This window comes from Suncus etruscus, chromosome 2 (genome assembly GCF_024139225.1).
Source record: "Suncus etruscus isolate mSunEtr1 chromosome 2, mSunEtr1.pri.cur, whole genome shotgun sequence".
NCBI classification, from domain to species: domain Eukaryota; kingdom Metazoa; phylum Chordata; class Mammalia; order Eulipotyphla; family Soricidae; genus Suncus; species Suncus etruscus.
The window spans coordinates 49730419-49874597 of NC_064849.1; the positions used below are offsets into that span (position 1 = coordinate 49730419).

Below are 144179 nucleotides of genomic sequence, written 5' to 3' on the forward strand. Positions count from 1 at the left end.
TGAACAATACTAATTTGAGATTAAGATTAAGATTACTTAAACTAGGGGCCGGAGATAGTACAGTGGCGCTTGCCTTGCAAGTAGCCGACCCAGCATCTAAGGTGGTTGGTTTGAATCCTGGCGTCCCATATGGTCCCCTGTGCCTGCCAGGAGCTATTTCTGAGTAGATAGCCAGGATTAATCCCCGAGCACTGCCGGGTGTGGCCCCAAAACCAAAACCAAAACCAAAACCAAAACACAACCAAAAAAACCCCCCAAAGCCCCCCAAAAACAAGATTACTTAAACTAATATCAAGATTAATTAGGTTAAATTTTAGTAAATCAGGAGCTGGAGCGATAGTACAATGGGTAGGGTGCTTGCCTTGTACTTGGCTGACCCTGGCTTGCCCCTTGAGGCCATTTTGGAAAGTATATTTCAAACTCCTTTCGAGTCAGGGCTGCTCAAAAATGTATCTTTGGGGCCGGAGAGATAGCATGGAGGTAAGGCATTTGTCTTGCGTGCAGATGGTCGATGGTTTGAATCCTAGCATCCCATATGGTCCCCCGAGCCTGCCAGGAGCAATTTCTGAGCGTGAAGCCACAAGTGACCCCTGAGCGCTGCTGGGTGTGACCCAAAAACAAAAATGTATCTACAAGACTGGATGCAAAATCTGTTTATTATTATGAGATAAGATAAGAAGTTTATCTCATGGGGACTAGGTTGGGCAGATATCTGGCTTCTGGTTTTCTCTTTGAATCTGGAGGCCAGCTCTTGCCAGGTATGGGGTTTGGGGAGGCCCCAAACAGGAGGCCCTCTCCCTAGCCTGGGGAGTGCTGGGAGACTTGGCAGGCCCCAGTCGTCCTTGTCTTTTCCCCTAATTCCAGGCCTTCCCTGAGTGCCAGCTCAGATGGCCAGAAGTGGGTTCAGGTGGATTCTTTTTTTTTTTTTTTTTGGTTTTTGGGCCACACCCTGTGACGCTCAGGGGTTACTCCTGGTTATGCGCTCAGAAGTTGCTCCTGGCTACTTGGGGGACCATATGGGACGCCGGGGATTGAACCTCGGTCTGTCCTAGGCTAGCGCAGGCAAGGCAGGCACCTTTACCTCCAGCGCCACCGCCTGGCCCTCAGGTGGATTCTTATGGGTCCTCAGGCTTCCCTCCTCCTTCCGTACTCCAGGGGGGAGGTGCATGGGGAGGAAGGCAGGCAGATATCTGGCTTCCTGTTTCCCCTTTAATTTTGAAGGCCAGCTCTTCTCAGGTATGGGGTTTGGGAGTCCCCATGCCAGAGGCCTTCTTCCTAGCCTGGGGAAAGCTGGGATGCTTGGCAGGCCCCCTTTGCGTCCCTCTCTTTTTTTTTTTTTTTTTTTGGGCCACACCCTGTGACGCTCAGGGGTTACTCCTGGCTATGCGCTCAGAAGTTGCTCCTGGCTTCTTAGGGGACCATATGGGACGCCGGGGGATCGAACCACGGTCCGTCCTAGGCTAGCGCAGGCAAGGCAGGCACCTTACCTCCAGCGCCACCGCCCGGCCCCCAAAGTCCCTCTCTTTTTCCCCTAGACTCCAGGCCTTCCCTGGGCGCCAGTCCAGGTGGGGTCTATAGGGGTCATCAGGCTTTCCCCGTACCTCTCCCTACAGTTATGAGAATGCGCTTTGGAAGGAGGGCGGGTCATTCTAGCACTGATTTATGTTGGGACAGTCATTGGAAATTTTTTTTCCTCGGTCTCCTATTGATAGTATTGTATGCATATAGTTTATATATGCATAATATCCACCTTGTATTGTGACCTTGATACTGCCCTTACAAAGCTCATTTCCAATCTTTTACTGCTTCAGTCCCAACCCTTATTTCCCCCCATCTTCCCATGTATGTGCAGCTCATGACATGAAGCTCACCACATAGAGTGATGAGTGCAGTTAGAGAAATAACTACACTGAAAACTATCATAAAAATGTGAATGAATGAGGGAAATAGAAAGCCTGTCTTGAGTACAGGTGTGGGTGGGGTGGGGAGGAGGGAGATCTTGGAAATTGGTGGTGGGAATGTTGCACTGGTGAAGGGGGGTATTCTTTACATGACTGTTATACAACTACAATCATATTTGTAATCACGGTGTTTAAATAAAGATAATTAAAAAAAAAGAAGTTTATCTCAGGAAAATAAACAACTCTATAACTAAGCCAATTTTTTTCCAGAGCAAGACTTCCGTAAAAAAAAGAATTATTAAGAAAAACATGGGCCCAGAGAGATAGCACAGTGGCGTTTGCCTTGCAAGCAGCCGATCCAGGACCAAAAGTGGTTGGTTCGAATCCCAGTGTCCCATATGGTCCCCCGTGCCTGCCAGGAGCTATTTCTGAGCAGACAGCCAGGAGTCACTCTTGAGCACCGCTGAGTGTGGCCCAAAAAAACCAAAAAAAAAAGAAAAACATGATGATTAATATCCTAATTTAAGTATTCTCACTACGAATAGTATAACTTGCATTACACTTATAAATATATAGAAAGCATATCTCTATAAATAGAATGATCTTTCACATATAAGCATATATTAAAATATAATGAAAAGTTAAAAATGCAATATTACCAATTCTGGAGTAAATTCTCTTTCTCCAAACCAATTACTCAGATATTCCAAAACACTAGTTACTGTTGCCTAAAAAAAAAAAAAAAAAAGTCACACAAAGAGAGTAGGGAGTAGAATTTTAAGATTGATAATAAAACATACTAAAAAGTTCAACGCTAAATTTCAATTAAGTTTAATTAGAAACCATCTCTGATCTTTAAAATGGTCTTCCATAGAAAAATTACTCTAATAATTTGTATAAGGCTATTAAGACTAGCCTTATACACAAGATTAATCAATGAGGTATTAATACTCTGGGTTAAATCCTAAAATTTAGTTTGTATCTACTAATTAAGTTTATAACTACTTTAAAAATCCCTTAAGTGAATTGGAGAGATAGTACAGAAGGTAAGGTATATGCCTTGCATGTAGCCAACCTCGTTTTGATTCCCAGTATCCTATATGGTTCTCTGAGCACTGTCAGGTGTGACCCCAAAACAAAACCAACAAAAGCTCTTTTTTTTTTTTTTTTTGGGCCTCACCCAGCGGTGCTCAGGGGTGACTCCTGACTGTCTGCTCAGAAATAGCTCCTGGCAGGCACAGGGGACCATACGGGACACTGGGATTCAAACCAACCACCTTTGGTCCTGGATCGGCTGCTTGCAAGGCAAACGCCGCTGTGCTATCTCTCCGGGCCCAACAAAAGGTCTTAAAAGAAGTCTGCATATATATCATAAAGACATTTTAATTAAATGAAAGCACAAATCTAAAGAGTAAACTAGCTAGAGAAATGTTTGAAGCTATATAGAGCTTAACAAATTGTTGACTTTATTACCTCACTTATTCATTTTTTTACCTAGCTTATTCAAATGTAATTGAACACTTATAAAAATCACTGATTTGAATATAAAATGACTGCTAGTATCTAAATGTACATGGCCAAGTAATTAGAACTGTCAATATATGACCTGTAAAACTGTTATCTACCAAGGATATCGAATAGTAGGCAAAATAATCAAAAGATTGTATTTGTTCTTTTAAATATATAAGAGGGTCACTATTGGATGCCAGAGTAATAGCACAGGGGCCGGAGAGGTAGCATGGAGGTAAGGCATTTGCCCTGCATGCAGAAGGATGATGGTTCGAATCCCGGCATCCCATATGGTCCCCCGAGCCTGCCAGGACCAATTTCTGAGCAAAGAGCCAGGAATATGCCCTGAGTGCAGCTGGTGTGAAACCCCACCCCCCAAAGAAAAACAGAGTAATAGCACAGCAGTAGGGCATTTGCCATGCATTTGGCCAGCCCAGGGAAGTCCTGGGTTCAATTCCTGGTCCTGAGCCTGCCAGGAGTGATTTCTGAGTGCAGAGTCAGGAGTAACCCGAGTGCCACTGGGTATGGCCCAAAAACCAAAATCCACAACCCCCCCAAAAAAGGGTCCTAAAAGATGAAAGAACCAAAGTTAGTATTTTTTTCTTTGCTCCAAAAAATGATGTATTTCATTCTTATGGGATATGTATGACATCTGGAAATAAAATAGCAATCTAACCTCAGTTATTTAGTTCAAACCTCAGAATTGAAGACTTGTAACTGATACAATTAAATGTTTGGCACAATAAGTGAGAACAGGAGCTTTGAAATTAAATTGACCTAGGATTTAATCCCAGTATTGCCATTAAAACTTGCTGGGAGAAAAAAAAAAAGACCTGTAAATTACTTACACTCCAGTTGCTTTGCTTTCCTCACTTATTAAAATCCCATAAAGGGTAGCAGTCAAGATTAAATAACAATGTTAAAGAACTGGGGCTGGAGAGAGAGCACAGAAGGTAGGGCATTTGCCTATATGCACAAACCCGGGTTTGATCTCTGGCATCCTGATCCTGTATGGTCCCTGAGCACTGCCAGGAATGATTCCTGATCACAGAGCCAGGAGTAACCCCAGAGCATGTCTGGTGTAACTCAAAATAGAAACAAAACAATAACAATAACAAAAAAGAACTGTGAAAGATATATTTACTTTTGGTCACAATAAAAATTATTAAAAAGAAAAGAAATAAAGTTTCCTCTACAACAACAACAAAAACCCCTCCAAAACAAAAAAGAATGTAAAAAAAACTTATTAGTTATGCATACCATAAACATTCACTAACTACTCAAATATTTTCACATACATTACATACAAAAAGAATGTGTATATTACCTGTGGGGGAAAAATCTTGTAGTAAGAACAACCTTGTAACTAATGCTTAAATTAAAAAATATATTCTTATATTAGATTTTTTTTTACCTGATTCATCCTGCTAACAATACTAAGCAATGGAGGAAAACCAATCTGAAAGAAAAATGAAACTGTAATTTGCAAAACAATTTTACATAGGGGGCTTCATTTTTTCAAATTGATGAGTCTTCATCACATAAAGAATGGATTAAAGAAAATGAATCTTATAATCACCAACAAAATAATGTCTTTATTATTTATTATTTATTAATATTATTTTAAATGTGCCCATTTAAAAATAATTTTATGGGCAGAATATAGCAGGTAGGTTGCTTGCTTTGCACATGTTTGACTTGGTTTAATCCCCACCATCCCATCTAGTTCCCCAAGTAATGCCAAAAATAATTCCTGAGTGCAGAGCCAGGATTAATCCCCGAACACTGACAGTATGCCCCCCCCCAATAATTTTAGTTATAGAAAATGTTAAAAGTATAATATTTAAGTTTGGAGAGATAGTTTATGGATTGAATTCTTGTATGAGGCCAATTCTAATTTGATCTCTGACACTGTATGTTTATGAAGCATCACCAGGAATAACCCTGAGCACAGTGCTCCTAAGCACCTCTAAGTGTGGCCCCAAAGTTCATCCCTAAAAAAAGTGTCAATTCCAAAAATGATACTGATAAGGGCTGGAGTGATAGCATAGCAATAGGACGTTTGTTTGGCTGACCCGGGATGGACCCGGGATTAATTCCTGGCATCCCATATAGTCCCCCAAACCTGCCAGGAGTGATTTCTGAGCACAAAGCCAGAAGTAAGCCCTGAGTACTGCTGAATGTGGCCCCAAAGCAAAAAAATAAAACAAATAGAATATGGATATCAGTAATAAGTGGTTCATCTCTTTCAAAATATTCAGCTAAAGCTAATGCTTTCAGAAAGAGCACCTGAACCAAATGTTTTTTTTTTTTTTTCCTTTTCCTTTTGTTCTGTGAATTATAATCAAATTGATTAGAAGTCTACTTTTAGAGGACTGGGGACATGTGCCAATGGAAAGAAATATATGTTCATCCATTAGGCTCTGAGTTTGATCCCTTGCATTAGATAGCAAATGGGGGCAGATCTTGCCTAACTCAACATCTCTGAATGTGGACCCTAGCACTGTATATTTAGTACAAGCACTTGAGTATCACTGGGCGTGGGGCGTGACCCCTCTGTTCCAAAGCAATGTTGAGGATGTTCCTCCTCTGACCCTTAAAAAAAAAAAAAACTTCATTGGCATTGAATGTTACATGCCTTGATTATGATTTTTGTTTGTCTCTTTTAGGCCACACCCAGCATTGCTACGGGATTACATACAGGATGCTAGAGATTGAACCTGGGTCAGCCACATGCAATGCAAGTACCCTATATATATTGGTTTTGGGGCCAAACCCAGTAGCACCCAGGGTTTACTCTTGGTTCTATGCTCAGAACTCACTCCTGGCAGTCTTGAGAGACCATATGGGATACTGGGGATCGAACTGGTGTCATCCATGTGCAAGGCAAACACCTTACCTGCTGTGTTACTGTTCTGGCCCCATGGCTGCCAATATTTTAAGTCAGAGACAATAACCTAAGCCAGGAGATGACAAATATTTTTGGTAAAGAGAGAGATTGAAAATAATTTAGGATTTGTAGGTCAAACACTGTCTCATTCACATACTCTGTCTGATTTTATAGACTTTATACCATAGTTTTCTTTTTAATATTTTTACTGATGAATCAGAATCAGAATAATTTTTATTTTTTTTCTATACATATTACGTACTTGTACATAGTCGATTCCAGGACTTTCATTTGTAACTGGCTCAACAGCCCCTTTAACAAATAACCTTTCTCCTAAACAAAATTTTTTCCAGCCTTCTTCATCTTCAGATTTTGGCTAAAAGAAAAAAAAAAGGGAAATTATTTCTGTGTGTGTGTGTGTGTGTGTGTGTGTGTGTGTGTGAGAGAGAGAGAGAGAGAGAGATAGAGAGAGAGAGAGAGAGAGAGAGAGAGAGAGAGAGAGAGAGAGAGAGAGAGAGAGAGAGAGAGAGAGAGAGAGAGACCCAGCAGCACTAAGGGGTTACTCCTGGCTCTACACTCAGAATTCGCTCCTGGGGACCATATGGGATGCTGGGATTCGAACTACCGTCCTTCGGCATGGAAGGCAAATGCCTTACCTCCATGCTATCTCTCCGACCCTTATTTCTATGCACACTTTAATAAAAAATATAGAACTTGGAGTGGGAGGGTTATTATAGGGGTTAGGGTACTTGCCTAGCATGCAGCCAACCCTCGTTTGATACCTAGCACCACAAATGGTCTCCTGAAGCCTGAGCTCTGGAGTATAGGCCAGGTACATTCCCAAGTTAGACTACTAGATAAGTTCCAATGCCTCTCCCCAACAAAAAGTTTAAAGTATGAGCGTGCAAGTCAAAGAGAAAGCTCAAAAAACAAAAAACAAAAACAAAGAGATAGCTCAATGGTCTTAACACATACACTGTCTGTAGGAAGCCTAGACTACATCTCTGGGGCGACATGGCCTCCTAAGAACTACCAAGTATAACTACACTGTGGAGCCTTAAGCATCTTTGGGTGTGACCTAAGCACAGAACAAAAGTATATGCCTTACAACAGAGTGTTTAGCTTCCTAACTTTCCCTTTTATTCAGTAGTTCAGATATAATTTATCCATGAAAAAATTCAAATTATACTGAAACAGTGATTGGGGGTGTGCCGAGCAGCAAAACACTTATTTTGAATGCATAAGATCTGACTTCAATCCCCCTACTATCTATCTATCTATTTTAGTTTTATTAGTTTAGTTATAAATATATGCTTATATATTTATAATAAATATATATTTATAACTAAACTGATGAAACTAAGAAATATTATTTTTTCATCTCATGCAAACTCCGCAAGAATATCACTGATATTGGCACCAGTATTTCTTCAGGAAAATTCAATAAATCTCTATTTAATCATGAGGTTCATGAGATGGCTTATCAAAGCCTAGAAAGAGCACATGCTTTTTAGCCCCGGGTTTCATTCTCCACACTACTTGGTTATCTGAGCACTGCCAGGATTGAAGCCCAAGTAATGAGCCAGGAGTACTCTTTGAGCATCAAAGGGTATGGAACAAAATATACGGAACAAAAAATAAAAATACCACCTTCTATAAGCCTTTTTCAGGCTTTTTGTAAATGCTAAAATATGCCTTTATTTTTCAAATAATCAAATGTCTAAAATAATCCTTAAAAGGCTGGGAGGGAGGGTTGGAGAGATAGCATGGTGGTAGGGCATTTGCCTTGTACTTGGCCAGCCCAAGATGGAACTGGGTCTGATTCCTGGCATCTATAAGGTCCCCCAGCCTACCAGGATCAATTTCTGAGCGCAGAGCCAGGTGTAACCCCTGAGCGTCGCCAAAGGTTATGGCCCCAAAAAAATAGTTGGGAGGGAGGCTGGAGACGTAGTAAAGTGGGTAAGACACTTGCTTTGCATGTGGCTACCTGGGTATAGTTCCTGATACCACATATGGTTCCTCCTATCCCCACCAAGACTGATCCCTGAGCAGAGCCAGGAGCAAGCCCTAAGCATGGCTTTGAGTGGGCCCCAAACAAAACTCCCAAAACTTGGGAGCCACAACAATGATCTATCTATCCAGTCTCTCAGATGATACAGATTAAAAGTGGTCAACCCTGATCAATTCCTGGCAATATATATGATCTCCCACCACTTCCAGTAGTGAACCCTGAGCAGAGGTCAACAGTAAGTTCTAATCACAGTCAGGTATGGCCCATTCTTCCTACCAAATACAATAAAATTGTGATAAAATAACAACTTTATTATACTACTTTCAGGCGAATACAATGGAATTATCATGATCAATGGGAGATAGTCATATTAAAAAATACAGACTAAGTGAATTTTTAAAAACTAGAAGCAAATATGGACTCAAGAAGTATATGCTGTGTACTTTAAAAAGAAAATCTCACATACCATGGTCACATTACTATCCAATTGTTGTGATTTCCAGTGACTTCTGTGTCTATTCACACTCTAAAGAAAAGAAGTTATCTTCAGCAAATGCGTAAGAAAAAACAAATCACCCTACATGTTACTACATACTGCAATAGTACTAAAACTTAGAAAATGTATTCTAATGATTAAAATTATAACTAATGGACTCACAATTCTTTTTTGTTATTGCTTTAATCTTTATCTCTCCAGCTACCCAAATTATTTTTAATTTGGACACATTATTTATATTTCATAGTCACAAATCTTCTTCTTTTTTTTTATTTTTTGGTTTTTGGGTCACATCCGGCAATGCTCAGGGGTTATTCCTGGCTCTACGCTCAGAAATTGCCACCGGCAGGTTCAGGGGACCATATGGGATGCTGGGATTCGAAACAGCAACCTTCTGCATGCAAGGCAAACGTCTTACCGCTGTGCTATCTCTTCAGCCCCGCATAGTCACAAATCTTATTTTATCAACTGTGGCCTTAAATGGGAATAACTTTCTTCAATAAGTATGGGAAGGAGAACCTTAATTTGGTTAAATGGTTAAAGTACAATTACCTGTCGAACAATTGAAAACTGTGCCACTTGTAACTGCTGCCATTGAAGTGTAGGGGAGTATCCTTCAGGAGCAGGCTGGCATCCAGAAAGCTACAAATCAGCTCATTTAAATCACTGTTACTATTATAAACAAAACCCTATGCCTACATAAAATAAATCAGAACCACATGGAGAATAAATAAAACTACATAAGAAAGTTTTATTTTATTTATTTATTTTGGGTTTTGGGTCACACCTGGCAGCGCTCAGGGGTTACTCCTGGCTCTACGCTCAGAAATCACCCCTGGCAGGCTCAGGGGACCATATGGGATGCCGGGATTCGAACCACCGTCCTTCTGCATGTAAGGCAAACATCCTACCTCCATGCTATCTCTCTGGCCCAATAACGTTTTATTTTTGAGATGAAAAGATGTACATTTTGGGGCCACAGAGATAGCATGGAGGTAAGGCGTTTGCCTTTCATGCAGAAGGTCATTGGTTCGAATCCCGGCATCCCATATGGTCCCCCGTGCCTGCCAGGAGCGATTTCTGAGCATGGAGCAAGGAGTAATCCCTGAGCGGTGTCGAGTGTGACCGCCACCCCCCCCCCAAAAAAAAAACAACAAAACAACAACAAAAAAAGATGTACATTTCACTTTACATATTTGTGTTTATTAACTTATTTTAGGTTTAGGGGCCTGAATGAATGGTGCTCATGGCTGACTACTGATTCTGAGCTCAGGGATCACTGCATGCAGGCTAGGGACCATATTCCCATATGGTCAAGGATTAAACCTCGTTGACAGACTACTAGCATGCACCTTACCCACTGTACTATTGCTTCAACCCACCTGTTGGATTTTAAAAGATTAGGAAGGCCAGAGAGACTGTGCAACAGGTAACGCTTGCCTTACATGTGGCCACCCTGGTTCAATCCCTAGCACCACGATTCCCAAAGCCCACCAAAAATGATTCCTGCGTGCAGTCAGGCGTAAGCCCCGAGCACTAATGTGTGTGGCCCACAAAGAACAGCACCAAGGACCAATTGAGAGTATTAGAAGTGATGATCAAGTCCCCAAGAATAAACCTCTAGGAAAGCTAGAGTTACTAGACAATCTTTTTTAGGAGGTGACAGGCAGTAAATGCCAATTCTCTTAATGAGAAAAAAAAAAAAGGAACCAGTAGTGCTTAATTTACCTAATCTACATCCTAATGATACTATCAAATACTACAGAAAGAGCCTATAGGTCTTTCAGTTGGTAGTGGGTATTAATAAAACTCACGGGAATATTCACACTTGGCTTCTTTTTCAACTTCTTCGGATCTATCTGAGCTACAACAACGTCTGGGCACTGCGCTGCTTCGATCCTATAAGACATGGGGTTGAAAAAAAAAGGGCAATTACTGTGTTTTTGTTCATGTAAACGACCCCCTTCATGACGAAATCAGAAAAAAAGAAAAAACCGGAACTAATAAGCCTTTCGGGATTTCGGAAATTAATCCGGTTTAAAAGCAACCTAAATAATACAAATTCTGACCTGGATAAGCAAGTTGAACAGAAACAAGTTTCTAAAATTTCTCCCAGGGAAAGCATAATCAAACATCTAGATCCCACTGCATGGGAAGCAACAATCAAATATCTAGATCCCACTGAGTGGGAAGCAACAATCAAATATCTAGATCCCACTGAGTGGGAGCAATAATCAAATATCTAGATCCCACTGAGTGGGAAGCAACAATCAAATATCTAGATCCCACTGAGTGGGAAGCAACAATCAAATATCTAGATCCCACTGAGTGGGAAGCAACAATCAAATATCTAGATCCCACTGAGTGGGAAGCAATAATCAAATATCTAGATCCCACTGAGTGGGAGCAATAATCAAATATCTAGATCCCACTGAGTGGGAAGCAACAATCAAATATCTAGATCCCACTGAGTGGGAGCAATAATCAAATATCTAGATCCCACTGAGTGGGAGCAATAATCAAATATCTAGATCCCACTGAGTGGGAGCAATAATCAAATATCTAGATCCCACTGAGTGGGAAGCAACAATCAAATATCTAGATCCCACTGAGTGGGAAGCAATAATCAAATATCTAGATCCCACTGAGTGGGAAGCAATAATCAAATATCTAGATCCCACTGAGTGGGAAGCAACAATCAAATATCTAGATCCCACTGAGTGGGAGCAATAATCAAATATCTAGATCCCACTGAGTGGGAAGCAATAATCAAATATCTAGATCCCACTGAGTGGGAAGCAATAATCAAATATCTAGATCCCACTGAGTGGGAAGCAACAATCAAATATCTAGATCCCACTGAGTGGGAAGCAACAATCAAATATCTAGATCCCACTGAGTGGGAAGCAACAATCAAATATCTAGATCCCACTGAGTGGGAAGCAATAATCAAATATCTAGATCCCACTGAGTGGGAGCAATAATCAAATATCTAGATCCCACTGAGTGGGAAGCAACAATCAAATATCTAGATCCCACTGAGTGGGAAGCAATAATCAAATATCTAGATCCCACTGAGTGGGAAGCAACAATCAAATATCTAGATCCCACTGAGTGGGAGCAATAATCAAATATCTAGATCCCACTGAGTGGGAAGCAATAATCAAATATCTAGATCCCACTGAGTGGGAAGCAATAATCAAATATCTAGATCCCACTGAGTGGGAAGCAACAATCAAATATCTAGATCCCACTGAGTGGGAGCAATAATCAAATATCTAGATCCCACTGAGTGGGAGCAATAATCAAATATCTAGATCCCACTGAGTGGGAGCAATAATCAAATATCTAGATCCCACTGAGTGGGAAGCAACAATCAAATATCTAGATCCCACTGAGTGGGAAGCAATAATCAAATATCTAGATCCCACTGAGTGGGAGCAATAATCAAATATCTAGATCCCACTGAGTGGGAAGCAACAATCAAATATCTAGATCCCACTGAGTGGGAGCAATAATCAAATATCTAGATCCCACTGAGTGGGAGCAATAATCAAATATCTAGATCCCACTGAGTGGGAAGCAACAATCAAATATCTAGATCCCACTGAGTGGGAAGCAATAACGAAATATCTAGATCCCCCTGAATGGGTAGAGGCCAGAGTCTGTGACTAGAGCTGGGCTGTAATATAAACACTGTAGTCGAGCGGAGGGTCTGGGACAATATCCGGAGACAGAGTCCACCACCAACCAGTACGGGGCCGAATCACTCACTGGACCCGCCTCAAGTATTCCTGAGGCGTCCTTGGAGGTACCGAAGGATCGAAACTGTCCGTCAAGTCGCAGGGCTCCACGGGCAAGAGCCGGGGCATTAATTCTTCCACAGCGGAACCACCGGGAGCCCACGCCATAGTTTTCGAGAACGTCGGTCGCAACTCGGCGCATGCGCCGAGAGGGCACCGCGCAGGCGCACAAGCGCACATAGGCGTCTCAGGCGAGAAAAGCGACAAGGTTCAACTGGAGGCCTGCGCCGCGCGCGATATAAGTCGCTCGCTGTTGGTTGCAGAGGCCAAGTTCGGGCGCTGTAGTGAATGAAGGCTGTCAGTTTAGTTCTTTGCAAAAAAGTGGGTCGCTAGTGTTTCTGCGGTACCTCCTCATCTCGCTTCTACGTCGAGGGTAAAGAGCTGGGGTTGTTGCTACCTTTGCACATCTCTAATAGGTATTCTTTTTTAATTTATTTTTATTTTTTATCAGTTTCTTCATTTGGCATTCTTAAGTCTTTTTACCTTCTTTCCATCATCCTTTTCGCTCCACACTTACGGCTCTCAGGGCTTCCTTACTTTGGATCTGCTCTCTGGGATCACGCCTGGCGGGAATCTGGGGGCCATACGCAGGACCATGGATGCCCTCTACTCTCTGTATTACCATTCTGGCCCCTTAAATTTTTCTTTGACAGCCTGAGGCTGAAAGTCCTGTCATCCCGCACCTCAGGATTCCCCTAGCACGGCCACCAGCTACCTCAGACTCTGACCAGGGGTGATAACTCTTGAGCATCACTAGGTGTTACCTGCCTCTACCCCAACCTCTCGATATTTTGGCATCTCCAGCAGTGCACAGGGATCCTGGGATTATATTATATCAATATGGATGTGTGTGCAGTCTAGGATGGAGGTTTATATATATATATATATATATGTACATACATGCACACATATATATTATATGTATGTGTATACAATTAATACTCTGGACTTTTTTTTTTTTTTTTGGGCCACACCCGGCGGTGCTCAGGGTTACTCCTGGCTGTCTGCTCAGAAATAGCTCCTGGCAGGCACGGGGGACCATATGGGACACCGGGATTCGAACCAACCACCTTTGGTCCTGGATCGGCTGCTTGCAAGGCAAACACCGCTGTGCTATCTCTCCGGGCCCAATACTCTGAACTTAATATCAACAATAAAAGAAAAAAAACTTAGGATTTGCTTATTACTCGAATGTAGTTGGCTTGTTTCTTATAAAGTCTCCATCTGCACAAATAAAGGAGAATCCTATTTAGAGAGAGAAATAAACTGCAGTACATCAAACCGAAAGGAAAATAAGTAGAGCTGAATGCTCCATCTGGTGATGGTCATATGAAATTACAATTTTTTTACATGCTGTTCTTCACCTGTGTAGTACTGAAGTTTAGAAACATGGTGACTCAGAAGAGGAAGGAAAATACAGGGCTATTACATATTAACTACTGTTCAAGGTAATTAATGATTAAAGGCAAAGTAATAAACTGTTCACAATACTTATTTTATATATTTCCTGAAAAGTTCCAAGGTCAAGTAAGTTTGAGAGAAATTTTATTTAATATTTTTATTGTATATTGATTTTTGGTTTTTAGGCTACACTTGGCGGCATTCAGGGATTATACTTGGCTCTGTGCTTAGAAATTATGCCTGGCAGGCTCAGGGGACAATACGAGATGACTGTGATTGAACCTGGATCGGCTGTGTGCAAGACAAACACCCTACCTGCTGTGCTATTGCTATTGCTCCAGCCTTTTAATTTTTAATTTTTTTAATTTTTAATTTTTTTTTGGTCACACCCAGCAGTGCTCAGGGGTTACTCCTGGCTCTAGGCTCAGTAATCAGTCCTGACAGGTTCGGGAGGACTTTATGGGATGCATAAGGCCTTTTGGCATACAAGGCAGATGCCCTACCTCCATGTTATCTCTCTGGTCCCTAATTTTTAAATATTTTTAATGCTTTGGCATACTTACTCATGGCTCTGTGCTCAGGTATTGTTTCTGGAGAGTTTGGGGGGACCATATGAAGTGTCAAAGTTGACTGGGTACAAGTTAAGCACCCTGCATGCTGTACTGCCTCTCTAGGCTTGGGAAATATTTTTAAATCCTACTCATATTTCTCAAAGGCATTTATAGCATAATAAAATACTTGCCAAGTCAAGAGGCAGACTATATAATATAACTATGATTTTTTTCTGACTACAGAATCTCCGTTCTTTTTTTGTTGCTATGCCAAGGTTGAACCGAGGACCTCAAAGGCACAAACTGCTGAACAACAAACACTGGGTCTTTCTCTAAAGATTGGGGGCAACCCTCTTTTGTACTTAGGGGAGTGAACCCAGGGTTGCCTTATATAAAGCATGAGATTCACCCTTTGATCTTTGATTTGTCTATGGCCCCACCTTATGCCATATGCATTAGTATGTATGTGTTTATATATAAACATATAAATACACCCATATATAAGTATATAAGTACACTTGTATGTTGTCTATGTCTATACCTATATAGAAAATTTGTTTTTCTTTGTTTTGGGGCTACACCTGGCAGCACTTATGGGTTACTCTTGGCTCTGCACTCAGAAATCACTCCTGGCAGATTCGGGGACTATATGGGATGCCAGGAATCAAACCAGGGTTGGCCTCATGCAAGGGAAATGCCATACTCACTGTGCTATCTGTTTTTTTGTTTTGAGGTATACCCAGCAGTGTTGGGGATTACTCTGGTTCTTTGCTCAGGGGCTCAGGATCAAACTTGGGCCACCAACATGTAATGCTGTCTCTCCAGCTCCACATTTTATATATATATATGTATGGATATACATATATATAAAGTATATATATATATATATATTTAGAGTAAATCTCAATAAAGAAAATGACGTGACAATGCAATTGCTCATGATCAGTTTCCATGATTTTTCATGATCATTCATGAATATTGAGGAACAGTCATTTTGTCTGGAACTGCACACAATGGTATATTGAAAGCAAAGCGTTTCTATTTTATTATCTTTTTTGTGTGTGAACCAAGATAGTTTTTATTGAAATTTACTTAGAAAGATGTGAAGGTGGGGCCGGAGAGATAGCATGGAGGTAGGGCATTTGACTTGCATGCAGGATTGTGGTTCGAATCCCGGCCATCCTATATGGTCCCCTGAGCCTGCCAGGAGAGATTTCTGAGTGTAGAGCCAGGAAGGAGTAACCCCTGAGCACCGCCAGGTGTGACCAAAAAAAAAAAAAAAAAAAAAGTTGTGAAGGTAGAGAAAGGGAGGAAAGGGAGTAACTTTGTTTAAGAGAACACAGGATTCTCTGGATTGGAAATAGATAAGCAAGAAACAGACAAGCAAGATACATATTCAAGGGAGAATATAGATCTGAAGAAGCATCCAGGTAAACTGCTAAATGTTTAGCATCCTTCGGATTCCTAAGTGTTTTAGTTCGGGAATGTCTAAATTAAATTAGAAGGAAAAGGTTGTATTTGGAACATTTTTTCCTTTCTCCGATTTTTAGTCGATTCTGTTTTCTCAAGAGCTAAACAAGTTTTCCATTCTCTATTCTTCATTTTAAAACCACTTGAGTTTCATTCAGTAAGAAAAAGAATTTTTACTGCTTATCACATATTCAAATTTTTTTTGGGGGGGTCACACACGGCAGTGCTCAGGGGCCACTTCTGGCTCTATGCTCAGAAATCGCCCCTGGCAGGCTTGGGGGATTATATGGGATGCTGGGATTCGAACCAATGTCCTGCATGAAAGGCAAACGCCCTACCTCCATGCTATCTCTCCGGCTCCTATATTCAATGTTTTTAACTTCATGAATAATTTATACATATAAGAATGAAAAATAGTCGAAGTTATTATAAAAATAGTAAAGGGATAATGGAAAATAAACGTAAGCCTATACAATCAATGATTTGGCATTTTCCCTGTTCTACAAAAATTCCCTTAGGGCTTAAGTATGCAGGTTTTTAAGTGTTATCTCTTTTGAGATTCCGTGAGGACTCCTTTCCTGAATGATGGGGTGCCTGAAATCTGCAAGCTTGAAATGTCTTGCCCCAACCTGTTTTCCACTGCCTCATTTTACTCTGGAAAGGAGAAAAGCCATCAATACAAACAAACGATCGCAGTGTGTATGCGCTGGAGCAGCATTGGGGACTTTGGCAGGGTAGGAGGTGAATAGTAGACAACGTGTAATTTGTTTCGTAAATTGTTCCAGACTGGTTTTGTTGTTTTCTTGACGTCACAGTCACCTGGCACGTAAGATACTTTGTAGTGAAAACTTCTCACTTTGCAATATTTCAACAACGAAAAATGAGATTCATGGTTCTCGAATTCAGCCAGGCTCTTGAAAGCAGAATCTAGAGAACATTTTCCTTTTCTCCCGGGGAGCTGCGGAGCCAGAGCTCTGGTGGCGCCACACTCCAGTCGGCAGGGAGCCCGTTGGGAGGGCATCATGGGTGGCTCGCGGAGAGGGCCGAGGCGCTCCCGGTAGCAGCCCGACTTTTAGGCTCCGATCAGGTCGGCGCCTCTTTCTCCTTCTCCTGCAAGGCTCGCTTCTCCCGAAGTGATAGTCAGGCCCGAGTCGGTCCGCTTACTCTCCTCTTCTCCCTGGTCCGCGCCCGCTCAGAACGCTCAGCTCAAAGCGAGGTTCCACACGCGGCCTAGAAGTCTAGAGCCCGGTCGCCCCGCCCCCTTCGCCTAGCACTCAGCCTCCTGGCTTCCGGTAGCCCCGCCCCGGGTGGAACCTTCCTGCTTTTCAGTCACGCCCCTCCCGCCGCCTGACTCCCGATAGTCCCGCCTTCAGGACTAGCCCCGCCTTCTTTCTCCTCCTGGCCCCGCCTCTCCGCCCAGTCACGCCCGATAGTCCCGCCTCCGGGGCTAGCTCCGCCTCCTCCCGCTTGCCTCCTGCCCAGTGACGCCATGTAGCCACGCCTACAGAATTGGTTAGCACTGCCTCCTTTCACCTGCCCCGCCTCTCCCGCCCAGTGACTTCTAGTAGTCCCGCCTCCGGGGCTAGCCCCTCTCCTTTCGCCTGCCTCTTACCCCGCCCCTCCTCCCCGTCCCGTCTCCGGAGCTAGCCCCGCCCCTTTTCTCCTCCTGCCCCACCCACCCACCCAGTGACGTCAGGTACTCCCGCCTCCCAGTATAGCCCCGCCCCTCTCTTCTCCGGCCCCGCCCCTCCGCCGCCCCTTGACGTGGCAGAGGCGGCACCAGCCATGTTGGCCGGGTCCAGGTCTGCGCGGAGGCCGGGGGCGGGGCCGGGCCGGTCGTGATCGCGGTGCCACGGCAGCTCCTGCTCCTGGTCGCCTCGGAGGGAGGGAGGCTTGCTTTTGGCTCGGCGGAGGTTGCTGCCGGCGCGGATCTGGTCGGGGGCCCCTGTGGTAAGGACCGACTCCATCCCGTCGCCCTGGGCTCCGTCCGGGGAGCGGGGCCGAGAGGGGCCTGTGGGCGCCCGGCGGGGGAGGGGCGGCGGCCCCTGGATTTTGCTCCTGTGGCCTCCTGGGCTCACCCCGAAGCTTTGAGCCCTGACCCTCCTACCTACACAATCACAATCACAGGCTTTCCCTGCGTGCTTCATTCTGCCAGGGCCTGGTTGTGTGTGTGTGGGTTGTGTGTCCACACTGGTTGTGGCTGGTGCGTGGTTGTGTGTCCCGTCTGCTCACGCAGCCCTCCGGGATCTGGTGGAACACCAGAATTTGGAAATAAATCAGCCTTTTGGGATTTAGTTTAGCGCCCCACCCCGCCTGCGGGCTGGCCTGCCACCCCAGCCCTGGCCAGCTTACTGGCTTGTGCGTTGCTTCCTTTGCCTGCACCGAGTGGCCCTAGACTTTGAACCCGGGCGACTTCGTCACCTTGGGAGTTCGGCCTGAACTTAGATTCCAGGGGTTCAAGGAGTTCAAGGGGGCAAGAAGAGTGCCGGGGAAAAGATAACGTCCAGGCCCTCGACGGCAAAGATCGTGTGCAGTTTTGCAATGAGACCTGTTGGTTTCCTGTGCTGCCCGACCTAGTGTTGCCCGCTGTGCGTGGGAGAAGGCACAGTGACTTTCCCTGAAATAATTGGGATCAGGTACCTCGAGTTCGAGTTTTTACACGAACTTCCTAGACTTTCACTCCCGCCAATACCCAATTTAACGTGATTAAACACTGCTTTCGGTGTAATGCCGTGTGTGTAGGCATTTATACATCTAAGCTTCCCTTCTCCTATATCTAGTCCAGTATCAGTTTGGAAGTCCATTCATTTTTGACTCAGAATTTGAGAAGGGAGACTTTGTGCTTCTGCGACTAGACCCCTTCAGGTTGCAGATGGAAAATGGAATACTGAGAAGGTTAAATTATTTTTCTAAAGTTTTGAAATGATTTAAATAGTTCAATTATTTCTCCAAAGCGTGTCACTGGAATTAGTTCAAGACACACTGAGTGGCACATTGGATTGTGTGGTAAATATCTGATAGAAAGCTCTATTGGATGAGTTTGTTTTGGGGTTGATAGGCACTCAAAGTTTGTTACAGTGTAAGATGGGTTTCACTTCGTTATCTCCAAAAGGTTTAAAATGGAATATAGAAAAACGAGAGGCTAGAGAGAGCCTTTTAAAGTACTGTTGGACAGGCTGGTTTAAGTAACATAATATTTTGCTCCTTGCTTTTTAGTTATACAATAAGATATCATTTAACTGAATAAGTCTTAATGATGGGAAAATATTTTTTTAAAGTGGTGTTTATGGAGTCATAGCAATTGTACAGCAAGTAAGGTATTTGCCCTGCATGTGGTTGACCAGGGTTCGATCCCCAGCATCTCAGATGGCCCCCAAACAGTGCCAAAAGTAATATCTGAATGCAGAGAGAGAGAGAGAGCCAGGAGTAATCCTTGAGCATTGCTAGGTGTGCCCCCTCCTTAAAATAGAATAGTGTGTTTTCTATCACGTAAAATATGTATATTACTTATATGGTTAAATCTGCATCTGGCTTGGGGGACCATATGGGATGCTGGGGGACTGCGGTCTGTCCTAGGCTAGTGTGGGCAAGACAGACGACGCCTTACTGCTTGCATCAGTACTCCAGCCCCAATTTATTTAAACATTTTATTGGGAAATAGATTACTTGTTAGGTAATTTTATAAAAAACTAGCCTTTAAAGGACTTTATTTCAGGCATAACATTGTTGGCTATGGGATCAAGATTGTGAAATTTTATACTAGAACTAGTGATTTCTTTTTTGTTGTTGTTTTATTTTGGGGCCACACCCAGCGATGCTCAGAGGTTACTCTTGGCTCTGCATCCAGAAATTGCTCCTGTAGGCTCCAGGGACAGTATGGGATGCCAGGGGGTGAACCTGGGTCAGTCCCATGCAAGGCAAACCCCCTACCTGCTTGTGCTATTGCTTGGGCCCCAGAACTAGTAATTTCTAAGATTGATCAAATCTTACCTAGGAGAGGTGATGGGCTATAGGGAAGTTTGAGTATGATTGTTCATTAAAACTACTTAAGAAGAAATGTGGGACATTTAAAAAACATCTAGAAATGGGGATTTAAGAAGTATAATGGGTTGATTTAGTGAGCAAATACAATCTTTGAGCAGTGTGGTTTACCAAGTTGTTCATAGTACAGCTGTTTCTGGCTTAAACATTCAAACAAATCTACCACCATTTTGACTTTCCTTTTACCAGTTTCCCTAATTTCCCATCTACCACCCTAGCCTGCCCCCTTGCAGGTACAATTTACTTTATATTGTTTATTACTACACAAAGATAAGTGGAATTATCAAAACTTAGATCAAGAATGGTCAGTTTGGGGCCGGCAAGGTGGTGCTAGAGGTTAGGTGTCTGCCTTGCAAGCGCTAGCCAAGGGAAGATCTCGAGGCGTCCCATATGGTCCCCCTAAGCCAGGGGCAATTTCTGAGCACTTAGCCAGGAGTAACCCCTGAGCATCAAATGGGTGTGGCCCAAAAAAACCAAAAAAAAAAAAAAAAAGAGCGGTCAGTTTGAAATAATTGTTATATCTCTCCAAGGTGTTACTAAAATCAGTGTCTAAGGATTTGGGGCAATGACTTGGTGCTAGTTGAACCTTCTGTGTTATTTGTTTAGGCTCGTGTTTAGGCTCACTGAGCTTCGTAGATTTCTTTTCTTTTTTTTTTTTTCTTCTTTTTTTGGACCGCTTCCTATAGTGCTCTGGTGTTACTCCTTGCTCTAGCCTCAGAAATTACTCTTGGCAGGCTTGGGGGATCATATGGAATGCCAAGGATCGAACCTGGGTCAGCCACGTGCAAGGCAAATGCCTTACTCTTTGTGCCATCACTTGTGCCCCTGAGCTTGATAGATTTCTATGTAACTCTCCCATCAGATTTCCTATGATACGACTGTAGATGACACTACTATGAAAAATTGATGTTACAAGAGACCCTGTGGCCCAGGATTTATAGATCTGAAACAAATTTTGTGGCTTGGCAATTTGATAAGGCTAGGTTATGGTTCTTGGTCATTTCTATTGGAGTACCACAATCTTTTATCTATTTTGTTTTGTTTTGTTTTGCTTTTGGGCCACACCCAGTGATGCTCAGGGGTCACTCCTGGCTATGTGCTCAGAAATCGCCCCTGGCTTGGGGAATCATATGGGATGCCAGGGGATTGAACCGTGGTCTGTCCTAGTCCTAGTCTAGTGCGTGCAAGGCAGACGCCTTATGGCTTGCACCACCGCTCTGGCCCCTTTTATCTATTTTTTGACCTTTCCTCCAAATCACAATTTGAGAACATAATATAGAACTGTTCCCTAAGTGAGAGAGTTTGCATCAAAAGAGGCTAAATGATGTATAAATCTTAGGTATAAATTAAATTGTTAAACATTTAATTTATTTATGCCACAGATACCCTGTATTTGTACAGTAAAAAGAATGACTCTTTAAGGGCAGAAGTATCCATGTGACTAGATTAATAGTACTGTGTGTAGGGTGCTGGCTTTGCATGAGTTGACTTGGATGTGAATCCCTAGGATTCTATAGTCCTCCAGAAGTGATCCTTGAGTGCAGTGCCAGAAATAAGCCCTTAGCACTGCCAGATGTGACCCAAGACCAAAGTACAATAAAGCAGAAATGCCCAGTTTTAGGGAAAATATTTGTTATGCATCCTTAAATGTTCTCTTCTAGCAAGTTAGTGGAAACTTGGCATTTCCTAACTAGGTATCTAGGTGAGTTTTATATCTTTGGTAATATATTTGAATATTATAGTTTGAAAAGATGTGCAACTGGTAGGTTGCTTACCTTATATGTGACTGGCTTGAGTTCAGTCCCCAAAATCATATAAGGTACCCTGAGCACTTTGAGGATTAGTTCCTTAGTGCAAATCCAGAAATAAATTCTGAACATCACTGGGTGTGGCTCAAAAAAAAAGGGGGGGGGAATAAGAAAGAATAATATAACTTAAAGACTAGTATGAAAAACAGGACCTGAATTATCCCCGCCCCTTTTACTTTCCTTTCCTGTACAGATTTTATTTTTGTGGGGCCATATCTGGCAGCTCTCAAGGGTTATTTCTAACTCTGCATTCAGAAATCATTCCTGGCAGGCTCGGGGGGGGGGGGACGATATGGGATGTTGGGGGGATTGAACCCAAGTCAGCCACATGCAAGGCAAACCCACTGTACTATCTCTTTGGCCCCATCCTCTATACCTTTAAATAAATTATACACTATTTTTGGGTATGAGGGATTGAAACTAAGTTCTCATATATGTAAAGCTTGTGAACTTACTATTTTTTTAAATTATAGTTTGGTTATGTGCTTACAGGTGTATAAACGTTTATTGAATGGTGTAAAACGTAGTTCCTTTTAAAGTAGTCAAGAAGCTCTACCACTGTTCTTCTGTTAGTCAGCCTCATCATTCACTCCTACTCTGGAAAATCTCAGTTTTGTATTCACTTTGGGAAATCTCTTTTGTATTCAAGGCCAAGGATTTGTCATCTTAATACTCTATTCCTTTAATTTGTTTCTTTGCATACTATATATGAGTGCGCTCATGTAGTATTTGTTCTTTTCCTGTGATTTATTTCACTTATGTGATACAATTCAGATATATTCCAAGTTTTAGTGAACTGTAAGATTTTACCTTTTCTTATAGCTGCATAGTATTATCTATTTGTTGATCACTGGACATTTGGATTGTTTCCATTTTTGGCTATTATACTTAGAGCTCCTATGAACATAGGGGTGCATATTTTTTCAAGTTAATGCTTTTGTGTTTTGGGTTAAATACTAAGAAGTTGAACATATACTATTTATTACTTTATGCTATAGTTTTTTTCAAGAGTTGATAAAAATGGATATAGTAACTTAAACTTAATAAATAAATTTAGATTTAATGGGTGTTGGGTTCTGTAGTCATTGGTTTGGTATAAATAGGAAATTATTGTTTGCTAATTTTTTCTGAGATAAATATTTTCATAATGTCATAGCTTCTCATGGGTTCATATTACTGACTGCTAGAAAAGCATATACTTCAAGTTTTCTTTAGGGACTTCTGGATTCTTAAATATTATATGCTTTGGTTACAGAAGAAAGAAACAAGCTCTATAATGACAACCTATTTGGAATTCATCCAGCAAAATGAAGAGCGAGATGGAGTTCGGTTTAGTTGGAATGTGTGGCCTTCAAGTCGACTAGAAGCAACAAGAATGGTTGTTCCAGTCGCATCTCTCTTTACTCCATTGAAGGAGAGGCCTGATTTACCACCTATACAATATGAACCTGTGCTGTGCAGTAGGACCACTTGCCGTGCAGTTTTGAATCCTTTATGGTAATTAAAATTTATGGAAGGAATGAATGCAACAACATGATAAATGTTTCTTGCTTATTTGTATAAAAATATTTGTCTTTTTTTATAGTTACTTTTTTTTGTTTGTTTGTTTGTTTTTGGCCACACCTGTTTGATGCTCAGGGGTTACTCCTGGCTAAGCGCTCAGAAATTGCCCCTGGCTTGGGGGGACCATATGGGACGCCGGGGGATCAAACCGAGGTCCTTCCTTGACTAGCACTTGCAAGGCAACACCTTACCTGTAGTGCCACCTTGCCAGCCCTTATAGTTACTTTTGTCTCCATTAGGATAATTAAATTTAAAGAGCTACAACATTTTAGCTTCATTTTTTTTTTCTTTTTCTTTTTTTGTTGTTGTTATTTTGGGCCACACCAGGCATTGCTTAGACATTACTCCTGACTCTGTGCTCAAGTGTAAAAAATTTTTTTTTCTCATTTTAGTTTTTTGGGTCACAACTGGTGGTGCTCAGGGGTTATTCCTGGCTCTGAGCTCAGAAATCGCTCCTGGCTCAGCAGACCATATGAGATCCCGAGGATTGAACCTGGGTTGGTCCCAGGTTGGCCGTGTGCAAGGCAGAACCCTACTCTTTTGCTATCACTGCAGTCCCAAATGTGAAAATTCTTTCTAAATTCTTAGGCATGGAACCAGAGTGGGCAGAGTGGTAGAGCATTTGCCTTGCACACAGCTGATTAGATTTGATCCCTGCCCACTCATATGGTCTCTCCAGGCTGCCAGGAATGATCTTGAGAGTAGAGCACCTCTTGTATGTGACTCCCAAACAAACAAATTCTTAGGGTTATTCAGTATTCTGTATACCTGGTGTTTACTCTGTATCAACCTATTTTGAGCCACTGGAAAAGTTATAATGCTAATATAATTAAAAAATGGAACAGAGGCCGAGAGATAGCACAGCAGAGGGCGCTTGCTTTGTGTGTGGCTGACCCAGTATGGACCTGGGTTTGACTCCTGGCACATGCTCCTCTGAGCCTGCCAGGAGCGATTTCTGAGTACAGAGTCAGGAGTAATCCCTGAGCACCGCTGAGTGTGGGCCAAAAACAAACAAACAAACAAAAAAAAAATGGTACAGGTTCTGTCAGAGCATTAGCACAGTGAATAGGACATTTTCCTTGCATCAGCTGACCTGGGTTTGATCCCCGGCATCTCATATAATCCCCTGGGCCACCTAGGAGCAATTTATGGGTGCAAATCCAGGAGTAACCCTTGAGTGCCACCTGATGCGGGACCCCCCAAAAAAGTTTCTTGTTGTATGGAGCAAAATCTCAGATTATTCTTTCTTTGTTGTTATTATTTTTTGGCTAGGCCTAATATTGCTATGCATACTCCTGATTATGCTTAGTGGGGCTCAGGGGACCATATTGGGTACTGGGAATTGAACCCTGATTATTCATTCACATACAAGGCTAGTGTCCCACCTGCTATACTATCTCTCTGATCCTATTGAAATAATTTTTTATTCTTTTTTTTTTTTTTTTTTTTTTTTTTTTTTTACCTTTCTCCTCTCTGTCCTCTAGCAAATCTGGAAGATTTTTTTTTTTTTTTTTTTGGTTTTTGGGCCACACCCGGCGGTGCTCAGGGGTTACTCCTGGCTGTCTGCTCAGAAATAGCTCCTGGCAGGCACGGGGGACCATATGGGACACCGGGATTTGAACTAACCACCTTTGGTCCTGGATTGGCTGCTTGCAAGGCAAACACCGCTGTGCTATCTCTCCGGGCCTGGAAGATTTTTTTTTTTATAATTATCTTTATTTAAACACCGTGATTACAAATATGATTATAGTTGTGTGATTACAGTCATATAAAGAACACCTCCCTTCACCAGTGCAACATTCCCACCACCAATTTCCCAGATCTCCCTCCTCCCCACCCCCCTACACCTGTACTCGAGACAGGCTTTCTACTTCCCTCATTCATTCACATTGTTATGATAGTTTTCAGTGTAGTTATCTCTCCAACTTACTCATCACCCTATGTGATGAGCTTTATGTCATGAGCTGCACCTACCAGTCCTCATCTCTCTTGTCTCTGAGATACTGTTAAAAATGTCTTTCCTTTTTCTTAAAACCCATAGATGAGTGAAACCATTCTGCGTCTTTCTCTCTCCCTCTGACTTACTTCACTCAGCATTATAGATTCCACGTACATCCATGTATAGGAAAATTTCATGACTTCATCTCTTCTGACGGCTGCATAGTATTCCATTGTGTATATGTACCACAGTTTCTTTAGCCACTCATCTGTTGAAGGGCATCTTGGTTGTTTCCAGATTCTGGCTATTGTAAATAGCGCTGCAATGAATATAGGTGTAAGGAAGGGATTTTTGTATTGTATTTTTGTGTTCCTTAGGTATATTCCTAGGAGTGGTATAGCTGGATCGTATGGAAGCTCAATTTCCAGTTTGTGAAGGAATCTCCATATTGCTTTCCATAAAGGTTGTACTAGACGGCATTCCCACCAGCAGTGGAAAAGAGTTCCTTTCTCTCCACATCCCTGCCAGCACTGCTTGTTTTCCTTTTTTGTGATGTGTGCCAATCTCAGTGGCGTGATGTGGTACCTCATAGTAGTTTTGATTTGCATTTCCCTGACGATTAGTGATGTTGAGCATCTTTTCATGTGCCTTTTGGCCATTTGCCTTTCTTCTTTTTCAAAGTGTCTGTTCATTTCTTCTCCCCATTTTTTTATGGGGTAGATGTTTTTTTCTTGTATAGTTCTGTCAGTACCTTGTAAATTTTGGATATAGTCCTTTATCTGATGAGTATTGGGTGAATAATTTCTCCCACTCAGTGGGTGGCCTTTGTATTCTGGGCACTATCTCTTTTGAGATTCAGAAGCTTCTCAGCTTAATATAGTCCCATCTGTTTATCTCTGTTTCCACTTGTTTGGAAAGTGCTGTCTCCTCCTTAAAGATGCCTTTAGTCTCAATGTCCTGGAGTGTTTCATCTACATGTTGTTCTATATACCTTATAGTTTCAGATCTGATATCAAGGTCTTTAATCCACTTGGATTTTACCTTTGTACATGGTGTTAGCTGGGGGTCTGAGTTCGCTTTTTTGCAAGTGGCTAACTAGTTGTGCCAACACCACTTGTTGAATAGGCTTTCCTTGCTCCATTTAGGATTTCTTGCTCCTTTATCAAAAACTAGGTGGTTATATGTCTGAGGAACCTTCTCTGAGTACTCAAGCCTATTCCAAATCTGGAAGATTTTATCTTTAGAGCAGAGCATTACTGATTCTGTATTGATATAGAATCTCTGCTAGTATTATTTCAAGTAATACTACCTTTTTTTTCTGGATATATTATATACACATATTCATTGAACCCCTTACTAGTCCCTCTGATTCAGTTCACAAGCCAGAAACTAGAACTTTAAAAATGTTGGTTATCAGGTGTTAAAAATTCTACAATAGTGGGGCCAGAGTGATAACATAATGGGTAGTGCATTTGCCTTAAATGTGGTTGACCCACGTACAATGTATAATCCCAGTCATCTCATATGGTCTCTCAAGTCTATCAGGAGTGATTTATAAGCAACGAGCCAGTATTAACCACTGAATGCTGCCAGGTATTGTCCAAAACCAAAACAAACGCAAAAACATTCTCCAATAGATAGTGGGCTTGACAAATAAATTTAAGGCATGTGCCTTGCATGAAGCTTACCTGTTTTTGATTCCCAGCACCCTATATGGTTTTATGTGCACTGTCAAGAGTAAGCTCTGAGCATCATTGGGTGTGAACCAAAACCAGAAAAAAAAAAAAAAAAAAAAGAAATCCTTCAAAATCTATAGCCCTTAGTAAGATTTGTATTCAGCCTTTCATGATCTAGATTTCATATGTCTTCTTTCATTTGATACTGACTATTGTTTTTTTTTTTTTTTTTTTTTTTTTTGGTTTTTGGGCCACACCTGTCAGCACTCAGGGGTAGTTACTTCTGGCTTTTGGCTCTTGCAAGGTTAGCCACATGCAAGGAAAATGCCCTCCCCCCTGTGCTATCGTTCTGATTCCCTCTTAATCTTTTTCAACATTGCATCTTATTCTCCCTCTGCTCTTTGAGGAGCAATATACCAACCGTTCCTGTACCAACTACTCCTACCTTGGAATTTATGGAATAAGTTATATTGAATTGTCCTGTAACAGGTTCTCCTTTGACATTCTCACTTAAATCATATTTCAGTTTTTTTTTATTTAATATGACCTTTAATAAATTGAAGTAATATTCACATTTAACATATAAAACTTTCAGGAAAATGTTACTAAAAATTAACATGCATATATACTATATTAATTTTATTACTAAAAAAGTCCAGTTCTGTGCCTTACTATATAAGTTACCTCCTTTACCTGAATTAAACCCATCAGCTTTCCTCTCTGATAACCACTAATTGATCTTTGATATTTTATTTCTTTATTTCTTTCTTTATTTATTTATTGGTTTCTGGGTCACACCTGGCAGTGCTCAGGGGTTACTCCTGGCTCCACGCTCAGAAATCGCTCCTGGCAGGTACGGGGGACCATATGGGATGCCGGGATTTGAACCAATGACCTTCTGCATGAAAGGCAAATGCCTTACCTCCATGCTATCTCTCCGGTCCCTGATCTTATATTTTAAATGTTTATTTTGTTTTATCTAGATATCTATTTGTTGACTCTATAAAAGTATGTATGAGTAAAATTGTATGGTGCTTGCCTTTCTTTGGCTTAGCTCCTTTTTTATGCTTTGTTTTCTTTTTGGGACCACATTTGATGATGCTCAGGGCCACCTCCTGACTTTATGCTCAGGAATCACTTTTAGTGGTTTTGGGGGACCATATAAGGTGAAAGGCATGTCTGCTGTCCTTAATCTCTCCATTTACCTGCTTTCTCTCTCTCTCTCTCTCTCTCTCTCTCTCTCTCTCTCTCTCTCTCTCTCTCTCTTTCTCTCTTTCTCACACACACACACACACACATAAGGTGAAAGGCATGTCTGCTGTCCTTATCTCTCCATTTCCTTGCTTCCTTTTTCACACACACACACACACACACACACAAAATAAAGAAAGAAATCACTCACACACACACACACACACACACACACACAATAAAGAAAGAAAGAAAGAAATCACTCCTGGCAGGCTTGGGGGACTGTCTGGGATGCTGGGAATTGAATCCAGGTGTGTCCCAGGTTGGCTGCATGCAAGACAAGCACCCTACTGCTGTGCTGTCATTCTGGCCCTAGAGATCTTTCTTTCTTTTTCTTTTTTGGTTTTTGGGCCACACCCGGTGACGCTCAGGGGTTACTCCTGGCTATGCACTCAGAAGTCACTCCTGGCTTGGGGGACCATATGGGACTCCGGGGGATCGAACTGCGGTCCGTCCTAGGCAAGGCAGGCACCTTACCTCTAGCGCCACCGCCCAGCCCCTAGAGATCTTTCTTATGAGAGCAGGAACCTTTTACTTAGTTTTGTATCACTAGCACCTAGAATGACTAATTCATATGAAATACTCAATATAATTTTGACGGGGGCCGGGCGGTGGCGCTGGAGGTAAGGTGCCTGCCTTGCCTGCGCTAGCCTAGGACGGACTGCGGTTCGATCCCCCGGCGTCCCATATGGTCCCCCAAGAAGCCAGGAGCAACTTCTGAGCGCATAGCCAGGAGTAACCCCTGAGCGTCACAGGGTGTGGCCCAAAAAAACCAAAAAAAAAAAAAAAATATATAATTTTGATTGAATTTGATATAAATTTGATTGAATTTGGATTTGAATTTGGATTGAATAAATATTTTTATATTAAAATTTTTTTGGGGGCCAGAGATAGCACAGCAGGTGGGGCGTTTGCCTTGCACACAACCAACCTGGATTTAATCCCTGGCATTCCATATGGTCTCCAAGTCTGCCAGGAGCAATTTTTGAGTGCAGAGCCAGAGTAACCCCTGAGCGTCTCTAGGTGTGACCTGAAAACCAAAAAAAATCACTTATGAGATAATTATTTATAATATTATTAATATTTTAATCATACAGTGTTACATAGTATTAATATTTTAACCTTACAATGTTACTGCATTATAATCACTAAAGTTTACTTGACTGTCATTTTGAGTATGTTTATAATTTTGAAGTTAATTAATTTGAGATTAGGGCCATTGTTTAATTGAACTAAATGTGGTCTTTTATTTGAACTAAATAATTGAACTAAATGTGGTCTTTTATATTTTTCTTAAAACAGTCAAGTGGATTATCGAGCAAAACTGTGGGCTTGTAACTTTTGTTATCAGAGGAATCAGGTAAGAACATTTCATTGTAGATGCAATGCATAAAATACTCAGAGAAAGGCTTGTTTTTCTCTGTATCATTCCAATTTTAGTATATATGCTGCCGAAGCAGGCATGAGAAATGCTTATTTTTATATAAAAATTATTTATTTTGTTAATTTAGTCACCATGAAATTACAAAGTTACTTATAATTGAGTTTCAGGTATACAACATTTCAATACTAAGAAATGTTTAATTTTAAAGAAAAATAAAATCTTTTGGATATTATATGGTCATTATATAGTTATTTTTAGCTTAGAAAATCATTACTCAAAAAAAAAAAAAGAAAATCATTACTTTTTCTGGTAATAATTTGTTTAAGCTTTTTTATATTTTTTTCTCCTATCTATAGTTTCCACCTACTTATGCTGGCATATCTGAACTGAATCAACCTGCTGAACTTTTACCTCAGTTTTCTAGCATTGAATATGTAGTTCTGGTAAGCACATAAGGAGCTAAATTTTTAAAATATTATCTTTATTTAAGCACTATGGTTACAAACATGTTTGTAGTTTGGTTTTAGCCATAAAAGTATACCCCCCTTCACCATTGCCACCTTCCTGCCACCAAAACTCCCCATCCCACTTCTCCTCTACCCCCTTCTTGTCTTTGATAGACATTCTATTTTTCTCACTCACTACTATTGTCATGATATTTGTTGGTGTAGTTATTTCTTTTTTTTTTCTGTTTTTTTTTTTTTTTTTTTTCAGGTGTAGTTATTTCTAACTGCACTCACAATCTGTGGTAAGGAGCTATTTTTTTTAACAAAAAATTAATATAAAATAATTTGCATTATGCCAAAATAATTGTTAAATTGAGGTGGCATTATTCTTATTCTAAAATTGAATGGGCAAGGCCAGTTGGTACGTGGTCAGATATTGAATGTGATGGTATGATTTGCTATCACACAGTTCCCCCTTTATCCACAATTTCCCCTGCTATGGTTTCAAACTGCAATTATCCATGCTTCAAAATATTACATATAATTATATTTTGAGAGAAGCTATATGTATGTAACTTTTATTGCAGTATGTATTATAATTGTTTCATAGTTAGTTACTATTAATCTCTTACTGATCCCAAATTTCTAAATTAAACTTTATTGTAATATGTGTATATAGGAAAGAGTATAAATTAGGCTCTCAAATAACATCCTTTTGTTATAATGATGATGAAGGAAACAGTCTTTGTTGTTTTTGTTCAGCCTGATTTGCTTAAAGTTTTGCTTAAAGTTTCAGTTTTCAGGAATCTGTTAATGATGATAGTTAAGTAGAAACTAATTAAACAGAGTTTAATGATACCTCTCAAGTTTTAGATGTCCATTGGGAATCATTTAGCCTTTGCTTCATGGATAACAGGGGAGAGGTGTACTCTAAATTTTACTAGCTGAATAAACAAAAAGGTATCAGTCTTATTTTGGAATTAGAAAGTTGTTTACAGATACTTACTATGTCCTAATGATTTTTTCTGATCTGACTATTGTATTATCTAATATTTGTATTATCTACTATCCTCTCCTCTCCTTACCACAAGGATCAAACCTTTTTTTTTCTGTTCTTTTTTCTTTTCTTTTTTCTTCTCCTCTCCTCTCCCTTCCTTTCCCTCCCCTCCCTTTTCTTTCCCACCTTTCCCTTCCTATCCCCTCTTCCCTCCCCCTTCCCTTCTTTTTCTTTTCTCTCCTCTTTTTTCCTCCTTTCCCTTCCCATTTTCCTCTTTTACTCAGGGTGGCAGCTTGTAAGACAAGTGCCTTACCCACTGTAATATCTCCTCTTCATACCTGAATTAACTTAATTCTTCATTTTATTATTTGTCTTGATTTTCTTCCATACTTTCATAACTTTTGCATTTTGGAGTTTATTAGGATTCCATTGAATAAATGAAGTATATACTAATACACTTTTCATTAATAATTCTTGAATATTACCTGTTATAATTATTTTACTTTTAAGAATTATTAAAAAATTTAGATTCGGTTAACATGTAACATTAGTTTCAAGTGCATATTAATACTTTATAAACATTTTTTCTTATAATTGCAAATGTTTTATAAAGCGTGGTCCTCAGATGCCTTTGATATTCCTCTACGTGGTTGATACTTGCATGGAAGATGAAGATTTGCAAGCACTGAAAGAATCTATGCAAATGTCCTTAAGTCTTTTACCACCAACAGCTTTGGTTGGACTTATCACTTTTGGAAGAATGGTGCAGGTTCATGAGCTTGGCTGTGAGGGCATTTCAAAAAGCTATGTCTTCAGAGGAACAAAAGATTTGACTGCTAAACAACTGCAGGTAAATAAAAGCAATGGTAATTGAAATTACCTTGTCAAATTCACTCTTTATATAGCAATAAATGCTTTCTGGATATAAATTTCTAGGAAATATTTTTTTTTTTTTTTTTTTTTTGGTTTTTGGGCCACACCGGCGGTGCTCAGGGGTTACTCCTGGCTGTCTGCTCAGAAATAGCTCCTGGCAGGCTCGGGGGACCATATGGGACACCGGGATTTGAACCAACCACCTTTGGTCCTAGATCGGCTGCTTGCAAGGCAAACACCGCTGTACTATCTCTCCGGGCCCTCTAGGAAATATTTTTTTTTGTTTGTTTGTTTTTTTTTTTTTTTTGTTTTTGGGCCACACACCATAGCTCAGGGGTTACTCCTGGCTATGCGCTCAGAAGTCACTCCTGGCTTGGGGGACCATATGGGACACCGGGGAATCGAACCGCGATCCGTCCAAGGCTAGCGCAGGCAAGGCAAGGCACCTTACCTCTAGGGCCACCGCCCGGCCCCTAGGAAATATTTTTATTAACTGTGACTATCATAAGTTTTTTTAAAGAGTGAAGCAAGGCAATTTTTTAATTAAAACTTAATAGGAGAGGAAAAAAATACAGGGAACTGTATTCAGGAGAAAACATAGGCATCAGGGATGGAGTGATATGATAGCATGGTCAGTAAGGCATTTGTTCTGCACGTGGTCAACCCAGGTTTGATAGTCACCCAAATTCAACAGGAATGATTCCTGAGTGCAGAGACAGGAGTTTCCCGTGCACAGTGAAGTGTGGCCCCCAAACCAAAAACACAGGCAACCAAGAGCAGAGAGACAAGTAAGGGAAATACACGTTCAAGGGAGGACACAGGTTTGAAGAGCAAACCTCTATACTAAATTTATAAAATTTATGACAGCGTTAATTCTGTCTTAATTGTAATATCTAATTGAAGATACTTCACTTTTTTTGTATGTGGTGGGGCATATACTTGGTGGTGCTCAGGGCTTACTCCTGGCTCATATGAGGTGCTAGGAATGGAATCTGCATCAAGATGCAATCAAGGCGAGCATTCTGTCCAGTGAAGTCTCTCTTGCCTGAAGACCCTTCTCTTTTAGCTGTGTATTTAAAATTCAGAGGGAAGGTATTTTATGAGAGGTCTTTTTGGTAGGCTTTCTGACTGGTCAGGATATGAAAAATTCCTTCCTATGAGTCTCATTTAACTGGGCAATTGGCTCAGTTCAGGGACTCGAGACCATGTTCTTGCTTGGACCACGAGGTACCAACGATTATTTAGGACACCCTTGCAGTACTCCAGGACCTGAGAAAACTGGGGTAGCTTCTAGGTCTGCACCTGCTGTTACTTTGGGGACAGTGTGTGCTAGCGATTAAACTCGGGTTGATGCATCTTAATGCCTGTGCTCTCTCTACTGCCCCATGAGATATTTAGAGGGTTTATTGGACATATGCTGAAGACTTAGAGAAAACAACCAGAGGTATTAGTTGTTTCTTGACATCTTATTTAGGAGCTAAATACTGTGTTAGGCAAAGTTAGATATTTTTGAAGAGTAGAGGTTGGATCACATCTAGCAGTACCCAGGGTTTATTTTTATTTCCATGGTGCTTATGAAATTATATGTAGCATTAGGAATTTCAATTGTGGTTATTTGTGCAAAGCCAAGGCCTAACTTCCTGAAGTATCTCATGAACTATATCTCTTTAGGTCTTTGAGATGAGAGGTTTTTTTTTTTTTTTTTTTTTTTTTTAATAAAAACAGGTTTATTGGGAAGTAAAGGGAGGTAAGGAGAGAGATGAGGTAATATATATATTAGATATAGAGAGAACATGGGCTTCTCCAGAGTAGAGTGTGCCATATAGAAATCGCTCTGTGAGGCTCAGGGGACCATATGGGATGCCAGGGATTGAATTTGGGTTGGTCCCAGGTCAGCTGCGTGCAAGGCAAAAATGCCCTATTACTGTGCTATTGTTCTGGTCCTCAAAGTGGGTTTTTTTTTTTTTTTATCATCATTTCTATCCATCCATTTAAAAAGAACTTGTTCTTTGTTACAAAAATCCTTAAATTTATATTTTAGTTGTGTGATTTTATGTGATTTCTTCGCTTGTTTTTTCATCCTTAATGGAATGTGATACTTAATATTTGTTTTGCAGGATTATTTTCAGTACTAAATAAAATAAGAGAATACTCATTGTAGTTTATAATCCTGTTTGAAAATAGGATCATATTATAGTAAATAGTTCTATCTGAAATAGAATCCTTTATAGAAAATCTGGATTAATATCTTGCTTAGCTACTTTCTAGTGGTGTAATCTTAGACATTCTTATACTTAACCTTGTAGGGGATTAGTTTTCATTTGTATAATGGGGATTAAGAAATTTACTTTATTATTGTTTTATTTTCTTTGGTTTGAGAGACATTCTCATCAATGCTTAGGAGCTACTCCTATCTTAGAATTTTGGTTTGCTCTTAGCAGTGTTGAGGGGCCATTGATGTACTAGGGATCCAACCTAGGTCTTCTGCATGCAGAGCATGCACTTAAGTTGAGTTGTTTCTCTGGTCCTGCATTATTGTCTCATGAAGAATTAGTATATGTGAGTTTGCCACAGAATTTGACACATAGTTTGCACACTACCTTAAATCAGTGAGACTTGGGTTCCTGATACCACAAAAAATAAGTAAGTTAAAAAACTGTTCCTGTTAGCAGACCAATAATTTTTATTTGTAAATATTTAGAATTCCTGATTATTGTATACTTTTAAGTAAAATATATAGTACTTTTACTTCTATATAGTACTATATAATATTCTATGATTAAGTTTCAATTCAGGAAAATATTAGTAACAGCATTGTTGTCATGTATCTAGGATGAAGTGGTGTATTTCTGAGCGCATAGCCAGGAGTAACCCCTGAGCATCACCAGGTGTGGCCCAAAATAACAACAACAAAAAAAAACCCCCAATAAACAACCCCCCCATACCCCCGTAAAAACCAAAACTGATGATCTAGTTTTAAGCCATACTCTTCTAACATGAATAACTCCCTTTTTATGCAATCCCATGTAAATCCCCTTTAATGATACCAGATACTACTCATTTGTAACAGTTATTATATTTACAATTTTACATTAATCTAATGTTTAATTAACTCCTCTTTGTTTTTAAGACTTTGCTTTTTTGTTTGTTTTCTAAACCACACCCAGTGACACTTGGGTTATTCTTTTTTTTTTTTTTTTTTTTTTTGGTTTTGGGGTCACACCCTGCAGTGCTCAGCGGTTATTCCTGGCTCTGCGCTCAGAAATTGCTCTGGCTTGGGGGACCATATGGGATGCTGGCAGATTGAACTGTGGATTGTCCTAGGTCAGCCACATGCAAGGCAAACGCCCTACTGCTGCTGCGCCAATGCTTCAGCTCCTCAGTTTTGTTTTGAATTTTAGAAGTATACACTACTTCTTCCTAGATACATGGCAGGCACGAGGGACCATTTGGGATGCTGGGATTTGAATCACTGTCTGTCCTGGATCAGTTGCGTGCAAGGCAAAAGCCCTACTGCTGTGCTATCTCTCTGGCCCCACTTGGGTTATTCTTGGCTCTGCATTCAGAAATCACTAGTGGCAGACTCAGGAGACCATATGGAATGTTGGGGATCAAACCATATGCCCACTGCATGCAAGGCAAATACCCTCGCTTCCAGCCCAAGATTTTACTTTCTATAAGCAAAATTATTAAATAATTAATTTTTTATTTGGGGGACTATACTCGATGTCACTTGGAGCTTATTCTTGACTCTGTACTCAGGGTTTATTATTGGCAGTGTTCAGGAAACCTTATAGGGTGCCAGGGCTCAAATGCAGGTCAAGCACTATGCCCACTATGTAATCATCAACTCCAAGAATTATTGGCAAAAATGTTTTTTGTTTGATTTTGGGCCACATCTGGCAGTGTATAGTGGTTCCTCCTGGTTTTGCACTCAGTGGTCGTTCCAGGCAGTGTTCAAGGGACCTTATGTGATGCCAGAGATCAAACCTGGGTCAGTCACATGCAAGGTAAATACCCTATACACTGTGCTATCGTTCTGGCCTCTATTGTCCAATTTTTTGTTGCCAGTAGATGTCTAGCATACACACACACACACACACACACACACACACACACACACACACACACACAGTAGGTACTTGAGATATAGTTACAAGTAGGGATTTAAATTGGTATCAGAAATACAGATATTGAAGCTTTACAGTAATTTTTGATAATGAAGAACAAAGTTTTTCTGTTTGTATTACTCTTTGTTCACATACCATTTTCTTGTGTTATTTGTGGGGTTTTAATTTTATTATAGCATCTGCACATGATAGTCGATAACATCTTTGGATAAAGAATAATACTGTATTAATCTCTCTAAAGGAAATGCTGGGACTCGCTAAAGTACCTGTCACTCAAGCAACACGTGGTCCTCAGGTACAGCAGCCACCTCCTTCTAATAGGTAATGAATAGTTAAATATGGCAAAGAGAATTTTATAAATTATGCAACTGTTTTAAGTATCCAAGAACTTTCACTTAACACAGTCAATGATTCTTCACTTTAAAATATAGAACTATATATAGATTATATGAATGCATCTTTCAAGAGTAGAGGAAAAATCCTGTATTACATTGTAAAGAGTTACTTAGTTGTGGTATATTTCTGATTTTCTGTTAATTTCAGAAATACTTGCTTTGTAATTGTGGGCAGTCAAGCAAAAACAGGGTCTCCTAAAAGCTTTCCACTTTGACTTCTTAACAGTAGAAGTACCTTTTTTTTTTTTTTTAAATAACAATTTATTTAAGCAATGTGGTTACAAAAATGTTCATAGTTGGATTTGAGTCATTAAATTTACACCACCTTTCCCCAGTGTCACTTTCTTGACATCATTGTGCCCCATTTCCCTCCTCCCTCATTTCTTGTCTGTTTTGAAACAGGCATTCTTTTTCTAGAAGTAACATTTTCACCTCAAACTTTCTTTTTTTCTTTTGGTTTTTGGGCCACATCTGGACATGCTCATTCTTGGCTCTTGGGCTCAGAGGACCACATGGGTGAAAGGGATTTATCCTAGGTTGGTTGCTTGTAAGGCAGTTACCTTAGGCACTATGCCATTGCTTCAGTCCCCTTTCTCAAGCTTTTTGTTTGTTTGTTTGTTTGTTTTGGGGCCACACCCGGTGGTGCTCAGGGGTTACTCCTGGCTCTCTGCTCAGAAATCACTGCGGGCGGGTATGGGGACCATATGGGATGCTGGGATTGGAATCACCATTGGTCCTGGGTTGGCCACTTGCAAGGCAAATGCCCTACCACTATGGTATTTCTCCAGCCCCTCTTCTCAAGCTTTTTAAAAAGAGTTATTACTACAAAAAATGAGTTAATGTATCTTTTTTATAATTACTTTAATAATTTTAAAACTTTGGGGCCGGGCAGTGGCGCTAGAGGTAAGGTGTCTACCTTGCCAGTGCTAGCCTAGGACAGACCGCGGTTCGATCCCCCGGTGTCCCATATGGTCCCCCAAGCCAGGAGCGACTTCTGAGCGCATAGCCAGGAGTAACCCCTGAGCGTCAACGGGTGTGGCCCAAAAACCAAAAAAAAAAAAAAAATTTTTTTAAAACTTGTTATATTGGCAAGTGAAGGATTTTTGAGCTGAAGGGATACGTGGTTGTATTGGTTCATTTATAATTGTTGAATTCAAACTATAATTTCTGGACAAGTGGGGATAACATCTGGGAACTTGTTTGTTTTCTGAGGAGGTAGTGCTCAGGGCTTACTCTTGTCTTATACTGAAGGATCATGAAGTGAGACTCGGGAGACCATGTGCAGTGACAAGGATTGAATCTGGGTCAGTTACATGCAAGGCAAGCACCTTACTGCTGAGAGATCATTTGAAATGAAAATTCTTGAATACCTCGACAACTCAAACATGGCTTTGGAACCGACAATTTTTTTTAAAACAGCTTTTCTATTAGGGGCCGGCGAGGTGGCGCTAGAGGTAAGGTGTCTGCCTTGCAAGCGCTAGCCAAGGAAGGACCACAGTTCGATCCCCCGGCGTCCCATATGGTTCCCCCAAGCCAGGGGCAATTTCTGGGCGCTTAGCCAGGAGTAACCCCTGAGCATCAAACGGGTGTGGCCAGAAAAACAAAAAAACAAACAAACAAAACAAAACAAAAACAAAAAAACAAAACAGCTATTAATTCCAATATACATTGAAGTTTGAGAACCTGAGATCTACTATGTATTTAATTATTTTTATCTATTTATATGGAAGTTTGTTAATGACCTTTTTTTTTTCTGGTTTTTGGGCCACACCCGGCAGTGCTTAGGGGTTACTTCCTGGCTTTCTGGTCAGAAACAGCTCCTGGCAGGCATGGGGGACCATATGGGATGTCGGGATTCAAACCAACCACCTTAGGTCCTGGATCGGCTGCTTGCAAGGCAAACATCATTGTGCTATCTCTCTGGCCCCTGTTAATGACATTTTATTTAAAATTTTTTTGTAGATTTTTGCAACCAGTACAGAAAATAGACATGAACCTGACAGATCTTCTGGGAGAATTGCAGCGAGATCCTTGGCCTGTACCACAGGGAAAGAGACCTTTGCGTTCATCTGGTGTGGCACTTTCCATAGCTGTAGGACTACTTGAGGTAAAGATGATAATACTGTTTTAAAAAGTCATGTGTAAATGCATAGTAAGATCATATTGACTAAAAATTCAGATCATCAGATAGTATGATTCTATTTATTTATTTTTTTGGTTTTTGGGTCACACCTGGCAGTGCTCAGGGGTTACTCCTGGCTGTCTACTCAGAAATAGCTCCTGGCAGGCACGGGGGACCATATGGGACACCGGGATTCGAACCAACCACCTTTGGTCCTGGATTGGCTGCTTGCAAGGCAAACGCCGCTGTGCTATCTCTCCGGGCCCATGATTCTATTTCTTTAAATTGTATGTCAGCATATCCTTTCATACATAGAGAGGAGTCTGGGGGCCAGAGTGATAGTACAGCAGTAGGGCATTTGCCTTTCATGTGGCTGACCCAGGATGGACCCAGTTTCGATCCTTGGCATACCATATGGTTCCCTAAACCTACCAGGAGTGATTTCTGAGTGCAAATCCAGGAGCAACCCCTGAGCACCGCCGGGTGTGGCCCAAAAACAAAAAGAAAAAAAGGAGTCTGGAAGAAAGTCAAACAGGCTCTCTAGCCAGTACCTCCAGAACAAATGATAGGGGAATCCCATTCAGAACATTGGCTATGCCACCATTTTTTTTTATTGGCAGTGTGATCCTCCTTGCTTCTGGCTGCCTGTTGAGTTGCACCTGTTTCCCCAGCCATCACCCTTATCACAAAATAGAGGGGGATGGGATTTCAAGTAGCAATATCAGACAAGATATAGTTTGGCTAGCTGTGGGGAGTAGTCTATTCAACCTTGCTTAGCCTTCTGCCCATTTAGCTGAGTAAGTGTCTGTCTCTCCAGCCATCATCCCCACCTCCCAATGTCTAAAAAATAAACGAGAGTAAAACCTTGAATAGGAGTAGGAACACCAGAAACTCTGTGCCTAAATGTTCATTGTTATTTGAATAGACACATTTGTTGCTGTCAGGTTCTGTGTACATAGCATATAAGCATGTAGCATCAGGAATAACAAAAAAGAAAGAATTCAGTTGCATCAGCAGATGGCAGCAATGGTCCTAGAAGAACCTCAGTGTCTTTTTAAACACTAAGATTTTAGAACTAAGTCCTCGAGGTCTTCCAAAATATTGAAAAATTGAATCCTTTCTAATAGCAATTTATGAAAGTATTACCCTAATACCAGCTGGCAAATATTACTAAAGAAAAAAATGATTGGCTAAAATCCTGATGAGTATCAATGACCAGCTTACCTAAATCATTGTACAGATTCAGAGTAATCATCATCAGAATTACAGTGACATTCTACAAGGATTAGAAGTAAATACTACTAAAAAAAAAAGAAAAAAAGAAATACTACTAAAACTTGTTTGGAATTGGGCCAGAGTGATAGTTCAGTGGTTAAGGCACTTGCCTTGCACATGCCGACCTGGGTTAGATCCTTGGTACCGAACCTACATGGTCTCCCAAGCCTACCAGAACTAGATCCTGAGCACAGAGCCAGAAGTAAGCTTTGAGCACTACCATGTGTGGCTCAAAAAGAAAAAAAAAATGTAATCAGACTCCCAACACTGTTTTGAGAAAGATGTTGTAAAATGTTGCATTTCATGATTTTAAACTGTTCTGTAAAGCTACAATAATCAAAACTGTGGTAACTGGAATAAAGATAGACCTACACCAATAGGTTAAAATTGTGAGCCCAGAGATAAAGCTTGTAGATGGTTAGTTAATCCAACAGAAGTTGGGTGTGTGAAGTGGAGAAAGGAAAGCCTCTTCAAGTGGTGTTGGAATAACTGGATATCTCTGTAGAAAAAAATGAAGTTGAATTCATATCCACATCATATACAAAGGTTAACTCAAATAGGTTAAAAACTTCAGTGTGAGACCAGAATGCATCAATTACGTTGAGGGAAATGGTCAGAATTCTCCAGGATATGTACCAAATTTTTGAATATATTGACTAAGAAAATAAAAATAAACAAATGGAATTACATAGAATGAAAAAGTGTTTGAATGGTAAAATAAACCTGAGCTAAAATAAAGGTACCTTGCTTTGGAGAAAATATTTGCATACTGTATGTCTGATAAATGACCAACATCCAAGATTAAAGCACTAAGAAAATAACTTGATCAAATATGAGAAGTGAATAAATACTTCTCTGAAGAAAAATATGCATGACTAGTAAACAGGAGAAAATGTTCTTTATCAGTTAATTTTCAGGAAATGCTAGTCAAAGTGACAATATAATGAGAATGGCATTTATCAGGAAGACTGGAAACAGCCAGTGGTGTTGGGGATGTGGTGACAAGAAAACATTTTTTTACTGTTGGTGGGAACAGTTGGTGTTTATTTAAACACTGTTGGTGTTTATTCATCCTCTATGGAAAATTATAGACTTTAAAGTAAATTAGGAAAGAGATTCCACCCAACCCAGTAACTTCACTTCATGGCATCTACCCAAGAACATAAAAACATTAACTTGAACATATATGCGCACAATTATGTTTACTGCAATTCCAAGTATAGCAATCAGGATATGGAAATAACCCCAATGCTCAATTACAGATAAATACTGATTAAAGAAGATGTATCCGTATATACAATGGAATATTACACAGTTATAAAGAAATGATGAAATCTTGCAGTTTGCTCCAAGCATTTTGTTACATGAAATAAATCAGAGGAGGACAAATATTAGATAATTTCACTTATCTGTGGTATATAAAGAAATAAAACAAGGGAATGGAGAATTTTGAATGATGACAGATTCTCTTTTTTGAGTACAAAACTGAAATTACTAAGCACTGGAGGGAGGGAGATAAGAGCATATTAGAAGTGACAAAAAGACAGTGATGGAGCTGAATATTTTGGTGGTAGGAACATTTAATAAAGTGTATAACAAAATAACATAAAATAAAATCAGTGTCACTTCTGCAACCCATGTTATCAAAATAGAGTGATAAAAATATTTTTATGCAAGCAATGGTAGTAGAATTTGAAAAATATTCAGTAATATATCCTAGTTTTGTAATTAGAAAATACTGTTAAAATTTTAAAAATTATCTTTAGCTATTTAGATATTCATTAATAGCCCCTCTTTCACTTTTGTTGTGATGACCAGAGATTGTGTACATTTGGTTGTGGTACAGTAGAGATCCAGTAATTTTTGTTGAGTATTGGACCCAAATGTCCATGCTGCCAGGATTGTGCTTGAACAGATGGGGTACAGGCTAATGAATTCATCGCTTTATACTTGCAAGACAAGTGCTTTTGTCACTGTTACCCTTTAAAGAACACTAAGACTGAGAGTTTGTAAAAATAATTTTGGGGGGGCCGGGTGGTGGCGCTGGAGGTAAGGTGCCTGCCTTGCCTACGCTAGCCTAGGACGGACCGCGGTTCGATCCCCGGGCGTCCCATATGGTCTCCCAAGAAGCCAGGAGCAACTTCTGAGCGCATAGCCAGGAGGAACCCCTGAGCGTCACAGGGTGTGGCCCAAAAAAAAAAAATTTGGGGGAGAGTGGGTTTGTGGCTAGGTGGCTATTCCTGACTCTGCTTAGGGATCACTTCTGCTGGTTCTCAGGAGACCATATGCAATGCTGGAGTTGACCTGGGGTCAGTTGCATGCAAGGCAAGAAACTTAACCCTTGTACTTGATCTCTGACCTCTAAATTTTTTTTTCTGACCTCTAAATTTTTTTTAAAGAAAGCTGAAACTCTGTGAGGTTGCTGAGAGACTACAGAAGGTAAGGTGCTGGCTTTACATGCAGTTTACCTGGGTTTGATTCTCAACCTACATGTGGTTCTCTGAGCACCACCAGGAGTGTTCAGTATTCCTTCCCTGACCATGAGAAAATATTTCTCATTATTTGAAAGGATTTTTTATTTGTTCAGTCTTAAATTACAATGAATAGTTTTATTACTTCTAGCTTATTTATCTATAAAAGAGTTTAGGATTTAGTTTAGTATTTGTTCTCAGGATATATAGTATAGTTTGCAGGATATATGACTATACTGTGTTCAGAAGTAAACTGGATTAATAATCCATATCCATTAACTTGGCCCCCAATGTGACTTACTTATTTGCTTCATATTTGCTTCTTTTTCTTTTAAACTTTATTCCTGTCTTGTATATCTGTGTGTGTATAATGAAACAATATTACATAAAAGAATTGTAAAAAAGGGGCTGTAAAGATAGCATGAAGGTAAGGCATTTGCCTTGCTTGCAGAAGGACAGTGGTTTGAATCCTGGTATCCCATTTGGTTCCCTGAGACTGCCAGGAGGGATTTCTGAGTGTAGAGCCAGGAGTAACCCCTGAGCACTGCTGGGTGTGACCCCAAAACAAAACAAAAAGAATTGTAATATATATATACTCAGTTATGTCATTCCTACCAAGTGCCATGGTTTATTTGCTTTTTTTTTTGGCCTCTGCTGGGGAGTTGCTGGGGAGTTGTGGAAGTGGGTGAAGAGGGCCATGTACTAAGGATTTAATCCATGGCTCTTGAATTTAAAGCATATACTCCAGACCTTTGAGCTAGGGCCCTGGCTCCTTCCAGTAAATTCTTAAGAAGGCTTATAAGTACAGAATTTCATAAGCCATTGAATGCTTTAAATGTTTTTCTATGAAGGACTTAGAAAAGGACAGCTTTTAAATATTTTGAAGGACAGCTTAGTTGAATATTATAACAAAACGAGACAAATTCTAGCTTTTTAAAAAATGTCTTTTTTTTTCCTTTTTGTCTTTGAAAAGGCTGATTCAGTTACCATTAACAATTATTTGTGGGACTAGAGCTATAGTACAGTGTGTAGGTCATGATCCTGGTATCCCATATGAGTCCCCTGAACACCACCAGGAGTAATTCCAGAGCTCAAGAGTCAGGAGTAACTTCTGGTAGTCAGGAATAACTCAGGTACTCCTGAATATACTTGGTATAGCCCCCCCCCCAAAAAAAAACAAAAACAAAAGTTTGTTCAGAATATTAGTACAGCACTTATGGCAATTGCTTTGCATGCAGCTGACTCAGGTTTAGTCCCATGCATATGGTCCCCAGTACCCCCAGTACTGTTTAGCTGCATGCAAGACAAGTGCCCCACCAACTGTATTTACCTCCCTTCCTCCCTCCCTTTCTTTTATGTTTTGATACTGGAGCTCTATCCTTTTGGTTTTGTTTTTGGGCCAAATCTGGGTGCTCAGGGACTTCTGGCACATTGCTCATTGTTGGTATTGGTGGTTCTCAGGGGACATGTGGTGCTAGGGATTGATCCTAGGACTCCTGCATACAAACCATATGCACTAGCCCTTTGAGCTATCTCCTTTCTCCCTATAATTTTTTTGTTTTTCCTCATATTTCCTTTTATTTCTCTAACTTAGTTTTTAGACATAATTTTGAGCTAACCTACAGAAGCAACTTTGATTTTCATAATCTTGAGAATTGTCATATTTGTTGTTAAAAGCATTGTAATTTATTTTCTTTTTTCTTTTTTTCTTTTTTGGTTTATGGGCCACACCCGGCAGTGCTCAGGGGTTACTCCGGGCTATTTGCTCAGAAATAGCTCCTGGCAGGCATGGAGGACCATATGGGATGCCGGGATTCGAACCAACCACCTTAGGTCCTGGATAGGCTGCTTGCAAGGCAAACGCCTGTACTATCTCCCCGGCTCCATAATTTATTTTCTGCTATGCATCTTTGAGTTCTTTCTCTAAACCAATAACTTTTTGTTTTCTCTCTGAGAAAAGTAGCAGGTTACAGGAATTGCTGATGGCAAAATCTTATGTATATATAGTTTTGGTTTTTGAGTCACAGCCAGCAGTGCTCAGGGTTTACTCCTGGCTCTATGCTCAGGAATCGCTCCTGGTAGGCTCGGTGAACCATTTGGGATGCCAGGATTCAAACCACTGTTCTTCTGAAGTCAAGGCAAACGCCTTACCACCGTGCTATCTCTCTGGCCCCTATTTTTGGAATTTTTGACCCTAAAAATAGAGTTTTTAAGGTATCTTCTTGGGAAGATCTAGATTAACTCTAGTATCTTGGAGATCTAGCTGTCTGGTCTTACCTTGTTTTATTTTATCTTATCTTACCTTACATGTGCATTTTGTATGCAGGAAGCATGGGTTAAAGTCTTAGGTACTGCCTATGGTGATCAGGCAAAGAGCCAGGAGCAGCCCATAAGTATAGTTAGATGTGACCCCAATATAAACGTTTATTATAGATGTGTGTATATATATATGTGTATATAAATAGAAATGTAGTTTTATCAGTAAGTCACAAATTTTGAGAAATCCAAAAAACTAGACTGAATTGACGTAATTGGGCCACACCCAGCAGCTCTCAGGGGTTACTCCTGGCTTTGTGCTAAGGAATCACTCCTGTCAGTGCTTGGAAAAGGGGCCATATAAGATGAAATGTGGGTTGGCTGTGTGCTAGGGAAAAATTCTACCCACTGTACTAATAATCTCTGGCCACAGATTTTTAAAAATATATCCATGATAATAGGGGCTATAGCAAAAGTATAATGAGTAGGGTGTGAGTATTTTGAGAGGAAGGAGAATAGATTGTAGTATCGAATCCTTAAACTTGAACTTGTAATGTAAACTATGCTTGCTTCTGCTTTAAATACTGAATGCAAACAAACAAACAAAACAAAACAAAACAAAACCCAGCACTTACAGAAACACAAGATGCTCCTATCAGTATGCACTTTTTTCTTTTATTTTTGTTTTGGGTGGATGGGTGGGGCTTTGGGTCATAACTGTCAATATTCAGGAATTACTCCTAGCAGGATCAAGAATAATATGAGATGCTGGGGATCGAAATTATGTCAGTCTTGTGCAAGGCAAATGATTTTATCAGCTGTACTATCACTCTGGACTACTAAAGTCAGAAGAATACTATTAACATTTATTGATTAATCTTTGTTTTTTTTTTTTTGGTTTTTGGGCCACACCCGGTGGTGCTCAAGGGTTACTCCTGACTATCTGCTCAGGAATAGCTCCTAGCAGGCACGAGGGACCATATGGGACGAAGGGATTTGAACCAACCACATTTAGTCCTGGGACGGCTGCCTGCAAGGCAAACGCCACTGTGCTATCTCTTTGGCCCCTTATTGATTAATCTTTAGTGATTAGGAATACTGCTTAGGTTTACAGATTATTTTATAACTCAGGATGCACTACAATTTATGATTTCAAAAGTATTCAAGCAACTGTCTTGTTTTTAAATTTTACTTGTAACATTGGCTTTATTCCTTGGAAAAGTGTGCTTTCCTGTTTTGTAGAAAAATTAGATCAAATTTATGATCAGAAATACATATACTTTCATTTTTCATTAAGTGCTTGACAATTTATTCTTTTCTAATAGTGTACTTTTCCCAACACTGGTGCTCGTATCATGATGTTCATTGGTGGTCCAGCTACTCAGGGACCTGGAATGGTGGTTGGAGATGAATTGAAGACACCCATAAGATCATGGCATGATATTGACAAGGACAATGCCAAATTTGTTAAAAAGGGAACTAAGGTAATTTTCATGTTTAATTCTTTCAGTTTCATTAGAAAAGTTAATTTGAGAGAGAATTTTCTGTGAAAATAACTGAATTTAAAATCTGATTATAAAAAACTAACAATTGAGTATAGCTCTTTTTCTTAGTCATTGAAGTTATAGTTTTTCTGATTTTTAATACTAAAAATTATAAGTAGCAGTAAGTTTTTTATTAGAGACTATTTCTGTTTGTTTGTTTGTTTTTTGGGCCACACCTGATGATGCTTGAGTTATACCTGGCTATGTGCTCAGAAATCGCTCCTGGCTTGGGGGACCATTTGGGACCATAGGGATCCAATCATGGTCTATCCTAGGTTAGCTGCATGCAAGGTAAATGCCCTACTACTGCACCACCACTCCAGCTCCTAGAGACTACTTTTTAGAGAACTCCTTTTTTATGCTATATTTTAGCCCTTTGGCCTGGGCTTATACCTGGTAGTTGTCAGAGTTTATTCCTGACTTGTGCTCAGGCATCACTCCTGCTTTAGTTGCTGTACTATCTAATGCCCAAGGAAAACCATTTTTATTTTTATTTATTAAATTTTTTAAAATTGAATCACTGAATTACAGAGTTATAGTTACTCATGGTTGAGTTTCAGGTGTACAGTGTTCCAAACCAGCCCCTTCACCAGTGTTCAGTCCCCTCCTAATGTCTCAGTTTCCTTTCTAACCCACCCCTCAGTGTGCCTCTTTGACAGGCACTTTTTCTTTCTTTCTTTCTTTCTTTCTTTCTTTTTTTTTTTTTTTTTTTTGGTTTTTGGGCCACACCCGGTGACGCTCAGGGGTTACTCCTGGCTATGCGCTCAGAAGTCGCTCCTGGCTTGGGGGACCATATGGGACGCCGGGGGATCGAACCGCGGTCCGTCCTAGGCTAGCGCAGGTAAGGCAGGCACCTTACCTTTAGCGCCACCGCCCGGCCCTCTTTCTTTTTTTTATTTTTGACCTTCCTCTCTTCTCACCTCTCCTTTTAGGGACTGTGGGTTACAATACTGTTACTGATAGGTTGTTATGCACGTCATCTTTTAAATAATTTTCTTTATATTTTTAAACATTGTGGTCTACAGAGCTGCTCATACTAGAGTTATTTTTGTCATTCAATGTTCCAACACCAATCCCACCACTAGTGCATCATTCTGTCAACCATTGTTCCCTGTTTCCCACCATTCCCCAAGCCTACCCCTTCGCAAGTATGAATAGTTTACTTAATATTGCTTGGTACAACTAAATAGTAATGTAATTATTGAAGAAAAACTTAATGAAAAGATTTATAAAAGTTGCCATATCTTACAAAATAGTCATTATTAAATCATTGTCTAAAGGTTTACTAAGCTGTTTATTGTTAGTATTCCATTGTTGGTTTTGTTTATTGAGCCTATATTGGTTCTATTACTATTTTAAATCTAATTTGGTGTGCTACTGAGAAATTATTATTAAAATTATGGGGGGTGTTATGCTGCCCCGTATGTGGTCACAGGGTCCAGGACTTTGAGAATTTGTAGAACTGGACTGATGAGCTCACATGGCGACAGTGTAGGATCAAGGGTGTGGCTGCCAGAACTGGAAATATAGAGGTGTTTGGGAGTAGGGGATTAGGGGAATATTGGCCTGGCTTAGCTCCAAACAGTCCCTGGAGATGTCAGCTATAAAACTTGTATACCTGGAGTTTTTGATGGATAGGAGTCTTAAGGGATTAGTGAAAAAATGAAGTTGGACCTATATACCATTTGATCTCCTTTCAGAACCTAGTTCTGTCCATACTAGTCTATAGTATGTATGTATGTATGTATGTATGTATGTATGTATGTATGTATGTATGTGTGTGTTTGTATATATATATGCACATCTACATATAGTACAGCTCCCTCCACTTCCCAATGAGGAGCATTCTTCTGCTCTTTGTTTCTGGGCCACACCAAGTAGTGCTCAGGGGTGTGCCTGATGGGCTCAGAGGAATGTATACTATGATGCTGGGAATGAAACGCAGGTCTGCCATGTGCAAAGCAAACACCATACCCACTTTACTATCTCTCCAGCCCCCTGCTCTTCTTTTCCATTTTACCTGTAGGATTTAATTATTCTACCACTTGGGGAGAAATCTTTTCAAAATATCTTTTGTTGTTGTTGTTGTTGTTGTTGTTGTTGTTATTCTCTTTTTGGGCCACACTTGGTGATGCTCACAACTTACTCCTGGCTTTGCATTAAGGAATTACTCCTGCCAGTGTTTGGGTTGGAGCATATTCGATACTGGGGATAGAATCTTAGCCATGTGCAAGGCAAGCCCCCTTCCTACCCTCTGTACTCTCTCTTCAGCCTTAGAGAGAATAGCCTTTAAAGAAGAAAAGTGACAGTATCAGAGTCATACAAAATGCTTTTTGCTTTGGGGCTTGCTTTTTTTCATACTCCCAATGGTGCTTGGGGGACCATGCAGTGCTGGATTTGAATTTGAACCTCTCATATATTAAATATGTGCTAGCCTGCTGAACTATCTTCTGTCCAGTATTAGGCTTACAGAAGTTATGCTATAATTTTTGTGTGATGCTATTGATAATTTAATTAAAACAGATCATATCCTGTTGGTCATTAAATATGTTTTCTGTTAATGATAGGATTTTGTTGATAACTGTCAAGATGAAGTTTATAATTATATGGGATATTTAAAATATTTAAAATATTATTTTGATTAAGGGAAAAAGATATATAAAATATTTAAATTTTCTCATTGATTTGAAAATCTTTTGTAGCATTTTGAAGCACTGGCTAATCGAGCTGCTACAACTGGTCATGTTATTGATATTTATGCATGCGCATTAGATCAGACAGGTCTACTGGAAATGAAATGCTGTCCTAACCTTACTGGGTATGTATTTAAATTTTTACAATTTGTAATTGTAAATCAATAATGACAGCGGAGGCTCACACGTCGTCAAACTGAAGTTTTTACATATTAAAGAATTTAGTTGTCAAAGATGGTAAACTAATAAGTTTTATTTATTAAAGATTGTTTTTCAGTATAGTTTTAATTTGAAAACTTTCTTCAAACTTAAAATAGATATGTACTTACTGGAAAAGCATTCATATGTAAATGCATAAAGTATCCCAATATTCTCTGGAGTGTGACATTGGTAAATTAATTATGACATATCCCAGTTCATTGTGTTTATATGTATATAGGCTTTTTTCCCCCCTTAATCATAAGATATCTTGATGGAGAACTGGGTGGCTGAGAAGGGAAAGATATATTTCTTAATGTTTACCTTATTTGTGTTTTATAATGTGGATATGTAAGTTATTTAAAAATGAAATCTTGGGGCCAGAGCAATAGGACAGCAGTAGGATGTTTGCTTTGCATACTGCCCACTCGTGTTCCATCCCCAGCATGCCATATGGTCCCCTGAGCCTGCCAGGCGCGATTTCTGAGCGAAGAGTCAGGAGTAATCCCTGAGCGCCTCCAGGTGTGACATCAAAACAAAATAAAACAACAACAACAACAACAAAACCCCCAAACCACGAAACCTTGGGTACTGAAAGGTACTGAAGACAAATGCAGTTGATAGGGGCACTATATTTTAGAATTAAGATGGCTTGTGTGGAATGTACCCTATTATAATTGATATATAAAATAAATTGGATGATAATGTAGTATATTTTGGGAAATTTGCTGGAGTTATTTTTATTTTTTTTGGTTTTGGACCACACCTAGTGGTCCCCAGGGATTTCTTCTGACTGTGCTCAGGGATCACTTTCAGAGGGCTCAAGGGATCATAAAGGGTTCTGGTTCTTGACCCTGTGTTGGCAATATACAAGGGCAAATATCCTTCCTGCTGTCACTGCAGATAATAGATTTGAACCACTTACTGCTGTGCTCTGGACTTTTTCCTGGCAGGCTTTTGGGACCACGTGGTATGATGGTTATTGAACCTGGGTTAAGTGTGTACAAGTGAAGCACCTTAATCTGCAGTACTTTCTCTCCAGGGAACTGGTGACATTTGAAAAATAATTTACTTTTCTAGTTTTAGCACAGTATGCACATTAAATACACTTCTTTTGTTCTTTTATTGCAGGGGTTACATGGTAATGGGCGACTCTTTCAATACTTCCTTATTCAAGCAAACTTTTCAAAGGGTTTTTACTAAAGATATGCATGGACAATTTAAAATGGGCTTTGGTGGTACATTAGAAATCAAGGTAAGAATCAAAACTTGATTTGTGTAGTAGTTTATGAGAAAAATTTGTAGGATGATTGTGATATAGAAATTGCATCAGGTGCTTTCTTTGGCAGCACAAATTGGAATGATACAGAAAAGATTAGCATGGCCACTGTGCAAGGATGACTGCAAATTCGTTAAGCATTCCATATTTTTACTACCAAAGGAGAAAAAAATAATTGCATCAGGATTTGGAATGTGGGGCAGCCTTAGGTCACTTGTTTTGCATATGTGATGCCCTGCAATCATTCTCTAGCACCATGGAAAAATAATTAAATTTAATAGTCTCTTTTTATTAAAAAAAAACTTAGAAAAATATAAAGAGAGTGGAGAATAGAAAAGAACAAAGGGGGCCTGGAGAGATAGCACAGCGGCGTTTGCCTTGCAAGCAGCCGATCCAGGACCAAAGGTGGTTGGTTCGAATCCCGGTGTCCCATATGGTCCCCCGTGCTTGCCAGGAGCTATTTCTGAGCAGACAGCCAGGAGTAACCCCTGAGCACCACCGGGTGTGGCCCAAAAACCAAAAAAAAAAAAAAAAAAAAAAAAAAAAAAAAAAAAAAAGAACAAAGGAAGGAAGAGTGGGGAGAAAGTTTGTATCACAGGTTGAGATGCAAGTAGCATGATATGCACCTTTATATTCCTTAAGAATATAAGTATTTTTATATTTAAACATAAATTTTTATATTTTACATTGAGACCCAGAGAAATATTTTCTCAGAACTAAACAACCACTAAAATTTTACTTTGATATTTCTGGATACTTATTAAGAAATGATATTATGTAGATTAAATTTCTTTACATAGGGCCTGGATAACACAGCGGTGTTTGCCTTGCAAGCAGCCGATCCAGGACCAAAGGTGGTTGGTTCGAATCCCGGTGTCCCATATGGTCCCCCGTGCCTGCCAGGAGCTATTTCTGAGCAGACAGCCAGGAATAACCCCTGAGCACCGCCAGGTGTGGCCCAAAAACCAAAATAAATAAATAAATAAATAAATAAATAAATAAATGATTTTTTTACATAAAGTTTAATTTTTTTTTTGATTTGTTTTTGGGCCACACCCTGCGGTGCAAACGCCGCTGTGCTATCTCTCTGGGCCTGAAAAGGGAAATCAGCCCCCCCCCCCAACCTTGGCGGGTGTTCCGCCAGTTACCCGGCGCAGAGAAATGAAGAGGCTCATGAGTTCCAGCAGATGCTTTGAAAAGTGCTTTAATACTGACCATTATGAATGGCCAGGGTCTATGGATTCCCAGCAGAACCAAAGACCACGTGTTTCCCTGATCACCCCCTTATATAGGATGGGAAGTGGGAGGGGAAGGAGAGTCCTTGAGGGCTGGACTTCCGCCAGGACAACACCAATGATTCGTGAGGTGGGGGTAGAGGTGGGGCCGAGGCAGTGACGACTTCCTTAAGGGTGGAGCCAAGGTAGTGACGACTTCCTTAAGGGGCGGAACACACGCCAAGGTTTGGGGGGGGGGGCTGATTTCCCTTTTCAATCCCCACTTCTTGTACTGGAGGCTTCTAATCCTAGAAGCCAATGTAATTTGGGGCCTTTACTTTCTGATATTACTGGTCATAATTATTTGCATGAGCTAACCCTGCATGGGCCAATGGCTACCAGAAGTAAAAAGGCTTAGGAGGGGCCCCAGTAGGGGTATTAGATAGGGGAGAATTCCATTTCATAAAGACCATAAGGGACCATTTAATAGCTTTTTATCTTGGCCAGCTACTCTTGATGGTGCTTGATTCTGTTTTACACATTTGAAATTAACTCTTGTGAGAGTTTGTTATTTCTGTTTAGCCCCGCTAGTTCTGCTAGCCCTGCTTCCCCAGTTACCAATTTACCTGCTACTTTTGAGCACTAATGCTGGGATGTATAAGCCAAATTTTTACCACACATTTATACCCGTTCCGGAGGTAAATACCCTGGGCTAGAGGGAGCAGGCAGGACTTCTGAGCACTGAGTACCTCCTACCTGACCCAGGTTTACAGATTTGGTGCTGTTATGAATAGCAAACAGAAGATTTAAAGCTAAACGGGACTACCTTTTGACATAAGTACAGCTAGAAGAAGCAAAGGTTAGATTACCTAGTCAGACAGGGACAGCCAGAGGCCAATTTTTCCCCCCACCCCCAAGAGGGAGGCAAAGGCTGAGGTTTTGCTTTACACCCCCATTTCGGCTTTCCCACCACCACATGGGAAGAAGTAGGGGACCGGAGGTAAGCGGTTCTAGTTTCACACAAGCCTACTATTGATTTGATGCCCCCACCCTTCAGTCACAGGGGTTTCCATATAGTCTTTTTACCAGTTCATCTGGGTGCATGACCTGATTAAGCCCTTTTTTTAGCAAGTGCCAGGGAGAGCATTGCCAGAGTCAGTGAGTGCATTAGGGCTGAAGTGTGCCCGCCGGACCCGTATCTTGAGGGGATCCTCAGTGTGCTTCACTTTCCAGGTTTTAGATGGAAGGCGTGAACCCAGGAAGCATGCAGTTCACCTTGACAGCAGTTCTTTCCACATAGGCTCTAGTGTTTGCGAGCGGTACCGATTTACTAGATTTACTAGGACCTGGTCTCTCGGCTTCTGGGGCTTATATGCCTGTTTGAGTCCCTTTCAGACTTGGCTTTGTAGGGGGCATCGATGGCGGCCGGCCGAGCTGCTAGGAGAGTGGAAGGGGGGAGAGAAAAACATTATAAGACTCAGAAAACATTTGCACTGGGCGGGGCCCCATATGGTTGCTTTTTTTTCATAGGCTGTGAATTTCACAACGAAAATAAGGAGGTTTCTGCTGACACCATTTCTGCAACTTAAACAGCTGTTGGGGTAGAAAGCCCTAAACTTCAGTTGCCTTTTCTGCACTGGGTTAGACAGAGATGAAGAAATTTTATTTTTATTAATGACTGTTTTACTTTTTAACATTACCAAGAGAAACATAATTTTTGCTACCTGCTTTAACCTCTGGGATAGATAGGCATAATGTTATTTTTAATTGTTAACTTGGCTTATTAATTTCTGTGGCCTTTCTTTTTCCCTTATTTCCCTTATAGCTTTTTCTGATGACCATTTTGCTTTAGAGATTTTATCACTCTAGAAGTTATTAGAGGGAACGTGGTCGAAGATCAATCTTCTGTAGCTACTTCAGGCTGACAGGGGACTGCAGTTTCAATCTTTAGATAGGGTGAAATCTCATATTTTTCTAAAGGAGCAGTTAACTGGTTCACTTTTGCAGTTTTAACACCTGAAAAGGATTAGATTAATTATACAGGGGAATATTACTTAACCCACTCAGGCCTTGGAGCAGTAAATAGCACAACTTGAATGGCACAGCTGTTCTTATTGTCTGTAATGATAGCACAAATTAATTAACAGAAAACAAAGCATTATAGCATTATGAATAAACACAGTTTTGAGTTACTTCAGTTAGACTAACATTTGCATTTACAATTTATGATCTGGTTTAATACAACTAGTAAGAGCATTTTTACATAAGTTACTTCAAAGAAGTGGGTTTTAAGTTAGGCCCACTAGAATTTTAATTAGCTACCAAAAATGGTTTTTCTCTCCACCTTTACCTTGTACCTTACCAGGTATTTGAATAACTTGGCTTTTTCCTTTGCACATATACAGCGCTGTTGGAGAAATCTCCATCTGGGGCACCCCCATTACTTACAGAGCTTTTCTGAGGATAGGTTGTGGACACTGCAGGTTTTTCACAGTCACTCAGGTTTGGCTGATGAGTTGGTTGGTTCAGCATGAGGTTCTTCTGGCTGGGCATCTCACCCTCTGCAGGAATTTTTAGAGGTGACTTGTCTGTTCCACTCCTCTCCAGGTTTGGAAGAGACTGACCTCGAATTCTCTTCTTCTGAGATTGAGGGGGAGAGCAGGGCCCACAGGCTGTGATGATCTTCTAGGAAAATCTTCAATTTCCTTACTCAGGCCATTTATTTCAGTCTCTCGCCGGTCTTTTCAGCCAAATGCTTGAGGATGCCTGCTTGCCACACCACCTTAACTCCAATTATTCCTCTAAAAGAGGTCTTTGGGGTCCCCTTACTAATTTTTTTGATTTTCTGTTTGCATGAGGACTACTCCTCATGCAGAGAGAAAGCCATTTGCTTGTATTTTGTGCAAAGCAACATGATGCCATGACATAAATGGTACTAAAAGGTTCTGGGAGAAGAGAAAAAGCAAATATTACTTAAATTACTTAGATAATTCTAGAATCTTTTTTTACAACAAAATATTTTATACATTTTTAAAACCATGACCAATTTTATAAAACCTTCTGTGATACAAATATTAATGTTCTTGGTAACATATAATGAAAAATTGCAAAATAATATTTTAATTATGCTTAATTCTAAATATAGAAATTCACTTAGTTTTCTAAACAGAAAACACCAGCAATTAAAACACCAGCAATTTACGTTACACAAATTAATGTTGAAAACCAGAAAGAATGAATGCTTACTACTTTTGGTAGAACATGCTTAAAAACACTTACACTTTCTTTTTTTTAACCTAGAGACATATTAATAATTATTTAGATTGATTATACAGATTTTTTTTATTTCACATTTTTAATTTTTTTACACCACTTTCCTTTCTGCATGCAAGGCAAACGCCCTACCATTTGGCTCCTTCTCTTTTCCTTCCCTTTTTTTTTTTTTCCCGCCACTCATTTTTTTGCAGTGGCTCCGCTGCTAAAAATCTCCACGTGCACCGAAAAACAAACAAACAAAAATAACAACAGTAATTTGCAACATCCCCTTATTATTTTTTTAAGAAACCTTTAAGTTAGAAATTTAAACGCTTAAAAATTTTTTTTCTCTGACTTTCAAACCATTAGCTAGATTTTTCTTTGATATGTAAATGACCTACATTCCCCAGCCAGGTGAGGCTGGGAGGACAATAGTTTGCCCTGGGGCGTGGTAAATTTCTTCAGGCTGGAGAGTTTAAAAAGCACCTTTTTTTTTTTTCTTTCGGCTAGAAAAAAAAACGGCCAGTTGCTCTTTTTGGCCCGAACACATGGCAGGATAGAACACCCTTCGCCATGCCCTTGCACGCGTCCGCTCCCTGGTTGGGAGGGGAGCGGGTTAGGCGGGTTTCGGGCGCCCTCTCACCACGCCGCGGGCGGCGGGGGTCGCGCGTTTCGCTGCTGGGACGACTGACGGGCGAGGGAGACGCGGGCTCACCGGCGGTCGGCCCCTTTCCCCAGGGATCGGCCCTTGCGAGGGGGTCGGGCGCGTCCCGTGGTCAGACCAAAAAAAAAAACATAGAACACACAGACAAAAACAAACAAACAGACAAACAGTGGCGCCACACGGAAACAACCCAAACAAATGCGTTCAAGTAATCTTTTCCCAAAGTTCTAGTGTCAGAGTAAGTGGGGTGGATTGAATTTGTCTCATCAAACTTGTAGAATCGCCAGGAAGGCGGACAGGCAAAGGAGGCAGTCAGAGGGGAGTCAAACGAACATCCAGAGACACAACTGTAATAACAACCAAGTTTTTGAGCTCCACAAATCACAGGCAGACAACCTCCTAGCAGCAGCGGGAACGTCTTCCCGCCGCTCTTACTGAACCCCTGGGGTACCACCAGGGTCGTGACCTAAGCAGCCAAAGCTCGTCAACTTTTCCTGCCCACCTGGTATACGCATCAGGTGGAGGACCACACACACCTGGAAACACATCAGGTGGAAGATCCCTTAGTCACCCGGGGGGACTCTAACCCCCCTATGAAACAAAGTCTGCTTCTACTCGGTTTCCACATCGAGCAAAGAGCTCATAACATTAGCCAAGCCACCACAAAGTCAGCTTTCCGCTGGTCACAGAATACAACATAATTTTAGACTAAGACAGACACGAAGCAAAGCGCGCGCTCTCACACACACACATACACATCAGAACTCACCAGACACCTGTTCATAGCTCTCTGTGCCGGGCAGAAAGAGGACTCCTGGTGGCTCACCAAACTGAAAGGTCCGGAAGTCCTAATTTAGTTACCCGGCGCAGAGAAATGAAGAGGCTCATGAGTTCCAGCAGATGCTTTGAAAAGTGCTTTAATACTGACCATTATGAATGGCCAGGGTCTATGGATTCCCAGCAGAACCAAAGACCACGTGTTTCCCTGATCACCCCCTTATATAGGATGGGAAGTGGGAGGGGAAGGAGAGTCCTTGAGGGCTGGACTTCCGCCAGGACAACACCAATGATTCGTGAGGTGGGGGTAGAGGTGGGGCCGAGGCAGTGACGACTTTCTTAAGGGTGGAGCCAAGGTAGTGACGACTTCCTTAAGGGGCGGAACACCCGCCAAGGTTGGGGGGGGGCTGATTTCCCTTTTCAGGCCCATAAAGTTTAATTTTTACAGCAGGTTTTGTTTATTTAAATACTTGCGGGAACACTGCTTTCTGGTGCTTGGGACCACTTTTAGATTTGATTCTAAAGAGTTCAAGGGCCCCAGGTTTCCATCTGGTGTTGCTTGGGGTGAGGTGAGAGGAGTAGGGAGGGTGGGCCATGAGGAGCTGGTGATCATGTGAACCTGTGCACTCCCACATGAACCTCATCCCTGGCCTTATATGTTTAATAAATAGATAAAATATATATATTTATATGTACATATATATTTTTTAAATGGGCCTGGGAATCTACCATCAAGTCACATCAATGAACCATGCCAGGTGTCTGTCCTTCTCCTACCCTACTTCCTTCCCTCTCCTACCCTCCCTCCTTCCCTTCTTCTTTTTCTCTTTCTATTACTTCCTTCATTGTTTGAAATTTTATTTAAACACCATGATTTATCAGGTTGCTTATTGCTGCGGGCATGTTGCGTCCACAGCAAGACCTTAGTGGGGTCCGTAAATCCTCACTGGGAATAAGCGGGAGCACAAGTGGATGAATATGAAATATGAAATAATGATACCACACACAGTATGTGTGGGGTCAACATATCTCTGGCAGGAGGGTGACAAATTTAATCTTCAGGCAAGGGAGTATATAAAGGGAAAATGAGGCAGTCATAACATGAAAGGAATGCAATGTACATTGTTTGATTTTAGAACAAATACACATAGCTTTAGGTGGTTTGTAACCTTAGAATAGAATAGGTTTCAGTTAGGAGTTAGAGGATAAAAGGAAGACTGAATTCTTACATATCAAAGAAGTTCCTGGCCCTAAGTGTCATTACTGATGTAAATTAAGGGATAGCAGGAAATCCTGGTTTACTCCTGATAACAAATATTCTTAACCTGTGGGAAATAGTATTCTAGCTAGGGGCTAAGACCCACTTCCTATGATCTGGTAATAGAAAGAGAATAACACACATAATTATACCTAGTAAAATAGCCTAATTCTACACTGACCAAACCTGTTTGTTAGCAGGTATTCAAAGTGATAGGGAGAGTCCCTGAGACAGAAATCATCTGCTGTTGATGCTCAAAGGCAGGGAGAGAAAACCATTGTCTTGAAGATGCTATGTTTTGACTTGGCCTTCAGAAGTAAAAAAAGGCTGACAGAAAGAGAGGTAGCTGGCTGGGCTTTGAGTTGCAAATATACTAAGCCAGCAGGGAACTTCTGGCAACTTGCTTTTGGTACTGAAATTTCTTTGTGAGTGTAGAAAAGCTAAGGCCGAATTTCTGTAGTAGAAAAGGAGACAAAAAATCAAATAAATAAAAATAAAGAGATATATAATGTCACAACCATGTCAGGAATATAGCCAGTAATCCACGCAAGTGTCAATGACTTCTCCAGTAGGCCTCTGGCAGATATTTCTTGGGAGGAAAATTTAGGTACTGCATCAGGAAAGCCAAAAGCCAAGTCTGGTGCGTGCTTCCTTTTGCGGGTAGTGACAGCTTATTGTATAGTTGTTTCAGGTATTTAGTATTCCAAAACCAATCCTACAGTGTAACCTTTTCTCCACCAATAAACCTAGTTACCCACTCACTCCCCTTAGCAGACACATAATAAATCTCATATGGGTATTACTAAAGTTATTCTCTGAGGTTTTCTTGAGCTACGAGGTGCTAGTCAAGTCAATTTTTTAAAAAAAAATATGGGCTTGTTTTTTGCCATTAGGGTAAACCAGTCTTTTTTTTTTTTTTTTTTACCGGTATGATTTTTTAATTGTTGTTTGTTGATATTATTAAGTTCAATCATTCATTTAAATTTTGGGTTTAAAATTTGTTAATGGTTTTTCAGAAGCTCACTGATGTTGGAGTTTTCATTACATATTTTTTTTCTGTTTTTTTTTTTTTTTTTTTTTTTGGGGGGGGGGCATACCTGGCAGCTTTCAGGTATTCTTGGATTTTTTTTTTTTTTTTGTTTTTGGGCCACACCCTGTGACACTCAGGGGTTACTCCTGGCTATGCGCTCAGAAGTTGCTCCTGGCTTCTTGGGGGACCATATGGGACGCCGGGGGATCGAACCGCGGTCCGTCCTAGGCTAGTGCAGGCAAAGCAGGCACCTTACCTCCAGCGCCACCGCCCGGCCCCTATTCTTGGCTTTTCACTCAGAAATCGCTCCTGGCAGGCTTTTGGGACCATTTGGGATGCTGGGAATCGAACCTTGCAGCATGCAAGGCAAATACCCTGCTATTATATCTGTGGCCCCACATATTATTTTTTCTAAATTTTTAAAGCACCCTACTCACTTGAGTGCTCCACTTGGCCCATTTTATTTATTTATTTATTTATTTATTTATTTATTTATTTTTGTTAAGTTTTTATGGAGTTTTGGGGTATATTTTGAATACTAACCCCTGGTTTGGCAAATGCAAATACATCCCCTCACTCAGTAGGTGGACTTTCCATTTTATATTTAATTAATTGATTTTTTTTTGTTTTGTTTTGAGCCATACCCACTAGTGTTTAGGGTTGACTCCTGTCTCTTCACTCAGGAATTACTCCTGGTGGTACACAGTGTATATGGGATGATGGGATCCAACCTGGGTTGGCTGCATGCAAAGTAAGCGCCGTGTCACTGTACTAGTTTTCTATCTTTTATTTATTTTTTACTTTTATTGCAGGATTGTTCAGTTTCAAGCATACAGTGTTCTAATGCCAATCCTTCTCCCAATATCCTTATGTTCCTCATCTTCCCCCTTCACAGGCATATATTTCTTTCTTTTTTTTTTCTTTCATTTTTTTTTGTCCCCCAATTCACAATACAGACCAGGAAAAGGGCCTGTGTGTGAGGTGTATATGGGGTGCATTTACTGTACCTCCTCTTTTTATACAGTCAGTGTAAAGAACACAGCCTGTAATACTTAGGAGGCTTTATCTTTTCTTTTCATTTTTTTTGATTTTTTTAATATATATAATCATTCACCAGTGCAACATTCCCATGACCAATAGGCCGGTGTGGGGTGGGGAGGAAGGGATATTGGTCATATAACATTTTCATACTATTCATATATTCATATTCATACTACTTGTTTCAGCAAAACTTAAAGGAGTGGCAAGTGGAATTATCAGAAATAAATGATTAACAGTCAGTTTTGATGATTATTATGTTTTTAGTCTTTTTTTAATCAGTAAAGGGCAACTATTTATACCATTAGTAAGTGCCATACTCAATGCCACATGAATCTTGGCGTGACATGTTTTCCACTGGAGAAAATTTATAAGATGTATTAAAGGTTTTGGATTAGAGTACGTGAATATTCTATATTTGGAGTTTGGAATTAAGCGTGAGATTGCCAAATGGGAACTTTTCTGCACTTAGAAATAGAGTATTTTAATAAATAAATAAATTAAATTAATTTAATTAATGTTAGATCAGCATTGAATTTTATTTTACTTTAATTTTGTATTTTGGATCATACTTGGTGCTTCTCAGGGCTTCCTCCTGGCTCTGAATTCAGGATCACTTCTGCTGGGAATTGGGATAAAACGGAGTACCAGCGATAGGACCCATCTTGGCTACATGTGAAGCAAGAGTTCTACTGACACTACTGTCTTTCCAGCTCCCAGTTAGTTATAAATTTGGGATTTTTCAACACAGTAGTGACTACCTGCCTGACAATTGATTGTTTCTATATACCTGATTTTTGTGTTTTTAATATGGAAAATATATTATATATTTTATTATACTTAGGTTGGATGTTTGAGTTTATCTTTGAATGCACCATTATTTTGCAGACATCAAGGGAAATAAAGATTTCAGGAGCTATTGGACCCTGTGTGTCTCTCAATTCTAAAGGACCTTGTGTATCTGAAAATGTAAGTCACTTTTTTTCTAAAAAAGAAAATATAGTTAATATTATTAAAGCGGAACCAACAGGAGATCTGGGGTGACAGCCAAACATTATTTTTGTTTATTTGTTTTTGGGTCACTCTTGGGCTTATTCCTGGCTCAGGAATATGTATATGCTCAGGGCTTATTACTGGCTCAGTTCTTATGTATAACTCCTTGTAGGCTCAGGGGACCTAGTAGATGCCAGGAAACCAATCTGGGTTGGCCCCATCTAGGGCAAGCACCCTCCCTGCTGTGTATCACTCTAGCTCTGGTATATGCTTTTAAAGTCTACAGCATTAAGAACTTTTATGAACCTTTGTGTAACTCACTAAGAATTTGAAATATTTATAGTCTATTGTTTAGAAATTATTATATTTATTAGATCTAAAAAATTAAGATTTTAAATCATTGAATTTAAATCACTGAAATGGATTTTTTTTTTTTGGTTTTTGGGTCACACCCAGCAGTGCTCAGAGGTTACTCCTGGCTCTACACTCAGAAATCACCCATGGCAGGCACGGGGGGGACCATATGGGATGCTGGGATTTGAACCAATGACCTTCTGCATGAAAGGCAAACGCCCCACCTCCATGCTATCTCTCCGGCCCCTGAAATGGATTTTTTAACTGTACCCCCTTATTACCTGTTGCAGAGGTTTCTAAACCTATTTAACCTACCATCCTTACCATCCTTTTTCATATTTTAAATGTATGATCATATGTACTATTATTGATCACAATTAATTTTAAATAGAAATGAAATGAAAAGCATGGTCTGGCTGACAGGATACTTGATTGTGCCCATGTCTTCATGGGATGTGGGTGGCAGCATTGGCTTAAACAATTAGAGCAACACTTCCTTTCTACTTTCCTGGCAATAGTTTTGTTAGATAAGGCAGAGGATGGTCTGCCACTGAGTGGTGGTTTAAACCAACTAAGAACAAGTAATAGAATAAGAGATGTGCAATAAATATGTGATTGCCGAATCCTGAGTTTAAAAACATGCTGTGAAAAATTACAGAAGGTAATCCTACTACAAGAAAAGTTGCTTGTCATCCTATTGAAATATTGCCTTCTTTTTTGTTTTTGTATTAGGGCCACATCCAGCTGTGATTAAAGCTAACTCCTGACTCTACACTCAGGAATCACTACTGGTGGGCTCAGGGGACCATATTCTCATTTGCTGGGGATCAAACCTGGGTCAGCCTTGTCCAAGGCCCTTCTAGTTGCACCTGAGACTATTTTTGCACTCAGAGTAATGGTACTCTCCCTTTGGGAAACACTGTTTAGGGCAATAACTTGTCTTTTCTAGCTTTCAGATACACTATGTTTATGTTTTGTTTTTCAGGAAATAGGAACAGGTGGAACTTGTCAGTGGAAGATATGTGGACTCAGTCCTACTACAACCTTAGCTATATATTTTGAAGTTGTCAACCAGGTTTGTCTTTTTATGTTTGAATATTGAAATACATGTTTGAATATTAGTCAGTGAATATGATCACTACTTAAGTTTTGTATATTGGATATATCACCCAAAGCTTACTCTACCATTTTGTTTAAAATTGATGTACCAGCTGGACTTAATCCTCTCATCTTTCATTTTTCTCTCCATCCTGAACCCATTCTTTATTTTTTGCGTTTTTTGGCAACAGCCAATAGATCTCAGAGGTTAAGCCTGGCTCTGCATGCAGGAATTACTCCTGGCAGGGTAGATTGCCTATATAGGATGTCAGGGATCAAACCCAGGTCAGCTGCATGTAAGGCAAATACCGTCTCTGCTATACTATTAGTCCATTGCCCATGATTTTTTATGAGATAACACATGACTGTGTTTTGTGCATTGGGCACTGTGTCCTAATCAATTTCAGGATAGATTAATGCTCAAATATATAATCTTTGACTATATGGCAATATATTTATATATATAATATATTTTTCTGATTTTTACTTTTTTATTTTTATAAAGCATAATGCTCCAATTCCTCAAGGAGGACGTGGTGCCATTCAGTTTGTGACTCAGTATCAGCACTCAAGTGGGCAGAGGCGCATCCGAGTGACTACCATTGCCAGGAAGTAAGTTATCTTTGTGATATCTAATTTCTATGTTAGAACTATTTGGGATTGTGTTTCCAAATCTTGGTTTCCTATGTTCAGTGGCATTCATGACTAGAAACTTTTGATGAATAACATTTTGCTGATTTCAGTAATCTCACTAAAAATTTGCTAACATAGCATAGGGCATTTGCCTTGCATGTGGCCAACCTGAGATAGGCCCAGATTCAATTTCTGGCATCCCATATGGTCACCTAAGCCTGCCAGGAGCAATTTTTGAGTGCAGAGTCAGGAGTAATCCCTGAGCTCTGTAGGGTGTAGTACCCCAAAATACAAACAAACAAACAAACAAAATTTGCTAACCTTCATTCTTTGGTATTTTTTTTTTTTTTTTGTGTTTTTTTTGGGTCACATTCGGCAGTGCTCAGGGGATACTCCTGGATCCATGCTCAGAAATTGCTCCTGGCAGGCACGGGGGACCATATGGGATTCGAACTGATGACCTTCTGCATGAAAGGCAAACGCCTTACCTCCATGCTATCTCTTCGGCCCCTCATTCTTTGGTATTAAGAGACAATTGAGGGCCCGGAGAGATAGCACAGTGGTGTTTGCCTTGCAAGCAGCCGATCCAGGACCAAAGGTGGTTGGTTCGAATCCCGGTGTCCCATATGGTCCCCCATGCCTGCCAGGAGCTATTTCTGAGCAGACAGCCAGGAGTAACCCCTGAGCACCGCCGGGTGTGGCCCAAAAACCAAAAAAAAAAAAAAAAAAAAAAAAAAAAGAGAGACAATTGAATAAACCTGTTCCAAAGAAACATTCTTCTTTTGTTACTGTTTATGAATTTTCTTGATCTTAAGAGAGATACACTAAAACATTTATGTCTTTAACTTACATTAAAAAAAAAAAAAGAAAAATGAGGGGCGGGAGTGATAGCACAGTAGGTAGGGCATTTGTCTTGCACATAGTCGACCTGGATTCAAATTTGGCTTCCTATATGGTCCCCTTAACTTGCAGGAGTGATTTCTGAGCACAGAACCAGGAGTAACCCTACATACCGCCAGGTGTGGCCCAAAACAAACAAAGAAAGAAAAATAAGTGTGTGAGGGAAGATGAAGGAAGGGAAATGATAAAGGAAATATATAGTATATTTAACTGATGGGCATATAAGTATTAATTTATAAATATATAACATAACTTATAAATATATAAGTATTTATTAACTGATCAATAATTTCACTGATGGGTATATAAGTATTAACTCATGTTTATATGTTTAAAATATTGTTAATATGAAATTTAGATTTGGTTGCTTTTGTGACAACTTTCTTGTGAGAAATTTTAATGGTTTATATATTTTCAAATTGCTTACAATTTGTAAGACTATTAGTAGAGATATATGTTATGGTATCTTTGCATCATTTTTCACTAAACTGTCCATCTTTTCAAATTAACTTATAATTTTTTTTTAATAATTAGAGCTTACCATTTTATATTCTAGAAAATAAATTTAAGGGCTTAGGAATATGTATATTTTTACATTTTTATTTTATTGTAACCATTGTGACCTATAAAGTCCTTTATAGTTGAATTTCAGATATACAGTGAATCAGGGACCTTCCCAACATCTTTTTGACCTCCCTCCACCAATGTTCCAAGAGTGCATCCTATACCACTATCCTTTTGCCCCTGGCCTGCCAGTATAACAGGCCCATTTAAGTTTAGATTGTTAAAATTTAGGTCTCTTGATACTATTGTTATTGATTTAGGCTTGGATATTTGTTCTGCCCTTTTTTCTCTCCACCAGTGCATCTGAGATCACTTGGCCCCTGGCCCCATACTTTTGTTTTTCTTTTCTTCTTAATTTTATAGAAAAATACAGAAATGTGAGGTAAAATAAAATAATCTGTGTCCCAAGATACTATGGAAAAGGTGGGATTCCCTATTTAAAAGATAAAGAAAAGATAGGGATATCAGGTTTGTATAGGCAAAGCAAACGTTGGGAAAAATAGAAAGGAAATACTTTTGGCCTAAAAACAGGGAGATCCTATCCATGAAGCATTCTGCCATAAGACCAGCTTCAGGGCCCAGAGAGATAGCAAAGCGATGTTTGCCTTGCAAGCAGCCGATCCAGGACTAAAGGTGGTTGGTTCGAATCCCGGTGTCCCATATGGTCCCCATATGCCTGCCAGGAGCTATTTCTGAGCAGACAGCCAGGAAGTAACCCCTGAGCACTGCCGGTTGTGGCCAAAAAAAAAAAAAAAAAAAAAAGACCAGCTACAGGCATACATTGTCTAACTCCAATGTCTTTTTTCATGGTCCTGGTAAAAGTTCTTAATCATGGTTATCACAGTCAGGTTTCTGTAATTTGAGATTTTTGGTTTTTGCACAGATCCTATGTTAAAGTGAGGGTGTCACAGAGTGTCTTCTAGTTTCATCTCACCACGTTAGGTGGCAATAAAGGGAAACCTGCCCTGAAAGCAAGTTGTTGGTGTTTCAATATCATCAGGGTGTCATATGAGCCACTGTGGAGCAAGTCAGCACCAAAGCAGCATCAGAGCCTTCCCCAGTAGAAGTTTGGTTCATGTTGCTGGTGCAGGAAACCATGCCAATTCCAAAGATGGGATCCAAGGTTCGGGGTTTAACAGCTGATGTCCAATTGACTGAAGCCTATGTCAAATCACTGTGACAAATGTTTAAGGTGAAAGGCTCCCCTGTACTATTAAATTTATGAGTTCCTATCTGTATTAGATTAGAATTTCTTCTAAACGTAAGATTTTCCCATTTTAATGTGCCTATGCGAAAAGGAACAATGCCACTTGATACTACTATATGGGGATAAAAATAACAAGCTTAAAAAAATAACAAGCTAAACAATTCCTATAACCTGGTTCTGACATGAACTCAGAACCCTACAGAAACTTATCTATTAAAATTAAATCAAATTCATAAAAGGGATGGGGAAAACTATACATAAGGAAATACACAATAAGACTTATACCTATACCCTAGGAACACAAAAATACAATACAAAAACCCCTTCCTTACACCTATATTCATTGCAGCACTATTTACCATAGCAAGACTCTGGAAACAACCAAGATGCCCTTCAACAGACGAATAGCTAAAGAAACTGTGGTACATATACACAATGGAATATTATGCAGCTGTCAGGAGAGATGAAGTCATGAAATTTTTCTATACATGGATGTACATGGAACCTATTATGCTGAGTGAAATAAGTCAGAGAGAGAGAGAGAGAAAAACGCAGAATGGTCTCACTCATCTATGGGTTTTAAGAAAAATGAAAGACATTTTTGCAATAATAATTTTCAGACACAAAAGAGAAAAGAGCTGGAAGTTCCAGCTCACCTCAGGAAGCTCACCACAAAGAGTGATGAGTTTAGTTAGAGAAATAACTACATTTTGAACTGTCCTAATAATGAGAATGTATGAGGGAAATGGAAAGCCTGTCTAGAGTACAGGCGGGGGTCGGGTGGAGAGGAGGGAGATTTGGGACATTGGTGATGGGAACGTTGCACTGGTGATGGGTGGTGTTCTTTACATGACTGAAACCCAAACAAAATCATTTATGTAATCAAGGTGTTTAAATAAAATATATATAAAAAAAAGACTTATACCTATTAAAGAAATACATCTAAAGAAATATATGAAAGAAATATACATATTCCCTTTAAGTCTTTTGATGTAGAAATATGTATTTGTTAAGTGTAATAACTACTGAAAAGTAAAATTCTTAGATTTTTGATTATAAAAAGATTATCCTTATTCACATTGAAAAAATATATTTTTTTGTTTTTGGGTTCCCCCACCCCAGGGGTGCTCTGGGCTCTGCATGCAGAACTTACTCCTGGCAGGCTTGGGGAACCATAAAGGGCTGGATTAGTTGCATAGAAGGCAAGCACCTTATTCACTGTACTGTTTCTCCAGCCCATCTGGAAAATATTTTAAAATTATTTGTTTATCAAAAATAGAGGAAAAAAGAAGAATTTTGAACATGCTGTTGTCTGAATTCTTTTCAAACTACTACTTTTATATTTTCAGTCAGATATATGTGCTTCAGATTTCAAGAAGCTTATAAACATTTTCAGAACTGCTTAATCTGAAATATTTTAGATCTGGGGTTGTTGAAGTATTACAAAATGCTGCCTATGAAATGTTAAATAAATAACTCTTGCTGGGTCTACTCAAGATTGATTTGGATGGTTTGGAAATGAAGAACATGTGATTTATGAAAATGCTTGTTTTTTGAAGTAGGATTAGGTCTCAAAATATTGACAAACTTTTTTGTATTTTCAAAATTTAAACTTGTGTAACATTCAACTCTGATGTCATAAATATTTCTGTGTGTTTTGTTTTTTTTTTATGTTAGCTGGGCAGATGCACAAACTCAAATCCAAAACATTGCTGCGTCTTTTGACCAGGAGGCAGCTGCTATTCTTATGGCTCGGCTGGCCATATACAGAGCGGAAACTGAAGAAGGGCCAGATGTGCTTAGATGGCTAGACAGACAACTCATTAGACTGGTAAGAAGTAAACATGTGCTTACTTGGTGCTGGGAGGTCACTTCTGCTGGGACTGTATTGATCCAGGGAACATGTATGCCAGCACATTTTGCTGTCTCTATAGCCCTGATAATCTTTTATTTCTCTGTTAATCTTTTTTCAAGTACTTAACAGTATAGCTACAATACAGTGAAAGGTACTAGCTGAGAAAGGCATAGTAATGAAATAGTAATAGTAGAACCCCATTCTTTTATTTATTTTTTTTGGTTTTTGGGTCACACCCAGCAGCACTCAGGGGTTACTCCTGGCTCTACGCTCAGAAATTGCTTCTGGCAGGCTTGGGGGACCATATGGGATGCCGGGATTTGAACCACAGTCCTTCTGCATGCAAGAGAAACACCCCACCTCCATCCTATTTCTCTGGACCCTAACCCCATTTCTTTCTGTAAACTGAAATGCCTTTTTTGTTTTGTTTTGTTTTTGGGCCACACCCGGCGGCGCTCAGGGGTTACTCCTGGCTATCTGCTCAGAAATAGCTCCTGGCAGGCACGGGGGACCATATGGGACGCCAGGATTCGAACCAACCACCTTAGGTCCTGCATCGGCTGCTTGCAGGGCAAACACCGCTGTGCTATCTTTCTGGCCCTGAAATGCCTTTTTTACCTTTGACTTCAGAGTATAAATTATGTAGCGAACTCTTTTTCTTTTTTTTTTTTTTTTTTGGTTTTTGGGCCACACCCTGTGACGCTCAGGGGTTACTCCTGGCTATGCGCTCAGAAGTTGCTCCTGGCTTCTTGGGGGACCATATGGGACGCCGGGGGTTCGAACCGAGGTCCGTCCTAGGCTAGCGCAGGCAAGGCAGGCACCTTACCTCCAGCGCCACCGCCCGGCCCCCAGCGAACTCTTTTTCTTTCTTAATTTTTTTTTATTTTATTTTAGGCCATATGTAGTTGTGTTTAGGGGCTGCTTCTTGCTTGGGGGTCAGGAGATTATGTAGAGTTGAGAAACATGGAATTCCTGCATGCAAAGCAAAGGCTCCAGCCCTTTGAGCTATATCCCAGCCTCCTCTTTTATTTATTTATTTTTATCTATGTGTTTGGGGCTATACCTTGTGGCTCTCAGGCTCTCTAGAAATTGCTCCTGGCAGGCTCGGGGGACCTTATGGGATAACACCCAAGTCTGCTGCATGCAAGGCAAATGCCCTACCCACTGTGCCATTACTCTGGCCCCTCCCAGGCTCCTCTGTGGGTTTATTTATTTTTGTTTGTTTGTTTTAGGTCATATCATTTGGTGTTCAGGTTCTCTTGTGGATCAGTGCTGGGATTACTTCCTTGTGGTACTTATGTAACCATGTGGTGCTGGGGACTGAGCCTGGGCCTCCTGCATGAACATAATATCTTCTTCTAATATCTTCTTATTACTACTTCTTTTTTTTTTGGTTTTGGGTCTTCTGCATGAAAGGCAAATGCCTTACCTCCATGCTATCTCTCTGGCCCCATTACTTCTTTATTTTTAGAAGTTTGACAGCTTTATTTAGAATTGGTTATTAAAAGAAAATTAGTGTATCAGCCTTTCCATCTTTCTTCTTAAAATATTTATGTATTCAAAACATGAATATGAAACCCACCTTATACACTGGTCACTGAAATACTTTTGAAAAACTTATGTTCTTTTCTTAAATACTTATCCATAGTGTACATAGAATTTTTTATCCCCAGTGCCAATTCTTACTGCCTGTTACAAACAACTTGAGAGCTTCTGTTAAGCTCTTGCAAACTTTTTTTTGAAGTAAATTGGAGTAAAGATGAGTTTATTTTAATGAAATTGCAAATAGAAAGTGTAGAACAAAATAGTAGATTTAAGGAAAATCTGAAAGTTGTCATAGTTTGAAGTTTGCAAGTGTGTTGAGGGATCAGGAAAGCTTCAGGGTTCTGGTTTTGAGGGTAGGAATAGCAAATAAGGCAGCCGTATGACCCGAAAAACCAAAAAAAAAAAAAAAAAAAAGAATACAAAATATATTCCTTGAATTTCACTATCATTTAGAACTTGGTACAAGAAAATGGTGAATTATCTTGCCTTGCCAATCAAAATAGAAAAAATTTTTTTTCAGCTTATTATATAGACCTCTTTGGCATCATGCCACAGCTGTTAGTGCTTCATCTTACTGTTTTAAAGTGGAAACAAGATGATACCTTGTTCTAGCATTTTTTTACTAACTTGAAGTGTTAGGTTCTTACCAACAGTATGCCTTTTCCTTTTTAAGTAATAATAGTGTCCTAAAATAGCTTGCTTCCTAAAATTTTTCACTGAACTTTACTTTGTTACAGCAAATACTTTGTTTTGAGATTTTGTTAGTTTGAAAGAATCAGAATCTTTATATGTCAAATGGTTATGATTTGTAGCAAAGTACCTTATTTTAATAGAGCTATTATTACAGTTGTAGGGTATCATATTTGACACAAATCCAATTACACAACTAAAATGATGAAACCCACCATTGAATGATCTTTTTTTATTCTTTTTTTTGTTTGTTTTGTTTTGTTTTTGGGCCACACCCGGCGTTGCTCAGGGGTTACTCCTGGCTGTCTGCTCAGAAATAGCTCCTGGCAGGCACGGGGGACCATATGGGACACCGGGATTCGAACCAATCACCTTTGGTCCTGGATCAGCTGCTTGCAAGGCAAACACTGCTGGGCTATCTCTCCGGGCCCATCTTTTTTTTATTCTAAAGAGGGACTTTTTCTGTGACTTTCTGCACCAGTCTAGTAAAATAATGCAGAAAATGGTAAATTTTCAAATTTCTCTTTAGGCTTACATCTAGAAGCTTTTTTAAAAAATTTCACAACTCAACTTAAAAAATAGCCATTTTGTTTGATATGTTTGTTCACTAAATATACAGTACAATGGCCTTGTAAATAGTTAAGTGAGAGTTGCAAAAATATTTCACAATATTTCACCTCTAATCTACACATTCCTTTGTTTGAAACATTTGCAACCGTGGGGAGGTGTTGGGACTAGAGAACAAGGGAGTCATGGACTATTGAAAGTTTCACTGTCACACCTGTATAGCTTGTCTGTTTCCATAATTTGTTTGTATAATCTGTTTGTATAAGCTGTACAATATGGAAGATGATGGGGATGGGTTGAGGGGTTCTTTTTTCAGAATTCTACCTCATTTTTCTGTGTAAAAAAAACTTTTCACAAGTTATCTTTGGTAGCTGCCTTTATCTTGTGTCAAAACTGAGAATGAGTTACCCCAAAGGACATAGTTATATTGCATACTGCCACACAGGGCAGAGATCTCTGAAGAATTTATTAACTATGTATATTGGAAACTATTGCTGTCGCTGGCCTGGAATAAGAGTTCAAAATATTTTTTTAAAAAAGTCTATTGTACGGGCCGGGAAGGTGGCGCTAGAGGTAAGGTGTCTGCCTTACAAGCGCTAGCCAAGGAACGGACCGCGGTTCGATCCCCCGGCGTCCCATATGGTCCCCCCCAAGCCAGGGGCGATTTCTGAGCACATAGCCAGAAATAACCCCTTAGCGTCAAATGGGTGTGGCCCCAAAACAAAAAAACAAAAAGACAAAACAAAAAACAAACAAACAAAAAAGTCTATTGTAGAATTACCAACAATTAAGAATTTCTAATAAAAGTGAAGATGTGATTTTTCTTTTCTTTTTTGGGGGTGGGTGGAGGTTATACCCAGTGATGCTCAAGGGTTTCTCTTAGCTTTGTGCTCAGAGGATCATGTGGAGCCAGGATGATACCAGTTTAGATGTGCAGGAGACTTGAGCTTTGACCCCTCTGCTGTGTTTTTGATCCATTTTTTTTAAAATAGTTTGAATCAAATTCATGTGCTCTTTCAGAAATGCTTTTAGTTGGTGACAAATGAACCTAGTTCTTTTGGGTGTTTGGAGTTGCACCATACCTGACTGTGCTCAGGGCTTATTCCTGATCTCAGTACTCAGAGACCTGAGGTTCAGGGAGTCATATGGAGTGCCAGAGACTGAATCTGGGTCAGTTGGTGTTAGACAAGTGCCCTACTCTCTGTATTATCTCTCCAGTTAACAGATGATATTCTTTTTTTTGTTTGTTTGTTTGTTGTTTCTTTGTTTTGAGGCTACACTGGTGATGCTCAGGAGTTACTCCTAACTATGCACTCAGGAATTGCTATTGGTAGTTCTCAAGAGATCTGATGGGATGCTGGGGATTGACTCTTTGGTTGGTTGGCCACATGCAATCCGCCATATCTTTTCAGCCTATGGATAATTTTCTAAGTAACTGAGATATAGTATTGCTTAATTTTGTTGTATTCTGCATTTCTAAATTTTTAGCCATAACACTAATGGCAACACAAAAATAGAAATGATTAGATTGTATAACTTTTAATTTTTCCCTAATGAAAGACACTTAAAAATACCTCAGCAAATCTCTTTACTTCATTTTGGCGAAATGAATACAATTGTTTTTACTTGAAATATGACTGTTAAAACTGTGGAACTGGAGGCAAGAGCGATTACACAGTGGGTAGAGCATTTGCCTTGCATGTGGCTGACCCGGGTTCAATCCCCAGCATCCCATATAGTCCTGTGTGCTTGCCAGGAGTGATTTCTTAGTGCAGAGCCAGGAGTAACCCCTGTGTGCCTCTGGGTGTGGCCCCCCCAAATAAAAAAAAACCAACAAAACAAAAAAACAAAATGTGAAACTGGGCTTTGGGGGGGGGGCACACCCGGTGACACTCAGGGGTTTCCTGTCTATGTGCTCAGAAATTGTTCTAGGCTTGGGGGATCATATGGGATTCCAGGGTATCGAAGCATGGATGCCTTACTGCTCCTTGCCACTACTCCAGCCCTGGAACTGGGTTTTAAAGTATATAGCTAGTTCTTTCATTTAAAAGTGAAAATTATTATCTTAATATAATAACTTTACCAGTGAGGTATTATTAGGGAAAATTGAAGTTAGAACATTCTTATTTTTAGATACCAAATCTATTTTTGAGGATTAGCTTTAGAATTCCAGTTTTCCTTTGACAAATTATGGTTCTGAAATGATTTTTCCTGGAAACCAAAAATGAGGTGAAACAAATTATGCCTTTTTATGTGTTCTCTAGACAGATTAAGTATATAAATGTATATAGCAAGTATACCTTGCTTTTCAGCTGTAAAACCTTTTAATTTTTTGCTGGTTACTTTGTCCTAGCCTAGATCATATGCTAAAACTATGATAAACATTGGTAGGAAATAGTCCAGTTGCAAAAATTAAAAAAAGAAAATAAAGGGAGTAATCTTTGCTCAGGAAGAAGAAGCTGATTGATCAGAAACTTGCTGTCAGTGATTGTGCTTTTTCATGTAAATTATCTCAATTTGGACATTACAAAAAGACAGTTCTTAGATGCCTTTGTCAGGCTTGTTTCTCTTCATTAGTATCTGTGTGTCTCTTCACTTGATTTTCTTTTAATTTCTGCCTTCAGCTTTTCTTTGTTTTATTTTTTTTTTTTTCACTTTGATTTTTGGGGTCTCATTTTCTTTATCTGAATGCTTCATTGGTATCTTTTCTTGTACTAAATTTTATATGGAAACTTTTGATAACTACTTTTATAAAATGCATTTCTTTCCAGAGGTTGGCATTTTTTTTTTTTTAAGGTAGAATCTTAGAGGGCACTCTTTAGTTTTGGGCCATTATGGAAAAATTCTTTTTTTTTTTTTTTTTTTTTTTGGTTTTTGGGCCACACCCGGCGGTGCTCAGGGGTTACTCCTGGCTGTCAGCTCAGAAATAGCTCCTGGCAGGCACGGGGGTGGGGTGGGGCCATATGGGACACCGAGATTTGAACCAACCACCTTTGGTCCTGGATCGGCTGCTTGCAAGGCAAATGCCACTGTGCTATCTCTCCGGGCCCGGAAGAATTCTTTATTTGCTGTCAGAAATACATTGGCTGGAAAAAAAAATCTAAATACTAAGATGAGTTATTATTGTTTGCTTCTGAATTACGATGCATTTTTTAAAATTGAAATCAGTCACTTTTGTAAGAAATCTTCTAATTTTATTGTATATCAGGTATCTGATTCCTAAAGAATAATCACTTTTTGAAAATAGAGTATGTATAGGTTGGAAGGTGTTGGAAAATACATTACAAATAATGCAAATTTATTTTACTTAGTGTCAGAAGTTTGGAGAGTATCACAAAGATGACCCGAGTTCCTTCAGATTTTCAGAAACGTTCTCCCTTTATCCACAGGTAAGTAGACAAAAGGGTCACACTCTTAATACAGTATTCCTCTGCCATAGCCTCTGAGCCTTCAAGGACACTTAAGTCCTGGGAGCCAGCAGCCTGGTGTGTGTGGAGTGTGTGATGTGTGTGGAGATTTCACATATCATTCAGGTTCTGTGAACGGGGCTGTCGAGAGCTGATCCCCAAAGTCCTGTGTAAACAACGACATTAGGCAGCCACAAAGAGATGACTGTATCCTGACTAAGCATGTTGTGTTTAGACCTGTCCCCTCTCCAGCCAACTTTTTACACCAAGAGTACAGTGTAATTTCAAAAAGCCCAGTCAAATCTGGTTCTCACTCTACCACCTCTCTAGTCCTCCATTCCTCTTCCCTTCCCTTTACTCCTCCCCATTGTAATTGTAGTATTATGTGACTTATTGGTCCATAACAATGACAACAACAAAATCCACAGACCTAAAATGTGGAATCTTTGGAGCATAAAGTTTACCTCTGTGTCCTAAAGTGCCCAAAAAATGATTTTAATAAAAAATTTTAATAGAGACCCTGTACCCTGCTGTGAAAATTAGCAATGCTCAGGAGGCCCAGCAATTCTCAGGTGACTGGACTGGCACTTTAATGCAAGGGCCCAAGGATGCTATGCCCTTCAGGCTCTGAAGTGCTTGGGACATTGGGGCCACTCTGGCAGTTCTGGGAGCTCCCTGGGCTGCACTTAGCAGTGCTTAGGGACCATGTAGTGTGAGGATAGAATAAGCTAGGCATGAGTCCTAACTACTGTGCTATTTTCCAGTTCTCTTCATTTTTAAAATATAAAATGCAGACTTTGGGACAGGAGATAGAACAGTAGATAAGGTACTTGCCTTGAATGTGGCTGACCAGGCTTTGAACACTGGTATCCAAGGTTCCTAGGAGTGATGCCTGAGCACAAATAGAGTAAACTCTGAGCTTTTCTGAGTGTATCCTAACAACCAAAAAGAAAGAAAAAAGGAAAAATACAATTAGATTTTTCTAAATGAATTTTTTGGAATTATATAAAATAGCTACTTTAATAATTTTCTTATGTAGTCTTTTGTAGGATTTTTTTGTAGTAGTAATTAAAAAAAAAACCCAAAGAAGTGAGGAATAAAAGCATCAGCCTATGACTAAGCCTATGAATAAGATCTTAGCAAGGAACTTTTGCCCTTGTTATTGTCTGACTTAAAAATGGTCAGTGACTTACATTTTAATTTTTGTTGTTGTTTTGTTTTTGTTTTGGGGCCACACCTGGCAGTGCTTGGGTTACTTCTGGCCAGAAAGTATTTCTGGCAGGCTTAGGAAATCATGTGGGATGCCTGGGTTCAGACCTGGGTCACCCTCAAAGAAATGCCCTACCCATTATGCTATTGCTCCTGTCCTTACATTTTAATTTTAAGTTAGGTAAAAATCATGACCAAGAACCTTTCAGAGAAATACAATTTATAATGTTACTTTACCTTGTTTTATTGCATTATTATATCAAATGCTTTGGTAAGATTAACTTGCACAATTAGAATAATTGGGAAGTATCATATATGTTTTATTTTGTAGTTTATGTTTCATTTAAGAAGATCTCCTTTTCTGCAAGTTTTTAACAATAGTCCAGATGAAAGTTCCTATTATCGGCACCATTTTATGCGTCAGGATCTGACCCAGTCGTTGATAATGATTCAACCTATTCTATATGCATATTCATTCAGTGGACCACCAGAGGTAAGAGGGGAGGTTTTTATATTGACATGTGTACCATCAAGTAGGTGAAACCATCTAAGCTTTTCTGGAAATAAAATTAGAGTTTAATTCAAGAGTAGTTATCTTTATATATTAATTTAAAAACTGCATGCTTGGGATATGCTAAATACTGTGTTAAACTAAATTGGATTTTGTATTGAAAAATACTTATTTAGATGTAATTTTTTCCCCCTAGCCATTGGGCTAGTCATGCTCTCCAGAGCTTATATTTATGATTGTATTAGCAGTGCCCAGAGGTTATGGTTCCAGAATCTATTGATAATTCCAAGAGTTCTTGTCTGATAGGTCACTGTCTCTAAATCAGGGGTCTCAAACTCAATTTACCTGGAGGCTGCAGGAGGCAAAGTCGGGGTGATCCTTGAGTGCAAAGTCAGTAGTAAGCCTTGAACATTGGGAGTGTGACCCAAACAACTAAAACAAAACAAAAAAGATTCCTCTAGGGCAAGGCCACAAAATGTTGTACGGAGGCCACGAGTTTGAGACCCCTGCCTAAATGAAGCTATAACTTAGCATATTATCATTTTCTTCCAGTATTTCCTATTTTACCCATTAACCCAGACTTTGGTGCTGGCTAGGTGTCTCAGCAGGTGTAGGTGATATTGATTTTTTAAACACTTCCTCTCATGCTTGCTAGTTCTTCAGACAGTTCAAGCTACTGAGCCATTGTCCAGCCCCCTCTTCTAGTTTTCTCTAAATAAGATACACTTGCTCATAAAGATAAACACACACACACACACACACACACACACACACACACACACACACACACACACACACACACACACTGGCACCATGGTTACAATACCAGAGAAAACAAAAAATAAAAGCAAAACAAAAAATAAATATAAATGAAGTGGTATAGCCATCCATTTATCTTTTGCTAATTGTTCTGCATAATTTTAATCTATTATCAATAAGCAGTTTTTTGTTCTATAATTAACCTCTTAAAAGTATGTATCTGTATTTTAATGTAATAATACTTTATAACAGGTTAGAATATATAAAATAGATCTATTCATTAATGACCCTTTATAATGCCTTTATTTACTGTTTTGGAAAAGTCATGGATAAAAATGTCTTATCTTTGTCACCTTTTTGTTTTGTTTGTTTGGGATGTATACATTTGTTTTCCAATTTTGATAAGTTATTGGCACAAACTCTGAGTTTATATATTGTGAAATAATACCACATTTCATTAACAAATGATTCAGGTAACATCTTCTCACTTGGGTATAAATAAAAACAAAAGGGCTTTCTTCTTGTGATGAAAATGATTTATTCTCTAATTTTGTGTGTATATATATGTATATAATCACATAGCAGTATTATCTATCTTGTCATTTGTACATTGTATCCTTCATACGTTTTTGTTCTTGTTTTTGGGCAACATTTGGCTGTGCTCAGGGGTTACTTCTGGCTTTGCATTCAGTATTTATTCCTGTGGGTTCAGGGAATATGGAATGCCAGAGTATGTGCAAGATGAACACCCTTCTCTGTACTATTGCTTCAGGCCCACATACCTCATACTTGTAACTGAAAATTTATACCATATTTTGGTTAAAAAAGGCTACTTTTGTCCATTTCTTTGCCCACCTTCCATTTTTTATTAAAATATGGAACGCTTCACGAATTTGCGTGTCATCCTTGCGCAAGGGCCATGCTAATCTTCTCTGTATTATTCCAATTTTAGTAGATGTGCTGCCGAAGCGAGCACCACCTTCCATTTTTATAACGATAATTATCAGAAGTTATCAGTATAACTTCTTTTTTCTATGATGTTTTTTCCTGAGTATTTTTTTTAACATTTCACATAAAGTAAGACTATAAAGTTTTTCCTTGGGAAAAACTCAAGTACTTAATCATGTAATTCTTAGATTCAGCAAAGCCTTATAAATATTTCCCCCTTTATAACAGATTTAAATTGTAGATGACTGAAAAAATGTAAGATAATGTTTCGAAGAAATTGGCTTCCTGCCATCCGTAGCAGGGATACTAATTTTTATCAAAATCTCACTGGGGCCCAGAGAGATAGCACAGTGGTGATTGCCTTGCAAGCAGCCGATCCAGGACCTAAGGTGGTTGGTTCGAATCCCGGTGTCCCTTATGGTTCCCCGTGCCTGCCAGGAGCTATTTCTGAGCAGACAGCCAGGAGTGACCCCTGAACAGTGTCGGGTGTGGCCCAAAAACAAAAACAAAACAAAATAAAAAATCTCACCACTCCATTTAATCCATGAGTTCCATTAGCTTATTTTCTCAAGACTTATTTTTTTTAAGACTTTACTTTTGAAGTTACATACTTTCTTGTCTGCATTATTATTTCATCTCCATCTGGATCATTTTCATATAAATGTAGAAACTTAAATAAATAGCAGTTAGGATTAAATAAACCTTTCAACTTCACATTTTCTGTAATTGGCAACTAACTCATTTATTCAGCTCTATTCACAATTAAAGTCAGAAAGGTAATTTTAAAGCATCAAGAGGTTTTCTTATATATTTCTTTTTTTTTTCTTTTGTGGGGTCATACCAAGCAGTGCTCAGGGTCCCTCCTGACTATATCTGGGAGGCCATGTGGTACCAGTGATCAAACACAATCATGCACGCCAGTCCTTTTAGCTATCTCTTTGCTTGCATCAAGAAATTATAAAAGAGTGGAGTGATAGTATTGTGAGTGACTAAGGTGCTTACCTTGCATGCGCTGACCTGGGTTTGATCCCTGACACCACATATTGTCCCGAGTACTGCCAGGATTAAGCTCTGAGCACTGCCATCTGTGTCCCTTGCCCCCCAAAGAAGCTTAACCTACAGGATATAAATGTAAAATATAAACACATTCTTGGTAGATTTATTTTGTGACTTTAAGTAATTTTCCCTCTATCTTGTTCTTTCTCGTGTTAGCCGGTTCTTCTTGACAGCAGCAGCATTCTTGCAGATCGTATTCTTCTCATGGACACATTCTTCCAGATTTTGATTTATCATGGAGAGGTAAGAGTTTGTTATTTTTTGTTTGTTTGTTTTTTCGGCCACACCCATTTGATGCTAAGGGGTTACTCCTGGCTAAGCGCTCAGAAATTGCCCCAGGCTTGGGGGGACCATATGGGATGCCGGGGGATTGAACCGTTGTCCTTTCCTTGGCTAGCGCTTGCAAGTCAGACACCTTACCTCTAGTGCTTTGGGCGTCCTGCGTCTCAGCAATTCTTGTGGGTCATAGCACTACACAATAGGAAAGTGGGAGCACGAGCAGCCGAATATGAAATATGAAATAAATGAAACCATACAGAGAATGTGGGGTTAACACGTTTCTGGTAGGAGTGTGACAAGTTTTAATTTTTTGAGCAGGGGAATTTATAGGGGTAAAATTAGCCACAGGTGAAGAATAATTGTAATCACAAAGCCTAGTACAACAATAACAATAACTAAGCTATGGGTGTGACTAAAAATTCTAAGTTACAAGAGAGAAGGTCACAGCTCAAGGTTAACTCTTAGCAACCTTGCTTTAAATGCAAAATCAGTATTGGGAGAAAATAGGAAAATAGGAAATATCTAGAAACTTGGTTTCTAGAAACTAGGCTGGATTCTATTGTTTTAGAGGTTAAATGAAGGGAGGTACCAAATCCCCAAGAATGAGCTTCCCTATTTCTAAAGGAGGGTCAAAAGTCAAAATCTGTATTCTGGTTACGCCCTTGATTACCAGAAACTGCAGCTGCCAAGGACATATTTGAAAAGGAGAGAAAAATTGTCTTTGCTTTTAGGGCAGACTATATTCAGAAAAAGGGGTTCTCAAATAAACTTTGGTGCTAGAATTTCTGAGCCAAATTATTTGATAGAGGCTATTATTTTGCCTGATATATACAAAGGAGAGATAATCAAATACTGGCTGAAAATGTAATGCCAGGCAACTCTTTGGAAATTCCTCAACCATCCACACAGGGGAAAAAGCCTTCCACAGCGGGCCTTTTGAGGAACCCCATGGGGGTTAAATTAGTTCTACCCACCAGGAAAATCTGAGGATACATCTGGTGGGCTGAGCCCCCCTAAAAGCTTAGGCATGCCCTGGCACTTTAGCGCCATCTCACCGGCCCCAATGTTATTTAAAGTCATGCATATAGATGAAGTCTTTTTTATTCTTTTTTTTTTTGGTTTTTCGGGCCACACCCGTTAGATGCTCAGGGGTTACTCCTGGCTATGTGCTCAGAAATTGCCCCTGGCTTGGGGGGACCATATGGGATGCCGGGGGATCGAACCGTGGTCCTTTCCTTGGCTAGCGCTTGCAAGGCAGACACCTTATCTCTAGCGCCACCTTGCCGGCCCCATCTTTTTTATTCTTAATGAATCTCTCCCTTTAATATATGGCTAATGTTTTCCATGTTACAAAATTTTTCTTCCATTTTATCTAACATATAAACTTTTCCTTATACAACAGGTTTTTAGACTTCACTTGAAGTTGAATTGCTGTGGTTATTCTGTCTACTTATCCACATAGATGTGCAAAAAATGGTTTTCATACAAAACCTAGTGTTGTGGAGGAAAGCATTGGGATTTTAGCTGATGACATTGAGAAGGGGTAAAGGTTTGCCTTTGTTAGTGGGCAGGCTTTCATGTATTTTACATAACTTTTTGAGGGGCAAGCCACACCTTGTGATGCTTGGGGCCATATGGGGTGTTGGGGATTAAACCCAGGTTAGCTACCTGCAAAGAAAGCTTCCTACCCACTGTACTATAGTGCTCCAACCCCTATGTAATTACTTTTAAAGTTTTACACATGGAAAAAGAGCTAAGTGTTGGGGCCTGAGAGATAGCACAGCAGTGTTTGCCTTGCAAGGGCCAACCCAGGACCTAAGGTTGTTGGTTCGAATTCCGGCGTCCCATTAGTTCCCCCGTGCCTGCCAGGAGCTATTTCTGAGCAGATAGCCAGGAGTAACCCCTGAGCACCGCTGGGTGTGGCCAAAAAAAAAAAAAAAAAAAAAAGAGAGAGAGCTAAGTGTGTTGGAGCCTATGCAAAAAGCCCAGGTTTGATCTCTGAAAACATACATCATCCCTCCCACAGCACTACCAGAAGCAACCCTCAAGCACTGAGCTTGAGGTATTCCTTGATCACTGCTATTTATGACCCAACAAAAACAGCAGCAGCAACAAAAATATATTCAAATTATTTCTCATGAAGTATGTAAAGCTTTTATAAAAAGATTCTACATGATCTTGAAAACTCATTTAATTAAGAGAAATAAATATACTTATAACACCTAATTGGAATAAATTGAAAAATAGAATGTTTTAGAATGTTGGGGGCCAGAGAGATAGCATGGAGGTAAGGCCTTGCATGCAGAAGGACGGTGGTTCGAATCCTGGCATCCCATATGGTCCCCCAACCCTGCCAGGAGTGACTCCTGAGCACCGCCGGGTGTGACTCAAAAACCAGAATGTTTGAGAATGTTAAGCTTAAATCTAGATGTAGATTAGAGCTGGTTTTGCATGTTTTTAATTCAGCCACTTTATAAGGGTTCTTCTGTATGAAAAAACACTGTATTCTAGAAACTCAGAAAGAATCAAAGTTTATTTTCTTTTGGTTTGGGTCATCCCAACATGGCCAGGGATTGGCAGTACTTGAGCTGTCAGTACAGGTTTGAAGTCTCAGAGCTCAAGAAAACAAAACATGTGTTCCATCCCATTGTTCTATCTCTGGGACCCCCAGAGGTTTTTTGTGCAAAGATCCACAGTAGTAACTTGTACAGATTTATTTTTCTAATTTTTCAGTATTCGAGTTTTCCAATGTTGTTTTTCACTGTTAATCCCCCCCAAAAAAGATAATTTAGACTTTTCTATTAATAGTTAAAGGCACTACTGAAAATATCTTTTAAGAAATATATTCCAGGGGCAGGAACCAGTAGGGCACAGCAAGTAAGACATGTACCTCGAATGCAGCTGACTGGGTTCAATCCCTGGCATTCCATATGGTCTCCTGAGCCTGCTAGGAGTGATTCTTGAGCTCAGAGCCAGAAGTAGCCCCTGAGCACCTCTGGATGTGGCCCCCAAAAACAAACAAAACAAAAAAGAAATATTCAGTTGTTTGAAAGCTTGCTTATTGTCTTCTATTTGAGTAGAAACTGTGTCATTTAATTTTTTTTAAAATAGAGTCATGACTAGAATATAGCCTCTCATACAAGCTAAGCGTGTACTCTATGAGCCACATCCCTAACCTTATGTATTTTACTTCTTAAACATTGATGCCTGTGATATGACACAGCCAGGATTCTTTTGTTTAGTAATTTTGATTTCTTCAAATAGCTTGCTATTATAATTTAAGGAGAAATAAAAAAATACAGGTGACTATTCCTTTATTAAAATGTAAGATGGTACAGAGCACACATTGACTGATTCAGTCTTAGAAACCATTTTTTTTTTTTTTTTGTGGCCATATCATATGATGCTCAGGGGTTACTCCTGGCTCTGCGCTCAGAAATTGCTTCTTGCTTGGGGAACCATATGGGATGCCAGGGGATCAAATTGTGGTCCGTCCTAGATCAGCTGTGTGCAAGGCAAATGACCTACCACTGCACTACCGCTTTGGCCCCAGAAACCAAATTTTTGGATGGTTCAATCACTAAGTTTTGGAGAAAGCTTTTATATATATATTGGTAGACTATAGCTTAACTATTTTATAACAGTAGTCATTAAATTTAAAATCTCTTAGAAATCTTTCACAATATTTATACCCCTATGTATCATATGCTTAAGTAGATAACTTTATGCACTTCTTGTTTGCTTGTTTTTGTGCCACAACTGGCAGAACTCAGGACTTACTCCTGTTTTGTATTCAGAGATGACTCCTTGTGGACTTGGGAGACCACATGCAAGGCAAGCACCTACTTGCTGTATCATCACTCTGACCCCTACACATCATTTTTTGGGGGGGCACACTCTTGCAGTATTTGGGTTACTCCTGGTTCTATGCTCTGGAATCAGGCTCAGAGCACCTTACAGGATGCTGGGAAATGAATCCAGGTTGGCCACATCAAGGCAAAAGCCTTACCTGCTGTGCTGTTGCTTTGGCCCACATTTTAATTTTTTCACTTTATTTTGAACCACATCCTTCAGTACTTGGTGGCTACTTTTGGTTCACTGCTGATTTCGGGTGCTTGGGGGTATTTCCAGAGCTAGGGATTGAACCAAGGGCTCTAAAATGCAAAGTGTGCACTCCAGCCCTGTGAGCCATCTCCACAACCCAGAGTCACTTTAATTTTATAAGTATAGTAATTAAAAATTGAGGAAGGGGCTTATTACTTGTTTTTACTATTTTTTTTGTTTGTTTGTTTTTTGTTTTTTTGGGCCACACCCATTTGATGCTCAGGGGTTACTTCTGGCTAAGCGCTCAGAAATTGCCCCTGGCTTGGGGGAACCATATAGGACGCCGGGGGATCGAACCATGGTCCTTCTTGTTTTTACTAAATTGGCATGGGCCAGAGAGGTGGCTCAGGAGGTTGGACTGCGGCTTTTTATGGTAGGTGGGTTGAATTTGATACCTGGTACCACATGGAGCATCACCAGGAATAACCCTGTACATAGAGGAGAAATCCTTGAGCATTACCTGGTATGACTCCTATACAAAAAGATCAATCAATAAATAAAAGAGAAATAAATGCATTATATATACACACATATATTTATTTATTTCAGAACACCAGAAATAGAATTGTTGAGAATTTCGGATAAATGCAACAAAGTTTTATGATTTTAAGATCATTTCCTTAGGGGGAAAATATATTAGGATTTTTGAATGGGAAGAATTTAAAATAATAATTGCTTTAATTATTTTCAAAATAAGACCATAGCACAGTGGCGTAAATCAGGATACCAGGATATGCCCGAATATGAAAATTTTCGTCACCTTCTGCAAGCCCCAGTGGATGATGCACAGGAGATTCTTCACTCCAGATTTCCAATGCCCAGATACATTGACACCGAACATGGGGGAAGCCAGGTAGGTACTTTTCTGATACATGAATGGATTGCTCCACTACACAAACTGAACTGGGAGGAAAGGGGCAGGAGGTTTGCTTTGCCGTTTTTTAAGGTTCCAGGCATACTAGATTGTCCAACCCCATAGTCATCCTTGGTGGTCAGGTCTTCACCATCGCAGTTGTTGCTGTCAGGTAGCTGCAGTTATTGAACCTGGTTTTTGTATAGGAGCTAATATTTACATAATACATATTTAAATACTTAATACCAATATGCTTATACATACATAGTCTGTACTTCTTTAGTATCAGAACTGCTATGTATTTGCGAAGTTTATAGTAATTTTTATATTTTGTTTTTTAACACTACTATTTTTATCTTTCATTCTATAGATAAAAAATAAAATTTAGGAAACATTACATTGAAGAGTTGGGATTTATAAGTGAAAGAGTTGTAATTTGAATCCATGCTCTTCCTCTAGACTAGAACCAGTGGTATTATGTTAAATTGTGTAGTTAAAAACTAGAAAAGATTTTGTGTGGTGCAAAGTATCAAAAGTTGATTTCTGTACTTATTAAGTAACTTATGTTTGGTTCCTACATTGATGTCTCATGAGATGAAGTATTATTTTCTTTTATCCTAATTACCATTTTCTTGTTGATAAGTCATAGTAAATAATAGATAAAATTTCTATAGGATATCTCATAAAGTAGTCAACCTATAGCTAAAAAAATGTTTGAGTCATTGTTTAAAAGATTTTTGCATTTTAATTTTATCATATTTTGGGACTTTGAATGTCTATTGGTACTTTAGATTGACTAGTAAATGTCACACTGATCTCATTATTGCATGTATATATTTTATATTTTGAGTTTAGACTCAATTTATAATTAACATTATAAAAGATGACCTGAGAAAAAATATATTTATTATTTATTTGTAATACATACCAATCTTATATCTCAAATTTTAAATATGTCAGATAAAATATATTAAATATTTAATGGCATAATGTATATTAACTAAATCTATTTTTGATATATAATGTTATTTCTGCTTTACTTAAAGGCTCGTTTTCTGCTTTCAAAAGTCAACCCTTCACAGACTCATAACAGTATGTATGCCTGGGGACAGGTAAGTTGAAATAGATATTGAAAATTATTTCTCTATTTATACTTTACTATTTATTATGCATTTGGTGATGGTTTCTGTTGTAAAGTAATGAAAAAATAAGAATACATAATAGAATTAATTTTAGTGGTTTCATAGAAAATAAAGCAAGTATCATATCAAATCGAACACTTTCTAGTGCAAGTTTTGCATGAAATCCTTGAGACAAAAAGCAATAGAGTAAATAATATAGGATCAAAAGAAATGATTTTAAGCTTAATTCTAGGCCATTTAATTAAAAAAGTCACAATAAGTTAGAAGAGGTTAGGAATTGTGGTTGAGCAGGATAGGCTGAAATTAAATTTTTTTCTTATTTTTTTGGTTTTTGGCCCACACCTGGCAGCTCTCAGAGGTTACTTCTGGCTTTGAGCTCAGAAATCGCTCCAAGCCGGCAAGGGGGACCATATAGGATGCTGGGGATCAAACCTGGGTTTTGTCCCGGATTGGCTGCATGCAAGACAAAAGCCCTACTACTTAATCTGTCTTAATTTCTTAGATGTCCTAAGACTTATTGGCATTAATCAAGTGTTCGATATGCAGGACTCTATTGATGTTTTAATCCAGTAATCTGCATTTATAGACCTTGAAATATATTATTAAAGATAATATACCTGACCTTGAAATATATTTTTAAAGATAATACACATACCTAAGTAATTAAAATACAAGGCAAATAAGGTATGTACTTTTAGGAGGATGTATAAAAGTGAGATAGAAAGGGAAGGAAGGGATACCCACTATCTATCTGTACAGTAGGTAAGGTGCTTGCTGGCACCATGTATGGTCCCTCAAACTCTGCCGGGAGTGATCCCTGAGTTCAGAGCCAGGAGTTTGCACTCCTCCCCTTGCCCCCCCCAAAAAAGAAACACACCAAAACAACACAAAAAAAGAGCAAACAAATCTTTTGTTTGTTTGTTTGTTTGTTTGTTTTTGGGTCACACCTGGCAGTGTTCAGGGGTTACTCCTGGCTCTATGCTCAGAAATCGCCCCTGGCAGGCACAGGGGACCATATGGGATGCCGGGATTCGAACCACTGTCCTTCTGCATGAAAGGCAAATGCCTTACCTCCATACTATCTTTCTGGCCCACTTTTTCTCTGCTATTTCCTGTGTTTCCTTTGGTTTAAAAATTAAACTTACTGACATTTCTTTTCTTTTCTTTTCTTTTTTTTTTTTTTGGTTTTGGGCCACACCCGGCGGTGCTCAGGGTTACTCCTGGCTGTCAGCTCAGAAATAGCTCCTGGCAGGCACTGGACCATATGGGACACCGGAATTTGAACCAACCACCTTTGGTCCTGGATCGGCTGCTTGCAAGGCAAACGCCGCTGTGCTATCTCTCTGGGCCTGACATTTTTTATTTACCTCCATGCTAGCTCTCCGGCCCCTTTTTTTTCTTTTGGTTTTTGGGTCACACCCAGCAGTGCTCAGGGGTTCCTCCTGGCTCTATGCTCAGAAATTGCTCCTGGCAGGCTGGGGAACCATATGGGATGATGGGATTCGAACCACCATCCTTCCGCATGCAAGGCAAACGCTCTGCCTCCATGCTATCTCTTCAGCCTACTTTTTCTCTGCTATTTCTTGTGTTTCCTTTGGTTTAAAAATTAAACTTACTGCCATTTTCATTTTTGACTCCACTGAAGTTTAAACATCTATATTGAATATAATAAATATTATATTCTATATTCAGAGGGTAACAGTATAGAAGAGTTGTGAAAAAGCTGAGAGTGAAGGAGCTTTCGTGATGAATAAATAAATTAGGTGCAAGATCAAAAAGTCCTGAAAGATAATGAGGAAGGAAAGGATATTAGAGCAAGGAAAGGAGTTTACTTTGGGAAGTATGAAAAAGGACAAAAAAAATTAAGCTCAAGAATTGGACTATCTTTAGAGTCACCCCAGTCTGTTTTCCTACTAGAATAACCCCCACTCAAAGCCCAGTATAAATACTATTATGTGAGAAGTGACAGTATGAAGTGTTTCGTGGTTCATTGCACTTCATCCTAGTCATCTGAATGAGTATTTAGTCTCTAATTTTTCTAGTATATAAAAATGACTGGCTCCTCATTTTTCTGGGTTTAAATTACAAAAATGAGTTAAAAGTTCTTTATAAAATAAAGAACTTGTTGAATTATTAAATATGTAGAAGCATTATTGTAGGCTAGTATTTGAAAATGCAGCTTCTGCAGTTACTTCTCTTTGCTTCCTCTTTTTCCTTACAGAGGTTAGTAATATTTGCTTGACATGCACAGTAATACTCAGTAAATATTAGCTATAGTTTTCCTCGCTATCAGTAAAAAGAATCAAGATATTTCAAATAGGAAAGAAAACATTTAAAATTTTGAAGTTTAAAAGTTTGAAGTTTAATTATTTCTTACTAGAGTTAGTGGTGTTTAGAGGCATAATGAACATATCTCTCAATATATAGACTTATTTTTTGTTTTTGCACCACACCCAGTGGTACACAGGGATTACTCCTTGTAGGGTTTGGGGACCATATGTCATGCTTAGGATCAAATCTGGGTCTACTGTGTGCAAAGTAAGAGCCCTACTGTACTGCTATACTATCTTTTAGAATCTATGATAGCCACCTCCCCACCCTTTTTCCTCTTTGAGTCGCACTCCTGACTCTACACTCAGGGATCATACCCAGGAGTACTTAGGGACCATATGGAGTACTGAAGTTGAACTCAGGTCAACTGTGTGCAAGGCAAATCCTCTGTTAACTGTACTACCACTCTGGTCCCCGCTGCACTTTTTTGTTCATTTGTGTTTTTGGATCACATCCAAGGATATTTGGGAGCTAATCCTACCTCTGTATTCATTTTGTGACTAAGAGACTTTGCAGTGCCAGACATTGTACCAGAACATCCCATATGCAAAGCAAGTACTCCACCATTTGATAACTCTCGCTCCAGTTTTTTTTTTTTTTTAAACAGACCATACCCAGTCGTGCTCAGAGGTTACTCCTGGCTTTGTGCTCAGAAATCATTCCTGTCAGGCCTGAGGTACCATATGGGATGCCAGGTTGGCTGTGTGCAAAGCAAACCCGCTGTGCTATTGCTCTAGTCCTCCTCTCTCCAGTCTTAATTGTCAAAACATTCTTATGATGTAAATATTACTAATCTACATCAAGAAGGAAATCCTGGGGGATTTGTGCAGTAGTACAGCAGGTAGTATATTTGCCTTGCACATGGCTGACACGGGTTTGATCCTGTGTAGGGTCTCCTGAGCCTACCAGGTGTGGAGTATAGAGCCTGAGCACAGAGCCAGGGATTAACCCTTAAGAACTGCCAATGTGGCCTCCTCCCCAAAAGAGTAAATAGAGAAGAGTGGAAGAAATTACAATGGTTAGGGCACAGGACTAGCATGCACCTGATCTAGGTTTGATCTCTCTGGCTCTACCTGATCTCCCAAGCATCTCTGGGCATTGCCCTAGGGACTCCACAGTACCTGTGGCGTGACCCAAGCAGCCCAGCACCTGAGTCTCCAGCACTGAACTTCTGGCCCAGCTGGCTGAGTGGCTCCTGGGCCCTTAAGTACTGCTTGCAAGGCATCCCTTAAACAAAACAAAACAATACAAAACAAAACAAAATAAAACAAAAAACCCAGAATGGAAAGTGGAGCTTATATAAAGTTTATTATACATATAGCTTATATACCTAATCATATAGCTTAATTATGGTATACTATCTATACCTGTTTTACCTGAGAATCCATTTTTTATTCATTAAGATAAATAATTGTAATTTTGATAGCCAAGCATTTCCACTAAACGTATAAAAAAGAAAATACCTTAATTTTACTTTAATCAGAGATCATGTGCCAGGTACTTTTTCTCATGAGTGGCCTGAAGAGGGCATCAGTGCGACACTGTTGCTATAACCACGCTGGAGGTCTGCTGCTGCAGTACTTATTCAGAGCTTATGTTTGTAATCATGGTGCTTAAATAAAAGTATTATTTAAAAATTTTTTTTTCTGTCTACTCCTCACTATATTTTAAAGAATAAAAGAGTGCAATGGAGAAATTGAGATCAACCACTGGCAAATGTTTGTTAATGAGTTATTGTCTTTAATTTCACCTACGCCTGCAGTACATAAATTAGAGAAATTGATATATATATATATATATATATATATATATATATATATACACACTATGCTAAAAGTGCGTGGACCACTCCATCCTATTCTCAATGTAGTGTACTTGGCTTAAATAAATGTGCTTGATGTTGCTGAAAAAAAATACAAGTTTTCTTCTTTACAACTGGCATTTCTCTTAAAACATGTACAGTAGAAATTTTGTATTATTTTATTTCTTGATTTTTGGGTGACACGTTTAGGAGTCCTCCTGACAGTCTCAGAGGATCATGAGCAATGCTGAGAGTCGAACCCGGGTAGGCAGTTGTAAGGCAAATGACCTATCCACTGTACTATCACTCTAGTGATATTTTATCTGCCCTGCATCTGATCTCTGGCACTCAAGGCCCTGCTGCTTGTAGTCTTAGTGACTGGCCCAAAGCTTCTGCATATGAGCAGTAGTCCATTGCCAGGTCAAGCATTGCCATGAGTGAGCCTAGTCCACAAGGAGATCCCCTGAGTTTGATCTCTTTTGAAAAAATTCCAGTGGAGCCTGTTCTGACACTAGTAATTATAATACAAACATGACTACTTGTGATATGCGTGGACTGTGCATATTGATGGTTGAGACCCACAGTTCTGCTGTTCACACTACCTGCCTCTGCTGTGGGATTCAGCAGTTGTCAAACAGAAAACACTACTTAGTTTTGGTATCTATAGTTTTGTGTGAAGCTTCCTTGGATTGAATCATTGGTTCTGTAATTGAACTTCGTTGATTTGGGGATATTATAAAGCCCCAATCTTTCTGGCCCTGACTTCCATCCTTGGTCACTTAACTCCGCATAAGCTCAGGTATGATCTTGGGAACCTGGAATCCACCTCTCAGGAACCAGGGATAAGCCAGTTTGGTTCCTTATTATATAGTAGGCACATGGATATTTTTCTGCTTTAAATTATTACCTTGTGTTTTAAGTATTTGTTTACACATGGCTTATACATTTTTAAACTTTCCTCCTGTGTATTACTCATGGAAAATATCTTTCTGTTTTCTAGGATTCTGGAGCACCTATTCTTACAGATGATGTTAGTTTACAAGTTTTTATGGATCACTTGAAGAAACTTGCAGTATCAAGTGCTGCTTGAAGTGTTAAACACGTTAAGGACACTTAAGATGATCAAATATTTTAGTTCCTTTCTTCTCTTTTTGTTTCATCTGTGGAAAACAACAAAGATCTGTATAGACTCTTCATATTAGTGTGGTTTGAGATAGTACATGGAAAAATGTTCACTTTTGTAGAATTTAGCTGGTATATAAGAGCAATAAGAACAAATTTTTTTTGCTTGCCACAGTATTATAACTGGTCTTAGTAAACTGAAGTCTCTATAACTTATTATATTAAAGAGTAAAACTAGTCTGCCTTGCACTGCAGAGACATAACTCATTTGTATATTGCAGACAACTCCAAAGTGGCACTGAGTCTTCTTACTATTTGAAAAATCATTTGTTAATTTGGGCAAGAAAGTAAACAAAAACAACAGTAGTGATAAAGGTGGACATTTTTGCCTATTCATTGAATACTTCTTTGTGATTTTCAGCATTTATGTATAGGCCTTTTCTGTATTTCCTTTGTTAAGGCAAATTTATTTTTATGATGATTTGTTTAGAAATTATTTGAATTTATGATAAATTTTATGAAGATAATGCTTTTGGTCATTTGGAAAATTAGTTTAGGATAAGAAATATGGGGACTTAACAGTCCTATAACTGACAATAAATGTGAAAGTCTCATAAAGTACCCAATTTAGGCAGTTTAAATGTGGTAGTTTTTTTTCCTTAAAGCAAGATAGAAAAAAACTATTTTGTCAGAATGCATTTTAGAAAGCTTTTGCAATAAAATGACTGTTGTAACTACCAAACCAAATTTGGTATTCATTACATGATTTTGTTGTTTCCCCTTGTTTTTCTGAGGTAAACTTTACACTATATCCTTCAGTATTTTAACTCTATTTTGGGAGTTTACACATTTTTTTTGTTCCTGCCTCAATTTTACAAAATTATCAAGTTCTCATATAACAGTATTATATAATATTTTGTTTAATCATATAATATGTTGATGTTCAGTTCTTTTTGATTTATTCATTAATATCCACTTTTACCTTTTAAAGTTTACTTGTAGCAAATGTTTACATTGCTAAAGACAGATATATTTGACAATGAAATTTACGTCAAGTACTGCAAATAAAAGGTGGTGCTATGCTATATGCTTACTGGAAGGACAGTTTTGATGATTGCACTTGCATGAACACAATCTTATGATGGTAAAAACAAAAATGTCTATATGTTATATTCAGTTAGGTTAATTAAATTTCTCTTTTATTTGGATGGAACTGTGCTTGGTTAAATACCAATAAAATATACTTTTTCTCTGTTTTCTTGCTTATTTTAGAATATAGTAAAGCCTGAGAACACTTTGTAAAATTAAGCATTTAAAGTCTGCTATTAGTGGATTAAAATTAAATGTATTTTCTTTTTTTGGCTTAAGTGATAGTACAGCAGATAGGGAGCTGTCTTGCATGAGGTCAACTTGGGTACAATTTCTGACATATCCCATGTGGTTTCTTGAGTTCATCAGGAGTGATCCCTGAATGATCCCTGAGCTCAGAGCTAGGAATAATCCCTGAGCACAGCTAGGTGTGTTCCTCCCCCACCAAATGCATTTTTAAAAATAACAGCTGCATTGAGATAAAATTTACATACCATACATATACTTACTTACTTGAAGTAATAACTGCTCAATGATTGAAAAATATTCTTGGAGATCTGTGACCACTATGATTCATTTTAGGATATTTTCTTCATACACACCCCTCCAGTTCTTCATATTTGCTTGTTTTGCTATGAGGATATAGTGATTTGAAGTTAGAAAGGTGAAAGACCTGATGAAAGACCCTAAGACAAAGATGCATATTCAACTGGCCGAGCCCCTTGATTTTTATCCCTTAAGAATATTTTTTTTTTCTTCTCTGGAGTGATAGGTGCTCTCTTCTACTCTGCTTCTAAGACAGTAACAGCTGAAGGTGCTAATGTATCTCTGTACTTTAAAAGATAAGGCCCACTAAATATTTCATGGTACCCTTTTACACCTACCATCTAGAAAAAAAACAACAGAATATATTTTGTAGTTTTAGTTACTACTGAAGTAGTAAATACGTTACTAAGCTTTTTAAATAGACCATTGAAAGAAGAAATATTTAGCCCTTTTAATTGACAAAGTACATAAAAAATATTAACGATGGACTGGAGAGAGTACAGCAGATAAGGCATTTGCCTTGCAAATAGCCAACCTGGGCACCATGTATGGTCTCCTGAACTCAAGGCCAGTAATAAGCCCTATCATTGCTGAGTGTGGCCTAGAAACAAAAATTAATATTGACTAAATCAGAGTGTGAGAAACTTTAGAATGTCTCTTTGGAATTTGTTCTTTATATATATATATTTATATATATTATATATTTATATATGTTCTTTATACACATACACATACTAGCAGTACTCAGTGGCCATTTTAAGGGGGCTTGGAGACCATGCAAAACACTAGGGATTTGAAATTGTGACCATATGTTTGCAAGGCAGATGGTCTGAGCTTTGTACTACTGAAAACTATGAATGTGATAGTGAATTGAGAAGGATTTTAATATAACCTCTGGAAACATTTAAATCTGTTATACAAAACACATTTCTCTGCAGAGTACCTGGTGGTCTTAGACATCATGAAAAGTACTTACCAAAGGGCTGGAGATAGAGTGAGTAGAATGTTTACCCTGCACAAAGCTTTCTTGGGTTCAATCCCCAGTACTCCATATGTCTCTAGACTCCCTATCAGAAGTAATTTCTGAGTGCAGAGCCGGTAGTAAGTCCTGAGTATCTCCAGGTACAATCCCCAAATCAGGGGAAAAAAGCATTTGCCAATTTATGGTGGTGAAGGTGCAGTCACTGTACATTGAAACCAGAGTTTAGCACTACACATTAGCTAAACTACAATTTAAAAGATAACAGCAACAAGTTTGCCAATTTAGAAAAATACAGGACTCCACATACCCACTTTCCAACAGACTGTCCTACCTCCCCTATTTGTAATACCCCTGGTATTTGGGTAGAGAAAAAGGCATTTCAGAGCCTGGTACTGTCTGTTTGCTATTGGAAAGATGGTCATCTCTGTTTGAAAAAAAAATGATATTTTCTACTTTATATCAAGATCTTGTTCAGTGGCTTTAACAAAAGCTTTTAAAGAACGAGCCATTGTATGCTTTTAACCTATCATGGGGACCATTCTGTTTGGTAAAATAGGAAACTTTTAAAAGTGCCACTTTTTGTAGAGGCTAGAAATTTTTCTAAAACAACAAGAGAGAAAACAACCTGCAGATTATTTGAGAGTAGCAGTAAAGGTGCGATTTTGAAGTGGTAAGTATATTTATGTTAGTACCTCCAGTAAAGAGCTCTGTAAAAAATTGGAATAGAATTTCTATAAACCTAGCAATACCACTTATTGGCATCTTTGCCCCAAAACACAACATTAATTCAAAAGGATATATATATATATATATATATATATATATATATATATATATATATATATATATATATATATAAATACACATCTATGTTTGTCACTGCACTTAGTACAATGGCCAAGATACAGAAAAAAGCCCAATTACAGATTAACGGATCAAGAGATTGTGGTATATAGACACAATGAAATATGCATCTCTTAGTAAGAAAATTGCAATTTGCAGTAAAATGGGAAGAAGCATATGCTGAGTTAGGAAGGGATAGATACAGAATGATCTTTTCATATGTGGAGCTTTAACACAGCAAGGGTAGCAACAAAGGGCCAAAGAGAACACAACAGGAGATTGATCCACACAATTGAATTGGTTGTCGAGTGTGTGTGTGTAAGAGAGGGCTTGGGGGTTTGAAAGGGAGAAATATTGGGTGAGAGAGGTGGTGCACTGATGAAGGTTCTGGTGTTGGAATTATGTGCATGAGAAACCATCATTAACAACGTAAATCACAGAACCTTAAGCATAAATCTAGAAAGAAAGTACCTCCTGTAGGGAAGAACAACAGCTTGATTTGATGATTTTAGAGCAATGATTAAAAGTTCTCTATCTGGAATAACTACACTGACAACAATCATAATGTGAATGAATGAGGGAAGTAGAAAGCCTGTCTCAAATACAGGCGGGGTTGGGGAGGAGGGAGATTTGGGAAATTGGTGATGGAAATGTTGCACTGGTGAAGGTGGTGTTCTTTATATGACTGAAACCCAACTACAATCATATTTGTAATCAAGGTGTTTAAATAAAGATATTAAAAATAAAGTTCTCTACTAATTTGTAGAGGAAAGGGCGTTTTTTGTTTATTTATTTTTTTTAAACCCAACATCACAGTTTTATGACTTGGAAGAAATACAAGCCAAGACACTAAAACTCACAGGCTGAAAACTTTGAGGTGCCCTCTGGAGAGGATGGGTCAAGTCCCCATCCTGTTATCCCTGTAGTTGCACCCACAGTTTTTAAGTAGGTAAAAATAGTTATGTTAAATAAAATGGAAACTTAGAGAACTTGTGACTTAAAGTAGACAGTTACTTTACAATTTTAAAACAATGTGCTGAAATTTAAACATTAATCTTATAAAATATTTGAGATCCTGATAGGTCAAGCTTGAAACATTTGTAAAGAAATAAAATTCACCAGAAACAAATCAGAGCAGTGCTCCTCAAACTTCAATAAGCAGAGGATAAAGGATCAAACACAGATTCTGATCCTATAGGTTTGAAATTGAGTTTGAGTAGTTTTTGCAATTTTACAAAGCTCCCAGGTGGTCCCAGTGCTGTCACTTAACAGCACAACTTTTTTTTCACACCCTATCTACCATATCTGTGAACTTTTATTTTCTTGCCAGTTTTTCTCGAGATAATATTGATTTATGTTGCATAAATTTCAGGTCTATTGTGTGTATCATAATAAAAATGCCAGCATAAACCTACATTTTCAATATTTTCTACACTTTCACAAAAAAGTTCAACACTTAGAAACTCTGAACTTAGAAGACAGATTTAGGAACCCATTGTTGGCATGGAATTGCCAGCTGAATCTTGGATTAGATGAGATTGCTTTTACTTAATTGTTTACCAAGTGGTAAAAAAAGGAAAGGAGGAACCCACAGACCTTTGCTCAGTGTGGATTACTTAATTATGTATGATATCTTGGAACATGCCTTTCTGAAATTCTACTTTTTACTTTTTAAGTTTTGGGTCACACTGACAGTGCTCAGGGTTTACTCCTGGCTCTGTTTGGAGAGCACTCTGGGAAGGACTTGGGGGTACTATTAACAGTGCAATATATATATATATATATATATATATATATATATATATATATATATATATATCCCTACAATATAGGGATATCTCCTGCCTTGAAAATATGTCATGTGGAATCAACTTAGACCTCAGGTGATTAGATACCATTCATTCAGCCTTGAACCCTTGATCCCCGACATAGAAACGGCACAGCTCTTCACAACAGCTGCAGGAAACAAACTTTATCCGGGACAGCCTTGATACGGCGGGACTAACAACAAGGCCCAGCTCTAACATGATATCCTGACAACCAGGAAAATTCGAACATCTTGACCTTAGAGCAGATTAGCCTACCTTACCAACTAACGACAAGACAAAACCAGAAGTCTTGGCACCCTTTGGTAAGTACAAAAACCAAGATCGGGATTTGCAGATGACTGGCTGCAAGAACCACGACCAGACTGTCGTGGGACCAATAAAAAAAAGCCCTAGTTTAGGGCTTGAACTATGACCTGCACAATAATCATGATCCCCACTCCCAAAGGTCCGGCAGAGACAATTGTAACGGAATGGGGCTTTTGGAAGCACAAAGAAAGACGCTATCCTAGGTGCCACCCTAGGTTCAGTGCAAAGACCAAGATCACCAACCACAGAAGATGGATTAAATATGACACTGAGGTAACAGAACCTCTAGAAACACAAAGACTGACTTCATCATAAGTCCCACCTCAGGATCTGTGCAGATACTGAGACCTCTAAACATAGAGCAGAAGTCTTCCACACACCAAAAACAAACAAACAAACAAACAAAAAACAGAACAAAAAAACAAAACAAAACAACAACAACAACAAAAAAACACCATCGGGAAAGTAAAGGATCCTGATCATGAGCAAAGTCTAGAGTTGATCCCATGACAGTATGCTCCAAGGACGGAGAAACCCCATATCTCTTAGGCCAAGTGAATTCCTTTTCGAATGACCCCAATATTTACTTTGCCAGGGCAGGAGGGAAAAAAACAAATACAAAAAGCACAAAATCTTGGTTATTTTTTATATAAATATATATATTACCTTCATTTATTATTGTTATTATTATTTTTGATTTATTTATCTATTTTGGTCGATTTTTTTGTTTGGGTGCGATTATTGAAAGTGTTGTCCCCAATTATACTTATTTTTTTTTCTTTCTTCCTTTCTTTTCTTTCGTTATGTGCTATACCATGTTTCTCAATTCAAGACCATGGCATGATTTTTGTCTGTTTTTGTTTTTGTTTTTGTTTTGTTGGTTTGTTTGTTTTGTCTGTTCTTTGAGGTGCTTATCGATATAGCTGGAGACCTCACTGGATATTTGATACTTCTTTTGGTATTAGTGGAGTGTTTCACCTTCTTTTTCTCCATCTCCCAAATTGATGATGAGAGCCTTTAGAAGGACTCCGCCCATTTTCGGGGTATTAGATTCTTACCCCAGTTTATTACTTTTCTCTTTTTCAAACAAAACCACGCAACTTGAACTAACTAGTCCTGCCTCCAGTTAGAGGGGGAAATAAGGGAGGCATCAAGACCAAACAGGTGCAAGACTACTAAGTAGTGGGTTGGATACAGAGGGGTCCACATATTCTAGCCGCCCTGGGGTGAGGGAAAAGGAAATGGGAGGTAGGACAGAAATGGAGGTGTAGGGAGGACAATTTGGCGATGGGAATCCCCCCTGATTTTATGTAAATATGTACCTAAAGTATTATTGCCAACAATATGTATGCCACTATGATCAAAATAAAAAAAAAATGGAGAAAGGAAAAAAAAAAAAAAACAGTGCCAAGATTGAACCAGGGTTGGAAAGATTCAAGACAAGTACCTTAACCCATATACAATCTTTCCAGTCCCTAGCTTCTAATATTTTAATAGGTATGTTGAGAAAACAAGACTAACCTGTAAAATCACCCCATACACCATATCTCCAGGTTAATGAGTCTGAATCAGGGTCACGCATGAAATAATCCAAACCAGGCTAAGGGTGAAACGTGTAGTCTATGTAGGTTTCTACCTCGTATGGAGAGCCAGCTGCCTGCCAGAACTTCCATTTTTATTGAGTACAGAGACCACCACTGGATAGGGAAATAAGAACAGATAGCTTGGGCTATCCTAAGCCAGTCACAACCAGGTTTACAAGTAAGACCCTCTCTGTTTTGGGGTAAATTCAAGTTGTAAATTAACATACAAAGGCACCAGGAATGATCTTTGTTTTAGGTTAACTAAGGTGTGACCTAACAATAAAATATTCAATGGCTCAGCTAACATTTGTTTCCATGATTTGTTCTTTGGTACCAGGGATCAAATTCAGGCCCTCAAACAAAGGAACTCAACCCCTGAGCTACTTCTCCCACCTTGTGTCCAGTGATTTTTGTTTGTTTTTGTTTTTGGATCATACCTGGTGATGTTAAGGACTTACTCCTGGCTCTGTACTCAGGAATCATCCCTGGCAAGCTCAGGGGACCAAATGGGATGCTGGAGATCGAACCTGGGTTGGCCATGTGCAAGGCAAGTGCCCTGCCCGCTATATTATTACTCTAGTCCCATGTGTCCAATGATTTGAAGGACTATTTTTCCATATTTTAGAAGCATACAATGTTTCTAAGTTATATTTTGAAATGTTAAGTAGCTATATTTAACATGTTAAATAATATGTGTTAAGGAGATATGGATCATGGAGGTAGAAACAATAAATTTGACCATTAAACTTCTGTTATGCCTGTAATCTGTTCACTTGGGCCTTTTATGTTATGTTTATTTACTGAGCGACATACACAATTCTGACATGGTTCATTGTAAATGACTCTAATGATTAGTTTCCATTTGAAGTCTAAAGTCCAGCATGGTTTCAGGGAGCTAATGTTTAATTACTGCAGGTTCTCTGGCAAGAACATTCTCGGTGCCTGGTGCCCACTGTGCTTACTCAGCCTAGACAAGCGACAGCTACATCTGCTTCTCCATCTGTACCTTTCAGGTCTAGTGGTATCATTAGCCAATGGGAACACTTAAATTTTGTGTGTATCTAATGAAGGGAAGTAAGTGGATTGGAAAAAAACCTGTTTCTCTGCAAGATGTATAATTCTATGGAGCGATGTAGGGATTTCTTAGTGTGAATAGATAATAAAATGGTGATTGTCCAATAGATCTGTTTAAATAGGTTCAGAGCTTTTTAAGTTGTCTGCGGGGTCCTAGAGCCCCCCAAAGGGGCCCGGCCAGCGGGAAGAGGCTGGGGAAGCTCTCTGACGTCCGCACCTTTATTTTGCTGAGTTAAAAGAACAACCACACCTGTAAAAAATCTGAGAGAGGTTAGTAAAGAAGACCCCAGGCGAAGTTCCGGTCAGAGGCAAAATTTATTGGGTTCAGCAACTCTTATATAGAGGAGGAGAAATGGGCAGGAAAAAGAACATGTCAATCATACTTTTTGGCGGGAAGGTTTTTAGAACAAAGGGCAGTAAAATATTCAGAAGGGATGGAGACCTTATGTCTCCAAAGTGGGATCTGCAGCCGCTTATCTGGGCTAACATCAGTTTGTGAAGGGGGCAGGTTTTTGAAGGTAGCTATTAACTCCGGAAAGAAGCTAAAGGGAGTGGTCTAGATCTGGATTTAGCATTGGGGGTGTTCACTTTCTCTTTGGTTTCAAAGAAAAAATCTCCTTCAGCTGTGAAATACCTTTCCTGTTAGTCCAACAGCTTACAGCAAAATCAGCAGATGGGCAGCCTTAGGTAAAGGCTGCATAAAAGACAGAAGACAGAAAAATTGATCCTCTGACAGGATACTGTCTCCAACAGTTGTCTATAATCCCAATATATTATGCTATTATGCTTCATTATCATGATTCTCTGCTCTGTGTCATCTGCATCTCTGATTGTCATAAGATTTGTTTGTAAATAGAATCTGAAGTTATATCTGTAGGATCTGGGGGATGGCTCAATGTCTAAGTACGGTACTTGCCTTGCAAGTATGAGCCCTGGATTCAGTCCTCAGTGGTGCTGTCCATCAATGCTAACCGTCTTCACAGAGCATCCTGCTGTCTGGAGCACCTGGTGCTGCAGCTGACTGATTCTGGAGTACTGATCAGGTGTGCGTGAACAGCACAGCTGAATGAACTCAGCCCCACTGAACACCTGAGGAATCACTGCAGGCCCTTCCCCCGAAATAAGCAACTCCAGCAAGCACAGCTACCAAATGCTAAGCCATCAAGTGGCCTAACTCTCCAGGTCCATATAAAAACAGTAAAAATTGGAAGGAATGGGAAAAAAATAGTCACCTTAACACAGGAAGCAAATCGAGTTCTCAGCACATTATATGGGACATGTCCATTGTTAAGCATACACATGGCACTTGTGATATGCATAAAGGTAACTGTATAATCTGCTTTGACCCTCCAACGAGCTAAGCACCCAGGCTCTTCCTCTGGCAAAGGAATGGAATCAATTCCAAACAGCATCTAGTCCATAGACTGGTTGGTGACTTGCAATTATATATTTGAAACCAAAAGTATGAAAACATTTCCCCAGTAAGGATGGTAATTAACCAGACTAATTGTACTATTTCCTCGAAGTTGAATAAGAAAATATCATCAGAGACCATTCTGTAATGGAGGGACAAATGATGAGAGAAGAAACAAGTAGAAAAGACACATTGTTGGTGGATCATAAGTGTATCACACATCTGTGAAGAATGCATCCTAGTCTGTCATCGTGTGTGTGTGTGTGTGTGTGTGTGTGTGTGTGTGTGTCCACATCTGTAAGTGAAGCTGGTAAGATCAGATTCCAAGATGTAGAACTCACTGGTGAGGTGGGATCTCACTTACAAAGAAGCATTCATTCACCAGCGTCTTCGAGAGAGTAACTGTTTATTATAGGTGGGAAATAGTTATTTTTATTAGGGGAGAATAAGGCGTGGACTCTTTCTGCCAGTCAGGTAGGATATGAGAGGGGATTAAAACAGGGTGTATGCTATTGTTTTTAGGGAAGAGGCTAGTGGTTTAAGGAAAGCAGAATGTACTCTTGTTGTTAAAATAGAGTGTATGCCTAAAGTGATTAACTACATACATCCAACCGCATCAGGGATAGAACCTGGGCCTCCAAATTCCTTTGAGTCATCTCCCAGGCTTTCTTGGCATATTAGTCCAAGCCATGTATTATGTACTTTTCCTCAAGAAGAATATAAAGTGATAAGCAAAAAGAATTCTACTGTAGGAGGACAGAGAGATAGCACAGTGGTAAGTCATTTCCCTTGCATGTGGCTGCCCCGGGACAGACCCAGTTCAATTCCTGGCATCCTAATGGATTCCTGAGCTTGCCAGGAGCAATTTCTGAGCACAGAGCCATGAGTAACCCCTGAGCATTGCCAGATGTGGCCCCAAAATCAATAAAAAAATAAATTGTAAAAAAAAAAGAATTCTGTAAATCTCTCTCTTTTTTATTTTAGGCTACACCCAGTAGTGCTCAGGATGTATTCCTGTCTCTGTACTCTAGTTTAACTCCTGGCAAAGCTCCAGGGACCATATGTGGTGCTGGGTAGAATCCAGATCTGCCCTGTGCAAAGCAAGCGCCCTTTCCGCTGTACTACCTTTCCAATTCCTGCCAGTCTTTTTTTTTTTTTTTTTTTAAATAGGGCTATAACTATCTACTGCTTTTTGAAGTTACTCTTACTCCACTTTGCTGTTATCAAAAACCTATACCAGTACCTGTTTGCTGCAGGCAGCTTCTGTCCTATAGTGCCAGTGTAATTTTAATGAATTCACTTCAGGGAGAGTGGGTTGCACGGATGGCAAAAAAAAAAATATGAAGTGATGAGACCACACAAAATACATTGTATGGGGACCTCCGTCTTCTGGTAAATGTGAGACATTTACTCTTTCATGTTGGTAATATATATACAGGGCAGAACCAGTCTTAGACATAAAAGGAATTTCTATGTTGATAAAAGGCAGGAATCATAGGAAAATAGAAATTTTAACAGCAAGCCCTGCTAAAATATACATATCAAACTAGCCAGTTCAGGTGAGAAGGGGTATTGCTGGATTAGAAAGGATCTTATGAAAAAGATGAAAAACTTGTTTTGCTGCAATTTGGGGGTTGGGTCTGGATGGAAGTCTCTGTAGACTAGCAGTGAAGGTAAAAACTGTTTACTATTTAGAAGCTGAAACCAGAAAGGTAGGTTTTGCAAGTTAGCTGGCTGACTTACTTTAGAGATGTAAATTTTTGGCCAGAGGGAAAACTTTTCTTAGTAATCTTTGGTGCTGACATTTCTCTGAGCAAGAGAGTTTTAAGCTGTATTTTGGCCTGTGATTTTGCAAGGGAGAGATATGCCAGATAATATGAAAGAAACGTAATGTCTGTACTATGGCTTGAATTTCAGAAATATTGTCAGTAATCCACGTAGGGGGAATCCACAAATGGGCCTACTTGGACAAATATTTCTTGCGGAATTATTAGCACTCTGCTCCAGGAAAATTCATAGATACATCGAGAAAATCTGCTGAATTATCCTTAAAAGAAGGTGCTTGTGTCATGGCGTGGTACCTGTTTTGCTAAGCAAAAGAAATACAGAGTACTTTTCTTTTTATGCTAAAAGCTTAAAAAAAGAATACAAAAACAAAAATACCCTTCCTATTATTTGACTTTCATTTTGCAGTGGTCAGTTGGAGAGACAGACAGCATGGATTCCAACAAGACAGCCAGGGAGGACCTCAACAAGAATTGCAACATTAATGTCCTTCCCCAAGAACAACTTTACATGCCTTTTATTAGGTTACTTAAACTTTTACAATATGTAATTAATTTTTACCATGTTTTGTTTGGGGATGATAGCTGCTCAAAGCTTGCTGCTTGTGAGTTCTTGTGTTGCTTGGGGGCTCATGAGATGCTGAGGATCCACCTGGGTCTCCTACATGCAGAAAATGGATACTGGTCAATTGGTCAATCTCTAAGGCTCTAAAGGGCTTAATTGAAATACTTGAGTTTGTTATGGTAGAAATCTGTAGTTTTAAATAAGTTTGTTTTAGAAATAGTTCTTTACTCTGACACAATCTTTGCTCAGGAGCTGAATTCTTAATTTTTCCTGGGTCCCACCCACACAACTCACAACTCCTTTTCCACAGCATTTGCTCTGTGACACAGAACTCTTCCTTTAGGGCAGGGATGGAGAACATCCAGGTCACAGGTAGTATAAGGCTTGGAAAATCTGGTGGTTTGGCCCTCATACATGATAAAACAAAGAAGTATACTTCTGGTAAGTATGCATGTAGCATATACATAATGAATGGCATTTAAAAAGTGTCCAAATGTGTCTTTGATCATAAAAGGTTCCCCACAGGTTCTACTATGGAACTTTTTGTTCCAAATCACAGGAATTGATTATAAACTGCCCAGAGTAAACCTTAGGAACCAATTCTTTATCAACCAATTCTAGTAAAAAAGATATGCTCACTTCTAATATACTGGACAAGGTTACACATCTGCTATTTCTTGTTTATGGAAAGGGTGGCACATCATTGAACTTTCTGCAGAACGTTATCCAACTGTACTTTGCCCACTGGGTTTGTGCCACCAAGTGGTGGGGATACTTTTTAGCCATAGAAGGGATGACCTGTCAACAAGAATTATTTCTTGGCTGGAATATGGGCTAGAACTGGACAATCCTTTGCACAATTTGTGCAGCACTAATGTTTCTTGGCAGTTGTAGCTTAAAAAAAAACACGGAAGTGTCTCTTTCAATATATATGACATAATATGTACGTTATGTAAGTGCTGATAGACTAGAGATAAGAATGATTTTGAGCAATGCCTTTTGCTAAGATATCAGCTGCTGCTGATTCTGCAACGTGAGAACTCAATTTCCCATTAGGTATCAATCTATAAGAGGAGGCATAAAGCATTTAATAATTTATCTTCTCTGGAATCAAAACTCTAATTTTCTTTCAAATAATAAATGAAATATTAAAGATTTTGTTAGGTAACTCATACATTAGAGAATATTGTCCTTTAAAAAATTTTTGGGTCATACCCGGTGGCCTTCAGGCATTACTCCTGGGTTTGCACTCAGAAATCACTTCTGGCAGGCTTGGGGCACCATATGGAATATTGGGGATTGAATCCAGGTCAGCCCCTTACAAGGCAAACTCCTTATCTGCTGTGTTATCACTCATGTCCCCTAGAGTATATTGTCCTTTATAACTAAATCTGTGATATGACAAAAGAAATATTAAAATTTGTAAGTATTTTTATGGTATAAAATTTATATTATATAATTATAAATTATTTATTCACTGAATTACAAAGTTACAAAGTTATTTATGAGTCAATTTCAGACATACAATTTTCAACACCCTTTCAATTCCTTTTACCAGTGTCATCTTTCTCCACCAATGTTCCCAATTTCCCTCCTGTTTCCTTCTCTCAACCCTTGCCTTCCTCAATGTCAAGCACTTTTTTCTTTTTCTTTATTTTATGCTTAAAATAAAATATTGTATACCATTAAATTTTTTTAGGAAAATTCAGAAAACTATTGAGAGGCATATTTTTTGGTTCTCTTTAATTCTGTTGTGTCATTGCATTTTTCTATATTCTTACTTTCTACTTTAGTTATAGAAAGCCAAACCGCTCTTGAAAAATGAGTGAATATTTTAGTTTAAATTTTCTTTGTATTATAAAGGCCCACTTAATGAAGAAATGAAAGACTAAATAAAATAATAACATATTAAAAAAAGACAGACTAGCAGCCCGAGGGGTAAGGGAGGGGGATAGGGGATGTATGCTGGGAACGGGGGTGGACGAAGAACAACTCTGGTGGTGGAAATTCCCTTGAGTCAATGTCAATATGTACCTAAAATATTACTCTGAAATATTTGTAATCCACTTTTGTCAAAATAAAAATTAGTATTAAGAAAAAAAGAAAATAATAACATTAAAAAAATAACAAAGAAAGCATTTCATGAAAGTAGGTTAGAATACAAATAAACCTTGAAGGCACTGACACTTTTCTCCCTCTAGGGGGCAGTAGTTACTACTTAATCAAAAACAAATTACCTTTCTCTTGCACTTTAAATTTAGGATCTAGGGCCGGGCGGTGGCGCTAGAGGTAAGGTGCCTGCCTTACCTGCGCTAGCCTAGGATGGACAGCGGTTCGATCCCCCGGCGTCCCATATGGTCCCCCAAGCCAGGAGCGACTTCAAGCCAGGAGCGACTTCTGAGCGCATAGCCAGGAGTAACCCCTGAGCGTTACCGGGTGTGGCCCAAAAACCAAAAAAAAAAAAAAAAATTTAGGATCTAATTTTTGTGTGATTTTTCCTATCAACACCCAGGATTTTTAAAAATATTTTATAAAATATAACACCTACTTTTATTGTAATTGAACCTCTCCAAAATAAAATATAGTTTATGGAAATGAGACAAAAGTGGAAGTATGACAATTTCCACATTCTGTAAGAAAATTTTTCAAAATTTGAGTTCTGTGAAGAAAATGATAGATAATAAAACCTGTTATTTTCTTTGTAAATTAATTCTTCTAAAGGAAGCACATGTGGAGTCTACTACAGCTAGAGAAACCACGCTGTCACTTTGAGTTCACCTTATCCTAACATCTCTGATTGTGACCAGAGTTCTCATCTATAATTTCTTGTACAAGATTTTATATTTTGGGCTTAATATAAATTTAATGTATGTGGATATTCTTTATTTAGTATTGCCTTAATCTGAGGAATTTATGCCTTAAAATTATATTAAGTAAAAGATTCTAAAGCATCAGCAATTCTCTCACTCATGTTCTGTTTTCATACTCTAGTTAAATTATCATATTATTGAACATCTCCTGTGGAGATAAAAAGTTTTGGTTAATGTTAGAAAGAGTAGTTGTTTCAGCTATTTCTAAACCTTGAAGCTTGAGAATTGGTAATTCCTAGTAGGGTATTTTAATATTCAGTAGAGTTTAGACTCTCTCTCTCTCTCTCTCTCTCTCTCTCTCTCTCTCTCTCTCTCTCTCTCTCTCTCTCTCTCTCTCTCTCTCTCTCTCTCTCTCTCTCTCTCTCTCTCTCTCCCCTAGTAGGGTATTTCAGTATTCAGTACAGTTTAGACTTGGATTTCTCTCTCTTGCTCTCTCTCCCTCTCCCCCTCTCTCATATAGTTGAATGCATTTCCATGTAACAAGGGACAATTCTTATCTTATAAGGGAAAGTTATCTGTCAAGATTAACATTAAGCACAGCAGCTAAGCACCAAGGGAGGGCAGCATATGGCATTTAGGAGCACAGACTTGGAGACACTGCATGCATTTATGTCCTGCTTTGCTACTTGTGGGGTGAACCACTTTGGGCAAATTTTTGAAGACAGTTGGATAGGTTTCCTTAGCTGTAAGATGGGAACAATCATAGCGCTGCTTTATAGAACTGTATAAATGTGAACTGATGATTCGCATTAATGTGCTTTGAACACTGGCATACAATGTCCTATATATGTTGACTGTACCCATTGTCTGGGGGTGACTTTACTTCTCTTTTATTCTTTTCTGTTAATCCCTCTTCCCCATCATTATCTGCATTTTCCAGATGAGGAAATAGATGTAAAGGTTTTTATAAAAGCTTGCACAGGTGGTAAGCAGTAAAGCCCACAGATCAGACCAATGAGATCAAATTGTACACAGTTGTATCATGAAGTGCAAACAAATACTGTATTTAGTAGGATTGGTAGCATGATCTAGGCACCTGCTCTGTTCCGGTCCTGTTTTATGTGCTGAGGAAGCACTGCTTTATGCATAAGCTTTATGAAAGATAACATTATTATTCTCATTTTGCCAACTGGAAACTAAGGTACACTGGTTAAGTCAATAACTTACCATACCTTTTGTGCCATAAGATGCACTTTGGAGGAAAAGTGTTATGGCCCCTTTATTGCACAGACATACCATAGTACAAGCAATCTGATTAACACACTTTCACTGTCATGTACAGAGCTTTCGTTTAAGACTATTTGATTGCTTCTGAGACTTTTATTTTTTCTTGTTTTCCTTATCTCAAAACTATGTGTGTCTTATGATCAGGTGCATCTTACAGAGAAAAAAAATAGGTATTCTTGCTACCTTAACTATTTAATGGCAGACTTCTGGTCTAAGCTCAAAGTTTTACTCCAGAAACATGCTCCTTTTCTAGCCTCCTCAACCCCCCTCAACCCTTATGAGCTAAGGTTTGGGGAGGGTCATCTGGTTATTACTGGCTTCTCACAAGAAGTCTATTCCTTTGAGTTTTGGGGTATCAGTCACTCCTTTACATTCTGTTGCCCAGTAACTTGTGGGCTTTTTCTACTGGTGATGCTGCAGGCAAACCAAGCCATGTCCTTCAGCTATCAGATTCTCACATCAGTCCTCATTATAGTAACTGCCTTGGATTAATGTAATTTTTTTTTTTTTTTTTTTTTTTGGTTTTTGGGCCACACCCGGTAACGCTCAGGGGTTACTCCTGGCTATGTGCTCAGAAGTTGCTCCTGGTTTGGGGGACCATATGGGACGCCAGGGGATCGAACTGCGGTCCATCCAAGGTTAGCACAGGCAAGGCAGGCACCTTACCTTTAGCGCCACCGCCCGGCCCCGGATTAACGTAATTTTAATGTCTAGAATATTAGGCAATATGGTAGGAGGAGTCTACTCCATGTATAGTAACTGCCTTGGGCCTGTCCATTACTTCAACCCCCAAGCTAAGAACAATATTAACCAACAACCTCTTGTCCATGTACTTGCTGATTTTCAAGTATGTACTACAACCTTTATTCAGGATTGTTGCCATTTTGAAGTTCTATAGCTCCCTGACTTCACCTGGTACACATGAGTTGGGGTAGATGATGTTTTCTGCACAACTTAGTAGTTTTTTCTGCAGTTGCTTATTCAAATAGAGCTCCAGGTAGAAACAAAGACTCAAATATAGGGGATTCAAACTTACCTGTGTTCTCCACTCATTTCCACCACCAGCCACTTCCCACTTTCCTCTTTCTCTCTTACAGGTTTCCTATTTCTTTATGTTATTCATTTATTTTATTTGCAGTGCTGGAATTTAACCCAGGGCCGAACACATGCAAGGTAAATGCTCAACCACCGCTGAAACAGCAATGCATTGATTTAGACGGCTAAGTGGATACAAAGTCATCTAATGTTCAGAAATAAAACAAGGACATGAAGATCAACTAGCAAAAAGAGCTTAGTAAATCTTCTGAAAGTTACTTAATAATTTCATTGCAAGAAACAATTTTTGCAAATCATCTTGCTGTACTCCCATTTCTCCCTCCTCTCTCCCCTCCCCTCCCTCCCCCTCCCCTCCCCCCTCCTCCTCCCCCTCCTCCCTTTCCCTTCCCTTTTCCTTCCTTCCCTCCCTTGAACAATATGGGATGCTAGGATCCCTGAGTCAGCTGTGTGCAAGGCAAACACTCTACCTATTGTGTTAACACTGTGGCCCAAGTCCAGAATTCTTTATTATTACTCTAAATATAAAATTTTTCTGCAATGTAATTACTATCTGCACTGTTGCTATCACAGACCCTAACCCTATCTATGTTAGGTATAGAGTGTGGGGAGTGTTTCTCAGTAAGAAAATCTAATATACACAAATCACTTGAAAACATCCAAGGGATCATTTCAGTTGCACTCTTTTTAAGCAATAAAAACTGGGGAAACAAAGCAGAGAAAACTGGTGAGCTAAACATGGATCATATCATGAAGAACCAGATAAAGCAGGTGAAAAAAGCATGGAATATCTCATTTTAAGAAGAGGAGGGGTCCACTGCTTTACAAAAGTTTGTATATCACTTTTTTGTATGACTACAGACCCAATCCCTTTCAATTCTTATTAATTAAAATAAATTGCAAGATGTCCCCTTCAACTACTAGACTCTAGTTTGTGTGTGTGTTTGTGTGTGTGTGGTTGTGTTAGAGGGAGCTCTAGGAACCCAAGCAGATGGTTCCATGCTGCTAAACTACTTTACTGGGAAATCCTTTTTTGGGGGTGGGGTGGGGAGCTTGGCCATACCTGGTGGCACTCAGGGTTTGCTCCTGGCTAAGCTCTCAGAAATCATGAGACCATATGGGATGTTGTGGATAGAAACTGGGTCTATCCTGGGTCAGTTGTGTGAGGCAAACACCATACAGGTGTGCTATTGCTCCAGACCCAGGAAATTCTTGATAGTCTTCAATGAACATGCCATTCTTGCTTTGACTAGATATGAGTGGTATTATTTGCTCTGGTCTAGTAGGTTATCTTGAGGTATTGGAAATGCTCAAAAATATTTCTATGTAATCAATGGCAATTACTTCTTTGCTTTCTTTTGTCTTCTACAATATTTCATACAAACACATACACAAACAAGCATGGAGAAGGAATATTGTTCACGCTTATAAGGGAAGGCAATATTGCCATTGTTACAGTAAGGATAAACTTACAGGGAAATATGTTAAATGAAATAAATAAGACACCAAAAGAGAAATGCTGTACACTTATTTATGCATTTATGTATATGTTTTTGAACCACACCCAGCAGTGCTCAGAGTTTACTCTTGGCTCTGTGTTCAGGGGTCACTTCTGATGGGTCTCAGGGAATCTTATATGCTTTAGGGGACCCAACCAAGGTTAACCCTGATATGGTATTATCTCTCTGGCCTTTATTAAATTTTTAAAAACTTGGGCCATACCCAGTGGTGCTGAGGTAAGCTACCTAGCAGTGCCAGGGATCAGATTTGGGATCTTGTGCATGCAAGTGCTATCATGAAATAAAAAGGAAGTATTCAGGAGTCACCTTTATGTACTTAGATGCCCTTTGCACAGTTTATTGTTTTGAAATAAGATCAAAGTAAGCATAGCTTTGATCTGCTTAGAGTCTCCAGTGCTGTCACCTTATACATGCAATGCTTGATATTTTTAGATTTTTGTGAATTTACTGGATTTAGCAGCTGTGAAACTGCATTTTATTGTTTGATTTAGATTTAAAAAATTTAATTTCATAAAAAATTCTCATATATGGGCTTTTAATCCTTTATAAGCACTTTCTGATTAGTTTCAACAGAAATTTGTCTATTTGGTGATTTTTTTTTAATCACACACACACATACCAGGATATATTTAGGGGCCATTCCTAGCTCTGTACTCAGGGATCACTCCTGACAATGATATGGGGTATCCATGATCAAACCTGGCCTGGGTTAGCCACTTACAAGGCAAGTGCCTTACCTTGCTGTAGTATCTGGCCTGAAGCATTGAGTTTTAACCCCCTTTCATTGTCTAAGAAAGCATTTATTCACCCGATAGACTGTTTTCTCTAATTCTGAGTTTTGTGATTTGAGAACTATTATAATGCACAAACTATATAAATTTGCTATTGTTCCCATGGCAGAAACTACAAGCTGCCACCAGTCCCTTCTTGCAGCATTGCTACAAACCACAGATTTTATGTCAATTACTATCATTTTTCAGAAAAGTATATGAAATTATGTGAAGCTTCCCCCTTTTTTCAATTTAAAAATACATCTATTTTTTTATTTATTTTTAATTTTTATTTTGATCAAAGTGAATTACAAATCTTTCACAGTAATTTTCTAGATACATAGTGACATTGAATCAGTTTTTCCCCCCTTTTTAGATACATTTTTAAATACATTTTAAATACATTTTTGGAGTGGCCACACCAGTGGTGCTCAGGATCTATTCCTGACTCTGCTCAGGGGAACTGATGTTGGTGCCAGGACTTAGATGTGGCCTCACACAAAGCAAGCACCTTACCTAAAACTATTTCTTAGGTCCCTGAAATTTTTTCCTAAAATACCAGTATTGTACAAAAATTATTTATTACAAAGATGTCTTGATGCAAGATTAAGATGCACAAAAATACTTGTATATACATGTTAAAATGGAATAATGCTGTGCTAGCAATTTGGCTCATTGTTAGAGCACTTGCTTGGGACATTTGAGATCCAGAGTTCAATTCCCAGTACTTCCCCCACAAAGTAAATTTAAAAAAACGAATAGGCCAAGTTGATACACATCATTTCTTTGTGATAGCTTAGAGAACAATTTTTGGGGATCTGAAAAAATAAACACACTGTAATGGTTTATGCAAATAAATGATAGTTGAAATATTACATTTGAGAAGATTTGCTATAGAATTGTCTGTATCTGAAGACTGTATCACTGTCATTGATTTTTACTATCTGATGAACCTTCCTCAGCACTATTTTTTTTTTTTTTTGGTTTTTGGGTTACACCCGGCAGCGCTCAGGGTCATCCCTGGTTCTACGCTCAGAAATCGCCCCTGGCAGGCTCGGGAACCATACAGGATGCCGGTATTCGAACCACCATCCCTCTGCATGCAAGGCAAACACTTTACCTCCATGCTATCTCTCCAGTCCGTCAGCACCATTCTTTTTATATATATATATATATATATATATATTTTATTTAAACACCTTGATTACATACATGATTGTGTTTGGGTTTCAGTCATGTAAAGAACACCACCCATCACCAGTGCAACATTCCCATCACCAATGTCCCAAATCTCCCTCCTCCCCACCCGACCCCCGCCTGTACTCTAGACTGGCTTTCCATTTCCCTCATACATTCTCATTATTAGGACAGTTCAAAATGTAGTTATTTCTCTAACTAAACTCATCACTCTTTGTGGTGAGCTTCCTGAGGTGAGCCATTAAGCCAATGTTAGATGGTTTCTAAGTATTCATTGTGGATTGATCTTTCTGTTATCTTATTGTTTCTGAATATTTGGTGGTTTCAAATCTACATTAATGTCTAGATTGGTGTATTTCTACTGGGATGACAATATTAAATATTGGACTTGTTGCTGCCATGCAGTCCAGGAATTCCAAGAGCTGTAACTGATATTTCAACATTTTGGGGCATATTATGCTGCCAGGCCTTCCAGAGGTGTGAGAAGGTGTGGGGGAGGGGGTCCACATTCTCTTCTACAAAGTTCTGGTGATATCTACCCAAATGTTGGCATACCTGGGGTTTTGCCATTTCTGAAGAGATTAGTGGGTTTGGGCCATTGTTTAAGTGGCAAATGTGGGTGGTGGGTGCAGCTGGTGAGACTTTGGCAGGGCAGAGACTTGGTCTATCTCTTCTTCTAAGCTTACTTTATTTCAGCTTGGTTTACATTACTTTCGAGAACAGAGTCTATTTTGTTTTAATTCAAAAAATTTTATTTTATTTTATTTTATTTTATAAATAACAAGTATTTGTGTTTTCCTCCCCCTTTGGTTTGTGATTAATTTTTATTTTCAAAGCATAATTTCTGAACAGGTAGAAGTGATTTATATCTTTCAGTTTTATGGAGATATTTTTTGTAATTCATTGTGTGGTTTTTCTTGGAGAATGTCCTGTGTGCACTGGCAAAGAATGTGAACTCACATTTTAGTAGATGAGGGGCCCAATATATGTCTAGTTAAGACAATATCCCCATTTTTTCCTTTAAGGTTAGTGTTTCTTTGTTGATTTTTACTTAAATGATTTTCCAACTGTGATTGAGAAATGATAAAGTTTCCTATGATTATTGTGCTGCTGTCTCTTTTATTGTGGTCAAAGTGAATTACAAATCTTTCACAGTAATATTTAAGACACATAGTGATAATGAATGAGAGCATCTTATCACCAGTGTTGTCCTCCCTCCACCCCTCTTCCCAGCATGCATCTCAGTTCTCCCTCCTTTACCTCCCATAATGCTAGTGCAACTGTCCCCCCCCCCCCTTGTACAGCTTGATGTAGATTGGGTATTGATGCTGTAGTCGTTGACTTTAAATTTGGTATTCAAGTCTGAACATTTTTATTTCCACCAAATGAACATACAACTGTCTGGTCTTGGTACCATCCATTTTTCTCCCTCCAAGTATGACGCTGATCAAGGTGATTCCAGTAATGTGGCTCTATTGGAGATATAAGAAAGGACATGGGAGGAGTTTGTTTTGATGTTGTAAGTATCCATTTGGAAGAAGAAATGGGAAAGGAGGAAAAAGAAGAAAAAGATAACAAAACAAAACAAGACAAAACCAAAACCAAAAAACCCAATAAGGAAAAAACAACAAAAGTACAAAAAGAATAAAAAAGAATAAACCAAAAACCAAAACCATCAGTTATGAAGAAACAAACAAAAAACCCAAAAACAAAAATGAAAGCAAAAACAAGTAAAAAAAAAAACAAGACCAGCAACTTTTAAAAAATTTTTTTTCTCTTTATTTGAATACCTTGATTACATAAATGATTGTGATAAGGTTTCAGTCATGTAAAGAACACCCCCCTTCACCAGTGCAACATTCCCGCCACCAATGTCCCAAATCTCCCTCCATCCCACCCTACCCCCACCTGTACTCCAGACAGGCTTTCCAGTTCCCTCATTCATTCACTTGATTATGGTAGTTCTCAGTGTAGTTATTTCTATAACTGTGCTCATGGAGTGAGCTGGTGTTCCAGCCCTCCTTTCATTGTCTCTGAGGATTGTTACAAAAATGATCTTTATTTTTCTTAAAACCCGTAGATGAGTGAGACTATTCTGCGTCTCTCTCTCTCTCTCTCTCTCTCTCTCTCTCTCTCTCTCTCTCTCTCTCTCTCTCTCTTCTTCTGACTTATTTCACTGAGCATGATAGATTCCATGTACATCCATGTGTAGGAAAATTTCATGACTTCATCTCTCCTGACGGCTGCATAATATTCCATTGTGTATATGCAACACAGTTTCTTTAGCCATTCGTCTGTTGAAGGGCATCTTGGTTGTTTCCAGAGCCTGGCTATTGTGAATAGTGTTGCAATAAATATAGGTGTGAGGAAGGGGTTTTTGTATTGTATTCTTGTGTTCCTAGGATATATCCCTAGGAGTGGAATAGCTGGGTCGAATGGGAGCTCAATTTCCAGATTTTGAAGGAACCTCCATATTGCTTTCCATAGAGGCTGTACTAGACGGAATTCCCACCAGCAGTGGATAAGAGTTCCTTTCTCTCCACATCCCCGCCAGCACTGATTGTTCTCATTCTTTGTGATGTATGCCAATCTCTGTGGTGTGAGGTGGTATCTCATCGTTGTTTTGATTTGCATCTCCCTGATGATTAGTGACGAGGAGCATTTTTTCATGTGTCTTTTGGCCATTTGTATTTCTTTTTTTTTATCATTTTTTATCCCATTTTTTGATGGGGTTAGATTTTTTTTGGTAAAGTTCTGTCAGTGCCCTGTATATTTTGGATATTAGCCCCTTATCTGAAAGATGTTGGGTGAATAGTTTCTCCCACTCAGTGGGTGACTCTTGTATCCTGGGCACTATTTCTTTTGAGGTGCAGAAGCTTCTCAGTTTAATGTATTCCCATCTGTTAATCTCTGCTTCCACTTGTTTGGAAAGTGCAGTTTCCTCCTTAAAGATACCTTTAGTCTCAATGTCATGGAGTGTTTTATCAACATGTTGTTCTATATACCTTATGGTATCCGGTCTGATATCAAGGTTTTTAATCCATTTGGATTTTACCTTTGTACATGATGTTAACTGGGGGTCTATGTTTGATTTTTTGCAAGTGGCTAACCAGTTCTATCAGCACCACTTGTTGAAGAGATTTTCCCTGCTCCACTTAGGATTTCTTGCTCCTTTGTCAAAAATTAGGTAATTGTATGCCTCGGGGAATGTTCTCTGAGAACTCAAGCCTATTCCCCTGATCTGAGGGTCTGTCTTTATTCCAATACCATGCTGTTTTGATAACTATTGCTTTGTAGTACAGTTTAAAGTTGGGGAAAGTAATGCCTCCCATTTTCCTTTTCCCTAGGAGTGCTTTAGCTATTCGAGGATGTTTATTGTTCCAGATGAACTTCATAAGTGTTTGATCCACTTCTTTGAAGAATGTCATGGGTATTTTTAAGGGGATCGCATTAAATCTGTATAATGCTTTGGGGAGTATTGCCATTTTAATGATGTTAATCCTGCCAAACCATGAGCAGGGTAAGTGTTTCCATTTCCGTGTGTCCTCTCTTATTTCTTGAAGCAGGGCTTTATAGTTTTCTTTGTATAGGTCCTTCACATCTTTGGTCAAGTTGACTCCAAGATATTTGAGTTTGTGTGGCACTATTGTGAATGGGATTGCCTTCCTGACTTCCATCTCTTCCCTATTATTATTGGTGTATAAAAAGGCCATTGATTTCTGTATGTTGATTTTGTAGCCTGCCACCTTGCTATATGAATCTATTGTTTCTAGAAGCTTTTTGGTAGAGTCTTTAGGGTTTTCTAAGTGGAGTATCATGTCATCTGCAAACAATGAGAGCTTGACTTCTTCTTTTCCTATCTGGATTCCCTTGATATCTTTTTCTTGCCTGATCACTATAGCAAGAACTTCCAGTACTATGTTGAAGAGGAGTGGTGAGAGCGGACAGCCTTGTCTTGTACCAGAATTTAGAGGAAAGGCTTTTAGTTTTTCTCCATTGAGGATAATATTTGCCATTGACTTGTGGTAGATGGCTTCAACTAGACTGAGAAAGATTCCTTCCATTCCCATCTTGCTGAGAGTTTTGATCAAGAATGGGTGTTGGACCTTATCAAATGCTTTCTCTGCATCTATTGATATGATCATGTGATTTTTATTTTTCTTGTTGTTGTTGTTGTGTATGATGTTAATAGATTTACGGATGTTAAACCATCCTTGCATTCCTGAGATGAAACCTACTTGGTCGTAGTGTATGATCTTCTTGATGATGCATTGGATCCTATTTGCCAGGATTTTGTTGAAGATCTTTGCATCTGCATTCGTCAGGGATATTGGTCTGTAATTTTCTTTTTTGGCAGCGACTCTGTCTGGTTTTGGTATCAAGGTGATGTTGGCTTCATAAAAGCTGTTTGAGAGTGTTCCCGTTTTTTCAATTTCATGGAAAAGCTTGGCTAGGATTGGTAGTAGCTCCTCTTGAAAGATTTGAAAAAATTCATTAGGAAAACCATCTGGGCCTGGGCTTTTCTTTTTGGGCAGATGTTTGATTACAGTTTCAATTTCCTCAGTAGTGATGGGGGTGTTTAGATATGCTACATCCTCCTTTCTTAAATGTGGAAGGTTATAAGTGTCCAAGAATTTTTCCATTTCTTCTCGGTTCTCATGTTTTGTAGCATAAAGTTTCTCAAAGTAGTCTCTGATTATCCTTTTGATCTCTGCAATATCTGTCGTGATCTCCCCCTTTTCATTTCTAATACGGGTTATCAGATTTGTCTCTGTCTCTTTCTTTGTGAGTTTTGCCAATGGTCTATCAATCTTGTTTATTTTTTCAAAAAACCAGCTTCTGCTTTCGTTGATCTTTCGGATTGCTTTTTGGTTTTCCACTTCATTGAGTTCTGCTTTCAGCTTTGTTATTTCCTTCTGTCTCCCTATTTTTGGTTCCTTTTGTTGGTCATTTTCTAATTTTTTTAAGCTGTGCCATTAAGTTATTCAGGTATGCTCCTGTGGGAGACTGCTCTAGCCTGCACAAAATGGATGCTATCAACCTTAGCCTCTATCTCTGTGGAAAGTTCCACTGAGCTGCATATGTGACTGTTGGCAGGTTCTTAGCCCATGAGCAAATAGGAAATCTTGCAACAACATAGCCCCTTGTACTAACCACAGGGCCATGAGGCCAGGGATAATATAATATTTCCTTATATGTCTCTGATTCCGGTCGAGCTAAAGATTGCTAGGATCAGTCATTGAGTCATGCCTTCCCCCTTTTTTTTTTCCCACCTCCTTTGGGCTGTGCTTAACAAGGCACACTCTATCCTTTTTTCCTTTTTGGCCAAACACCTGTAGTAAGCATATAATTGGTGAAAAGCTTGTTTGAATCGACCAATGCTTGTATGCCCCATAAGTTTAATGTTTAGTACCTTTATTCATTTTTGGTTATGTGCCTATGCTTGGAATATAATTGGATAAGAGATGGCTTGAAATGACCAATAATTTTTGAGACATATTTCCCCTTGTGTAAAAAATATATATAAGTGCTTGCCTGCTTAATAAGTTGCCTTTGATCAGATAAAAGACTTAGGCCTTCTTTCTAACCTCTACAGATTTTTCCCATAGATATTTCGGATAGGGTCGGCTTCAGTGAACCCACGAATAAGTTGCGGCATTCATCCCCTTCACCCTGCTGGCCGGGGTTCCCAGAAAGCCGCATGCTCCGACCAGCAACTTCTTAAATAGGGTTTGTATTTCTTTTTTTATGCATAGGCATGGTAAATTTTGGGGAAATTAGAACGGGAATTTTCTTGACCTGTGAGATACATAGTTTTTCTGCCCTTAAAGCATACTGCCATGGGAACAACAACAGGCTCCATACTCACTCATTTACAAACCCCAAGGTCTTTTTATGGTGCCAGAAGACTTTCTGCTCAGATGTGGGTGATGACATCTGCCTCTGTAGCTGGAGACCTTGCTATTTGCATAGGTCATAGGATGAAGGCTAGGAGAGAGTTTTTCTTTATGGTTCTAGGAGTTCTGTTTCATCATTGTTGTTGTAATCAGTCTTCTGTTATTAGTGGTCTTGGTTTTTGCTCAGATCATAGGACAGAGCCTAGGCTATAATCTTTTAGCATGGTTTCAGAAGTTTTGTTCAGTTGCAACTGTCAAAATCAGACCTCTGGAATTAGAGATCTTGGTTTTTATATGAATCCAAAGCTAAGGCCTATTCTAGTCCTCATTGGTGCAGTGATAGGTTCTGTCCAGACCATTTTTTTCAAAATCAGTTGTCTGTTGATAGCAATTTTGGTTTTTTCTTAGGGCAAAGAATGACATGTCTTCCAATTGTATCATACCATTAGGTGGTGAGATAGGGGAGTCGTCTCTTAGCTCAAGTTGTTGCCATTTCCTTATGTCAGGATGTCATGTTAAAACTGGTGCAAGTTGGTGCCGGGATGGTATTTAGAGTTTCCCCAGGAGGAGTCTGGTTCCTGGTACTGTTGCTAGGACCTGTGTTAGTTCCATGTTTGGGATCAGGGGTTCGAGTTGGATGGTTACTGTCCAATCACAGAAAGTCTAAGTTGGGTCCACATGACATATATTCAGGGTGGGAGGCTAACCTGCATTCTAAAAAGAATGGGTTCTTATCCTTGGTAGATAAGAGCTTGTTTCTGTGTATAACATTTCCCTTTATTTAGAGTGCCTATGCAAATGAATATGGTGACATGTTATATTGTTGGTGGATTTGGAGGTAAGAATGATAGTCTGTACAATCTCTGTGCCCTGATTTTGACCTGAGTTTTTATCTTAGGTAAGACTTTTCTTGTAGGTTTTCTTACCAATCAGAACCATTTGTAGAAGTTATTTGTAGCCATGAGGGTAGTGTTCGTGGGCTGGGGTCCTTCTGGGACTGAATCAGTAGCATGCAACGTCCATGATTAGGAGGATAAGAATAAGGGCCATAAAGCATTAGTCAGCTTGTGTGTTGATTGTAGTTTCTTGCTGAGGCATGTGATGTGGGGCTGGGAGGATGTCCTTTCTGTTTGGGTGTTTGGTGGTGGTTTATTGGAGCAGGAGGTTGGTCTTGGTACTTAATAGGTTAATAACAGAGGGAGGGTTAAATAAGGATGGATAATGGATCAGGATTGGGGAAATGAGAGAATATAGGAATTTCTGAAGGGGAGAGGGGTTATATATAAGAGGGGCTATGTAGTTTAGGCATGGTTTGTATACATTTTAGCCTTGGCAATCAGAGAGAAATCCACTGTCTACAAACTCATGCCCACATAAAGACAGACATTAGTGTTCTATTTTTAGGTAGTTGTTGGAGGCCTGACCCTCATAGGCTGGGTATGAGCTTTGGAGATATGATTGAGTTAAGAAAAGATAAATAATTGGTTAAGATATGTCTTAGGATAGAAAGGGGGAACAAAAGATAAGAGAGAAGGGAAAGGGTCCCGGAGATATAGCACAGTGGCGTTTGCCTTGCAAGCAGCCGATCCAGGACCAAAGGTGGTTGGTTTGAATCCCGGTGTCCCATATGGTCTCCCGTGCCTGCCTGGAGCTATTTCTGAGTAGACAGCCAGGAGTAACCCTTAGCACTGCCAGGTGTGACCCAAAAACCAAAAAAAAAAATAAAGAGAGAGAGAGAGAGAGAGAGAGAGAGAGAGAGAGAGAGAGAGAGAGAAGAGAAAGGAAGTATAAGTAAATACGGTAAAAACAAGTTAAAGGGGATTGCGCTAATGCATTGGTATTGGAAGGTTTTCCTCTTTTGAGGCTCTTTATCACTGATGGGGGTGGTCTTTGCTAAATAAAGGGTTCAGGATTATGTTGTGGCTGAAGCTTTTTAGGATAAGCACAGTTTTAGCATCTAGAGTACTAAACAATGTGGTGGTGAGGACTATATAATGTGGTTACCTTTGTAGTATCATCCACTGCATCTTAAGTATAGAGCTACCTTTCCTAAGGAGCAATGAGAGCGAGAGCTTTTGTTTTTTTAATAGATTGAATTGATGAAGAAGTATAAAGGAGAGAGGCAAAAAGAAGTAGAGGGAAGAAGAGAGAAAGAAAAATTTAAAAAAGGTAGTAATTTGCCAAAACGTGTTGATGAGTGGAACCGGTAACATAAGTCTTTGGTGCACCATTGACTGTTCCAGTGGTCTGTATGAACATATACTTTGGGTCCTAATAGAAGACATAAACAGTAGGAACTGGGTAAATTCGAGTATTTTATCAAGACACTGACATAATGGGCACTGTATATGGTAACCGGTATGATTGAACACCGAGGTTTAAAATTAGGGTGTCCACCCTTTGTCTCCAAGCCCCCTGTGGTGCTGTCTCTATTTTTAGTTGGGTATTCCAATAACCATTTTAGATATTTTGATGATGCATCAATAGGCGCATATAAATCTAGGAGGGTGAGTTCTTATTAATGACCATTGATAAATGACAATCCTGTCCTTTAGAGACTTTTAAAATTTGAACTCTATATTGGTTGATAAAAGTATGTCAACCTAATTTTTTTGCATGGAAGCCTCGGAGAGGAAGTTTTCTGCTATTATTTCCCTCACTACTTGTTCTTTCCCTTTCCCTATTTACTCCTCTTCTGGTATTTCTACATTCCATAGATTATTTCTTTTGTCTTTGTTAATTAAATATCTAACTTTTTCTTCCAATGCTTTACCTTTTATTTCCTTATTGGCTTCTTTGTCATTTTTGGTTTGTACTTTTTCTATGCCAGTCTCCAACTGTGTAATTCTCTTATTATGGCTTGCTCAGGCTTTTTTTCCCCTTTAATTCTATTAGTATGGATTCTCTCATCTGTAAAAGTTCTTCTTTGAATTGGTTGATTTGGATTTCTTGAACTCGCTGTCTAGCAATTTCTTGATTTCTATTGCCATAGCTTTCATTGCCACTTTTAGGTCCTCATCTATTGGGTCTCTGAGTTTTGGTGGTTTTGGAAACTTAGGATTACTCTCAAAGTCCCTGGTTGCTAATGTCTTCCTTAGTTTACCCATATTTCTTTGCATTTGGTGGTTTGGCTTGGAATGTTTTGCCTTCAGGTTTCACGTCACTTGTGACTTGGGGCTGCGTCCCTTCTCTGGAGTGTGGCTCTAGGAGGGTATGATGGCTGTGTTTTACCTGCCAGAAGGTCCCCTCCTCCTACCTCACCAAAGCAAGGGTTCCCCTCTCCGTTTCCCTGTTAGAAGGTGTAATGGAGCACACGGTAGCACCTGGGTCAGATTTCCTCTCCCCCCCACTTGGGATTGAACTCAGATAGTTCCTCAGCCACGATAATGGCAGAGCACTGCTGGTTGGTTGTCAACCTAATTTTTTATTGATAAAATGTTTTTTGAGGGGCCAGTGCAATAGCACAGTGGGTAGGGTAGTTGCCTTTCACAAGGCCTATTTGGGATCAATCCCTGATATTCCATATAGTCTCCCGAACCTTCCAGGAGTAATTTCTAAGCATAGAACTGGGAGTAACCACTGAGTCCTGCAGGTGTGGCCCAAAACAACAAAATAATTTTTGAGCCTGTGTTTTCCACTCCCTCTTAATATCTTTTCTTTTATGATGTGAGCCAAAGAATGTGGTATGAGAAATAGAATGTTTTATGTGAAGCATTTTCTTCCTTTTTTTTTTTTTGTGGTTTTTGGGTCACACCTGGCAGTGCTCAGGGGTTATTCCTGGCTCCATACTCAGAAATTGCTCCTGGTAGGCACAGGAGCCATATGGGATGCTGGGATTCGAATCAATGACCTTTTGCATGAAAGGCAAATGCCTTACCTTCATGCTATCTCCCTGTTCACTATGTGAAGCATTCTCAAATATATTTGAACATAGTTTTGCTTAATTCTATTATAATTTTTATAAGAGGTTCTTAGCCACTTAGTTACATGTGTGGCTTTATCTTATATTTTCATAGATACTTCAGTGAAAAATATAGGGAGCAGCTCTTTTTTCAATTTTCTTATTTAAAAACATTTAAAATAACACCATATTTAAGTGTGTACTAAATTGTTTATAATACAGTCATTTCAGACAAAATGTTCAAACACTAGTTCCATTACTATTGTCTCCATTTATTGCCTATCATTTGCCTCCTTGAAGGCACAAAAAATTTTAATTCAAATTGTTTGTATCATGCTTGCTTCGGCAGCAAATATACTAAAATTGGAACAATACAGAGAAGATTAGCATGGCCTCTGCACAAGGATGACATGCAAATTGTTTGTATCAAAACTTAGATAGGACAGGGCGGTGGCGCTGGAGGTAAGGTGCCTGCCTTGCCTGCGCTAGCCTAGGACGGACCGCGGTTCGATCCCCCGGCGTCCCATATGGTCCCCCAAGAAGCCAGGAGCAACTTCTGAGCGCATAGCCAGGAGTAACCCTTGAGCGTCACAGGGTGTGGCCCAAAAAAAAAAAAAAAAACTCCCCCCCAAAAAACAAAAAAATGGTTCAACTCAAAATTATTTTGTCTCTCCATAATATTAATAAAGTCAGTATCTAAGGGTGTACTGGGCTGTGGTTGGTGCTAGTTGAGCCTTCTGTGTTATTGTTTAGGCTCACTGAGCTTGGTTGAATATTATGTAAATGCCTCATAAGATTCCTGTGATAAAGAGGACTTTACACCCTGAGCATTTGTCATAGTAATTTGGCTTAGGCTTCAGATGATCGGACATTGGCCATTCAGCCCTAAATCTTGGTATCCATAGATACCATCTATGGAACCAGTACAGTTTTCTGCACCATAACCAGAAATTGACTTCTATCATTGAAAGCCCTAATGCTGTCTTGGCACTTTGCTCCAGAGTGGGTTTATATAACACCCTGATGAGTTGGTAAAAACAGCAACTTGCTTTCAGGGTAGGGTATCCTCCATTGCCACCTAATGTTCAGATGAAATCAGAAGATGCTCCTTGACACCCTGCCTCCAACATAGGATCTGTGACAAAACCAGGATCTCTTATTACAGAAACCTGACCAACAACCTTGATTGAGGAGAACTTTTACTAGAACCACAAAGACAGACTTTGGGGTTAGACAACTTAATATACTTAGAGCCTATAATTGATCTTATGCCAGGATGCTTTATGGGTATGGTCTCCCTGTTTTTAGGCCAGAGGTTTTACCTTTTTATTTATTCCAACTTTTGCTGTGCCTATGCAAAAACAAAAGCAAAACAAGCCCCCCCCACCAAATACCCTCCAAAACCAAAACTCTGCTTAACTCTGATCCTATTTTTTCTTTTCTTTTCCTTTTGTTTTTTTTTTTGGGTCACACCCGGGAACGCTTAGGGGTTACTCCTGGCTCTACACTCAGAAATTACTCCTGGCAAACTCAGGGAACCATATGGGATGCCGGGATTCAAACCACCATCCTTCTGCATGCAAGGCAAGTGCCCAACCTCCTTGCTATTTCTCTGGCCCTTTTTTTCTTTTCTTTTTAAATTTCTTATCTTTTAAATGGGGCTTCTGCCTTTTTGATAGAATCTTGGGACACGGCTTACTTATTTTTTAAGCACATATTTTCGCATTTTTCTATAAAACTAAAAAGAAAGGCTGAGGGCCAGGGGCCAATTAGTCTCAGATACGTTGATGAGGAAATATAAGGACAGAACTAATATCCAAGCCAAAGTCAATGACAATAGCATCAAGAGAGCTAAAATTTAACAATCTAAACTTAAATGGGCCTGTAATACTGGCAGGCCAGGGAGCAAAGGATGGCGGTATAAGATGCACACTGGGTTTATTGGTGAAGGGAGGTTGACACTGGTGGTGAAAATGGCCCTGACTCATTGTATAATAAAAGAAAAAAAAATCCTGTGATAATACTGGGCTGATACTACAATTAAATATTGAGCTGTGTCACACATGGTTCAGGATTTATAAATCTAGACAAATTTGATAGCTTGACATTTTATAAGATTAAGTTATGAACCTGTGCCTTTTCTGTTGGAGGATGTAGGGAGTGGTGTTCAGCTGCTGTAGTTCATGCAGAAAGGGGAATCCCTTTTCTGCAAATGCCATAGAGGTATCAGCCAAGAACAGACTACCTGAGAAGTATCAATGGTCATTTTTATTTTGTAGTATGGTGGAGGCAGGAGTAGCTTTATGAGAGGATATTAAACAATATTCTTTGCCTGGAAGTAATAAAATTATATGAAATAAACAAAGTGGAGAAGCATGAAAGCAAGTGTACATCATTAAATTTTAATAATCTAAATTAGTTGGAAATATTTTAGTAAAGATGCATTAGTATCTGTTCAAAGAGCCAAAACAAACTCTATCTTGGAATTTTATGGGGGTGATGGGACTAGTTTTAGGATGACTATTATGATTTTAAGATCTTTAAAAAAGCAAAAGGAAAAGTATTTCTTTTTTTTTTTTTTTTTTTTTTTGGTTTTTGGGCCACACCCGGCAGTGCTCAGGGGTTACTCCTGGCTGTCTGCTCAGAAATAGCTCCTGGCAGGCACGGGGGACCATATGGGACACCGGGATTCGAACCAACCACCTTTTGGTCCTGGATCGGCTGCTTGCAAGGCAAACGCCGCTGTGCTATCTCTCCGGGCCCGGAAAAGTATTTCTTGAGATATTAAGTTATTTTTCTTTCTTTCTTTCTTTCTTTCTTTCTTTCTTTCTTTCTTTCTTTCTTTCTTTCTTTCTTTCTTTCTTTCTTTCTTTCTTTCTTTCTTTCTTTCTTTTCTTTCTTTCTTTCTTTCTTTCTTTCTTTCTTTCTTTCTTTCTTTCTTTCTCTTCTCTTCTTTCTTTCTTTCTTTCTTTCTTTCTTTCTTTCTTTCTTTCTTTCTTCTTTCTTTCTTTTCTTTCTTTCTTTCTTTCTTTCTTTCTCTTTCTTTCTTTCTTTCTTTCTTCTCTTTCTTTCTTTCTCTTCTTTCTTCTTCTCTCTTTCTTTCTCTCTTACTTTCTTACTTTCTTTCTTTCTTTCTTTCTTTCTTTCCTTTCTTTCTTCTTTCTTTCTTTCTTTCTTTCTTTCTTTCTTTCTTTCTTTCTTTCTTTCTTTCTTTCTTTCCTTTCTTTCTTTCTTTTCTTTCTTTCTTTTCTTTCTCTTTCTTTCTTTCTTTCTTTCTTTTTTCTTTCTTTCTTTCTTTCTTTCTTTCTTTCTTTCTTTCTTTCTTTCTTTCTCTCTTTCTTTCTTTCTCTCTTTCTTTCTTTCTTTCTTTCCTTTCTTTCTTTCTTTCTTTCTTTCTTTCTTTCTTTCTTTCTTTCTTTCTTTCTTTCTTTCTTTCTTTCTTTCTTTCTTTCTCTTTCTTCTTTCTTTCTTTCTCTCTTTCTCTTTCTTTCTTCTTTCTTTCTTTTTTCTTTCTTTCTTTTCTATTCTTTCTTTCTTTCTTTCTTTCTTTCTTTCTTTCTTTCTTTCTTTCTTTCTTTTTCTTTCTTTCTCTCTCTCTTTCTCTTTTTTCTTTTTCTTTCCTTCTTTCATTCATTCTTTCTTTCTTTTTCTTTCCTTCTTTTTCTTTCTTTCCTTTTTTCTCTCTTTCTCTCTCTTTCTTCTTTCTTTCTTTCTTTCTTTCTTTCTTTCTTTCTCTTTCTTTCTCTTCTTTCTTTCTTTCTTTCTTTCTTTCTTTCTTTCTTTCTTTCTCTTTCTTTCTTTCTTTCTTTCTTTCTTTCTCTCTTTCTTTCTTTTCTTTCTTTCCTTCTTTCTCTTTCTTTCTTTCTTTCTTTTCTTTCTTCTCTTCTTTCTTTCTTTCTTCTTTCCTTTCTTTCTTCTTCTTTTCTTCCTTCTTCTTCTTTCTTCTCTTTCTTTTCTTTCTTCTTTCTTTCTTTCTTTCTTTCTTTCTTTCTTTCTTTCTTCTTTCTTTCTTTCTTTCTTTCTTCTTTCTTTCTTTCCTTTCTTTCTTTCTTTCTCTCTTTCTTTCTTCTTTCTTTCTTTCTCTTTCTCTCTCTCTTTCTCTTTCTCTCTTTCTTCTATCTTTCTTTCTTTCTTTCTTTCTTTCTTTCTTTCTTTCTTTCTTTCTTTCTTTACTTTCTTTCTTTCTTTCTTTCTTTTCTTTCTCTTCTCTTTCTTTCTCTCTCTTTCTTTCTTTTTGTTTCTTTCTTTCTTTCTTTTTATTTCTTTCTTTCTTTCTTAATTTCTTTCTTTGTTTCTCCTTCTTTTTTTCTTTCTATCTTTCTTTCTCTTTCTCCCTTCCTTCCATCCTTCCTTCCTTCTTTCCCCTTCCTTCCTCCCCTTCCTTCCTTCCTTCCCCTTCCCTTCCTTCCTTCCTTCCCCTTCCTTTCCTTCCTTCCTCCCCCTCCCTTTCCTTCCTTCCTCCCCCACCCTTTCCTTCCGTCCGTCCTTCCCCTCCCTTTCCTTCCTTCCTTCCTTCCTTCCCCTCCCTTTCCTTCCTTCCTTCCCCTCCCTTTCCTTCCTTCCTTTTCCTTCCTTCCCCTCCCTTTCCTTCCGTCCGTCCTTCCCCTCCCTTTCCTTCCGTCCGTCCTTCCCTCCCTTTCCTTCCGTCCGTCCTTCCCTCCCTTTCCTTCCGTCCTTCCGTCCGTCCGTCCCTCTCCTTCCGTCCTTCCGTCCGTCCGTCCCTCTCCTTCCGTCCTTCCGTCCGTCCGTCCCTCTCCTTCCGTCCGTCCGTCCGTCCTTCCGTCCTTCCGTCCGTCCGTCCTTCCGTCCGTCCGTCCTTCCGTCCTTCCGTCCGTCCGTCCTTCCGTCCTTCCTTCCTTCCTTCCTTCCTTCCGTCCGTCCTTCCTTCCTTCCGTCCGTCCTTCCTTCCTTCCGTCCGTCCTTCCTTCCTTCCGTCCGTCCTTCCTTCCTTCCTTCCGTCCGTCCGTCCTTCCTTCCTTCCTTCCTTCCTTCCTTCCTTCCTTCCTTCCTTCCGTCCGTCCTTCCTTCCTTCCGTCCGTCCTTCCTTCCTTCCGTCCGTCCTTCCTTCCTTCCTTCCGTCCGTCCTTCCTTCCTTCCGTCCGTCTGTCCTTCCTTCCTTCCGTCCGTCCGTCCTTCCTTCCTTCCGTCCGTCCTTCCTTCCTTCCTTCCGTCCGTCCGTCCTTCCTTCCGTCCTTCCTTCCGTCCTTCCTTCCGTCCTTCCTTCCGTCCGTCCTTCCGTCCTTCCCTTCCCTTCCCTTCCCCTTCTCCTTCCCCTTCCCCCTTCCCTTCCCTTCCCTTCCCTTCCCTTCCCTTTCCTTCCTTCCGTCCGTCCTTCCTTCCTTCCGTCCTTCCGTCCGTCCTTCCTTCCTTCCGTCCGTCCTTCCTTCCTTCCGTCCGTCCTTCCTTCCTTCCGTCCGTCCTTCCTTCCTTCCTTCCTTCCTTCCTTCCTTCCCTCCCTCCCTCCTTCCCTCCTTCCCTCCCTCCCTCCCTCCTTCCCTCCCTCCCTCCCTCCCTCCCTCCCTCCCTCCCTCCCTCCTTCCTTCCTTCCTTTTCTTTCTTTCTTTCTTCCTTTCTTTCTTTCTTTCTTTTTTTTTTTGGTCACAACCAGCAGTGCTCAAGGGTTACTTTTGGCTCTATGCTCAGAAATTGCTTCTGGCAGGCTCAGGGGATGATGTGGGATGCCTAGGTACTTGATTTTTTTTTAATATTGTTTTAAATGGGATTGTTTCCTTAATCTCTCTTTCCCCTGCTTCATTGTTTTATAGAGAAACGCTACTGTCTTTTGCGTATTGACTTTGTAGCCGGGCACTCTGCTGTATTGGTTAATTGTATCTAGGAGTTTTACTGTGGACTCTTTAGGGTTTTCGATGTATATTATCATATTGTCTATGAAAAGAGATAGTTCGAGTTCTTCTTTCCTTATGTGGATTTCTTTGATTTCCTTCTCTTGTCTGATTGCTATTGCTACAACTTCTAAGATTATGTTGAATAAGAGTGGAGAGAGTGGACAGCTTTGCCTAGTTCCTGACCTTAGTGGGAATGCTTTCAGTTTTTCACCATTAAGGATAATATTGGCTGTGGGCTTTTCATAGATAGTTGCAACTATCTTGAGGAAGGTTCCTTCCAGACCTATTTTACTGAGTGTTTTCAACATGAATGAATGTTGGATTTTGTCAAACGCCTTCTCTGTGTCAATTGATATAATCATATGATTTTTATCTTTCTTATTGTTGATGTGGTGAATAATGTTAATTGATTTGTGTATGTTGAACCATTCTTGCATTCCTAGTATGAAGCCCACTTGGTCATGGTGTATAATCTTTTTGTTGTAGTGCTGAATTCAGTTTGCTAAGATTTTGTTGAGGATTTTTGCATCTATGTTCATTAGTGAAATAGGTCTGCAGTTTTTTTCTTGGCAGTGTCTTTGCCATCTTTGGGAATGAGTGTGATATTAGCCTCATAAAAGGAGTTAGGAAGGATTCCTGTCTTTTCTTTTTTTCTTTTTTCTTTTTTTTTGGTTTTTGGGCCACACTCGGCAGTGCTCAGGGGTCACTCCTGGCTGTCTACTCAGAAATAGCTCTTGGAAGGCACGGGGGACCATATGGGACGCAAGGATTTGAACCAACCACCTTTGGTCCTGGATCGGCTGCTTGAAAGGCAAACACTGCTGTGCTATCTCTCAGGGCCCATTTCCTGTCTTTTTAATGGTTTGTAAGAGCCTGTGGATCAGTGGTAGTAATTCTTCTCGGAATGTTTGATAGAATTTACCTGTAAATTCATCTGGACCTGGACTTTTGTTCTTGAAGAGTTTCTTAATTACTGATTCAATTTCTTGGGCTGTGATTGGCCTGTTGAGGCTTTCTTCATTCTCCTTGTCCAGTGTTGGAAGATGATATTTTTCCAGAAATCTGTCCGTTTCTTCTGGATTCTCTAGCCTAACTGAGTATAGTTGCTCATAGTGAGACCTCATGATGTTTTGTATTTCTCGGGGTTCTGTTGTAATTTATCCCCTATCATTTATGATCTTATTTATTTAGATGTTTTCCCTCTTTTTTTGGTGAGCCTTGCCAGTGGTTTGTCAATCTTGTTTATTCTTTTGAAAAACCAACTCCTGGTCTCATTAATTTTCTGTTTTGTTTTGTTAGTTTTGATGTTGTTTATTTCTGCTCTAGTTTTGATTTTTCTTGTCTTCTGGATGTGTTTGTGTTTCTTTGCTATTGTTGTTCCAGCTCCTTAAGGTGACCCTTTAGACTACTGATTTTGTCATTTTCCTCTTTCTTAACATAGGCCTGTATTGCTATGAGTTTCCCCCTAAGTACTGCCTTTGCTGTGTTCCATAAATTTTGACAAGTTGTCTTTTCATTATCATTTGTCTCAAGGAATCTTTTTATTTCTTCCTTGAGTTCCTCTTTGATCCAGCTATTGTTGAGCAGCATGTTGTTTAATCTCCAGGTGTTGAAATTTATCCATTGCTTCTTCTTACAGTCAATTTTGACCTCTATTGCATAGTGATATGATAGGGTACTTCTGATGATCCTTACATTTTTTAATTTTATCCAATTTAAATTTATATCCTAAGACATGGTCTATCTTGGAGAAGGTTCCATGTGGGCTTGAGAAGAATGTGTATTTTACTTTCTGGGGGGTGGAGGGCCCTATATAAGTCTATTAGCCCTAGATCTCCTAGTTTGTTGTTTAGGGATCTTATTTATTTGCCTGTTTTCTGTCTCGTGGATCTGTCCAGTGGTGATAGTGGAGTATTGAGATCTCCTATTACTATCATATTCCCTTTCATGTGTTTCTCCAGGTTTGCAAGCAATTGCCTTACATATTTTGCTGGTTCTACAGTAGGTGCATAAATATTAACCAGGGTTAGTACTTCTTGATCTAGTGTTCCCCTGATCAGTATGAAGTGCTCCTCTTTGTCTCTGACCACTTTCTTGAGGTTAAATGCAATTTGGTCTGATATAAGAATAACTGACCCTTCTCTTTTTTGTTTTCCATTGGCCTGAATAATTAATTTCCATTCTTTTACTCTAAGCCTGTGTCTATCCTGTATTTGTAGGTGTGTTTCTTGCAGGCAGCAGAAATCTGGTTTAAGCTTTCTAATCCAGTTCTCTATTATGTGTCTTTTAATGGGAGAGTTTAGTCCTGATTTAGGGAGATTATTGACAGAGAGGACTGTTGAAAAGTTGTGTTCTGTAAGGTGGTAAATGTTAGAAATGGGGGCTTGGATTGTGTAATTCATCTCTGAGTAGATCATTTAGACTCGGTTTTGTTGCGCAAATAATGAGAGTTCATTTTTGTTGGAGAACGTTTTTAGTTTTCCCTCCCATATGAATGAGAGTTTTGCTGGGTAGTGTACTCTTGGTTGGAAATTTCTTTCATTAAGTTATTTAAATATGTCATTCCACTGTCGTCTTGCTTGAAGTATTTTGTATGGGAGATCTGGTTTGATTCTAATGTTCCTTTCTTTATATGTGAGGGTTTTTTCTCCCTTATTGCTTTAAGTAGTTCGCCTTTCTCTTTGTATCTTGCCATTTTAATTACTATGTGTCTTGGGGTTGGTTTGTTAGGGTCTATTTTGTTGGGGATTCTTTTCACTTCCTGGATTTACTCAGATGCCTCTTTCCAAAGGGTGGGAAAGTTTTCCACTATTATTTCCCTGACTACTTGCTCTTCTCCTTTCCTTATTTCATCCCCTTCTGGTATGCCTACAATTCTTAGATTATCTTTTATCTTTGTTTATTAAATACTGGACTTTTTCGTCCAATGCTTTACCTTTTATTTCTTTGTTGGCTTCTTTGTTGTCTTTTGTCTGCAGTTTATCTTTGAGTTCTTCTATGTGATTCTCAAGCTGTGTGATACTGCTCTTCTGCCTTTCTATGGTTTTATTTCTACGGTTGTATTTCCTTTAATTCTGTTTGTATGGAGTCTGTCATGTTTTGTAACAATTCTTCTTTAAGTTGGTTGATTTTTTTTATCTATTGATTTCTTGTAATCTCCGGGCAGTGTGTCTTTCATTTCCTCTACAAAGGCTTGTAATTCTTTTCTCATGGCTGCTTTTAGGTCTTCCTCTCTTGGGTTTGTACATTTTGGTGGACTTGGAAACTTATTCTGATTTTTCTCCATCTCCCCTGTTGTTAATGTTTTCCTTAGTTTACCCATATTTCTTTGCATTCATTGGCTTGGTTTGAAGTGCTGTGCCTTCAGGTTTCAGCCAGCTTTTGCCATCTGTGGAATTGGGCTGGGTCCTTACTCTGGAGTCTGGTTCTATACGGATGTGGTGGCTGAGGTCGCTGTGGTTTGGAGCCTCCCTTGACCTCCAGTCAAGCCTGATCAAGTGCCCTTCCCCTATTTCTGCTAGCCAGAGCAGTTCCGCTCCTGGCCACAATGGCCGATGGCGCCGTTGAGTCTAGTTCATTCGCCCTCTCTCTCTCACCTGGGAGTCAGAGGTGCTCTGGCTAGAGAGCTCTCTCTAGGGTTTAGCTGGTTCTCCCCCCCACCCCCTCTCCTGGGAGGTAGCAGGGACGGCCAGGCACCTTTCTCCCGGACCAGGCTCTCTCCGGGTCCCCACCAGCTCCCCCCTCTGCCGCTCCTCTCTCAGTCTCCTGGCAGGCTGCAGGGGAGATTCTCCAGCGCCCCTTTCCCGTACCTGGCCTCCTGGGCTCAGCCCCTGATTCCCGCAGGCTCCTGGAATATGATCTTAGAGGTATTTTAAACAGATGAATTATGACTTCAGTTTCAGTTATAGTCGCCTGATCTCAAAGGCCAGATTGTTACAAAAGGAAAAAGCAATTGTCTTTCAAATAGGAGTTGTGAATTTGGAAGATGAATACTGTAAGCACAGTAGTATCCTGCATAGAGTTAAAATTTAAATGTGTGAGGTCAGGGGAGCAGCTAAAAACCCCATAAAAAAACCAATTAGGGAGCTAGAAAGCTCTCAAATTTTACTTCCTCTTTTTTCATACAACTTTTGTTTTCTTCATTCATTCAATGAGTTTTCTTGGGGCACATCCAGTGGTGCTCAGGGATTCTTACCCCCCCCCCCTCCACCCCTGCCTTAATGGGTACTTAGGGATCATATCTGGTGGTGCACAGGAGATCACATGCAGTCCTGAAGCTTGATTTGGAGTTGGTAGTGAGTAAGGTAAATATCATCACTCCTGTTATGTTTTTCCAGCTCTTTGTTTTTGATGTCACATTTGTTGCTATGCTAGTTTTATAATAATAATGGTTATATATTATCTACCAAACCCCAGATTTAATGGCTAAAAACAATAAAAGCATTATGGTTTTCAAATAAGGTACAACTGGAGAGTTCTGTGATCTTAACTGATGGTCATGACTTTAGTTCATTCAATATAGTTTAGCTTGAACAGTGCTAAAATGGAACATTGGGATGATGAAATATCTCCTCATGAAAGTAGCCTGAAATCATACAGAGCAGCTCAGAAATCCCATGACTCCAAGGCACAAGTTCTAAATTTTCCTCAAGATTTTGCTTGGGGACTGGCAGGTCACTTCATTGCATTTTATGACAAAGAATAACAACATTAAAGGTGGATGAAAACACAAGTTTGTGAATATTGTTGAGAGGTATGGTTCACTGGGGACCACAGCTATGAACTATCAATAGCTACTTCTCCTACAGATATTGTCAAAGGGCTGGGAATACAAGGAAGTGAAACTTTACACTAACTGTATAGAAAGAGGAGGTACAGTAAATGCTCCCCATATCCACCTCAAACCAGGCCCTTTGCCTGGTCTGTATTGTGAATGGGAGGACAAAAAAAAAGAAACTAATATTTAAAGGTCACATTGTAGTGGGGTGAGGAAATGATGAGTATATTTGTTGGTTCTTGAAATAATAAGTAAATTAAGGCTAAAGGTCTTCTAAAAGTGTCAAATGTGTGAAAGAGGAACAATTCTGCATGGAATAGAGTGTGGAGGCAAGGCTATGGATGTGAGGACAGGTATATGAAGGCAAGAATTTTCTTATGAGAAAATAAGCCAGTGGATTGTGTTTCTTAATGCTTGATAAGTGCTGTAATAGTTCATACTGTACTGAAAATACCTGGGATGTTTGATGTCACTTCTCACCAGCTGCTTTGTTTTTAGAATCATTTTAGATTACCACTACTCATTAAATACCCCTTGGTTTGTAGAGAAAATGTTAATACAGAAGAAAAAGAAACATGGGCATATGGAGTAAGAGAATTAATGGATTGAGTGCACGTTTTGCCTGTGAAAGACTCACTTCTGTCTCTGGCACCTAAGCACAGTCTCCACAGAACTTTTGGGATGGAACTTTGAGCAGTGGTCTGGGAATAACTCCTGAACACTTCTGGGCATGGCCCCAAACCCAAACAAACAAAAGATAAAGACAAACATTCTCCCCAAATATTCTTGACCTATGATTGCAGAGATGACATCAAACATTTTATTACTGAATTACTGATCCCACATACTCAAATTTTATCTCTGTCTCCCTTTAGGGAGATAGATATTTGTTTCTTATGCAGAAATGATCTTTCTCCACTGCTGAGTTTTTCAGAGGTCCAGGAAATAAAGTTATCTTCTGTTCTTGAAATTACTTGTCTTACAATGTAGACTTTTCAATTCCAAATTCTGTTCTTGTCAGGAGATTAATAGACTCATTGTTCTATATTCATTTTTATTGTGTGGTTTAAAATTTTTCAGATATTCCAACATGTTTGGTGTGGATGTTTATAATTTCTAAACAAAATGTCTATTTTTGAATAAGTATCACAGAAAGAAAACACATAGTCAAAAGATCTAAGTGAAACATGCACATTTTCAAGTTCCTTCTTTTCTTTGGCTTTTTTTCCTTCTACAAGTGGCTTTTTATAATAATATAATATTTCCCAACTCACTTTCCTACTTCAGAGGTTAAGTTTAATAACAATGATACACAAGTGAGAAGATCCTTCTTAACTCATTAGAAAAATTTAGAATGCCATATAAATGTTCTTATGAACTATATTTTTAATGTGGAACCAATAAAATATACATTACTGTTTTAACCAATGTCTGGAATATAAAGAACAGTTGAATAGTGATTGAGACACTATATGAATTCATGGCTCACTTGGACAAACTGGGGACTTGATAAAATTACAACAAAAGCATTAGAATATAACACTATAATTAACCATATGATCAAAGAGAAAAACTATATACAATATACTGCAAGTATGACTATTTTAATTTATTTATTTTGCCTTTTTGGGCCACACCTTGTGATACTCAGGGGTTTTTTCCTGGCTATGCACTGAAAAATCGCTTCTGGCTCAGGGACCTTATGGTACGTCAGGATAAAACCAAGGTCTGTCCTGGATCAACTGCATGCAAGACGAAGGCCCTACAGTTGTGCTATTGCTCTGCCCTCTGCCCCCAGTTTTGCTTTTTATAGTATTACTATTTTTTATTTTGCTTTGTTTTGGGTCAAACCTGGCAGTGCTCTGGGGTTACTCCTGGCTTTCTGCTCAGAAATTGCTCCTGGCAGGCATGGGGAGACCACATGGGATGCCTGGATTAGAACCACCGTTGGTCCTGCCACTGTGCTATCTCTCCAACCCTAGTGACTATTTTTAATAATATTTTTTTAAAGCACCGTGGTTACAAAAATGTTGGCAGTTGGGTTTCAGTCATTGAATGTACACCATCCTTCACTAGTGCCATTTTCCAGCCACCAATGTTCTCCATTTTTCTCCTTGTCAACCACCTGCCTAACTTTGGGACAGGCATTCTATTTATCTCTCTTACTATGGTTGTCACGGTTGTTGTTAGTGCAGTTATTTCTGTAACTGCTCACTACTCTTTGTAGTAAGCTTCATACCATAGGCTTTCCCTTCCAGCCCTTATCTCTATTGTCTCTGGGTATTATTACAATGATGTCTTTTTATTTTCCTTAAGTCCCACAGATGAGTGAAACTATTTTGTGTCCATCTCTCTCTCTGACTCATTTCACTCAGTGTAATGATTTCCATGCCATTCATGTATAAGTAAATTTTATGACTTTATTTTTCCTAAGCTGCATAGTATTTCATTGTGTAGATGTACTCAGTTTGTTTAGCCACTAATCTGTTGTCAGACATCTGGGTTGTTTCCAGATTCTGGCTATTGTAAATAGTGCTGAAATAAATACAGGACTGCAGATGGCAGTTTTGTATTGATTTTTTGTGTTCTTAAGGTATATCCCTAGTAGTAGTATTGCTGGATCATATAGAAGCTCAATTTCCAGTTTTTTGAGGAATATCCATATTTTCCAGAAAGGCTGAACTAGACAGCATACTCAACAGCAGTGAATGAGAGTTCCTATTTCCCCATATTTCCTCCAGCACTGGTTGTTCTTTGTGATGTGTGCCAGCCTCTGTGGCGTTAGATCATAACTCATCATTGTTTTGATTTGCCTCTCTCTGATTATTAGTAATAAGAAACTTTTTTTCATGTGCCACTTGGTCATTTATATATCTTTCTTGAGTAAATATCTGTTCATTTCTTCTTCCCATTTTTTTGATGTGATTAGATGTTTTTAATCTTGTTAGGTTCTATTAGTACCTTGTATATCTTGGATATTAGGTCCTTATCTGATGAGTATTGCTTGAATAGATTCTATTCTGTGGGTAACCTTTGTACTCTAGTCGTAGTTTCCTTTGAATTGCAGAAGTTTCTCAGCTTAATATATTCCTATTTGTTTAGCCCTGATTCCAGTTGTTTAGACAGTGGTGTTTCCTCCTTGAAAATGCCTTTTGTTTCAATGTCATGGAGTGTTTTGTCTATGTTTCCTTCTATATATCTTATATTCTCAAGTCTGATATAATTTTGGATATTCATTTGTATTTGTCCTTAATGCATGGTGTTAGATAGACGTCTGACTTTGCTTTTTTGCATGTGGCTGACCAATTGTTCCAACACCACTTGCTGAAGAGGGTTACCTTGCTCCATTTTTATTTTTATGCCCTTTATCAAAGATTGATTTGTAGTATGTCTGGGGGTCATTCTTTATATAATCAAGTTTATTCCATTGATTTGTGGAACTATTTTCATTCTATTACCATGCTGTTTTAAAGACTACTGCTATGCAGTACAATTTAAAGTTGGGGAAAATGATGCCTCCCATCATATTTTTTTTTTGTTTTTGTTTTTTGGGGCCACACCTGGCAGCACACAGGAATTACTCTTGGCTTTGCACTCAGAAGTTGCTCCTGGCAGACTTGGGGGACCATACGGAATGCTGGGCACTAAATCCTGGTCTATTCCCGAATCACCTGCATGCAAGGCAAATGCCCTATGCTATCACTCCAACCCCAACCATTATTTTTATAAAGGGCTGTTTTAGCTATTCATGGACAAATATTTTTCCAAATGAATTTTAGGAATGTTTGATTCACTTCTTTTAAAAATGACATGAGCTGGGGGCTGGAGAGATAGCATGGAGGTAAAGCGTTTGCCTTTCATGCAAGAGGTCATCGGTTCGAATCCCAGCATCCCATATGGTCCCCTGTGCCTGCCAGGAGCAATTTCTGAGCATGGAGCCAGGAGTAACCCCTGAGCACTGCCGGGTGTGACCCAAAAACCACACACACAAAAAAAAATGACATGAGCATCCTTAGAGGGATTGCATTAAATCTGTATAATGCTTTGGGGGAATATTGTCATTTTAATGATGCTATTCCTCTTAGTCAAAGGGTATGTGTTTCCATTTCCTGTGTCCTCTTTTATTTCTTGAAGAAGAGTTTTGTATTTTTTTTGTTTAGATCCTTCACTTCTTTAGTTGACTCCAAGGTATTGGAATTTCTGTGGTGCTTTGTGAATAGAATTTTTTTTTTAAATGTCTATTTCTTCTCTGTCATTATTTGTGAATACGAAAGCCATTGATTTTTGCATGTTAATTTTGCAGCCTGCCACTTTGGTATATAAATTTGTTTTTAGGAGCCTTTTGTTATTCCTTATATAGTATTATGTCATTTGCAAATAAAGAGAGTTTAATTTCTTTCCTATCTGGACGCCCTTGTTATCTCCTTTTTGCCTAGTTGGGGAGCCTGTAGTCAGTTTCATAACAGTATGCTCCAAGGGTTGAGACACCCTGTGTCTCTTAGGCCTAGGGAATTTTTACAAATTTTAGGATGAAGCCTAGGATAGTGTCTTTTTTTATGGTCCCAGGAAAAGTTCTGTTCAGTAGCAGTCATTAGAGTCAGTCTTCTGTAATTAGTGATTGTGGTTTTTACACAGATCCTAGGATTTTAATGATGATTTTATCTCATCATTAGGTGATAAGGTAGGGCAAGCTGTCCTTAGATCATAGTAGTTGCTATTTCCTTGCCATCCACGTGTCATATGAACCTACCCTGGCTCAAATTGAACCAGAGCGAAATTAGGCCCCGGGTTGATTTCTGGTGCTGGTTCAGGAACTATGCCAGTTCTAAGGTTGGGATCTAGGGTTTGGAGTTGGACTGTTGATGTCCAATCACTTGTCTTCTCATTTTTTGATGGGGTTAGATATTTTTTTTCTTGTTACTTCTGTCAGTACCTTGTATATTTTAGATCTTAGCCCCTTATCTGATGGGTACTGGGTGAATAGTTTCTCCCATTCTGTGGGTGGCCTTTGTATTCTAGTTTCTATTTCCTTGGAAGTTCAGAAACTTCCCATTTGTCTATCTCTGGTTCCACTTGTTTGGACAAGTGGAAAAAAACAGCTTTGTCTTTGAAGATGCCTTTAGTCTCAATGTCATAGAGTGTTTTACCTATGCGCTCTTCTATATTCCTTATGGTTCTGGGTCTGATATCAAGGTCTTTAATTCTTCTGGATTTGACCTTTGTGCATAATGTTAGATAGAGGTCTGAGTCTGCTTTTTTGTATGTGGCTAACCAGTTGTCCCAACACCACTTGTTGAAGAGGCTTTCCTTATTCCATTTTGTGTTTCTTGTCATTATCTAAGATTAACTGATTGTACGTCTGGGGACATTCTCTGAAAACTCAGTCTATTCCGTTGATCTGAGGTTCTGTCTTTATTCCAATACTATGCTGTTTTTAATGACTATTTTTTTGTAGTACCATTTAAAGTTGGGGAAAGTGATGCCTTCCATCTTAATTTCCCATAGGGTTGCTTTAGACATTTATCTGTGTTTATTGTTCAAAATGAATTTCAGGAGTGTTTTATCCACTTCTTTTAAGAATGTCATGAGTATTCATAGAGAAATCACATTAAATCTATACAATGTTTTGGGAATATTGCTATTTTAAGGATGTTAATCCTCCCAATCCATGAACAGGGTAGGTGTCTCTATTTCCTTGTGTTCTATTTATTTTTTAAAGTAATGTTTATAGTTTTATTTAGGTCTTTTTCCCTCTTTAGTTAACTTGATTCTGAGGTACTTCATTTTTTGAGGCACAATTATGAGAATGGGTTTACTTATAATATCTCTTTCTTTCATTATTTGTATATAGAAAGCCATACAATTTGTAGCCTGCCACTTAATTGTATGAGTCTATTGTTTCTAGAAGCATTTTATTTATTTTATTTTATTTTATTTTATTTTATTTTATTTCTTTGGTTTTTGGGTCACACCTGGTGGTGCTCAGGGGTTACTGCTGGCTGTCTGCTCAGAAATAGCTCCTGGCAGACACAGGGGACCATATGGGACACCGGGATTCAAACCAACCACCTTAGGTCCTGGATCAGATGCTTGCAAGGCAAACGCCACTGTGCTATCTCTCTGGGCCCTCTAGAAGCATTTTTTTAAAATATTTTATTTAAACACCTTGATTACATACATGATTGTGTTTGGGTTTCAGTCATGTAAAGAACACCACCCATCAGCAGTGCAACGTTCCCATCACCAATGTCCCAAATCTCCCTCCTCCCCACAGGACCCCCGCCTATACTCTAGACAGGCTTTCCATTTCCCTCATATTCTCATTATTAGGACAGTTCAAAATGTAGTTATTTCTCTAACTAAACTCATCACTCTTTGTGGTGAGCTTCCTGAGGTGAGCTGGAACTTCCAGCTCTTTTCTCTTTTGTGTCTGAAAATTATTATTGCAAGAATGTCTTTCATTTTTCTTAACACCCATAGATGAGTGAGACCATTCTGCGTTTTTCTCTATCTCTCTCCGACTTATTTCACTCAGCATAATAGATTCCATGTACATCCATGTATAGGAAAATTTCATGACTTCATCTCTCCTGACAGCTGCATAATATTCCATTGTGTATATGTACCACAGTTTCTTTAGCCATTCATCTGTTGAAGGGCATCTTGGTTGTTTCCAGAGTCTTGCTATGGTAAATAGTGCTGCAATGAATATAGGTGTAAGGAAGGGGTTTTTGTATTGTATTTTTGTGTTTCTAGGGTATATTCCTAGGAATGGTATAGCTGGATCGTATGGGAGCTCGATTTCCAGTTTTTGGAGGAATCTCCATATTGCTTTCCATAAAGGTTGAACTAGACGGCATTCCCACCAGCAGTGGATAAGAGTTCCTTTCTCTCCACATCCCCACCAACACTGTTTATTCTCATTCTTTGTGATGTGTGCCATTCTCTGTGGTGTGAGGTGGTATCTCATAGTTGTTTTGATTTGCATCTCCCTGATGATTAGTGATGTGGAGCATTTTTTCATGTGTGTTTTGGCCATTTATATTTCTTCTTTGTCAAAGTGTCTGTCCATTTCTTCTCCCCATTTTTTGATGGGATTAGATATTTTTTTCTTGTAAATTTCTGTCAGTGACTTGTATATTTTGGAGATTAGCCTCTTATCTGATGGGTATTGGGTGAATAGTTTCTCCCACTCAGTGGGTGGCTCTTGTATCCTGGGCACTATTTCCTTTGAGGTGCAGAAGCTTCTAAGCTTAATATATTCCCATCTGTTAATCTCTGCTTTCACTTGCATGGAGAGTGCAGTTTCCTCCTCGAAGATGCCTGTAGTCTCAATGTCCTGGAGTGTTTTGCCTATGTGTTGTTCTATATATCTTATGGTTTTGGGTCTGATATCGAGGTCTTTAATCCATTTGGATTTTACCTTTGTACATGATGTTAGCTGGGGGTCTAAGTTCAATTTTTTTGCAGGTGGCTAGCCAGTTGTGCCAACACCACTTGTTGAAGAGGCTTTCTTTGCTCCATTTAGGATTTCTTGCTCCTTTATCAAACATTAGGTGATTGTATGTCTGGGGAACATTTTCTGAGTATTCAAGCCTATTCCACTGATCTGAGGGCCTGTCCTTATTCCAATACCATGTTGTTTTGATAACTATTGCTTTGTAGTAAAGTTTAAAGTTGGGAAAAGTAATTCCTCCCATATTCTTTTTCCTAATGATTGCTTTAGCTATTCTAGGGTGTTTATTGTTTCAAAAGAATTTCAAAAGTGCTTGATCCACTTTTTTGAAGAATGTCATGGGTATCTTTAGAGGGATCACATAAAATATGTATAATGCCTTGGGGAGGATTGCCATTTTGATTATGTTAATCCTGCCAATCCATGAGCAGGGTATGTGTTTCTATTTCTGCGTGTCCTCTCTTATTTCTTGGAGCAGAGTTTTATAGTTTTCTTTGTATAGGTCCTTCACATTTTTAGTCAAGTTGATTCCAAGATATTTGAGTTTGTGTGGCACTATTGTAAATGGGGTTGTTTTCTTAATGTCCATTTCTTCCTTATTACTATTGGTGTATAGAAAGGCCATTGATTTTATGTGTTAATTTTGTAGCCTGCCACCTTGCTACATGAGTCTATTGTTTCTAGAAGCTATTTGGTAGAATCTTTAGGGTTTTCTAAGTAGAGTATCATGTCATCTGCAAACAGTGAGAGCTTGACTTCTTCCTTTCCTATCTGGATTCCCTTGATATTTTTTTCTTGCCTAATTGCTATAGCAAGTACGTCCAGTGCTATGTTGAATAGGAGTGGTGAGAGAGGACAGCCTTGTCTTGTGCCCAAATTTAGAGGGAAGGCTTTATTTTTTCTCCATTGAGGATAATATTTGCCACTGGCTTGTGGTAGATGGCCTTCACTATATTGAGAAAGGTTCCTTCCATTCCCATCTTGCTGAGAGTTTTGATCAAGAATGGGTGTTGGACCTTATCAAATGCTTTCTCTGCATCTACTGATATGATCATGTGGTTTTTATTTTTCTTGTTGTTGATGTTGTGTATGATGTTTATAGATTTATGGATGTTAAACAATCCTTGCATTCCTGGGATAAAACCTACTTGATTGTAGTGGATGATCTTAATGAAGCATTGAATCCTATTTGCCAGGATTTTGTTGAGAATCTTTGCATCTGTATTCATCAGCGATATTGGTCTGTAATTTTCTTTTTTCATAGCATCTCTGTCTGGTTTAGGTATCAAGGTGATGTTGCTTTCGTTGATCTTTCAGATTGTTTTTTGGGTTTCCACTTCATTGATTTTTCCTCTCAGCTTTGTTTTTTTCTTCTGTCTCCCTATTTTTGGGTCCTTTTGTTGAGCACTTTCTAGTTCTATGAGCTGCGTCATTAAGCTACTAAGGCAAATCCCTTCTTCCTTCCTGATGTGTGCTTACAAAGCTATAAATTCCTCTCAGTACTGCTTTTGCTGTGTCCCATAAGTTCTGATAGTTTGTGTCTTTATTATCATTTGTTTCCAGGAAACTTTTGATTTCCTCCTTGATTTCATCTCGGACCCACTGGTTATTGAGTATGAGGCTGTTTAACTTCCAGGTGTTAAAGTTTTTCTTCTGTGTCCCTTTGGAATTCACAAATAATTTCAGAGCCTTGTGGTCAGCAAAGGTAGCCTGCAAAATTTCTATCCTCTTGATATTATGGAGGTATGTTTTATGTGCCAGCATGTAGCCTATCCTGGAGAATGTCCCATGTACATTGGAGAGAATGTGTATCAGGTTTCTGGGATGGAGTGTTCTATATATATCCACTAGGCCTCTTTCTCCCATTTCTCTCCTCAGGTCTAGTATATTCTTGTTGGGTTTCAGTCTGGTTGACCTATCCAGTGTTGACAAAGCAGTGTTGAGATCCCCCACAATTATTGTGTTGTTATTGATATTATTTTTCAGATTTGTCAACAATTGTATTAAATATTTTGCTGGACCCTCACTCGGTACATATGTGTTTAGGAGAGTGATTTCTTCCTGCTCTACATACCCCTTGATTAATATAAAATGTCCATCTTTGTCCCTTACAACCTTCCTGAGTATAAAGTTTGCATTATCTGATATTAGTATGGCCACTCCAGCTTTTTTATGGGTGTTGTTTGCTTGGATAATTTTACTCCAGCCTTTTATTTTGAGTCTATGTTTGTTCTGACTATTCAGATGCGTTACTTGTAGGCAGCAGAAGGTTGGATTGAGTTTTTTGATACATTTAGCCACTTTGTGTCTCTTAACTGGTGCAGTTAGTCCATTGAGAGAAAGAATTGTCCTGGGATTTAATGCCATCTTTATATCGAAATTTGATGTGTCTTTTGGTTATTCTTGTCTTAAATTAGGTCTTTCAGTTTTTCTCTTAAGACTGGTTTTGAGTCTGTAAAGTTTCTGAGCTGTTTTTTGTCTGTGAAATCATGTATTCTTCCATCAAACTGGAAAGTGAGTTTTGCTGCGCACAGTATTTTAGGTGAAGTGTTCATTTCATTCAGTTTTGTCACAATATCCCACCACTGCTTTCTGGCATTGAGTGTTTCTGGTGACAGGTCTGCTGTAAATTTCAAGGATGCTTCCTTGAATGTAATTTCCCTTTTTGATCTTGCTGTTTTCAGAATTCTGTCTCTGTCTGTGAGATTCGTCATTGTGACTAGGATGTGTCTTGGGGTATTTTTTCTGAGGTCCCTTTTGGTTGGTACTCTTTGAGCATGCAGGATTTGATCACATATATTCTTTAGCTCTGGAAGTTTCTCTTTAGTGATGTTCTTGACCGTTGATTCTTCCTGGAAATTTTCTTCCTGGGTCTCTGGGACTCCAATGATTCTTTAGTTGTTTATGTTGATCTTATCATAGACTTCTATTTTCATCTGTTCCCATTCTTTGACTAATTTTTCCATTGTCTGTTCATTTGCTTTAAGTTTTTTTTTTTCCAATATCTCCTGCTGTATGGAATTGTTATATATCTCACCTTCCACAGCACCAAGTCTATTCTCAGCTTCTGATACCCTGTCCCAGAGCTTATCCATTTTGTCATTCACTTCATTAACTGAGTTTTTTAGGCTTGTTAGTTGACATGTTATTTCAGTTTGGAGTTTTGTGATTTCGGTCTTCATATTTTCTTGGTTATTTTTAGTGTTCTGTTCAACTCGATCCATGGTTTCTTTGAGTTTGTTGAGCATCTTTCATATTGCTAGTCTAAAGTCCTTATCTGAGAGGTTGATTAGTTGGTTGGTCATTATCTGGTCATCGGAATTGTCATTTTCATTCTCTATGTCTGATGCTGGCCTGCATTGTTTCCCCATTGTCACACTTGTATTGTGGGTTTTTCTACGTGTTGTGGTGGTATTCATTGGCTAAATGATGCAGGCCGCCACACTCCTCTGGCTCCGCCCTTTCTGTATGGGTCGACTTGCCTCCAGGGGAGGGGATTCCTCCGTGGATGAAGCCTCACACAGGATCAAATCTTAGGCCCAAACACGCAGCAGAGAAACAGTCTGGAGAGAAATGTTGGGCTTCAGTGATCCATCATAGTTCTTAGTGTGATTTTTTTCTTCTTGTTGCGATGGTGTTCTTTTCTTAGAAAGGGCGCAGGGCCACTTAGTGAAGTGGATCAAAATGCTCTTCTGGAGTCTCTTTTCTCCCACTCCCAAGAGGTTCACGCAACACGGCAGGAGATAGACACACACAGGCAGCACTCACAATTTTTCACAGTCAGGCCCACTGGGCAGGTGTAGTTTCGTAAATTTTCCCAGCCTGACGTCACAAACAGGGGACCTGTCTTCTGCAAAGTATTGCTTATAGCCGTTTTTTTTTACGTTATGGAGCAGTTCCTTGGCGTTCTCGCCCTAGAATTGGCCTCTGGGAGAGTGAGTTTTTGGAGCCTCTTTTTGGCCCACTCCCAAGAGGTTCACACAACACGACAGGAGATAGACACCCACAGGCAGCACTCACAATTTTTCACAGTCGGGCCCCACTTGGCAGGCATAGTTTCGTGGATTTTCCCCTCTAGAAGCATTTTAAAAATATTTTCTAAATATAGTGTATGTCACCCACAAACAGTGAGAACTTGACTATTTTTCTTTTTATATTATGTTCTTAGTTATGTTATGTTCTTTTTTTTTTTTTTTTTTTTTTTTTTTGGTTTTTTGGGCCACACCCTGTGACGCTCAGGGGTTACTCCTGGCTATGTGCTCAGAAGTTGCTCCTGGCTTCTTGGGGGACCATATGGGACGCCGGGGGATCGAACCGCGGTCCGTCCTAGGCTAGCGCAGGCAAGGCAGGCACCTTACCTCCAGCGCCACCGCCCGGCCCCTTATGTTATGTTCTTAATATCTTTTCCTAGACTATTTCCTATGGCAAGTATTTCTAGTGTAGTATTGAATAGAAGTGGCAAGAGTGGGCAACTTTTCCTTGTGCTAGATCTTAGAAGAAAAGCTTTGCCTATTGAGTATAAATAATAATTTTAAATAATAATAAATAAAATACAAATAAAATAAAAATAATTTCCTATTGAGTATAGATAATCAAGTATAAATAATGTAGTTATTTATATTTATAATATAAATATATTTATATATTACATATAATGTATGTAATATATAATATAATTATATAATATACAATTATACATAATATATTTATATATTATATGACATATGATTATAATTATATAATATAAAATATTATAATATAATATATAAATAATATGATTAAGTATAAATAATATTATATTTAATAAGGAATATAATTGAGTAGAAATAATAAAATATAAAGACCTTATTGAATATAAAAATATGGGCCGGAGAGATAGCACAGCGGTGTTTGCCTTGCAAGCAGCCGATCCAGGACCAAAGGTGGTTGGTTCGAATCCCAGTGTCCCATATGGTCCTCTGTGCCTGCCAGGAGCTATTTCTGAGCAGACAGCCAGGAGTAACCCCTGAGCACCGCCGGGTGTTGCCCAAAAACTAAAAAAAATATATTTTTAATGGGCTTATGATAATTTCTTTGACTACTTTAGGTAAAGTTTCTTCAATTCCCATCTTGCTGAAATTTTTTTTATTATTAATGGTGCTGGACCTTGTTGAAAGCTTTCTCTTTATGTATTGGTATGATTATATGATTTTTAATTTTTCATTATTGATATGATGTATTTTTTAATTAAATCTCTTTACTTTAGGCACATAGCTACTTATAATCTAATTATTTCTGAATTCAGTATTCTTATAACAATCCCACCACCAGTATATTTCCCCCACCTTTGTCACCAGTTTCCAATGCTTCCCAAAGCCTGTCCCTTGACAGGTACAAATAATATAATATGGTGCATTATGTTGATAGCTTTTTTTTTTTTTTTTTTTTTTAGTTTTATGGGCCACACCCATTTGATGCTCAGGGATTACTCCTGGCTAAGCACTTAGAAATTGTCCCTGGCTTGCGGAGACCATATGGGAAGCAGGGGGTTCAAACCATGATCCTTGCTAGGCTAGCGCTTGCAAGGCAGACACCTTACCTCTAGCGCCACCTCACAGGCCCTGCTGATAGAGTTTTATACATAGCACTTTACGACCTTTCAGTATCACTTCCTTCTGGATGAATGCTTCCCTCCACCACTGAAGTTGCCTTCTATTTTTCTTATCTCATAGCTTCCTCATGTGGCATATTTCCTACAGAATATTAGTTCTCATGGTCTTTATAAGAGTCTGTTTCTTTTTAAACAAATACCTCCTCTTAGAATTGTATTTGGGAAGAAAGAGAAAATGCAAAACTGAGATAAAGTAGTTATTATAGTTATTCACAAATTATTCCAAACAGTTATTTAGATAATAACAAAAAGCAAAAAAAGTGATTTGTAGTCATTTGAATAGTACAGAACAACATGCTTCACCCCTCCTAGCCCTTATCTACGGACACAAGAGCCCATACAATTTGAAAGGGGAATTTGATCTTTAAGGTTTAAATAAAAGGAGAAACAAAGGGGATCACATAATTTAAATTTTTGTTTCTGTCTCCTAAGAGCCATTCAGTTTAGGTCAGGAGTCAATACT

The 144179-nt window shown here is 39.1% G+C and overlaps 2 protein-coding genes, 3 non-coding genes and 2 pseudogenes across 5 annotated transcripts in view; 4 read left to right on the forward strand and 3 right to left on the reverse strand.

Moving 5' to 3' along the window:
• GEMIN2 (gem nuclear organelle associated protein 2) overlaps window positions 1-12731 on the reverse strand; it is a 19444-nt gene extending 6713 nt beyond the window's left edge. Inside the window, exons 1-7 of the mRNA XM_049766809.1 lie at window positions 12582-12731; window positions 10622-10706; window positions 9360-9449; window positions 8778-8837; window positions 6563-6676; window positions 4825-4869; window positions 2561-2629 (exon numbers count right to left, since the gene is read on the reverse strand). Coding sequence (XP_049622766.1) covers window positions 2561-2629; window positions 4825-4869; window positions 6563-6676; window positions 8778-8837; window positions 9360-9449; window positions 10622-10706; window positions 12582-12718 — 600 coding nt within the window. The 5' untranslated portion in view covers window positions 12719-12731. The remainder of the gene's footprint in view (window positions 1-2560; window positions 2630-4824; window positions 4870-6562; window positions 6677-8777; window positions 8838-9359; window positions 9450-10621; window positions 10707-12581) is intronic.
• A 5065-nt stretch (window positions 12732-17796) lies between these two features.
• SEC23A (SEC23 homolog A, COPII coat complex component) lies at window positions 17797-90792 on the forward strand. Its single transcript, XM_049766582.1, has 20 exons — window positions 17797-17982; window positions 23137-23378; window positions 29613-29670; window positions 30051-30137; window positions 31751-31987; window positions 36382-36461; window positions 38498-38642; window positions 45985-46143; window positions 48906-49021; window positions 50226-50349; window positions 60498-60578; window positions 61942-62031; window positions 62560-62666; window positions 67036-67189; window positions 73327-73404; window positions 74963-75124; window positions 78062-78148; window positions 82986-83141; window positions 84188-84253; window positions 89416-90792. The coding sequence occupies exons 2-20, from the start codon at window positions 23158-23160 to the stop codon at window positions 89503-89505; spliced, it is 2298 nt and encodes a 765-aa protein (XP_049622539.1). The 5' UTR covers window positions 17797-17982; window positions 23137-23157; the 3' UTR covers window positions 89506-90792.
• On the forward strand, window positions 50428-50525 carry LOC126002326 (uncharacterized; annotated as a pseudogene).
• On the reverse strand, window positions 59503-59633 carry LOC126002663 (small nucleolar RNA SNORA51). Its single transcript, XR_007493341.1, has one exon. It is a non-coding gene; the product is annotated as a small nucleolar RNA SNORA51 (small nucleolar RNA).
• Window positions 76771-76877, reverse strand: LOC126003106 (U6 spliceosomal RNA). Its single transcript, XR_007493648.1, has one exon. It is a non-coding gene; the product is annotated as a U6 spliceosomal RNA (small nuclear RNA).
• A 29532-nt stretch (window positions 90793-120324) lies between the features above and the next one.
• Window positions 120325-120428, forward strand: LOC126002232 (U6 spliceosomal RNA). The gene has a single exon (XR_007492993.1). It is a non-coding gene; the product is annotated as a U6 spliceosomal RNA (small nuclear RNA).
• A 10201-nt stretch (window positions 120429-130629) lies between these two features.
• LOC126002727 (uncharacterized) lies at window positions 130630-130780 on the forward strand (annotated as a pseudogene).
• Window positions 130781-144179: the final 13399 nt, after the last annotated feature.

Excerpts from the sequence above, each read along its gene's own strand:
- SEC23A (XM_049766582.1), top strand. The coding sequence starts at position 23,158 with ATGACAACCTATTTGGAATTCATCCAGCAAAATGAAGAGCGAGATGGA. Across the intron at positions 46,144-48,905 it reads TTGTTAAAAAGGGAACTAAG|CATTTTGAAGCACTGGCTAA; the intron begins GTAATTTTCATG and ends AATCTTTTGTAG. Across the intron at positions 75,125-78,061 it reads CATTCAGTGGACCACCAGAG|CCGGTTCTTCTTGACAGCAG; the intron begins GTAAGAGGGGAG and ends TTCTCGTGTTAG.